This window comes from Pseudogymnoascus destructans (genome assembly GCF_001641265.1).
Source record: "Pseudogymnoascus destructans isolate 20631-21 unplaced genomic scaffold scaffold_3, whole genome shotgun sequence".
NCBI classification, from domain to species: Eukaryota; Fungi; Ascomycota; class Leotiomycetes; order Thelebolales; family Thelebolaceae; genus Pseudogymnoascus; species Pseudogymnoascus destructans.
The window spans coordinates 1484304-1608101 of NW_020167522.1; the positions used below are offsets into that span (position 1 = coordinate 1484304).

The following is a 123798-nucleotide window of genomic DNA, read 5'->3' on the forward strand; positions in this document are numbered from 1 at the left end:
CAATGATAAATGGTGGTACTGCCCAACCTTGAGAACTAACGCCTTGGATTACTGTAACCCATTCCCGATTACCAGGCTGTACCTTCTTTGCTTTTGCCCGCCCGTCTGAGCTTGTTACAACCATAGCAGTTGAGATAACGCCCATCATAAACCCAGTCTCATCAAAGTTGTAGATATCTGCTTCATCGATACCATATTTCGCAATTGTGTTACGCACAAGCTCAAACCAGCCATTAATAACTTCTGGATCTTCGCACTTAGCCCTCTGGTAGTCGTATTTGCGCTGAAAGCGTGTCTGGAGCTCTACACGCCGCTTAACAAAGTTTGAAGCCCAACGCGACCCAACGCGTGACGCGTCGCGTGTTGCAAGTAGTCGACTTGCCATATCTTCAACAACAGACAGCCGAGGAGGAAACCCTTTGGCAGCTAGGTCGAGTATATACTGAACAAGGACGGACTCCTCTAGGTTAGTTAATTTCTGTGAGTTGGCTTGGATATCGCGTCGTGAAGGTACACCTTCTAGACGATGACCTAGCTTGCGGTGGTCCACAGAATAGATCCTAGCAGCAACTCGAAGGCGTAACTTTGGGTCGCTTTGCATAGCCTGGATAGCTAGCACTAATTGGCTTTCATCGTTTTTATGGGGCATGTTTTGTTGTTGAGGAATTTAACATTTAGTTGGGGGGTTTGGTCACCGCATCATTTTGGCGCTTTCGCTTGTTTGGCGCTTTCGCTATAAATGTACGTTAGGTGTATGCTTAATTTAATTGATTTTCTAGTCTATAGTAGTTGTTGTTAGAAAGTTTGTTACGATCTGTCAATTGCGTGCAACACACATTTGTATGTGACACTCGCTTATAGAGGACATTATATTACTACAATGAATTCACAACTATCTAATGCGCTGTTATAGCATGATAGTGAGCAATTTGACACTGAACAATTTGAAACCCTAAGTTCATCTATACTTAAACATACACCATCCTTTCCCTCTGTCTCTGTAATAATAACTATAAGCAAACAATTTTTAAAGGTCTAGGACCATACTTTAAACACTGACTTCTAAACGATAGAAGACACAGAGGTTTCTTGCGTAAGGTTGACTTACCAGAGGAGGCAGGGGATTAGACACAAAGGCTTTCCAAGTAACACGTTACAGTCTTGTAAAGAATACTATATTGAGTTGAGCACGAAGCTCCTATCTAAGGAAATACTATCTACTTATCTAGTGGCATCGTGCCAAAGGGAACTGTAAGGAACTGTACAGGTTCTAACAGTTCCATCCTAAGGAACTGTAGAAACTGTAGGAACTGTATGAGTTTCAACAGTCTTCACAGTTCCATCCTAATGTAAGGATGCCTCCTTACCTAGATACTCGAAGAACCTGCCTCAGAGCTGTTACGGTCACTACAAGCATGAAATCTGACTCGGTGTGGTTTCGAACCAGTAGAGAAGCACATAGCGAGTTACACTATAGTGGGGGACGGTAAGGGTGTAGGGTTCAGGGTCGATGCAGACCTGTTGCGGTGGAAAGTTCAGGGCTAGGGTTGGGATAACCGAGTTGGGCCCGTTTCGGGTACTTAAGGAAACAGACTCAATGGGGTTCCCCCTTCATCTTTTTTGTATCCTTCGTAGTAGACCTATAGGATAGCATCCGTTTAGCCTCCGACTGGCACTCTCATATGCTATTACTGTGAGCTGGGTGCCCTGTGTCCTTACACCTAAGTTCCGACCTATTTGCCCTCATATTTTCCACTAGTCTAAACCACGCGCCAATTAGTTCAGGATCTTCGCACAAGGCCCTTTGGAAGTCGTAAACGCAATTAAAATGCGTCTTTATTTCTGGACGTCGTTGTACAAATCGGTGGGCCCAGAGCTTCCCGACGCACCTCCCTCCACGCGATTCGAGTATAAAATTTGCCATATCTTCTACACCAGCAAGCCGGGGTGCAAATCCTCTTGAATTCATATCAAGTATATTCCAAATAACCACCTCTTCTTCTAGTATAGTTAATTTCGTCATTGCAGGCCAGCATTCGTAGACAGTAGTCCAGCCATTCATTCTGTCGCAGAGTGTAGAATGAGGTACTTCATAGAGCTTAGCAGCCTTCCGACGACTTAGATTTTTTGATGTTTGGATAGCCTCGATAGCTAGAATTATTTTTGCTTCTTGGGTAATCACTGACATAGTAAAAGGTGGAAAAAATGTGTTAAGTTAGAGGGTAGGAAATTCGAGAAAAGTGTCTGAGGTACTGATATGTCTGACGTACTGATAAACCACGTTAGTACCACGAGCAACAAAGGAGCTATATACTCCAAGCCCTGAGAATCGTACGTTTATTACAGTAATAGAGACAGTATCTGCAGCTGGAAAAGTGATTCCACCTGTACTTATCATTCCGGGCAAAGTTCATATGGATTTGTGGTAACCTGAGAACCTCAAGAGTAGTGAGCTGATACTACTCTCCGAAACTGGCTATGTGAACAGTGAGCTTGCCTTACAGTGGCTACAGCATTTTGCTGAGCATACTGCTCAGTACGATGATGGGAGTGGGAATCCCAAGGTTCTACTCCTTGATTCTCATATAAGCCATACGAGCGATGATTTCATCATTGCAGCAGACGAATTGAACATTATCTTATTCGGCTTTCCTAGCCATCTTACACACGTCTTACAGCCATTAGACGTGGGATATTCCAGCCATATAAGCACTGGCACCAAGAGGCTGTACTTTATGCCATACGGAACATGGACGTTACGTACGACCTACCCTCGTTTATGAGAGATCTTACCAAAATTTGGGACCAGACTTTTAAGGAGTCTAATATTACTTCAGCTTTCCGGAAAGCTGGAATCTGGCCCAATTCCGTAAGGAAGGCCTCCCAATTCCTCCTAAGTTTGAGGAGCCAATTCGGGAGCCAGAAGCCCCTGAAAGCGAGTGTGAAAGCCATGCCTCGTTGTCGATGCCTTCGTCTACTTATTTTAGCTCGCCCACCAACCAAGACTATTACCATTTATAGTTGAATTTATAAAAAAGCGACCATTAAACTTTGTAAGATCAGTAGTGCAGTCTCTGCCACACATCTGAGGTTTAATCTCCATATTTATTTTATAGTGTTCAGCACGGATACTAATATACCCGCCATCGTATCCAGGTACAGTCACCAACCACTGCTATTTACCAAATCGCAAAACCACCCGCAAAGCCACTGAACGTAGATAATTGATTTGCTCATAACATATGCAGTATTAGAGTGATAGATGTAAAAAGTGATCCACTGTAATTAGAATTGAAAGCTCTACAAAATAAGCCCCTATAGTATATAGTATAATAATGAGTATTCTAGTATTTTGTATGCCACCCATCTGCTTGAATGCATGCCTCAATTCTACTCGGCATACTCTCATACAATTTATCAAACAATGACTTGTCTAATGTGTCCCATGCTGCTTGCAAACATGATTCTAGACGCTGTCTTGCATGTTCTGAGTTTGATTTAACCTTTGCAATTTCAGGGAACATCTCACACACCTAGGTTTTCAAGTGCTACCAAATGTGCTTAATTAGGTTGAGGTCGGGTGAGTAGGGCGGCCACATATAGAGTGTAGTAATCAGATGCTCCTCAAGAAAGTCTGTAACCTTACCTGCAGTATAGATAGGAGCATTATCTTGAATAAATGTGTAGCTAGAGTCAAGAGACTCAAAAATAGGGACGAGTTCTGCTTCTAGAACCTCAAGGTATGAGTTTGTAGTATATCCAAACTTCTTTGACTCAAAGTCATAGTCTATGAGGTATAAATTGCTCTAGCCTTCTGCGTAAAAGGCCCCCTAAACCATAATCTTCATGTTCTTCTTTGTACTGTAGGTTTGGATCATCTCAGCTACCACTTCTAAGCAGGTGTGCGGAAACACCACTAGCTCCTGTTACCCCGCCCCTGCTTAACAGAGCACTCATCACTCTACACAACTTAACCCTAATCTTCTACTTTCTAATTCCTCCGTGCTAAACACCATGCAAGCTGATTAGCTGCATGTATTAGCAGTAGGAAAGGGCGATGCTTTACATGCCAATTGCCTATGCCTGCTTCTTGTAGTATCCTCTTTATAGTTGATGTTAAGCAAGCAACATTACAAGAATCCTTCACTTCTTGGTATGTATCCTTTAGGTTTAGGCGTATGTGGCAGAGTATAAGGCATTGCTCTGCTTCTGTGTATAACTTTCCCCGTGGTGTACAGGGTACGTTCTTGCCTTTGGTGTGTATTAGGTCAACTACAATTGTACATTGTATGGTGCTTCGGTTAAGGTTTAGGTCATGTGCAATCTTAGTAGGTATTGCACCCTCTAACTGCCTCCTAATAATCTGCCTGCATTGGTATGGGCTTAATTGGTCACTAGGCTGTCGATTCCCACTAATTAGAGCCAAAGCCCTCCGAGTTGGTGGCATAATTATGGTTGTTGTACAAAGAGGGGTGGGTTACGCAACGCGATTTACGTGTCAAATTGGAATTCGGTTAATAGCAGTAGTCTAGTACTGTATACCCTCGAGTATATACCTACCCTAGTATCGGATATATACCAAGAGTAGCCAAGAGTAGCTAAGGTCCATTTTTGCAAACTTTATGAGACCTGTCTTGATGCTGCTGTCTTGATGCTGTAATAGTGATAACTATCCTCAGAATGAGTGAATTGTCGTCATTAGCTATGTTCCGGCCCAACCGTGAACTGAGCTGGTTTATGAACTGGCTGGCTAGTTCATGAACTAGCCGGCCAGTTCATAAACCAGCTCAGTTTACAGTTAGGCCGGAAAATATACCAACAGAGCTTATTAGACTTCCTATTCCTCGTGGTCATCTATCTACACAGGCATTACCATTATAGCGGCAGACTAGGCGTCTATAATAGCTATGATACTCATATTAAACCAAGCTTACCAACACTGCCTACCCCTATTCTACAGCATAATGATGCTACACCGCTCCAGCTGTAGCCTCTAGGACTGATGCTACCACCGACAATGTCAATACTTTTCACAAAGCTATTATATTCACATATGATACTTGATAGTAATCCACTTATGGTTAAGATAACCTACTTACAACCAAACTACAGATACTCACCTATACTGCAAAGACTTCAACTAGTAATATTTAGAAGCACTATACCTAAGCATCTAGCATAGTTCATAAGTGAGTTGCCTCCACAAGCTCACTGCTAATCAGGCATGTCAGTAGTCTAGTCTAAATAGTCTAGACTGATAGTGCACCTACTTTAAGAACTGTGTGAGCACCTCCATCCATATGCTGCTAAATCCATGATGTTCGCGAGCGCTGCTTGGCTAATACACTAGTTGATTCGGAACCAGCTTGTGTGAAAGCTTCAGAGCTGTTTCTCATCAATTAGGCATACTCAGACATTTTTCTAATGTTGTTTAGGTTGAAATAGGCTTGAAATAGACGCATCTAATGACGCCTTAAAAACTCTTTCATTTTTTTCCTAGTGCATGGACCACCTAGACTATCAGTTCAATGTAATGGTGGGTGCACCAGATATGAGAATCTAGCCACCCAAGGAAGGGATGAATTTACTAAGACAACACACTGTCTTAGAAAACAGAGCCAAAGGGTCGTAGCTTAGACTATTCCACAACGCAGCAATCAGGTGTATGATGTGGTGAAGTGGTTTAGACAAGTTGCAACAAATGTTGAGTCTGAGAACTCAGGGGTAAGTCAGAGGTTAGCACCTCACTGACTTTTCAAAAACAGAGAATAACAAGATCAATGCTTGGAAGCTTGGAAAAGACGTAGAAGTATGTGCTAGTCGATTTACTGTATTGTCTGCTTGCCCTTTCTTAAGGAAAGGGCAATCCTATTTATGCCAAAGGAGTGTAGTTCTCTCATTTTCCATGACTTTCCATGACTAACCAGGCTTGGTAAATGTATTAGAAATTAAGTGCGACCCACAACTAGCTTGCTAATCATGTAGTGAACGTAAGAGAATTCCATAGAACCATCTCTTGGGTTCCTAGCCTATAGGAAGTGAAAAGGAGGTCCAAGGTCAGAGTACCTATAGACAAATTATGTCATAACTTAACCAATCTTGTGGGTAACTAAGGAGCGATGACGTGTAATGAATCATAGAGGGTTGTAGAAGCTTCTAGAGCTATCGTTCATGTTCCTAACTCAACTTGTTAGAATTCATAGGCTCACATGATCAGCTATGCTCTACGGCCTACAATTCGTCCTGCTTTCCTGATGACCTTAAGCAGGATACCTTAGACATAGCAGACTAGGCTCACATTAAGGTAGTTTATAAGATTCTCAACATATTAGAGCAGACTACGCTTGATTTAGAAGTGTAACGCTAACTTCTAAATGATAGAAGACACAGAGTTTCTTGCGTAAGGTTGACTTGACAGAGGAGGCAGGGGATTAAAGACAAAGGCTTTCTAAGTAACGTAGTTCACAAGCGACCTGTCATATTTTTCTTAGCATCATACATTTGACTTTATATCTAAGTAACTTTTTTTTTAAGCATGACACATTCATACGAAGAAAGAAATATGATTCTTGCACTTCAAGTGCTTCAAACGAATCCACAATTACTTAGTCACGTTGCTGGAATCTACAGAGTTCCTGGAATTGTCGCAAAGTATAATACTTTACCAATGTCTTGAAAATTGACAATATTAGAAGAAAAAGTTGTTGTACGACATATTCTTGAGTTAGATTCGTGAGCAATTCCTCCTCAACGCAGTGCTATTGAAGATATGGCAAATTGATTGCTCGCTGAAGGCAACGGTGGATGCATCGGTAAGAACTGGACCTTGAACTTCATATGATGACAACCACAACTCTGTATGAGTTTTAATCGAAAGATCGACTATCAGCGAGTTTAATGCAAAGATCCTAATGCATATAACGCGTGGTTTCAACTCGTACGAAACATGATTAACAAATATGGGATTCACAAGGAGGACATATACAACTTTGACAAGAGGGGATTTTTGATGGGCCAAATATCATCTGAGAAGGTTGTAACTAATGCCGAACGAAAGAGCAGACCTTGTACGACACAGCAAGGTAATAGGGAATGGATTACAGTAATTCAAGGCATTGGATTGTACGGATATGCGCTGCCGCCATTTATTATTGTTGTAGGGAAAAACCACCTTTCGTCTTGGTACAAAAACGCTTCTTTGCCGCCGAAATTGGATTATTGCTGTTACGTCAAATGGCTGGACAACAAATGAGCGAGGGCTAGATTGGATTAAACATTTTGATCAACATACAAGGAGTCGTACAAAAGGCGCATATCGACTTTTGATTCTTGACAGGCACGAAAGCCATCATTCAGCTGATTTTATTATTTATTGCAAGGATCAAAACATTATTATCCTTTGTATGCCACCGCATTCATCTCATAACCTTCAGCCGCTTGATGTTGGTTGTTTTCGATCTTTAAAGCGTTCATACGGAACTGAGATCGAGAAGTTAATTCATGTGCATATTACACACATCTCGAAAGAAGATTTCTTCCCTGCCTTTCATACAGCGTTTTGTACAACAATGATTGAATCAAACATTCAAGCACGATTTCGTGCTACAGGGCTTGTATCCTAACTATGTGATTTCAAAGCTTGACGTTCGAATTCGTACACCAATGCCTACACCAACTCTACCTGTGATCTGGGAACCTAAAACTCCACACAATATACTTGAGACACAATCTCAATCAACATACCTTAAGGACCGGATTATATGACATAGAATAGTTTGCCAACTTTGCTTTTACAAAGCATTGATCAGGTTGCAAAAGGTGCAGCAAGTGCAATACACGAATTGACGTTATTGTGAGAAGAAAATGCTGCACTTCGCAAAGTAAATGATTTGCTTAGTCGACGTCATCGTATGAAGAAACGTAGATTACAAGAAGGAGGAGCAATTACTGGTGAAGCTGTCCAAGACAAAGAGGCTCAATGTTACGGCTATAGTAACATGATGTCATGGTTACAGGGCCAGGGCCTAGTAACGTGACGTGTGAGTCACATAGCGTGATGTGTGAGTCACAGTGGGAAGCGGGGTAGGCTGCCATGTGACGGGGCTAATGGATAGTTGCAGAAACTAGTGGATATTGGATAGTTGAGCTATCCACAAACTATCCTGAATATCTAGCTATCCGCCAACTATTCAGATTACCCATGAGGCACGATGCCACTATATAAGTAGATAGTATTTCCTTAGATAGGAGCTTCGTGCTCAACTCAATACAGTATTTGTTATATACTAGTAACGTGTTACTTGAAGCCTTTGTGTCTGATCCCCTGCCTCCTCTGATAAGTAAACCTTTACGCAAGAGAACCTCTGTGTCTTCTATCATTTAGAAGTCAGCGTTACACTCAAAGAGAGGCTAACATACAATTACAAGCTGATTTGTGAGAAAGTAGTGGTCGTACGAAGCAAACTAAGCTGCAAAAACGTTCTTGTAGATGTTGCAGACAAATTGGTCACAACGTACAAATTTGTCCAAATAATGTAGATACATCTGATGATTCAAATGCCGAAGAGGTAGAATAATTTAATTAATTAATTGTTGAGATATTTTATAATGCCAAGAAAAATATGACAGGTTGCTTGTGAACTACGTTCACACGTTACAGTATTGTAAAGAATACTATATTAAGTTGAGCACGAAGCTACTATCTAAGGGAATACTATCTGCTTATATAGTGGTGTCGTGCCTTATGGATAATCCAGATAGTTAATGGATAGCTAGATAATCTAGATAGTTGATGGATAGCTCAACTATCTAATATCCACTAGTTTCTACAACTATCTGTAACGCTGACTTCTAACCGATAGAAGACACAGAGGTTTCTTGCATAAGGTTGACTTGGCAGAGGAGGCAGGGGATTAAACACAAGGCTTTCCAAGTAACACGTTACAGTATTGTAAAGAATACTATATTGAGTTGAGCATGAAGCTCCTATCTAAGGAAATACTATCTACTTATATAGTGGCATCGTACCAAAGGAATATCAAGGATATTTTGGATAACAAATATCCATGATATCCTCTGCTATCCATCAGGTGGGGTTGTGGTTTTAAGCGCTAGCCTTGTGAGTCATAGGTGTAGGATATTGAGGATATTTTGGATAACAAATATCCATGATATCCTCTGCTATCCATCACGTGGGGTTGTGGCTGTAAGTGCTAGCCTTGTGACTCACAGGTCGTGTTACTAGAGCCTAGCTGTAATGGTGGGTGCACCAGATGTGAGAATCTAGCCACCCAAGGAAGGGGTTCATGGAAAGTCTTGGAAAATGAGAGAACTACACCCTTTAGCATAAATAGGATTGACCTTTCCTTAAGAAAGGGCAAGCAGACAATACAGTAAATCAACTATCACATACTTCCACGTCATTTCCAAGCTTCCAAGCATTGATCTTGTTACTCCTTGTTTCTGAAAAGTCAGTGAGGTGCTAACCTCTGACTTATCCCTGAGTTCTCAGACTCAACATTTGTTACAACTTGTCTAAACCACTCCACTACATCATACACCTGTTTGCTGCATTGTGGAATAGTCTAAGCTACAACCCTTTGGCTCTGTGTCCTAAGACAGTGTGTACTAACCAGGATTGGTAACTGTAGTCAACATAAGAGAATCCCATAGAACCATCTCTTAGGTTCCTAGCCTATAGGAAGTGAAAGGAGGTCCAAGGTCAGAGTACCCCTATAGACAAATTATGTCATAACTTAACCAATCTTGTGGTTAACTAAGGAGCGATGACGTGTAATGAATCATAGAGGGTTGTAGAAGCTTTTGGAGCTATCGTTCATGTTCCTAGGCCTCTAGTTGGTAGAGATATGTCATGTGGTAGTATTAGCCCAGTAACTAAGGAGTGATGATGTGTAATGAATCATAGAGGGTTGTAGAGATATGCTATGTAGTAATATCGGCCCAGTAACTAAGGAGCAATGACGTGCAATGAATCATAGAGGGTTGTAGCAATCGTTGAGTAGTATTGCTCTTGTTGTTGGTGTAATAACCAAAATATGTATAGTGACTTGTAGGTTTGAGGAGGAGATTTCTAAGTTTGCTCTTGAGTTTGATAGCAAACTGAGTGCAACGAATGTCAGTATGACACACAAGCGAGTCGCCTACACAAGCTCACTGCTAATTATTCCTTAGCATCGTACAAAATCATAAAATATCTCAACAATTAATTAATTAAACTATTCTAACTCTTCGGCATTTAAATCATCAGATGTATCTACAATATTTAGACAAGTTCGTACATATGACTAGTTTGTCCACAACATCTATAACAACATTTTTGCAGCTTAGTTTGCTTTGTACAACCCCTACTTTCTTTTAAATCGGCTTGTAATTGTATATTAGCCTCTCTTTAAGCCTCTGAGTCTTAGACAGCTTCGATAGTAAGTACTCCTCCTTCTTGTAATTGATGTTTCTTCAACTACTTGGTGGTTTGTCCACCTGCAAGCAAAGTGAGTAGGTGGCGGAAGCAAGTTGGGTATGCGAAAGCAAGTTTGAGTATGCCACTTCGCCTCATGAAAACCACTTCAATACTACCAATATGCCTCCAACCCATGGTTCTGAATATAAATCTCACATTGCAGAAGCTGTGCAGTTCTTTTTAAAGCCTCCACAAGCCCATACAATCTCCTAGGTCGCTACAAAATTTGACGTTAAGTACGAAACTCTATGATGACACATATCAAAGCTGACATCTACAATGCGCAAGCCATATGGAGGACAAAACTGAGTATTAAATCCACACAAGATACTGCAATTTGCCAATTTATACATGACCAACTCAAGCGTAGTATTCCTGCAAATCGGAGTACGCTACTACAAGCTGTCGCAGACTTGTGACTAGGCAAAGAGTGCTCTCTTGACGCTAGCTTTAACAGTTCCTTAAAGCCCACCCTGAATTCCACTCTATTTATATGAAGGTATTAAATACTTAGTGAAAGCAAGCACAGAATCGGTCAAATTTCAGGGACTTCTTTATGAAGTATAATGCGATTCTCACAAAATATAATATCAAGCCATGTAATCTCTAGAACTTTGATGAGACAGGTTACATGATCAGATGCTATTGGTCTACAGATGTAATTGTACTAGTTGGAGTAAAGCAGGTAAGTTAACTCTATTCTAAAGAGTTCAATACTAACGTACAAAGTGGATTGTAGATAATCCTGATAATTGACTCTCTGGTACTGTCATCGAAGCTATAAATGCTAAAGGATATGCACTTCCTAAGTGTATTATATTACTAGGAAAGCTTCATATATACTATATAATAGATTGTGTCGTACCAAAGGGAACTATAAGGAACTATAGAAACTATATGAGTTCTAACAGTTCCTATAGTTCCACCCTAAGGAAATGTAGGAATTGTATGAGTTCTAACAGTTCTCACAGTTCCATTCTAAGGATTACGTGACTCACTCGGCTCGTAGAACTAGGTCCCTCCTCTAAGGCCTAGTCCTAAGGCCTATGGCTGACTAAGAAAAATGCTAAGTACTTTTAAGTAGAGCAATGCCCACTCGTTCCATAGGCAGGTTAGGCTGCGACCATGTCTTCTTCTAAACATATGAAACTCAAAGAACGTCATCTCCTTGCTCTCTGTGTCGCTACTAATGGGGTCGAAATGTCCCTGTGTACTCAATGTGAACGTCATGACATGAAATGTGTCATCTCTAGCGACTCTAGACAATGCGCTAAATGTATTAAATCAAACATCAAGTGTGACGCTACTTGTCCTTCTCTTAGAGACTAGGAACATCTCTAGCATAAAGAGTTACGAGAAATGGAGCTCACCATTTCCTAAGCACAAGAGGCCATGGCAAGACAGCTCTGTGTTTCCAAACAACAATGCTTATTAAAAAGCTAAGGGGGAGAGATGCTCTGTTATGGTCTAAAACCCCTAGATAAGCTAGAGGAGGCTGAGGAACGTGAGCGGCACGAGGCTGAACCCCATTCCCTTCCTCTAACTTCTTCTACAACTAATTCTAGAGGCGTCGCCTCTAAACCCAACCCTTACCTAGGTATGTCTCCTAGGTTCTTCGAACGTTAGGGTGTTGACGGTGGAACTCTGCTAGCAACTCTGCTAGCAACTCTGCTAGCAACTCTAGGCAGCTAAGGTTTCCTACCATTTCCCATGAATTGTAATAACTCAACAGCTTGATAATACATATTAAAAATACTTTTCTAACCTTTTCTACTTAGTTAAATCCTTATCTAGTTATTTAGGAATAATCTATGTTGTAGTTCTTAAAATATTAAGTATAAGCACTAAGATTTAGACTAGGTCTTTATATCTTCACATCTACTGGTCTAATTGCTCTAAAGCTAGAATATCTACATGTATAGACCAAGCTATACACACAGTTTTAGAATATATTATCAAGTTATTGTTGAGTTATTATCTTGTAAATTTCCTGATTTTAGGTGTGAAATTAAGTGACCAGCTCGCTTAGGTGACCAGCTCGCATGTGAAATACGTTAGCAAAGACACGTTTTCGTACTAAGACGAAAGGTGGTCTTTCCCTATAACAATAATAATAGCAGTAGCATATATCTATATGATCTAATGCCTTAAATCACTATAACTATTTCCTATTGCCTTGCTATGTCGTACAAGGTCTACTCTTTCATTTGGCATTTGTTACAACCATCTTATAAATCTTGTCTTGTTAAAGTTGTATATGTCTTCTTTATAACTTACTAATATCCATCTTTTGATTAAAAAATGTATAGAATTGTAGTTGTCGTTATACAAAGTTTAAAGTCTAGTTCTTTCTAACGAAGCGAGAAAAGTTTGGTCACGACGATTACGTTATAGCAACTATAAATAAATAAACAATTGAGAAGAGTTATTTTATGAGGCTAGCTATTCAAAAATAAAGGAAAGAGAGTAAATTTTTCATTATCGTTAATTACAGCTATCAAATCGACGCTGTGTTGCGAGTAAAATGCAGTGCGATAAATCTATAAGCTGAGCTTGATGAAGAACCAGCTTTTCCCTTTCCAGCTGCAAATACCCTCTCCACGAGAATAACCCCCCTCATAGCTGCCCAACCCCGCCCAGATTTTCTTTCTTCATCCACTCCTCCACTACCCCACTATAATCTTGCACCCCGTACGACTCAAAGATCTCCTTCCACCCCCCCTTTCTCTTCGTCTCGATCCCCAAATCCCGACACAGCGTATCGATAAACGGTACAATCTCAAACACCATATCCGCTGACTTAGCGCCCAACCCATTTGATGCCCTATACCTAAAGAACCGACTCTCCAGCAGCGCCTGCCTCGCCGCCTCCTCCTCACTGGGCAACTCTACACTTAACTTGTCTGCGAAAAACGCCGTGATCCACAACGCCTGCATCTCTGAAATCCAGAAGCCTCTCAACCCGATGGCCGCGAGTCCGCAATACGCGAGGTTCCGCGACGACAGAAAAGCGGGGGGGATGGCGTTGCGGTAGGCGCGGTAGGAAGGCTCAGTGGCACGCTCGTGGTCTATGCTGGTGCCCCTGGGTGGCTGGTCCTTGAGTTCGGGGAAGCGGCGCATGATCTCAGCATCTGCGGCAGCGATGGTTGGGTCGGTGGGAGGGGCAGGTCCGACGGCGAGTTTGGGGGCTAGGGACGCCGGGAGGATTGGTATGGTGGGGGCATGGGACCAACCAGTGGCGTAGATTAGAGCATCAGCGGGAAGGGTGGTGTTGTTGGAGAGGTGGACGCTGGACTTGGAGAGGGAGGTTATGTCGGACATATGGACGTGGACGAGGTCTTTGTGGAAGAGGGAGAAAAAGTCGGTGGGGTGGTTGAAGATACCGACGGTGGTGCCTATCCAGACGACGCTGCCGTGGGGGATTAGCTTTTTGGTTTCGGGGTGGTCGTTGTATTTCGTCTCCTTAATGGAACCGTGGTCTATCCTTCCGAAGACGAAACGTAGTAGTGCTCTTCCAATCCTGGTGTCGTGAAGTAGTCGGCGGACCATGGGATAGGCGTCGGCATATATGCATGGACTAAGAAATGTCATGAACCGTGTTGTGGCTAGTTTCTCAAATTGTAGTTTTAACGGCGAGACGTAAGAATGAAGCAGCCAAGCTGGGCCGCGACCAGATTCTTTAATGGTTCAGATAGTGACTTGAATATTCAACGGTGGACGCTTACCTCTAATTACCCAGTCGACGTGTCTACCCTTTGAGGCATTGTGGTAGACTGCATCGACGGCAGACTTTGAGCCGCCCAAGACGACAACATTGTCTGCTTCACTCAAATCCTTCGCATGCTTACTTAGATCTTTAAAATGGAAAGCATGGCCCCCAAACTGATCATTTCCCTTTATATTTGGAATATTTGGCGTCGAGGTAGGGCCAGTTGCCAGAACCATCCTCTTTGCAATGAGCTCCCGTTGCTCTGTTCCCTCTCCGTCGACACTATGCTCAACATCGTACTTGATATGCCACTCGCCTCCTTGGAGAAGCTCAGCAGATGTCACCGTAGAACGGAGTTTGATTCTCTCATAAACACCAAAGTGCTGCGCATACGCTGTAAAGTACCTATGCATCACCAACCCTGGGACGTGGGCGTTGGGCGGCACACCAAATGTCTCAAAGTCCATAGGAAAATCCCCGAACTCAAGTGTGCCCACAAGGTTATTGGTGTAGAGGTCATCGTATATGCGCTCGGCGCACCATGTGCCGCCAAGGCTCTTGCCGCTGTCAAGAACAAGTAACCGCGTAGAAGGATTGACTTGTAGATAGGTCTTTGCCATTGCGAGGCCGAATAATCCTGATTGTGTTAACTGGTGTCTCGAGAGAGGAGCGGGGAGGTATTACCCGCCCCGATGACCACGAAGTCATATTCTTCCGCGTTGCTGGTACTGCCCATGTTGATTTTCTCAGCTTACTGGGCGCTGAGTAACTTGCTTGTTTGCACCGTGAATGTGTTGTTTGCTGCCTGCCTCGCTTTAGTTGTTGCTGCATTCCTTGCTGGTCGCAAATGGGATAGATCGAGCCGGAGATATTCGAGATGAGCGACTGCCCGCCAGCTTACGAAGGATTGTCCCGCTGGGGGTGCACAGTGTCTCAACATTCCATACGGAGGTAGCACAGTGTCTCAACATTCCATACGGAGGTAGCACAGTGTCTCAACATTCCATACGTTAGGCTGCGCACTACTCGCTCAATACTCGGCTCACTCGCTCAGTGGGTTACTCAGCTGGGTGAGTAGCTGAACCTTTTACTCGACTCGGTGAGTGAGGTCAATACTCAGTTACTCTGTAAAAACCCGGTGAGTACTCGGCTATCACGTGTAAGATTTATGCATCATGTGAACAGTCCCTCATACGATTAATACTGTTTTATGGTTAAGTTAAAGTATTACATCTATTAGCATCACTCTCGCCATCTCTAGTAAGCTGTGAGAACGAATCATGTATATTCCTCTATCTAAGTACCATAGGGTCTTGATGAGGATCCTCGACTGAGCGGAACGAGCTATGAGTCAAGATAACTGTGTATAGAACTTGTTCATAAAATGTCTCTTGTGTGAGAATATGATCTTATTATAGGTATTAACCTACATAATTCTGGTAATAATCTGGTAATCCTTACTTGTTGAGGTTGCATTTGATTGATTCGCATTTGATAGAGACTATCCTTCCCATCTGTGACTTCTTTTTGCAAATGTCTGATGCAAGATGTGTTGCCATAGACTTTGGGCCAGCAGACTTGATTGCAGGATGCGTAAGGGCCTTCGAACAATAAGTACAAATAACACATGGTTCTCCAGAAAGCCGGTCTGCTCCTTGGTGATAACTTCTCCAGTATTGAGAACTCCAGTTGGTTGAATCCCATGCAATCTTCATAAGGAGTTTTGTAGTATGATCTGAGTGTTGTTCATACCATCGTGATAGCTTCCACCACTCAATGAATATATCGTGTGTATCCTTAGTCCATTTGACGAATTGGTTTAACTTGCCAATATATTCAAGGCCTGCAGGGACTTTGTAAGGATGCCTGTCCCTCAGTGATGGAAAGGATCTGAGTCGGGCAGGTTACGGTCACATGATAAGAGTTAAGGCAGGTTAGCTGAGTCGGACCCGTTTCGGGTACTTAAGGAGATTGACCCAACGGGGGTTCCTCTCTTCATCTTTTTTGTATCCTTCGTAGTAGACCTATAGGATAGCATCCGTTTAGCCTCTGACTCGCACTCTCATATGCTATTACTGTGAGCTGGGTGCCCTGTGTCCTTACAGACTTGATTTAATGAGGATAGTCGTTGAGAAGACGGAAAAGAGTCTGAGAATACTGTCAGAATCAAACAACTCTGAGTATTGAGATGGCATTTGGCAAATTGCTCGATTATCAGAAGGTTACCAGAAGTCTGGCTACGATGAAGTACTTAAATACCTGGTTTTCCAACGCGAAAGGTACTCCAGCGCTATAACTTTAGCAACTCAAGTTCTCCTCTACTCTAGCTCCAGGAACAACATATCCTGTGCAGCTGATACCTTAGCCCACTTTTCCTTATCAAACTTCTTAGAGTAGACAAGTAAGAACGCCTCTTTGAAGCTAGAACTATGAGTGGATATTTGCAACCATCCATTGTCGACAAGATTGTAAGACTTTGGGTACCACTGCACAGGTCCTGGTAATTAGGCCCACTTTCCAAACTGCCTGCTCGTACAAACAGAAATATTTATGTGGTGGGATAACCTCGTGAAAAGTGCTATAATAAACAATTAGTATTGCCAGAAGATTGCTAGGATGATCAGAGACGTACCCTTCCTCTACATCAATCCACGGCATATACTCAAAGAGACGCTCAGGCTTCTTTCTCAGCTTTCCAGCCTTTCTCGTATATGAGTGGATACAGCTATCCCAGAAATGTTGCCACTTGCGGAAATTGGACTCTTCATGGGCCTATCAACTATTAGTATCACCAGAAGATTACCAGATTATGAGGTAGCATACATCAATGTGCGCTTGAGTTAAGAGAGCCTGGGTGCTAGTGATCTCTTCATCGGAAAGCTCATCTGGTAGAACAGCCTCGTCATTTAAAATATCTCGCGCTGTAACATAAGCTCCAACTCCAAATCGTCTTCAACCTCAGTATCCTCCCATTCGCTGTTATGATTGTCATCGATTGGAATACTTGAGATACCCTCAAATGCAGCAAGCTCAGACAGAAGTTGTTTGGGCGGAGTAGATGGTGGGGCTTGTGGAGAAGAAGAGGCGCTAATATTCTTGACTTTCTGATTCGCAATGCAAGATGCATGGGTACCCTTCTCAGTCCTGTTTATAGTTAGATTGAGGCTACCAGAGATTACCAGAAGGAACTTACCGAACACAAATACGCTCAACCTTCAATTCATTCTGTAGACGTGTCTTGTCTTCAGTAGAGGCAGCGATATACTTTGTGTAATGACACAGGGCACCCAGCTCACAGTAATAGCATATGAGAGTGCGAGTTGGAGGCTAAAAGGATGCTATCCTATAGGTCTACTACGAAGGATACAAAAAAGATGAAGGGGGAACCCCGTTAAGTTTGTTTCCTTAAGTACCCGAAACGGGCCCGACTCGGTTATCCCAACCCTAGCCCTGAACCTTCCACCGCAACAGGTCCGCATCGACCCTGAACCCTACACCCTTACTGTCCCCCACTATAGTGTAACTCGCTATGTCCTCCTCTACTGGTCCGAAACCACACCGAGTCGGATTTCATGCTTGTGGTGACCGTAACAGCTCTGAGGCGGGTTCTTCGAGTATCTAGGTAAGGAGGCATCCTTACACTTTGCAGACTTATATAACTTCTTTAAGTAGTAGCTCAGATCAGCATGGTCAGCCTTGAGTGCTAAGTGAACAGCCTTCTCATCTTCAGTAAGGTTGGAGACGCAGTTGCGAGCTTTGATAGTATTCGCATTAGTGGAGAGTTCTTCATGTGCCTTGAGTTTCGCCATACTAACTAAACACGTGATTAGCAGAGATCTCCAGAAGTTCTGGCTATAGAATCAAGGTAATAAACTTAGTTGAAGTCCTAGTGAAGAGGTAAAGGCTCAAAAGGGAAGAAGAATGTGTAGATCGGAGAGTAACCAAGGAAGGTGGTTCTAAGGTCGTGGTTATTTTAAAGTTGCAAACAAAAATATTTGTGAAGGAATATTCACCTACAAAGAATTACTGTTCCAAAAACAACACCACAATGCGCACCTTCATATAAAACACATACCTTTCAACCTCTACCTCTTTACTATACTCTTCTTCTGCAATATTCTTTCTACAAACTCACTGTAAGTACACATATCTTTTGATCTACTTCTTTATCTTGTGTTTACTTTACTAACTCACCTTGATATTAGCAAATGACTCGTACCAAGCAAACTGCTAGGAGATCAACTGGCGGCATAGCACCAAGGATGCCACTTGGATTACGGGCTGGCTCTGGGCTTGGCGGAAAGGGACAGGAAAAGGCTGTGGGCACAGCAAGAAAAGCTCCAGTTTGCTCATCTCAAGCTAGCAACAATCATGCTCAGAAGGCCACGCGCTGCACAAAGTCTAGTAAGAGGATTACCAGAGGATTACCAGAGGATTACCAGAACTCTCTAATAAACATATAGGCACCAAGGCTCTCCGCGATATCAGAAGACAGCAACTTGATACTAGCTCCCATTCCAGCGTCTTGTTAGGGAAATCACAGAAGACTTCAAGTCCAATCTTCGCTTCCAGCAATCTGCTATCCTAGCTCTTTAGGAAGCTGCTGAATGCTTCCTCATTCGAGAATTTGAGAGTATGATGTTTAAACATAGTGACAGGGACATACTAACAGTTATAGTGACAAACCTCCTCGCTATTCATGCGAAGAGAGTGACAATTCAGGCAAAGGGTATGATATTGGTTCGGCGTTTGCAGGATATGATGTTTAAGCTGTGGGCTTAATCGATGGAAATGTCTCTCACCCAGGAATGAAGGTCAGATGAGTTCTGGTAACCATCTGGTAACCTGGTACCTAAAGGCCAAAGGTTATAGTGTGGAATAGGACATCAACAATATGGGAATGGAGTTGGAGTTATGGCGTCTTGATCAATGAAGTCGCACCCCGTTTTTAACATAAGTAATGGCTAATCAAACACGTGATATAACTGAGTTGCCAAGTGAGTAATCCTCATTCAACAATACTCGGGACATGAGCGAGTAACTCAGCTGGGTGAGTAAAAATTCTACTACTCGACTCGTGAGTACCCAGTGCGCAGCCTACCATACGTATTATTACGATGGTCACGGAGGTCATGATTCCAGTCCGGGTAAAGTAAGCTAGATTGAATCTAAAGAGAGAAGAAGAAGAAGGAAAGTAGGAAGGTGAGGCTAATCCTCATAATATACAGCTTGCGCGCTTAGCGGTTCCTTGTAACCTTGGTGGCTACTATAGTTGCCTGTTGTCTAAGCAGCGGGAGCACGTGGTCACGTGCTTATGCGTGCCTGTAGCTGTGAGCTGCAATCGTAACACGTATTACCTCGGAGTCCCGAAGGATCGAGTATCCATTTCGGGTTAGACCAAGGGCACGATGGGGTGCAAGTGGCGGGAAGAACGTTAAGCGGGGCGTGCCGTTGATGCGCCCTCTTTAGGGCCTTGGTATTCCATATACATATACTCGAGTAGCATGGTAAGATGTGGGGATATCGAGATCAACTGGAGGGATTGGTTCCTTCGGATTGGGTTCTAAAGATGCGAGGGTTTGATCTTACCGTATCATATTGCCCAAGCAAGTTGATGGGATGCGAGGTTATCGTCATCGCTATGTCGTTCTCGATCTGGGTCTTGGCTCATGCTCCCCTTGCTTCAACTTCTGGATTTGTCCTCTAACGTCTGTCAGACCTATATTATCTGTAAGGTACAGTCTTTACGTTCGCTTGTGCAATTTCTGCTTACTCACGTATACATTAATTACTCTTGTGGCACTTGGTTGAGTGCATATCGTAGTGTATGTGTTTACTAGATTCTTGAGTTGTGGAAAAGTTCTTATAAATGAAAACAAACAAAAACTCCTCGTAGTCAGAGGTCGCCGGACATCGCGAGGCAAGGGGTAACTCACCCGGCATAACAGTTGCGACACTGATCATATATTTGTTTCACAGCATCGAATGATCTCTGCCTATCGGCCAGTTCATGCGTTAGCCACTTGACTCCCTGCTTGGCGGTGGAGTGGATTACTCCACAAGGCTTAAATTGTCACCAAAATAACACATGATCATTTTATACCGATAGATAATGCGACGCGCGCTTCTAGTTCAAATATGTGTGGCTGATTACAGCAGTTTGGAAAATCCCGCCCATTAAATCGATCCGATAACTCCGAAGCATGCCATGCTTGCCAACCCACCCCCCACCGATTCCCATAATTTGCGCCTGAAAAACACAAGATGATCTAGCTGCTCAACTTATCAAACAGTCTCACCAGACCCATCGCTGCTCCCGCTGCTGCGCTACCCACCAACACCATCTGTCCCGCTCCCCATAGGCCCTTCATCACATTACGCTTTCCACGCCACCCGCTCACAAAGCACGTTTTAGAATATCCAAACAAAAACAGCGCCACGATCATGACGCCAATTGACCAGAACAGGCCTTTCATGACCTCATCCTCGCCAACAAACATGTACGGTAGAAGAGGTAGGAAGCCGCCTGCGAAGTAGCACGCGGCGATGGTGATGGCGCAGGTGACTGCACGCGAGCTTGGCGGCTCGGGCTGTGTGTGTTCGAAGGCCATCAGGAAATCAACGACCTTGGGGGAGTGGGCGAGGTGAACGGCGAGACTGTCAATGAGGGGTGTGGGGACGTCGTAGGCGATGAAGATATCGGATACTGTCTCGGCGACGTTTTCTGGGTTCTTTGCTACGCGAGCTTGTGTCTGTTCGACAGTGGCTTGATATGATTCTCTACACTGGGGATTAATACCTCTGGGAAAATGGGAAGAGACAATATTGCTTACCCCTCACTCACTGCACCTAGATATCCACCGAGACCCATTGAGATGGCACCCGCGATCAATTCGGCCAGGCCTGCAAAGATCACCGTCCTCGTGCCCAGCGTCGATAAGCCAGCTGTGAGGGCAAACGGCACTGTGAGGCCATCGGACAAGCCAATAATGGCATCTGATATGATTCGGGGATCTACTTTGAATTTGGGCCCCATGAGAGGCTTACTTGCCGCAGCAGTTGGCCACAGCATCTCTAAATCATCACTCTCTTGTGATTCCTCAGCCTTGAACTCTGCTATTTCATCGTTTGGCACAGGCTTGAAAGCGGCACTGTCCGAATTGGTGAACCAGCGAGATTCCGAACGTTCTTTGGACGAGCTGCGCTTGAAGAAGGACATTATGGAGGTTGGTGACGAGGAAGCAAGCGTTTGCGAAGACGAGAGTTATAAATTGCCCTTACAAACACTGGAATCAAGGACGGTCATAACCAGACCCAGCCAGAAAAAAGAGCCCGGGCGAGGTAGGACAACATCAATTGGAACAGCACACGACTGATTAGCCTATCGTTGCTTGGAATTCCGAACACCCCGCGCCATCCAGCCAATCTGCGTCATGGCATTTCAAAGTTCCACAGGCTTCCTTGCACATATTGTAATAGCTTTGTTAAGTCCATCATTTTCTGTTGAGACACCAACACATCCCATGTGTATCAATGCAACACGTGGGATTGGTCAACGAGGAACCACATTGGAGCTATAGCTAGCAGCTAGGAAATAAGTCTGGAAAACATGAAATATGCACCTAGATGCGATGGCGTTGGGTGCACGTTACATTGCCCCAGCATTAGACGCAAAGAATACACCGAAAGCGGGTTGTTAGGGCTGGTTGGAAGCAACAATCTGTTGGAGGAAACGGACATCCCCGTGGATTACGGTGGGCTTTTGGGGATTGTCCAGCTTCCCGGTTAGCGGTTAGCTCAAGCTCAGCTCGTCAGGACTTTGGGGGTTTCCCCAGTGCTACAAATAGCATACGTAGGCCCGTAGATTAGGTAGTAATTCAATTGATTATATTATTCTATTTTACTATATATTACTGTGAAGCTTCTGCTCCGTTGCCCGAAGAGACTGATTACGGTGGTCGGAGATTACCACACGAATTTGTGTGTAGTTCCCCATATTCCGCAATTACTGTACTCGTACCTCCAACACAATTGTTCCATTGATGCTGGTCGCCTGACATTTGAGGTTGGTTCCGTGCTAGGTTCTGCCGCTCCTTCCGCCACCCGCTCTGCCAATACCTGCCAATAAGCTGGGTGCAAGGGGAACGTGCGTCACCAAGCCGCATTTTTAGTGCTTTTAGTGTGTTTTAGTGTGTTTTAGTGTATTTAGTGTATTTAGTGATCTTAGTGCAGGGACCACCAGGAACAAGCATCTCGTCTACAGCGACAGTGACAACGGGGGCGGCTGAGGGCGGCACTTAGGCTTATCGGTAATATTGCTAAGACGGCAATTGCAAACGGCGATCTCTTGGAAAAACAGAAAGTTGGCGTCGAAAACAGCACGGTCTAACCCCTAGGAGTTCCTGCAACCCGGTTGTTCCTGCCTGGATGGTGCACACGTGGGATTTCGTGCGGAGAAGCATACATCATTGAGGTTATCGCTGGTTTTCGTGCCAAGCTACCGCACCTTGACAGTTTTCTTACTTGCGCCGCGTTCGTTCCAATTCATGGAAGCTGCAGGTCGTATGTAAGATGCGATGGCCGGTTGATTTGGTGCCGGTCGAGGCAGGTCCGTTGTAAAACCCCACAACGGAACTCGGAGAGACAGAGCTGCTCTGGTGACGGCGGGTGCGTGGTTTGGCAAATGATTGTCCTCGATCCAACCTCGTGTCTCCATTGATCGACAACGTGTGGTTTCCTCGTGGTGGTGTGAAAGGCAGGGCACAGCGGGGTGGAAGCCGTGGAAGCCGGACTAGACTGCTTTGTAGAAGCTGCAATCAAACTTTGAAGGGGCCCAACAAGACGGGAAAGTTCCGAAATACAAGTAGGAAAATATAGCATAATATTTGCCAAGGACTAGGGAATATAAGAGGCTTTGCAACCACGCCCATCTCTAACTAGCAAGAGTAGGCCCATTTGTTGCCTCATCTTCCAATCCTACATAATTCTTCCAAGATGCGTTCATCTTCAGTCTTGAGCATTGCCCTCTTCGCGGCCTTGGGTCTTGCTGCTCCTTCCCATAATGGACCTGGATCTCCTGCATCCATCAAGAACTTGAAGGAGAAGGTCAAGAATGTTGTCCACATCGTCATGGAGAACCGCTCCTTTGACAACTTGGTAGGTGGCCAGACCTTCACCAAGCACATTGACACTCCTGCCAACAGCGGCCCCTTCTGCAACAAGGTCAACACCACGGACCCTCACTCCCAGACCTTCTGCACCCGGCCCAAGGATTTCGATTCGATCAAGGATGACCCGGATCACTCTGTTCACGGCAACAACTTCCAGTTATACGGCACATTCCACCCGAATAACGCGGACGTTGAGTCAGGAAAGCTGATTGCTAACAACAAGGGCTACTTGGAGCAGCATTTGCGTTCCCACCCCAAGCTCACTGATGTGGACTACGCTGCCAGAGAAGTGATGGGGTATTACACCCCGGATCAGGTGCCTGTCGTCACTGAGCTCTGCAAGGAGTTTGTGACCTTCGACAAATGGCACTCTTGCGTCCCAGGTGTATGTGATAATTAAATGAACAAGCTTGGACTTGCTAATGCGAAAGATAGCCTACCAACCCCAACCGCATGTGCATCCACACCGGTACCTCCGGCGGCCGCGGCATCAACGACAAGACCTTTGACCAGTCAACTATCACCGAGCGGAGTCTCTTCGAGCAGCTCTCTTCCCAGAACATTACATGGATGAACTACGATGGCACAAACGGAGCCTTCAACTCTGACGCCAAGTTCTACAAGTGGACCATCGCTAACGGCAAGGACAAGACCAACGTCAGGCCCCTCGAGAGCTTCTTCCAGGACGCCTACCTCGGAAAGCTCCCGCAATACACCTTCATCAACCCCTCCTGCTGCGGCCTCGACACCAACTCCATGCACCCTACCGGTCCCATCTCCACCGGCGAGGTTTTGCTCAAGCAGGTCTACGATGCTGTCCGCAACTCCCCACAATGGGACAACATGCTCCTCGTCATCACCTTCGACGAGGCCGGTGGTTTCTACGACCACAGCGCCCCACCTAAGGCAGTTCGCCCTGACAACCTGACTTACACTGAGGCCACCCCCGACGGAAGCACATACACCCTCAACTTCGACCGCTACGGTGGCCGCATCCCTACCTGGATCGTTTCCCCTTACCTGACGAAGGGACACGTTGAGCACAAGGGCGTCAACAGCGCTGGCCAGACTGAGGTCTACAGCGCTACCTCGGTGCTCCGAACCCTCGGTTATCTTTGGGACTTTGCGCCGTTCACTCCCCGTGTTGAGGCGTCGCCATCGTTTGACCATCTTTTCCAGAAGTGTAAGAACAAAGCCGCCCCCAAGTTGATGCCTAACCCGCGCGTGTTCTAGAGGGAGCGGACACGGAGGAAATAAATATTTATATTTAGACCAGTGATAATATATTCTTATAATTCGTTACTGCACCATCTTTCTTCCACCTAGCACCCCTGCACATCATACAGTCGCATTCCCCACTTCCTTAGCCTCCCGCGTCTCCGCCGCCGAAGACTCCACTCTCTCTTCGTCCTCCATCTCCTTATCCGCCATCTCCCTATCTACCAGCTCTTGCTCCAACTTTCCATTCCCCCTCCTCGCTCCCACCTCTGCCAAGCTCATCCCTCCCTGTTTAAGCCTCTCAAACTCCAAAGACGCTTCCGCCTCCGCTTCCCTCTCCGCCTGGCTCATCTCCGGGCCAATAAACAACATAAATACGTCATACGCCCACACCGCGCCCATGAAGATGCCAATCACCTTTGCGTAGTCGAAACGCGAGGCCTCGGTCGGGCTGGGCGGAAGGGGATAGCGCTGTCCGATAACGGCCTGGATGGTGGCGCTAGCTGAGGAGACGAGGTTGCCAAGCTGGTAGGTCAGTCCGACAAGGAGAGAGCGCAGTGCTGGGGGAGAGAGCTCCATTAGATGGATTGCTACCGGGCCTGTTGCGACGGTTAGTGTCCGAGTTGTGTGTGTTGTGTGCGGAGGAAGGAGACTTACCCCAAATGCCTAGTACGAAGAACTGTTCAAAAAATGCGGAAGCGGCAAGATGGTTCCTGGTGTGTGGAAGGACGTAGGCGGGGAGAATGGCACCGCCCATCACGGCTGTGGTGATCATGGTGAGGCGGCGACCGGCGAAGGTGCTAACATATCCGAGTACGGAGGCGCCGACTGCGGCGCCGAGCTGGCCTACTACGGTGACTATAGTGATGTCGTTGGGGCTCATGCCGAGCTGCGACTTTAGGAAGGTGGGGAAGAAGTCCTGACTGCCGTGAGTGGTGGCGTTGAGGCCCGACATGAGGACCACCATATAGATGATTAGGAACCACTAGGACATATTATTAGCACTCTACAAGAAATTAACCGCGGTAAGGAGAGCTACGTTATCCGCGAGCGCAATCTTGGCTTCCTTTCCATACGTCCGGAGAGCAGCGAACTTCGACTTGCCGCCATTGGAGCCAGTGCTGTGCTTAGCCTCGCGCTCTGCCTTCATGACCTGGAAGGCGTTGGTCTCGGGTGCATACCATCTCAATGCAATAATGGGGATGGGTGGGCCGGCACCGAACCAGAACAGGCTGCGCCAGCCGTGCGTTGTAGTCGGTACGAGCGCAACAGTGAAGACGGCCGCGAGGAGGTAGCCGATAGCGTAACCGGATAGGAATACACCTGATACGACTCCACGGGCGTCATAGGGGAGATCTTCCAGAGCCGTTGCAGCTGCGGGGCCGACAAGTCCTGGATATGTTAGTAATCTATACTAATCAAGCCGAGTTAAGGGGTCTTACCGCCCATGGCAATGCCGTACAGAGCGCGGACGCCTAGGAACTGCGGCAGAGTATTGCAGAAGCCGGTGGCGAGCTCGAGGACGATGAACAAGAATAGATTGATCAGCATGGGCCACTTGCGACCATAGCGGTCGGATATAACACCAAATATCAACGCGCCCACGGATCGCAGCATCAATGTAATGGTCTGAAGTCACTGTTAGAAGGCTCCATGCGTGGCAAGTGGGAAACATACAATTCCCCAAGACACATCCGCCCTAGTCACTCCAAAGGCTTCCGAGATATCGGTGATAGTCAGCGAGACGGTAAAGAAGTCAAACGCGTCCCAGGTCCACGATATGAATCCCACGATGAACATCAACCATTGGTGGGAATCGAGTTCGCGCAGGATGTAGATCGGGTTCCTGAGCTTGGTCATGGGCGGTTTTAGACTCGTCGGGCGCGTTATAATGTAGCGGCTTATTTGGCTCGGGGAGCTGTCGCGTCTGTCAGTACTGTAGATGCGACATAGTTGAGAGTAACGTACTAGAACCACCCCGCAGCCATGTGGTTCCTCATCCCGGTGGTTTTCGGTGTCGGTCACTCAGGGCAGATAGGGTAGAGGCTGGGTGCCGAAGCTGTTGCTTCGTAGGGGAAGAGATGTTCAGGACGAAGTACGAAGTTGTATCCAACGTCAACAATGCGGGGGACACAAAGTAAGGTTCAAGTACGGCTACAACGACACACCCGCCACAAGTCCGGGGCCCCGCGACTTCTAAATACCCCAAAGGATGCGGTAAGCGAATTTGAATCGCCTTTGCTCGTTCCGCATCTGTGCAGCTCTTTGTGGGGAGGGGAGGACTCTACAGTATGGTGTGGAGGAGTTCTTTGTGCTGTGCAGCGGCCGGGGTGATGATCTCAGTATCAATGCGGCATGGAATGCGGATGTTCAGAGCACGGGGTAGGGCACTGAGAGTGCGGTACAATCCCGTCCTTCATGAGAAAAGAATGAGTGTGCACATCGCATATCGCGCTTCGCACAGAAACCACCAGCATGCATCATTACACTGCCGCATGTTCTGCCAGGCTCTCTCATCAGTGGCAATATATTGCGTCCACTGACTACAGTGAGTGTTTCTCCCCTATGTGCTCGAAGTGCAGTTGGCGGCAGTCGCGAATAAGCAATTTTGGTCGTCTAGGCTAATTGGCCGACTAATAAGCGCTAATGACCTTCGTGCGGGGATTTATGACCTTTGTGCGGGGATTTATGACCTTTGTGCGGGGATTTATGACCTTCGTGCGGGGATTTATGACGGCCGTGGGGGTATGATCTTGTTTACCCCGCACTTCAAGTCAGGAGCCAGAAAATCTTGCTTACTGATTCGGAACTTATGGCTGGTGGCTTCCGATCTGGTTGCTAAAACCCTCTACTAGAGGGTTTTAGCAACCTGACCGTCAGCTTGACCAATGCCTGAAAAGGAAGGTGCCAAGCCGCCGGTGATTTAGCCCTGCCGCCCCCATACCAACCCCTGTTCTGAACGACGAAGAATCGTCCGATCTGATGCTCCTCCTGTATATAGTTAGTGTATAGATTAGTAATATAATTAATTCAACGTCAATCGAGTGTACCATGCTGGCGCCAGTGACCGAAGTAATTATTTATAACGATATACTCATACGATGCCTCCGAAACTAACGAATTACTGGTATTCCAGCCAGGTTCCAGTCTATCTGGCGACCAGATTCAACTCTAAATAGGGCAAAGAAGCCCCTATTCAGACATCTACTATAGCCAGTGGCTTTTCCTCTGGCGAAGATGATACCAACGACGACGATACCAATGACAACGATACCAACGACAACGATGATACCGAGCCGCCACCTCTACAAGCACCATTTACACCGTCGAATATACAAGGAAGACTGAAGAAGCGGAAAAGGAGTCAAGAAGAGGAGGATATACTACAAGGGAGGAAAGACTCGGGCTTTAAGCCCTAACGAGTATATTATACTGTTGAAAATCTGCCTCCGGATAGCAGACACATATCGAACAGCAGAGGCAGCAACGTTCTTTATTAATGTTACTGCCGATTGGCAACATGAGACTGGCAAAGAGCACAATACTCATTGCCGGGTTTTACGGAGGAATATTGCCGCTTGGCGGGAATATCTCCAAGATCTTGGAACTGGCGAGCAAGACGGCCGAACGGAACGGCAACTATATGAGGACAACTGGATAGCTGTCGATGCCGAAGCAACAGTTATCCGGGAGCGGAAGGAGCACTGGGGTACTATAGGGGCGAGGGGTGAGGCTTCTTTCCTCGCTCGGGCAGCAATGCTTCTCACAATGAAGGAGAAGCAGGTTATCAACCCGCCATTACCCTTGCATTCAGCCCGACCTACTACCTGGCTAAAACCCTCTAGTGTGAGTAACGGTTGGCACCCGTTACACCATCACTGCATCTGGCTTATCGGGGAACGTCTGTGCTTACTCTGATGAGATAGATCCCGACCTCGCTAACTTCGATCTCAAGACTGAAGGTAAAGACATGGATGGTCTCCTGGCCTTCCCAGTTTAAAGCCATAAACTCGGCCATCAAAGTCGTTGGGTCCGTGTGGAGCCCGCCAGGTTGGATGAAGCTGAACGGTGGTGACATGGATGGAACGACCACGGACAACAACATCAACAAGTATGCTAGTCAGTTTGCGCAGTATTTTGTTAAGTATACCCAGCCTTCAAGGCTGGCGGCGTGGATGTCGATGCGATTACGATTCAGAACGAGCCGCTGAATAGCCAGGCTGGGTACCCTACCATGTACGTCACGGTCGATGAATCGGCGCGCATATTCAGCATAACATTGGGCCGGCGTTAAAATCTGCGGGGCTTACGACGGAGATCTGGGCTTATGATCACAAAACTGGTAAATTCGACCCTACCTAACAGAGCCAGCCATATAACTAATTATCGAAGATGTGCCAGCGTACCCACAAGCCGTTCTCGACGGTGCGGGCTCCTTCGTCAACACGGTTGCCTGACATTGCTATGCCAAAAACAATGACTGGGCGGTTCTGACTCAGTTCCACGAGAAGAATCCCAACGTAGCCCAGTATCAGACCGAATGCTGGACATCGCCTACAAACAACTGGTACAGCACCATCGACTTCGTCATGGGGTAAGCCAACCGTCTCCTCCCCTTATTACATCTCTAACTCTAACATTCCAGACCGATGCAAAACTGGGCCTCCGCTCCATCGCATGGACCCTCGGCAGTGACACCAACAACGGCCCTCACCTCCCCGGCGGCTGCGGTACCTGCCGCGGACTTGTCGTCGTCGATACCGGCGCAGGCACGTATTCCAAGACGCTAGACTACTACCTCATGGGGCAGTTCTCGCGGTTCGTGCCCCGCGGCGCGACGGCGCTGTCGACGACGGGAAGTAAGGACTACGGCGGCGGACAGAAGTTTGAGGCGATGTCGTTTGTGGAAGCGGATGGATCGAGAACGGTGGTTGTGCAGAATACTTTTGGAAATGAGGTTTTCCTTACTGTGACGTTCAAGGGGGGTGAGACGTAGAGTAGAAAGGTGTATAAGGAGTCATTGACGACGTGGCAGTTGCCGCCTGCGAGTGGGTGCGCGGGGTGATGGGTAGGGGGCTGATAGCGGCGTGAGGGCGAATTTGAGAGTGGATTTTGGTCATAGCTATGGAAGCACTCTAGAGTATTTCACTTATCGATTACTATAAATTGACTGTCAAAGAATGGATATTATGATCATACGGAGCAGGTTTTGGCCCAAACATGTGGATGGTTAATATCTGGTTCTAGAATCGTCGTTGATAACCGAGCAGCGGGACAGCTTAGTTCGGGTGGATCACTGTGTCTTGTCCCTCACACTTCCCCCACACTTCCCCCACACTTCCCCCACACTTCCCCCACACTTCCCCCACCCTTCCCCGCACTTCCCCACACTTCCCCCACACTTCATCTCAACCATCCTCACAACCCCAGCTCCATACGTACCTATGTGTTGAAAACAGCCCTAGGGGCTTGGCACTAGGACCGCCGGCTTCACCGGCGATCACTAAAACCGTACCCCCGACATCGGTGCAAGGACATCAGAACCCTGTATCATATTAGTAAGATCTCTGTATTATATTAGTGTTAGTGGTTAGCATCAACGAAATGAGATCATAGGTATGATCTGCAGTTTCTGGTAAAACGTGAATCCCAGTAGCTTACGCCTATCTTCATCATCGCTAACGTCCCATCTGCACTCGAACCCTATCAACTCTACCTTACCAACTATCACCGCTACTGCTGTTATTACCATTTATTCACAAAGGGTACCTCTGTCCCAGGAGGCCTCAACTATGTCGGAGAGGGCGTCGCGGTCGTCACGTGGCAAGGCCGAAGGGGCCGGGTCCTCGCGACAGAACTTGTCAGCGGCCCATAAGAGGAGGATGGCAGACCGGGCATCACAGAGAGCAGGCCGTGAGAGAACGAATAACCATATACGCCACTTAGAGAAGCCAGTCGAGTCTTTGCAGAAGTCGGAGGATAATGACAGACTGAGCAATGTCAAGAGCTCCATGGACAAATGAGCAACTAATGTCGGTGATTTCCAATATCGGCAGGTTATGCAAAAGCATCGAGCACCCCGATGAGACACGGACACGGGCACGCTCGAGCAGTTCGCCAGGTGTCGCCTTCAAGACATCCATGGAACCGGGTCTCCACCAGCAACCACTTCACACCGGAACCGCCGCAGCAGATATGCGTCCTTCTTTTCCGGTACATGAGGGCCAACCTGAATCTTGGTGGCATCAGATTGGCTTGAGTGAAATGGAGGGAATACACCAGGTGCCTATCAATCCTGTGCTATTCTCCATGGATCCGTTGCTGCCAAACCCGAATTCGCCGATACAGGCACAAAGTCCTATTCAAACTCTCCACACGGTACCAAGGCCATTTCCAGCACTCTTTGGATGACGGCTGGGAGTCGATTAGCAAGGTAGACCAGCAAGCTTTCATCTCTTGTGGTCTTATCGAGAGGCTGGCTATTCTCCAAGTTATGAGACTAAAACTACGAGTATGTATTCCCCCTTTACTAAACTCAGGCTTGCTAACAATACGGGCTGAAGCATGTAGTTGATCCCACGAGCAAAAATCTTGAACGACTTCCAACGTTTATGCATGCGAGGTTTGCACAGACTGATCGTAAATCATGTTTTTGTTAGCTAACGTTCCCTTAGGCCAACTCAAAACCTAATCCAGCATCCGACCATGGTTGATTATTTTGTATGGTACGACCTCCTCCCTAGACTGTTATATAATCTAATTTATATATTAATAACATCTAGGCTAGACCTACGAGACATCTTTATACTGTCTCCGTACAAAAGCATGAAAAGTGCAGATGTTGTGAAGTTCGTTTCCATCTTCGATAAAAGCATACGGTTTCAATGGCCGTATGACCTGTGCGACAGAGTTGCTAGTAGTGCAAACAGTTCAGTTCAGTCCAAATTTGAGGCTGAACTGAACGCCCCGCAATATGGGAATTCGTGAACTGAACTGAACTGAACGAACGCCAGTTCATTTAAAACTACTTTGCTGTCATCTAGGAATCTTCAAGCCTAGTAGTGCAATGGCTTCCAGCCAGCTCTTTAGACATTCTAATGCCTTAATGGTCTCTGCGGCTAGCCTATTTCTTCTCTCCGTAACTGTAATTCCTACACCTGAAAACAGTCATGTCAATAGTCTAGTAGTCTGGCTGATATTTCAAACTAGACTATTAGTTTTAGACTGTTTAGACTATTGGTCTACAGCTTAGCAGGGAGGGGGTTGAGGCTTAGAATGAGGCTTAAAATGCAAGCAAGCATGGAGCTGTTTAAATACAATTACATAACGTCCTCGTCTAGCTGTCTGTGCTCTGTTATGCCTTCATTACCAATCTTTTGAAGCATCTAAGACTTGATACATTCAAGCGCTTGTACTGTCTCTGGTAATAACTGTGCCCTGCCCTCATATAGTATGTTACCAGCTCTTGAAAAGAGCCTCTTAGGCTCATCACTCATAGCTGGTATTGATAGTATATCAATTGCCTAGCATGAGAGGTCAGGTTGCGCTTCCTGATAAGACTCTTCCTTCAACCAATTGATTGGCCGTTGCTTACTTTTTTGAGGCAAGCGTGATGTGATACAATAGAGTTGATACTAGTCAGCCACTTCATCATCTTGTGGATTATTCTGCACTCAGAACTTTGAGACTTCTGATTGGCCATTGACATGACTTCCTCTTGAAGTTTCTTGATGATCAATGCTAGTATGTGAGCCTTCGTAAAATATATTCCAATGTTTCAACGTATCTGCTTGGGTTTCATCAATCTAATTAGGCCACTGCTGTATGAAGTATGCCCACTTCACATAGGGATCTAAGACAACTGCTACAACATATGCTACACTTATTCCTGTCAGATTGTAGTATTTTGTGAGCTTGTTCCATGCGCTGTTACACATGCCTTTGATAGGCTCTGAGTACTCCCTAATCTAAGACTGCTGAATGTTCTCAAAAAATCTTAACAGGAAGTCCATTGTTGTGATGAATTTGCCAAGTGTACCAAATGAGCCTTCTACGTCAAGTGTAGTCTACTCTAATATGTTCAGAATCTTATGAACTATGTTACTATGAGCCTAGTCCTCTATGTCTAAGGTATCCTGCTAAAGGTCATCATGAAAGTCCTAGCAAAAGATTCGAATTGCAGGACAAATTGTAGGCCGTAGAGCATAGCTGATCATGTGAGCCTATGAATTCTACCAAGTTGAGTTGTCCCTCTTAAGCCTTTTGCCTCCACCAAGCTTAATGAAAATGGCGATGCATTGTAGGGAGCGCTGTATGAAGACAATAATATTATGTAGCTTTCTAAGGGCGCCTTTTGAATGCCATTTATCCAATTCTAATACTGTCACATCAAGTGAGATATTGTATTTGTTGTCATCAAATAGGAAGGCTTGTACAGTAAGATTGATAATATGGCCCATGTAATGAAGTCTATGGTGTTTCCTATCTATTCAATTTGGTGGCTTCTTAGAAGATCTATAAAACAGATTAGACTAGAGAAGATTGATAAAAATAACCCTAAATCAACGTACCTTTTTGTAAATGGCTCATAAAAGAGTCATTATTTAAGGCATTATCAAGTATGAAGTAACTAAGCTTTGAAGTGATACCAAAATCAACAATAGCTTTCATCACATACCCTACTTAGTTCTCACTAGTATGAGGCCCTTTCATCTCATAGAAGATCAAAACAGGCGCCTTGGGTTTTCTGTGATGATCGAAATAGTGTGTAATAACACTGATGTATACAACACCACCACTGCTCCAAAGATCAATAGAAAGATGAATGTTCTAGGTGACTAGTCAGAGCTCAAGTAATAGAGTCTTATGCTAGGTATGATATTGCTGAATTGACAATGTTCTAAGTGTATTTCAAGTAGGTAGAACATTGCTAGCATTCTCATTTAGATATACCAAAAGAGCCTTAAACTACATCGATTCACAACTCTTGAAACTAATAGAATTGACAGCAATCCACTTAATTAAAAGCTCCTCAAAGACCCTTGGATCAAATGAGTCACCTCCATTAATAACTTTGCGTCTCTTGTGTGAATTTAAGAGTGATCGCGCAAGCCAGCTTAATGTGCTGCCTAACAGGCCTAACAGCCCCATTAGTAGTGCCTTTGGGTCTTTTTTCCCATGCTTGCGGTTGAGATGACTCACAATAATAACGTAGTTCACAAGCGAGTCGCCTACACAAGCTCACCACCGAATATTCCTTGGCATCGTACAAAATCATAAAATATCTCAACAATTAATTAATTAAACTATTCTAACTCTTCAGCATTTATATCCAGATCTTCAGGATAATGAGGCTTAAAATATAAAAATAGAATAGATAAAATAACTTATATAACTACTCTTCCCCCTTGTCATCAGCGTCTTTGGCTTCACTTTCTTCAACCTCTAGTATATGACCCCAATCTTGTAAACAGACCAAATATCGAAGCGTTTCAGGAGAGACCCTGTTCCTTTTCTTCGTAAGAATATCAGCTCCATTACTAAAGACCTGTTCTGATGGAGCTGATGTTGCAGGAATTGCCAAATGGCTCGAGCAATTGCAGCTATAATTGGATATTGATATTGCTTTGCCGCCCAATATTTGAGGATATCTGTTGCTGGACCTCGGGGCTCAACAAGCCAGCGCTTCCATTCTGGTTCTTGGTAAGTACTATGAGTCCTATAGGTGATCCTCAGCAGTTATGGTCACACCTCTTTGATGAAACGCAACACATTGAAAAGTTGTTTTCTCTGTACTTCATGGCCCAATCATCCTATCTGGGGGAGACCTAAGAACTTGACACCTGCATCTGTCTCAATATCCACAGGCTAGGGTTCACGAGGCAGTACTTGGACCAATGAATCACTGCTTGCTAAATCTCCAGACACACGTCGTATCTTGTCAAGAGCGATTTGCGTCTCATGCCGGCCACATAGTCCATGGCCCAAACCAACTGTGATTTTAGTATCTGAATCCGGTATGAGTCTTTAAATAACAACTCATACCGAGCAGCTTTGTTCGCTAGTCAGGCTGAAGTACAGGGCGTATTGTATATAAGAACGCAAAACCGCCTGTGATTTCTTCTCTCAGCATACTTTTATCTCCTTCAACATCAATATATTCATCAAGCGCTGTTATTACTTGTATTAAGACTTGCCAGCTTCGTTTCTGACCTTCTGCGTTCCGACCTTATGCTCTTACTTCTGTATGCCAACATGTAACGCTGACTTCTAAATGATAGAAGACACAGAGGTTCTCTTGCGTAAAGGTTTACTTATCAGAGGAGGCAGGGGATCAGACACAAAGGCTTCAAGTAACACGTTACTAGTATATAACAAATACTGTATTGAGTTGAGCACGAAGCTCCTATCTAAGGAAATACTATCTACTTATATAGTGGCGTCGTGCCTAGTGGACTCTTGGGAACTCACTCGAGTCCTCGGAGTCCTGGACTCTTAGGACTCTTCTCATCATCCTGCGAGTCCATCACGTGCCTAGTGGACTCCTGGGAACTCACTCGAGTCCTCGGAGTCCTGGACTCTTAGGACTCTTCTCATCATCCTGCGAGTCCGTCACGTGATACTTTCGGAACTACTATTCCCCGCTGCCCCTCCAGGTACCAGGGCCGGTCTCATGCGACCTCCCTCCTTCCTGTCCTGTAGTTGGCCAGCCTTCTTGTTCCGTCGTAACACTCGCTCCCTTCCCCTGGGCATTCGTCTCGAATCCTATAAGTACGTCCATGTCCCCGGGACTCTGCTGCTCCTCAGCGAGTCCTTCAACATGCAACATGCCTACTGACACTGCCCGCAAACTCCAGGAACGCAACGATCTTGTCCGTCGAATAAAGAACCACGGATACGAACTACCCGAAATGGATTCTTGCTCGAACTGCGTGAGGCGAAACGTTACTTGCGTGTCGTCTCCAAATGATTCACGGCGGTGCGCTGAGTGCGTTCGTCGCAACTTGAAAGAAAAATGTGACTGTATGGGTCCTGAGCATCCCGACTGGGTGAAGCTCGAACGGGAGGAGGATCGCCTGGATCGCGAAGAGGAAGAAACCCTTTCGAAGTTACTTCGTCTGCGGAAGCAGAAACGCCTCATCCGAACCCGTGGTAAAGATATGCTCCGACGAGGTTTGAAAACCCTCGACGAGCTTGATGCGGCAGAGGAGGCCGAACGTGTGGCTGCTGAGAAGCGTGACGCTGTTGAGGTCGAGGAACAGGCAGTTAGCGCTGCCTCCTCGTCTGTGACCGGGACCCTCGCTTCCTCCGATCCACTGGCCTACTCCCCTGCATCTTGGGATCAATGGCTGGCGGATGGCGGCGTCGATATTCCTCCAGCAGTTCTTTGCTGATGTTCCTTGTTGGTTCCCACGAATTATCCGTAGGTTCGTAATTTTCCCATTTTATCAAAAACTCTTCTCGACGTCCTACTAACCTTTTGTCTAGGATCGCTTCGACCTCATATTCGATTATCTCATTCTCGGGTTGGAGTTCAGTGTCGGTCGCAATTGGGGTATTTCCTCTTGCTGGTTCCAGTAGTGAGACATGAAATACCGGGTGTAGTCTAGAGTTCCTGGGTAGCTGCAGTCTGTAATTAACTGAGCTGACTTTGTTCAATATTTTGAATGGTCCCAATTTCTTGAAGTCCAACTTTGTGCTTGGTCGTTTCGTTTTGATATGTTTCCGGAGTAGGTATACTTTATCCCCCTCCTTGAAGGCAGGTTCCATACTGCGCTTCTTGTTTGCGTATGCGGCGGATCGTTCATTTAAGAATTGGATGTCCGTCGCAAGTTGTTCGTGGAACGATTTCAGTTGTTCCACCACGATCAGGGCTTGTTCAGCTCGTGATTCATCCGGTCTTGGTTGCCTATATGCTTCTGGCTGGTAGCCGTAATTGGCAAAGAACGGTGAGACTTTCGTTGCTTCTGTCATCGCGCTGTTATATGCAAACTGTGCGATGGGTAAGATCTGAACCCAGTTATCCTGTTGATGATTGACATAGCTTCGCAGGTACTGTTCAAGGGTCTGATTTAATCTTTCTGTTTGGCCGTCTGTCTGGGGATGAAAAGCTGTTGATAGCTTATGATTTGTTCCCAGTAGCGCCATCAATGATTTCCAGAATTTCGAAGTAAAGAGCTTGTCTCTATCTGAGATGATTTCTTCTGGCATCCCATGATCGGCTAATATGACTCGAATGAAGGTATATGCGAGCGCCTCGGCGTCGCTAGCTTCTAGATATGGTATAAACTTCCCATATTTCGTGAGTCTTTCCGTGATGACGAGGATAGAGTCGTATTCTATTCCTGTTAACGGGTCCTTGGAGGGTGGAAGCTTGACGATGAAGTCCAAAGCTATTGATTTCCACGCTCCTTTTGGTACTGGTGTCGACTTGAGTTGTCCGTATGGCAGATGCCTATTGGATTTTGACTTGCTGCAAATGTCGCACTCTCTTACCACTGTCTCTACCTGCTTCCTCATACCTGGGAAGTAGTAGTGTCGAGTGATTCGTTCGAAGGTTCGTGTTACTCCCTGATGACCGTGTGCTGGTAACGAGTGTTGTTCTTGCACCAGCGGGCGTCTCATTTGACTTGGGACATACACTAACCCTTTGTATCGAATCAATCCTTGTTCGTCGATGGCGAAGTCGCCTTCGACTTTGGACAAGACTCGCTTGGCGCATTCGTCTGTTGCGTAAGCTTTCTTGAGTCTTTCCTCGAGTTCTGTATCTTCGATGACTGAGATCGTCGCTAGTAACTCGTTGTACTGTATTCCTGCATCTGTTTTCTTCAGAATTGCTCTAGGTCTTTCTTCCTTTGGGCCGGCGTAGTCGGTCCGTCTGCTGAGAGCATCTGCTCTTGCATTCTCGGAGCCCTTGCGATAGGTTATCGTGAAGTTGTAGGCTGCGAGGGTTTCTGCCCAGCGGACTTGTCTGCGGTTTAAAACCTTGGTCGTGGTGAAGTATATGAGGTTCTTGTGATCCGTCCATACCTGCACAGGGTAGGTGGATCCCTCAAGATATACTCGCCACTGCTCAAAGGCAACGACAATAGCCAGTAGCTCCTTGTCGTGGATGTCGTAATTGAGTTCCGCGGGTGACAGTTTCCTAGAGTAGTACGCGATTGGTTTGAACTTACCGTTCTCGTCTGGTTGATTCAGACATGCTCCAATTGCGAAGTCAGAAGAGTCCGTTTCGAGGATGATCTTCTTTGCAGGGTCAAATGTAGCAAGGATAGGTGCTTCCGTGAACTTCGTCTTAAGTTCCTGGAAAGCAGCCTCTGCCTTGTCCGTCCATTTGAATTCGAGATCCTTTCTGGTAAGCTCCGTGAGTGGTTGAGCTACCTTGGAATATCCCGAGATGAATCTTCGGTAGAAGTTGGCGAAGCCTAGGAAGGCTTGCACTTCCTTGACCGTGGTCGGTGTTGGCCATTCCAACACTGCCGTTACTTTTGCTTGGTCCATCTTGATGCCATGCGTTCCAATAATGTAACCCAAGAATTCGACTTGGTTTTTATGGAACTCGCACTTCTCTGGTTTGAGGAGTAAGCTGTACTCCTTTAGTTTCTTCAGGACAAGTTTGACATGCTTGACATGCTCTTCCTTGGTTGCTGAATACACCAGGACATCGTCTAAGTAGACAATGGTAAAGATGTCTAAGTATTCGTGCAAAGCATCATTCATCAGTCGTTGCATAGATGCGGGTGCGTTTGTTAGCCCAAAGGGCATGACTTGATACTCGAATAGGCCATAGCGGGTGCGGAATGCTGTTTTCCACTCTTCCCCAGCCTTGATTCGGATCAGGTTGTATGCTCCTCGCAGATCTAGCTTACTGAAGATCTTTGCTCCTTGAAATCTATCGTGTAGTTCGTTGATTAACGGCAGGGCATACCTGTCCTTGATTGTGATGTTGTTCAACGCTCGATAGTCCACACATAACCGTAGGGAGCCGTCTTTCTTTGGTACGAAAAGCACCGGACTTCCTGCTGGTGATGTGGATGGTCTGATGAATCCTTTCGCTAGGTTATCATCGATGTACTCCTTAAGTACCTTCAGCTCCTTTTCCGATAGCTGATATATTGGTCCGAACGGTGGACTCTTGTCTTTCTCCAAAGGTATCTCGTGATCCCATGGTTGGTGCTTAGGAAGCGCCTCGTTCTTAGGGCCTTCCTGGAATAATTGCTCGTATTCCTTGTACTCCACCGGTATACTCGTCGGTGAGGATGCCTGGGCTAGGTCATCGAGCTCGGAGGTTGCACATAACTCCTTCCGGCCCTGGGAGGGTTTCTCCCGTTGTCGCGTGTCCGTCCGTTGTTCACACGCGCACTGGCTCATCACAACTTTCTCGTTCCACCAGTCGATCTGGGGGTTGTGTTTCTTGAGCCATGGCATACCAAGGATGCACGCATGGTTGTCCATGTGCACGATGTCAAACTGAATCGTTTCCTTGTGCCCGTGTAGCATGACCATTTCCAATGGGACCGTTTCGTGGGTCACCATTCCTTCATTAGTCGAGATGGGCTCTCCATCTACGACCATTAACGGGTATGGTTCGGTTTTCAATTGCGTCTTGAAACCTTGCGTGTCTGCTACTTTCTTTGTCATAAAGTTGCCCGTCGCTCCTGAGTCAATCATTGCTCGGAGGTGTTGCTGTTGTATCTTAGCGACCACATATAGTTGCATGCTGCCCGTCGTGGCGCATAGCTGGTCTGTACTAGGCCTCTTCGTGTCGCTCGCCGGTGGCCTACCGTCGAGGACTCCTAGTTTTTTGACTCGTCCGAGGAAGGATAGTATTCATCCGTTTCCAATGGTGGTCCTTGGGGAGATCGTTTCCCTCGCTCTTCTGCTTCGTCTAGCAGATGTGGGTATTTCTTGTATACCTGTTCGCTTTTGATAGGCAAGTCCCCTTCAGACTGGCTTCGCCTGAGGGCGTGAACTTGCTCTGCGTCTCTGAAGTGTATCCTGGGCGAGGATCGGGGAAACAACTGATTCTGGTGTTTCTTTTTCCAGTAGAGCTTGCAATCATCTTCGCTGCAATACTCCCAGTAGACATACGCGTGCCAGGGATGATCAGTCTCTGTTGCGTCTGTCATTGATAGTTCCCGCTGTCCTCTCACCCATGCACTATCTTCCCTCGGAGGCGTGGAGAACGTGTCTAGTTGCTCCATGGCTCTCCTTTCGATGCGTGGAGTGGGTCTCGCATTTTCCCGTCGGAGCATATCTCTGGCTTTCTCGTCGTACTTCTTCAGGGCTCTCCTGCGGTCCTGGTAGTAAATTTCGACGCTTTTCATATACTTCAGTTTAGCCATATGCTCGACATCCTTCTCCAGTTCTTCCGCTTCTTGGGCTTCCAACTTAGCTACGTCTTGGGACGTGCCAAGCAGCCTGCGGGTATTCGTTAGTTGGTCGTAGTATCTCCAGAGGTCATCCTTGCAGTCGTCCACCTTGCATTTTAACGGAAGTCCCTGTAACAGGTTCCCGTAGAGGTCTTTAAGCATGGGGATTTTCCTCTGGCCATTGGGCTTGTCTCGTTCGGCCCTAATCTTCGCGTGGGCGTGTTTTGCCATGCGTCTTACTACGTTCTTGCACCGTGGACTCATTGGTTCCGTAGGTGCGAGTTCATCGAAGGTCTCCTGTTCCGAGACGGTGAACGATTCCGCCTCCGACCCTTCATCTGAGCTCTCGTCTTCTGGGGTGCTTTCGCCGTTTATTCCCCAGTCCTGTTTGCTCACAAACGTTGCATTCAACTGTCCTGTCCAGGTGGCATTGAGTTGTTTGCCGACTTTGCGTCCGCCGTTCCCTTTCTTTGGCTGTCTGCAGTCTCGGGCCATGTGGCCTGGCTTGTCGCAGTTAAAACAGAGTCGTTCCTTGAATTGTCTGTCTTTCTTAGGGTCACGGGGTCGTCCAGGTTTGAACGTGGCATCGAGTTCCATTGGGTCCGACCAACGGTTGTCTCGCGGGTGTTGATCCCGTCGTCTGCCCTCGTTTCCCCGGTAGGGGTAACTTTTCTTGGGCTTGTCATAGGTCCGACGTTCCTTCTGGAATTCGTATAGTCGATTGTCGATTCGGACCGTATGTTCGATTAGCGCTACCATGTCCGTTGGTTGTTGTTCCAAACGGGCAAGTTCCATACGTATATGGCTCTTCAGCCCACGTCGGTAGTGGCTGATGAGTGCGCTGGCGTCCCATCCTGTCTGATTGCCGTATCTCTGGAATTCTGTGGAGTATGTGAGGGCGCTGCCAGTCTGCTTAAGTGCAAACAGATGGTCTTCTGCGGTCTTAATCTCATCGATGTCTCCGAACATGCGTCGGATTTCCTTACAGAATCCATTCCAGCTGCCAAACATAGTCTGCGTAGTTGTCATGCTTCCATTGGTACTTTCATATTTGAAATAGTCCTTGAGGAATGGTTCGATCCATCGCAGGGCTTCCCCCCTAAGGTAGGATGCAGTCCACAGGGCATAGCTCTCCTGGGTGGGAAACTTCTCGTCGTTGAAGTGCTGGTACAGTTCGACCTGTAGCAAAAACACCTCAAGTTCCTTTCGGTTGCCGGAGTAAGTGTCGGGCAACTTGACGCGTAGAGTTTCCTTGAGTTCATTGACGGTGGGTGCATCGGGCATCTCTTCGTTCTCAGGCTTAGACCTCTGAGACGAAGTTGGCGTGGTGGGGGTTTTCCCCTTCGAACTGACGACAGACATGTTGCTTTGTGTGTAAGCCGGTACCTCGTAGAAGTGGTGCTCAAAGTGTAACGCTGACTTCTAAACGATAGAAGACACAGAGGTTCTCTTGCGTAAAGGTTTACTTATCAGAGGAGGCAGGGGATCAGACACAAAGGCTTCAAGTAACACGTTACTAGTATATAACAAATACTGTATTGAGTTGAGCACGAAGCTCCTATCTAAGGAAATACTATCTACTTATATAGTGGCGTCGTGCCTAGTGGACTCTTGGGAACTCACTCGAGTCCTCGGAGTCCTGGACTCTTAGGACTCTTCTCATCATCCTGCGAGTCCATCACGTGCCTAGTGGACTCCTGGGAACTCACTCGAGTCCTCGGAGTCCTGGACTCTTAGGACTCTTCTCATCATCCTGCGAGTCCGTCACGTGATACTTTCGGAACTACTATTCCCCGCTGCCCCTCCAGGTACCAGGGCCGGTCTCATGCGACCTCCCTCCTTCCTGTCCTGTAGTTGGCCAGCCTTCTTGTTCCGTCGTAACACAACATTCTGATTAGCCACATCATCGTTGTCATCATCATGCGTCCATTCAGCACTTCAGCAAGGGCTCTCTTCAAAAAACTCAGCTTTCCGGTCGAAAGCATCCCTGCACCCCACAGATCTGCCTATGAAAAGTTTTTTGCTCCTGGTGGGGGCGCCAAACAGGTATGAGTTTCTATCTCTATATCAATAAATGGTCTTCTGACACGACCTTCCAGAAATTCGGGAGGATCAAATCTGCACTAGTGCGGTCTCGTGGTGGAAACCCAGTCCATCAGTCTTCATAAAATAAGGTGGACAAAGCTTGGATTATCAGCGTTTTCGTTGAAGGGGAGAAAGACAAGGCGGCCTGTCACATTTACGAGGACGGAACGGGAACTAGTAGGAAGGGCGATCATCGGGAATAATTAGCTGCCTTCTGTGCGTTTTGCCAGTATTAGATTACAGTTTTCACCGTAGCATATATCTCCCAATACGCAGAGAATTGGGCATCCCGTCCGCTCTGCCATACATGACCTTGCGATCGGTGGATTAGTAGTCATTTTTTATTTATTTTGTCCTTTCGTGCCTACACCTCATTTCACTGTACGAATAAAAACTGTAAGAGATATATAAATCGTCGTCGGAGTCAGGTTCTATAGGTAATTGTGGTAAATCAGCCTCAGCTTCCCTTTTCTCTTCTTCAAGATAGTATTGGCGGTCTCTATATTCAATAAAGACATTGTGGAACTGCTGCTTAACCCTATTCTGTTTGACTTCTCCAGTACTGCTTGGCCAAAGACTGTTAAATACGTTAAGATTCATACGTGGATCGCAAATTGTAGCTACCCCTGAATGACTCCATTGTTGATTCGTAGCAAGCGTATAGTACTCATTAAGCTTCTTATGAGCAGCGATACAAGCTAAAATCATTGATGATATACCAACTTCCTTCTGTAAAGCCTCAAGATTCTTTATCATCTTTAGATACTGAGAAATTGCGAAGTTGAGTGTTGGATATAAGCTTGCTTGTTGCTTTTGCGAAGGCTTAACAAATATAAAGAAGAAATTCTGAAGAGCGTGGAGCGTTATCCAATCCTCTGGTGTAAGAGCGATATCTCTCATACTTAGATCCATTTTCTGAGTAGCACAGATCGCTGTAATTGGCGTCTGTAGCTTAATGACCATTGAAACCGTTGAGTTCCACAGGGCTGGCATATCAAGTGATAGTTGTACCTTCTTAAGACCAGCTGCAATAGTCTGCTTTTGAAGAGCATCTTTTCATTGCCTTCGATTTCTGAATACATAGATATGTCTTTGTAGCTTACCAAGAGTATTCTTAACTTCAATATTAGTTTCAGAGCTTACTGGAATCCACGCAACTCCTTGCTCACACCATCACTTTCAGCTTGCTCAGCAGGGTCTGCCTTTAAAGTCTTGAGAGCATCTTGAACAGCGATATTAATAATATGGGCTGTACATCGTACGTCTCCTTCCTTGACTCTAAATGTCCACGGCTGTTGTGTTGTAATTTCCTGGTCTCTGGCTATTTGCTCATATTCCGCAAGCATAACAGTATTAGATGAGGCATTATCCCTTGTACAGGTAAAGACAGCTCCTGTAATACCCATATCTCCTGTTACAATTGCTAATTGTTGAGCTAGATATTTGCCACTATAGATAGGCTCTTGAAGATGTACAACGTCAAGTACTTTAGATTTCTGTTGCCATTTATCGTTGATCCAGTGTGCAGTAATGGCAGCGTAGTCTGTATAATTCCATGCAGACAATGCATCTGTCGTTATTGATATCTGGCCTCCTCTCTTAATATGAGAATGGAGCTCAAGTTGTAGCTGGCCTCAGTGATATGAGAACTGACGCTGTAGTTCTCCGTGTAGCGTATGAGCTGATATTGCCATAGTTGTTGGGCTTAAGAATTAAACTAATTCACATAATGAATAGCTTTCAACAAGGCGTATTGATAGGTTATTTGACACAATGAACTGTAGTAATAACTCCTTATACTTTGAAGGATTACCAGGTTGCTTTAGTAGAGCTGATGGGCGTGGGTTGAAGAACGATGATGTACTGCTTGATGCACTTGTCTCTTCTCATTTTTAAGGGCGTATGGTACTGTTGGATGCTTTAAGGAATAATGCCTCCATAGATTACCTGTCGACAATTGCTTTAGTCCTTGTGGCGGTAGTTATCCACAGCCTGGTTGTAGGCATATCATTTTTATGGTCGTCGGAGGCCGAGTATCAAGTAATTCCTGATGATATAAGCCCTTTGTGAAGAGCTTCGACGATGTTGGTGGTAGTACTACCCTTGGATGTTGAGGTAGATTAATCGATACGTCAACTGCTTCAACTGAAGGCTGAATAGGGGTAGGTTGAGGTGGAAGATGTGGTAACTATAGCTCTTCTATTTGAGAATAGCTCTCATGATCTGACGGCAAATCTGATAATTCTGAGTCGCTCATTTTTACTGTAATTGTCACATTACGATAGTATTTGAACCAGTATTACAGAATCAATTCTATGTCTATTATGTGGCCTTGGCTACTCTTGGCTATTCTTGGCATTATCCGTAAGATCCAGTGTTGCCCGAGTAGTACTTGCCATGAGTAGTACTTGGTGAGTCCCCGAGTACTACTGTACTCGGGTGATATTTTTGAGTACTCGGGGACTTGCCAAGTACTACTCTGAATACTCTGAATACTGCCAAGCCCTTGGCAATGAGGGGTAACTGGGCGTAGAATAGAATAGGTAATTGAAGCTTTCTTCCACTTGAACGTTCCATATTACTTCCTGACTGTGAAAATGAGTGGCTCTTCTCTGTCGCCAGTGCCAGCTGAGTATCAGTCTGATGCTTTAGAGCTGCCGCCCCTTATTCCGATGCTGCATATGCCTCTAAGAGTTCAATTACCTGATTCTACATCAATCCTCTTTTCGAAAGGGCCATTCTACTGTACTTTATTAGATACAATACCTGCTAGAATCCAATACCAATGCCAGCTACTAAAGAGCCAGACGACGAGTAATCTTTGGAAGCATCTTAAGAAGATGCACCCATCTGTGCATGCAGAATACAAGAAGCTATTCTCCTCAATTAGAAGCTCGTTAACACCGTCTGCTTCTGCTTCTGCTTCTGCTTTTTTCCAGCCCCGCCAAGCACCCAGTAATGCACCAAGCTCGTCGAAATATAGAGAGCTTGTACTCTCTTTTGTGGTATCAAATAACCTACCGCTATGCCTTGTGGAAAGCCACTCATTCCTGCAATTAGTTCATCATCTAAACCCTATGGTTTTGACAGTTAGTAGAACTACGATCGGACGGGATCTATATCGTCTATTCTGCTATCATAAAGCATGGCTTTAAGTAGAATTACAACAACATATTATAAGCGGTGGACGACTTGCAATAACAACAGATACTTGGTCCACTCGAAACTATTCTGAGTATGCAGCAGTTACAGTACACTGGATAAATAATAATTGGCAAATGAGAAATACTATACTTGACGTTATACACCTTCAGGAGCCAATCCACTCTGGTGAAAACCTTGCCAAACAGATGATACATGTAACAGACGATTATAGTATTACACCTGCGATCTTGACAGTTACAAGAGATAATGCATCTACGAATACAACTATGCTATTAGAATATGAGAAACTGGCATCGGCGCAACCTATTACCCTGAAACAACCATGGGATTTTACACCGAAAGCAGGAGACGTACGCTGTATTGGGCATATTATCAACATTGCTGTTCAAGCTACTTTAGCTTCCTTAAAGGCAACGCCTGACGAAAGGGTAGAGGCATACCGGCTTGAGGTTGGGGCTGCGTGAATACCAACTACTATTGAAAATGAAATCGTGACTGTTCTTGCCAAGCTCTGGCATCATATATATGTATTTTGGAACTGCCGTGGATGGAAAGATGCCTTGAAGAATTAGTGTAAAGCTGCAGGTATTAAAGTCTGTCAGTTGACACTTGATATGCCAGTCCGCTGGAGCTCCTCATAGTCTGGTGTTTGATTCCGGGTCTCTTGTATTTTATCAATTACTAGTGGAGGATTATATGGATATAGTCCTGCATTTCTCCAACCTGATTGAATTGTCCGGACAGTTAAGGATTGCCGTCGGATTTGTGGGAGGTCGGAAAGGAACGTACGTAGCTTATACTCATAGTCATAGCTACGTACTGCTTGGTCAAGTGCCTTTTGATGGAAGTGTTTGCACTGCTTAAAAACTGCTACATCAAGAGGTTGTAGTAGATGCGTAGTATGAGCAGGAAGGCAGCAAATAACAATGTTATGCTCTTCTGCTAATGTGAGAAAGCACTCCGTTTATGAGAGTCATGGCCGTCGAGTAATAGGAGGCGGGTGTCGTCTGGTGCCATATGCTCTGCAGATAGTTGAATAAAATGCATGAGGTATTGAATTGCAATGTCGTCGTTTGAATACCCACTCTCATTAACGATAACAAGAGCATTTGGCTCAAGGTTATCATTATACCATGAGTCCATATGAAGTTTCCCCGGAATGATAATGGCTTCTGCAATTGCTGTACCACTTGCATTTACTCCCTCAATCACAGTAACAGAGAGCCGATTCTCAGGATTATCAACAGTCCATTGCTTTACGCCAATCGGCACAATAACAGCTGTAGATTTATAACATCCAATCATGTAGCCAGTCTCGTCAACATTCCATAAGTTATATGGCTTAATGTTGTGTTTTGTAATAAGTGCGTTATATGTAAGGAAAAATTCCTCAAACACCTCTTTCTTTTGTGCCTGCTTTCTATGCGTATTTAAAGTCTTCGTATGAATCGAGTGGAATTCAGGGTGTGCCTTAAGGAAGCGTTGTAACCACCGTTGCGATGGGATCGTACGATCGGGTCGCAAGTCTGCAACAGCCCGTAAAACCATTGATCGGTTTGCAGGGACCCCACGCTTAAGTTGGTCATATATAAATTGACAAACTGCAGTATCTTGTTCTTGAGATAAAACTCGGTTTTGACCCCCGCGGGGAAAGAGAGGGGTAGTAATGTGTCGTCGGAGTGTCTCACGGTTGACATTAAACTTGCGGGCAACCCAAGTAATTGTATAAGTATCTGGTTGTTTCAAGTAGAATTGCCGGGCCTCAATAAGACGGTCAGCTCGACTTGGATCGCTATTCAAAGGCATCGTAGAGGGTTGTTGTTTCGACAAATATTATTATTTCATCTATGTGTCAAAGTGGCGGTGTACATGCACATATCGCTGTCGCGTGCACAGATCGCTGTCGCCACCTACGAGCGAAGCGAGTGGGTGGAACACCGAGTAGTAGCGGTAGAAATGGGTGGAAACGCGCGAAATACCTACAACATTAGAAAATCAACGTATACAAACGCCAACGCTGAAAAAACTTACAGTCGGAACAACGAATCAATCTGGCCCGGACTAACCTCCACTCCCTCAATAACCCGAGCCGTACCCTCTGGGCGTTCCACAGTTCTCAGTCCCCAGTCCCTTAACTCTCCCAACCCCTCACTCCCACACCACCACCCTCCTCCCCACAGTCCTTGGCGTCACCGGCACCCCCTCCTCAACCCCAACACTCCCCCGCGTCGGGGCAGTAGACCCCCTAGGCGACCGTAATTCAGCATCTCCGCCATGCTCTGCAGCTTCTAGTAACCGCTCTACCTGTCCCTCGAGTGCTTCAACCTTGCACACCCCATCCCATAGTAAACAATCCTCCCAAGTGTTAAGACTATTCACCTCCGTTTATTCGACCTCCGAAAACTCTTATCAGTCCGATACACCACCCCCAACCCCTCGCAGCGCGCACATCGATCTGCCGGGCCAACACAGCGGACTTTGGATTCGCGACATAGTGTACACGCTATACGCTTCCGCTTCGTCGCTGTGCCCAGGGAGTCAACGGCGGGTCAGGCTGCGGTAGGGGTTGGTGTGGAAGCTTGGCGGGTGGTAGAATTTGTATCTGCATCCCTCGCTAGGGGGGTACGGAGAGGAATTTAGGATGAGGTCGGTGGTGGTTATGGATGGTGTTGGGGAATGTGAGAGCGGACCGATGGGCGCCGACAAATGCCGTGTTCGCTCCGATGTGGTGGGTGATGACTAAACGAGTTGGGCTTTGCGCTGGGGAACGGATATACGGCAACTACAGATGGCTGGGATGAAGGTGGTCAAACGTGGAGGTGGGAGCGATGAGACAGGTTCCAATGGCTTAAATTGAATTACCAGGACCTATTTTTTGGACTTGGGGCAAAGGTACGAGCAGAGAGATTATCAGATTACATCACACTCACGACACAGCTTATTCACAGCCAAAAGAACAAAATAAACAGTTATATCTCTTAGTAAGAGTCGCACATAGATTTGCTTTCCAACTATCTGTTAGTTATATATTATCATACAGCCCAAGTCCCAACCCTCACCCAGTGAGCCTGTAGGACGGGCGAAAAGCTAAATCCAAAAAAAGAAAAATCCCATCTTTACATCATCCACCAATCTACTGCTTCGGGGTCATACCGAACTCCTCGTTAGCGGCAATAGCCGGGGGCTGGTTGACGCTCTTGTTCTGAGAGTTCTCCTTGACGACGTTGGCGGTGCCCTCGAGGGTGAGGTGGTAATCGCCGTTCTGGGAGAGGGTGTACTCCTCGCCGTTCATGTGCTTGAAGGTGAACCAGAAGACGACGGTGAGGACGCAGCCGACGATGGCTGGTCCGCCGAAGTCCCAGGTCAGGTAGGGGTCGCGGATGACGGAGGAGCAGGCGAGGCCGATGGCGTAGGCGACGGCGGTGTTGAAGAGGTTCAGCGCCGACACGAGACCCCTCATGTTCTTGGGGGCGCGCGAGTAGGCGATGCCGTAGGCGGGGACGTTGACGAACAGCTCCGAGATACCTCCGATGGCGAAGGGGATGGCCATGTACCAGATGCTGATGTTGGCGACCAGGGAGACTCCGTCGGCGTCAACGCAGTTGTCGGAACCGAACTCTCCGCACGGGCCGATCTTGTAGGCGTAGTAGTTAAGCACGGTGTAGCCGATACCAGCCATGGAGGACATGGCAAGACCGGTGGTGATGCGGGCAATGGGGCCGAAGTGGATGTTGCGCTTGCGCAGGAAGGGGTAGAGACCGTAGTTCAGGATAGGAGCGCAGACGATAATGGACAGAGAGTTGAAGTTGTTGATGACGTCGTTGGGGACACCATTGGTAACCAACATGGTGGACAAGAAACTAGCCGAGGAACCGATACCATTGTCGTTAAGGTACTGGATTGGGAAGAAGCAGAAGATACCGGTGGCCTGGAAAGCGCGGCGAACATCCTCGACGAACTGGTCGTTCCAGCGCACTGGAATTATCTTGCCAGAGGCGGCAATGACCGAAGGCTTGGCTGGCTCCCAGAAGCCGTGGCGGCCGATTCTCTTCCATCCACCCTGCGAGAAGCAGATACCCAGAACGCGGAAGACGTTGGGCAAATCAGATCCTGCCGGTGGGTGGAGAACGAGGCGCTTGCTGAGGTACCAGAGGAGGAGGGGAAGAGGAAGGTAGAGGATGAGCGGGAGAAGGAAGCCCAGCCAGAATCCAATGTACTTCTCAGCGTAGGTAGTAGCGACCTGCACGAATCCACCGACGTTGATGAGGAGGTAAAACCAGAGCATGACTCTCTCAGTCGTGGACTCAGGGTCAACAATGACTCTCTCGCCCGACTTCAGGGTCTTAACCTTGGGAACGGTGTCTGGCATTTGATCGAGGAGTAGGGGAGACACATTCGGCTTGAACATGGCTAGAAAAAAACTGTCAGCAAAAGCAATCTAGAAATCCCCAGGAATCGAATTTACTCACCACCACCGATAGCAAGAATGTAGACCGAGATAAAGTAAGGCGCCTTGGCGTTTCCGCTCTCCAAGAGCGGCTTCGCAGAAGCACCAACCATGAGCACGTGAGAGATACCGAAGACAACAACACCCCAGCAAATAAGCTTGAAGCGACCAGTACGGGCATCAGCGAGGTAACCGAAGATAAGAGGAAGAGCGTAGATCAACATGTTGAACGACTGGTTGACGGCATTGGCCTTGACGGTACCCATGCCGAGAGCGCCAGCGGTCTGCTGGGTGCCCTTGGGGGGAGCGCCCCAACCGTTACCACCCTTGGGCAGCGGGCGGTTGACGAAGTTGTTGATGAGACCCACGACACCGTAGTACGAGGCACGCTCGCAGAACTCGACGGCGCAGATCATGTAGGCGACGACGGGGAGGGAGCCGGGCACACGGCGCAGAGTAGCCTTCTCCTCATCGGTAGGCTTGTTCTCATAGTCGTCGTCGATGGCGATCTTCTCTTCGGAGACGTTGGTAATGGCATGACGGTCGATCGAGTCGGTTCTGATTCCCTTCTCGTCGGCGACGTCAATGGACTGGTCGATTTCCCTGCTTGCTGCAATCCGGTAGAGTTAGCATGCGATCTCCTTCCTCTTGCCTTTCTTGCAATGGTGAATGCATACCCATCTTGAATACCTGGAGTGTGAAGCGCACACGCGACTAGGAATAGGCCAAAGGGGTTGGAGATAGGAAGACAAGAAGAAGCGGGAGACGCGACGAGGGTTTTATTGTTGCTCCATGGAGGAAGGGAGCTCGGGGAGGGAGGGGGAGGGGGAGGGGGAGGGTCGGGATGAATTGGACTAGGTGGGGCCTTTTTGGGGTGGGTGTTGGACGAGGGAAGCAGGGGAGGAAGGAGCAAGGATAGCAGGGATTAGGAAGGGTGTGGAGGGATTTGGAAGGATGGACAAGGGTGGACCAGGGTGGACCAGGGTGGACAAGGGACAGGGGATCACATGGGGAAGGAAAGTAAAAGCTGATGGCGCGTGCGTGTCTGTGTGTGTGTTTGTATAGTACGGGGAGTACGAGGGAGCTAATAATCACGAGTAGTCGGGGAATGGGGAGTGTGGGAGTACATGATGGTACTTGGTAGGGTCTAGATAGATAGAGTAGATAGATAGAGTCTAGTTAGATAGAGTCTAGATAGATAGGGTCTAGATAGATAGGGTGGTCTAGATAATAGAGGCTAGATAGATAGGGTCTAGATAGATAGAGTCTAGATAGACCACCTTCCCTTCTTCCCCGTCCTACCCACTCTCCCTCCCACTCCCCCATTTTCCCCATCCATTCCCCCCATTTCCCCCATTCCCCATCACCTCAAACACACACTTACAAAAGAATACAACGGTACAAACCCGACCAGGGACCACGAGGGTCTTTCGCACCCAAGACACCAGGAACGACTGACGCAATATCTACAACAGTACATCCCGTCATCCCCCCCCCCAAAACGCCAACAGGCACACCAACCCCCCCATCCCCAATCCGGCAGGAGCAATGGGAACGTCCGAGCTTGCGACGTTGCGATCTGCCGGGCAACCCCTGCCCACACCCCTGCCCACACCCCTGCCCCCTCATCGCACCAACGCCACCCAACCCCGCCAATGTACCGCCCAGATAGGAAGGTGCTTATCTCCTCCCCCATCGGTACCTAGCGCCGCATTAGCGAGCTGCCAGCAAAGCTTAAGCGATGGGCGCCGGGGGGCGTCGCAGCGGGCGTCCCAAAAGGCTGCGAGTCGTGGGTCGCGCCATCGCTCTAATTCGGACTAGTGGGACTGAGTACAGTAGACTCGAATGGGTCCCCGGACTAGGCTAGTAGGTCCGCGAGAGTTTGACCGAGATGTGCCATGATATTGCGCCGTGGGGACAATCAGCGCAGGGAGTTTGCAAACTGGAAGGTGAATAGGCAAGTTTTTAGTGGAGGGGGGATGCAGATGAATTGTCCCCGGTATACGGAGTACGTACTAAAAAGTTACGGTATCGTACTCCGTACGTATGTATTGTAAGTGCCGTATAGGGATTAGTGCCATTCCGCTTCGAGCTTCAATTGTTCGGTGTTGCGGCGCTGTTTGGTCGACGTGATGTGATGCTGTACAGTCCGTAGTTAGTGCGTACGGAGTACGGGGTATGTCATGGCCATGGCCATGGCCATGACAGTATTGCGAGACACGATGATGTACTATCCTGTTCATCATCATGTCCACCACTCGAACAGTGCGTGCGTACCCCCAGATGCAACCCTCCTCCCAATCACCATCACTTTCCGGTTCTCCCATGTCTCTAGGATGATCAGGATGATTTGATGCACTTGTAGAGTAATCCCCCATCGCCGAAGTGATGATGATCGCTGCACATCTCCCCGGGGCAAACCCGCGTGGCAATCAAGCAAGTGGCAGGCATTCGTCGAGACATCACAACCTCGGCCACCCACCACCACCCCACGCCCACGAGGCAACGACACTGACACAATATCCCCAGCTTCACCCACGCGCGCATAGAGGAGGCTTGGAGCGGGCGCGCGGTCGTGACGCCGTCACGCCTCATCTCACTCTTTCCCATTTCCACTTTCTCAATGCGGACATCTCTAAACATCTGCTTATCGAGCGAGAGTCTGTCATGTCAACCTTCACCTTCCTCCTGCTGTGCTGGCCCAATTTTGATAAACACGCAACTAACTATACACGCGCACGAATCCGTCTCATTAAAGCCTAGCCACTTCCAACACTTGGGAAAAAGGGAGGTTGGACCCCCTCTCCCATTTCTCCCCACACCCCCATGCAGCCGCTGGTATCGCTATTGCCCCTCCCATCCCTGCGCCCACGCTACTACCCCCAGCCGCTGTTCCCGAGCTTCCAGAACGAGCAGGCGATGCAGCAGGACTGGCGGTTGGGAAGGGTGTGAGTGGGGCGGGGGTGACAAACCCATCAGTTAGGCCAATTCAATTGCACGAGATAGTGGGCCGAAGTCGTGATTTAGCTGCGGCTTTCGGTCTCGCCTAGTCCGTCCGCGCTGAAACAACGCCCCTTGTCTCCATTAATTCGCTCGTTCGTTCGCCACCGCCGCGCTGTGGTGTGGCGACGGCGAGATATACGGAGGTGTTGTTCATAAGTTTTGTGAGTGGGTCGGGCTAGGGCCCCCTGCGTAGGCTGGTTTGGCAATTCTGGCCAAAGTACCGATTCTCACGCGTCACGAACACTTGAGTGTGAGAGCAATCAATTCTGTAGAATAATGAGTAGAGTAGATACCTAAACCCCTATATAAAACTATACTATAAGCCTAGTACTCTGTGTGCATACCATTTGCAGCAATTACTGCTGCCATACGTGTAGGCATACTATTAAGGAGAGCATTAAGCTCAGCTTCTCCAACTTGCTCCCATGCTTCCTTAACAGCTACACGGAGCTGGTCGTAGGACATATGTTCTGGATGATTATCTTGTAGATAATTCTTCATAATATGCCACACCCGTTCAATTGGGTTGAGATCTGGTGAATACGGGGGCCATTCTATAGGGCAAATACCACGGGATCTCAACTCTTCATATGTTGCACCTGCTCTATGACCTGGAGCTCCATCTTGCATCAATGTAAGGCCTGGGTATAGGCGTAGCCAGCCGTGGATTAGAGGGACAGTATGAGCCATATAGGACTCAGCTCCTATTTTCCCATATTCCTTCTCCCAAAATAGTATAGGACCCTTTCCAAGACCACCTGAGAAGCAGCCCCAGAACATCCAACCTCTAGGGATTGTTAGTAAATCCTATAGTAAATAGGAGTCTCTTACCTTCTCCGTTGTACTCTATCTACAACACATGTATCATCCCACATTTCCCCTGCTTTTCGAGTAACCCATGTACGAGTATGGCGGCCTCCCGTTACCCACGTCTCGTCAGTCCAAAGTATCCTATTCCAATCATTCCGTACCCAATCCTTATGTTCAATAGCCCATGAAAGTCGCTTTTGTCGATTTGTCTCTGAGATAATAGGCTTCCGCATAGCAATCCCTTAATAATTATTAGTCTATATAGTAGTAAAGTAGAGAGGGATACTTACGTCGATTATAGCCTCTCACAGACAGAGCGCGGGTTAGGACAAGCCGTGAGCATGGAATATTAAGAATGCGTATTATATTTGTATATGGCATACGCCTATTCGTGCGAGATGAGGCTATAAACTCAATAACCTCTTGAACTTGCTCATCGGATAGGATAAGTGGCCTACCTGAACGCTTCTTCGGAGTTGGAGGGCCCTGGCAAGCATACCAAGCCTGCCGTTCCGTGCAGCCAATATAGGCTGCAATTTTTTGGAACTCCCAATCTAGGGAGCGTAGTAGTGCGCAACGAAGCCGCTCATCGCGAGTAAGATGAGGCATTGTAGTTATTGAAAGAGTATGAATTTCCTACATATAAAATACAATAGTAGGAATTTTGACGCGTTAAAAAGGTACAAACAAGCCTACGCGTACCCATGCTCCAACCCATGCCCAACCCCCGGTCATCTCATGACCCACTCACAAAACTTATGAACAACACCTCCGTATTCAATAACTGTAACTACTGGATATTTGTAGCGCCGAGGGGCGCGCGCCGGAACTCCTAGAGCGTAAGCTGGGAGATAACGTGCTTGCTGACGTCTCCCCGTCTCCCGCGATACGAGGAAATCAGGAAATTGGTAGTGTGTTCCCCAGCCAAGGGTTTTCAAGTGTAATGTAGATGGATCAACCGCGGGCCAAGTCCCTTGGTGCTTCTTCTGGGTAAACCATTGCCGTTCTACGGCTTTTCTTGGGACTTGGTGCTTGGGGTGCTTGGTAGGTTTTGGTGGTTTTTTGGTGGCTGCATGTGGTTGCTTTGGGGGCGTGGTACAGAGTTGTGGCTGTGGCGTTCATGTGCCGTGTCGCTGCGGCTTGGTGAATAGTGTGGCTGATATGTTCCTTTCACGACGACGTTGTAATCACTGTGGCAGAAACCACGAGATCTGTAAAGGACTACAGTTGAACCTGGATATAAGGATGCCCTCGGGACCGGGCGTGGCATCCTTATAGCGAGGATATCCTTATGTGGAGGTTCACGGAAATCTGAGGAATATATGTAAAAAAAAAAAATTGTATGCTACTTTGACACCCAGCCATCTAGTAAACGTTGGGTACTCTTCGCGACTTTCTCTTGCGAGATATCCTTGCCAATCTGTTCTAATGCCTTTATTACTGAAATCCGACCTCCATCTTCAGCGAGGGAAGCAAATAATTGAAGGGTATTCAGCGCCTGGCTTGCTTCCGCAAGTGATGGTCAGATCTCTTCCTCTTCCCCTTCCTCGTCCCTGTCTGCAATCCCATCCTCCTCTGTAATAGTGTATCTCTGTACTACAGCCTCGAAAATATCTTCATCTCTGTCAACTATCTCTTCGCCTATAGGGTTGAGAAAATCTGCAATTGGCATGACATCTCCTGGTAGCCTCACAATTTCCATTCCCAGTTCCTCGACCTCAGCAGTATTATCTTGACACATATCTATATTTTCTGGTTTTTTTTATGAGAGTCGATCGCCACCAACACTTCTGGATTTTTGGTGCTTCAAGTGCTTCCCACGTAAGTCGACTCCACTGTATCGCCTTTAGAATATTAACTGTTTTATTAGGGTTCTTATTGGCCTCGAGCTGGCGCAACATGTAATTAATCCATTGTTTTCGATACCCAAGTTTGAAGCTTGCAATTATTCCCTGATCGAGAGGTTGCCAATGAGATGTCGTATTTGGTGGAAGCCAAGCAATTCAAAAATTCGACAAACCTTGTAATCCACCAACAAGTTCAACTCCGACTTCATGTCCAGAGAAGTTATCAAGTAATAACAGTATCTTGCGATGCTTCATTTTCTCATTTAACCAGTCCAGGTATTCTTTCATAATTAGCCCTGTCATCCATTTTGTCTCGTTGTATCGATATTGTAAGGACAGAGGCACCCAGCTCACAGTAATAGCATATGAGAGTGTGAGTCGGAGGCTAAACGGATGCTATCCTATAGGTCTACTATGAAGGATACAAAAAAGATGAAGAGAGGAACCCCCGTTGGGTCAATCTCCTTAAGTACCCGAAATGGGTCCGACTCGGCTAACCTGCCTTAACTCTTAAGATGAAGGGGGGAACCCCGTGAGTCATTTCCCTCAAGTACCCAAAACCTCTCCGACTCGGTTAGCCCGCCCAAATGATCACACGTGACCTGCAGCTACTCAGAGTCTGCTCCTTGTCTGCTCCTTAGAGTGAGAGACGAGAGGACATCCTTACAGATATTGAATCCGCATGCGCTTAACATCAATATTTTTAAAACATCGAGGATTCTTTGACTTTCCCACAACCCATATATCTAGCTTCTCAGTTCCAGTCGAATTTGTCATAAATGCAAGAGTAATCCGATCTTTGGATTCTTTCCCCCACTTGAAGCTTCAGTGGCTAGCGTTCGAGTTGGCGTCATCTTCTAAAAGAGCCCAGTTTCATCCATGTTGAAAATATCTTTATCTGCATATGTTGCACATAGTTGTCAGAGATCTTCCATTTGCGCGATATTTGTAGGATTGTGAATGTCCGCTGCAGCTACTTCTCCATGTCGAACATATTCCTTAATCTTAAATCTCTTCTTGAATCCATCTAACCAGCCATTCGACCATTTCGGTTCATTCCTATGAATAGTATATTGTGGCAGACGGTCCCAAAGTTCGTGCGCCTTTGTTTTTAGAATGTCACTAGTGTAAGGATGCCTCCTTACCTAGATACTCGAAGAACCCGCCTCAGAGCTGTTACGGTCACCACAAGCATGAAATCTGACTCAGTGTGGTTTTGAACCAGTAGAGGAGCACATAGCGAGTTACACTATAGTGGGGGACGGTAAGGGTATAGGGTTCAGGGTCGATGCGGACCTGTTGCGGTGGAAGGTTCAGGGCTAGGGTTGGGATAACCGAGTCGGGCCCGGTTCGGGTACTTAAGGAAACAGACTTAACGGGGTTCCCCCTTCATCTTTTTTGTATCCTTCGTAGTAGACCTATAAGATAGCATCCGTTTAGCCTCCGACTCGCACTTTCATATGCTATTACTGTGAGCTGGGTGCCCTGTGTCCTTACAACTAGTAATGATCGCATTTTTCTTTTGCATGCATTGTTGCCAGTCGAAGAGAGCCATCTCGAGTTCAGGATACTCGCCATTACTTTTTCTCTTTGTGCCAAGTTCAGTCTTCTTCCGTGTATCTGAGTCGAGATATTGGTACTTCGTGGAAAGAATTGAGGACATTTGGCCTTGGCTAAGTTGGCGACCTTGAGCTTGAGCGGCATACCAGGCTATAAGTGCAGGCTGAGTGCACGGGTGGCTGGCATATCTGCATCAAATATATTGTCGCTGAACATTGGTGAGTGCGTGCCTTTTTTTTGGTTGCGAGGCCTCCATGGTGGAGTTGGTGAACACGAGTTATAAGGATTGTTTGGTATAAAAATAATTTTGGGACCACGGGTTTAAGGATCATCCTTATACAGAAATAATCCTTATTTTACAGCTAAAAAACTACGGGACCAGACTACCCATCCTTATACTGAGGATATCCTTATATTGAGGGATCCTTATATCCAGGTTCAACTGTATTGTATCCTGGTGTAGCTTGGAAATGTAGGAAATATGTGTTTACTCATCCCGGCTTTGCGGTGGTAAGTATTGAGAAACGATGCTTTTATATGCGTACGGAGAGCTAACCTAGAGCCTTGAGGAATGGAAGCAAGAGTGAGAAACACCGCTTTCAATCATGATAAGAAGTGTCAATTGAGTTATAACTATACCGCTGGCTCTATCTGTTGCTGATAAATGATACCAGCATGTCATTTAATACAATTTAATATTTTAACTATAATTTTGAGAAGCCACCGGATATAATTATACAATAACGTGGTTGTACACCGAGTTGTGAATGTCACCGAGTAGTGAATGTCACCGAGTCGTGAATGTCACCGAGTCGTGAAACTTTTTTATACCCACCACTGTAAGGTATAATTAAACAACCACAACATGTATTAAAACTAAAACTATTCAGAATCTGATGAGCTAAGTACTTCTATGACCTCCTGACAAGTTCGTGCATTATGGCCAGCCCCCCCGCAAGTGCCACAATGTCGTACACCTGGTTGCCCCTCATTCCTACCAACCCCTCCAGAGCGCTTCTCGCGATTTATTTGCTCCGTAACTGCCCTTTGGGACAAATCATCATGTGCATCCCCTACAGAAAGTGCACACCCTTGACGGACACGAGACTTTTTAGCCCTCCGGCGTTTGCTAAGAGCTTCGTTTGCTGCTCGAAGGGTGCGGACTTCAGCTGACAATAAAGTCATTTCATGTGCCAAAATCTCTGTCCCTTTAGCTAATGCAGTAACAGTAGCAAAAATGGGGGTTGGCGAGCTTCCTTGGTGCCATGCAATGCGATTTTTAACTAGAGTAGTCTGTGAGAGAGCATCTATTGGGTTGCGAGGCGTTTGAGAAACCCAAGGATCAGCGTCTATAGAGGGGGGTCCTGTAGGTGTAGGAGTCTGCAACTTGACGTCTAGCTTTGAAATGATTACTTGCGGATCAAAGGGCACTAAACCAGCTCCGCGAAATCCAGCTTTGGCGTTTTGAGTTGTTATTGACTGGTTATAAGCTGCGTGGAAAGCTATAAAAAACTCAACCTTTGTAATATGGTTTATATGAGCCTTAATAAAGGTCTCAATTTGACGCCCATACATGCGTTTAAGAACACTAAAGCACCCAACATCAAGTGGCTGAGTTAGGTGAGACGAGTGAGGAGGTAGACAGAGAGTTATGATGTTGTTTGCTTTGCAATATTCCTGAAACGCAGCTGATTCGTGACTTTCATGCCCGTCTAAAACCAACATCCGATATGGTCCTTTTGCACGACTGCAAGTATGTTTATCGAAGTGATGAAGCCATTCTAGACCTGTCTCGTTGTTGGTCCATCCATTGCTTGTTGGTTTAATTACCCAATTGTGAGGAAGGCCGCCTTCAGTATACCAACTTGAAAGGTGACATTTCCCTTGAACTACTAAAAACGGAGGGATACTCCCGCCTTCAGCATTCACACAAACAATTGCTGTACCCATTCCCGATTGCCAGGCTGAACTGCCTTGCCTCTGCCATCGGCGCGCGTAATAACTAAAGCTGAGCTAATAACGCCCATCATGAAGCCCGTCTCGTCAAAGTTGTAGAAATCGCAGTCTTGGATGCCGTACTTTGCTCTCATGTTCTGCACAAGTTGAAACCATGCTCCAATAAGCTCAGGATCTTCGCACAAGGCTCTTTGAAAGAAATAAACGCGATTAAAACACGTCTTTAACTCGGGGTGGCGTTGTATAAATCGATATGCCCACCGCGTCCCAACGTGCTTTCCCCCATGCGATTCAAGGATATAATTTGCCATATCCTCCACACTAGCAGGCCGAGGCGCAAATCCTCTTGCATCCATATCCAATATATTTCGAATAATCACTTCCTCTTCTAGCTCAGTCAATTTAAGACTATTGGCTTTGGTTTCGCGTCGAGAAGGTCGGCCGGCCATTCTATCAGTAAGCGTAGAATAAGGCACTTTATATAGTATTGATGCAGACCTGCGATTAAGCGATTTACATGTTTGAAGAGCCTCAATAGCTAGAATGATTCGCGCTTCTTGGGTTTGGATTTCCATTGGTAGTTGTGGAGGAAACGCGTGTTGAAGTTCGTAGGTAGCTAAGTAGGGAAAAGTTCACGACTCGGTGACATTCACGACTCGGTGTACAACCACGTTATATCTCGCAAGTTAACTTAATTGTAAGAATTTATTTTATTTATAGTTTCTGCGAATAATATTCTATCAACACGCATATGCCTACGCCTCCAACCCGGGAGGATTACTCTGTAGGCTATTTTCCGTCTTTATATCCTCATACATTTATTTGGCTATTCAAGGATTTACTCGGTGAAGCAAGGGATTAGGACAGATTCAGAACGTCACAACCGCCACGCCCTTCACGCCCCGCGTCTAAGTGAGGTATTAGTAAAGAAATTAGAGATTAAGTATGACTCCGATGCTTCATCTTTAGTCTCTCGTCTTATCCGGGAAGAAATCGTATCTAACATGAGTTCGTGGGCGCTCGTATTCTCATTTCCATCAGGTTTGGCTGCGATATCGGTTGTGCGGTTGTCGACGGTGTTTGAATATGAGTCATCTGGCTTTTACTATATTAACCAACTATTCTGTCGGACCCAGATGCACTTGCAATACCCAATGAGCCAACATCTCACGTCAATTTAGGGGGCTCCCCTGCGTGGACATTATACCACTTGAAAAGAGTCAGCTGGATTGGAACGGCCTTCAAAAGTTTGAAAACTGCCCTGAGAGTGACAAGAACTCGGTGGTAATGAGAATGGGGAATCGAGAAAGGAGCGGTGATAAGACATGGGCAGATTTCGATGCGCAGAATGCGGTAGCAACGCAGGTTGTGCACGATTGAGGGATACACTCAAGAGATACTGTGAGTTTATATGATCTGGAGTCTGATTTTTCAAGGACCCGGAACATTACGTTTAGTGGCGGTGTCTTAGTGTTTAGAGAGCCGCATATCAAGACAGCTACTGCTAATGTTCGGCCTCTAATTGAAACGTATGCAGCAAAAAACGGAAGGAGCCATTTGCCCCTTAAGATGTCTGCATGGGGCAGGGACAAGTGCGGGGGATGCGTCGGCACCGGTTATAGGAGTGCAAAGGAAACCCGGAGCTAAAAAAGGGACTGCAATTGAGGCCCTTATAGTAGCCCCACCGATTTGCACGATCGGAGAAGCAACTCTCTATAACATCTAGACTGATCTACATGCGAGGAAGTCCCAGCCTGATACCTCGTTCCCATAGCTCATAAACGTCGCGCCTACTATGCACGCTTAAATCGCATATGGGACAACAATGCAGCCTCGCAAACAACCTGGGGTTGATGAGGATAAAGAATCCCAGACCATGAGTCATCCACCTGCTCTAGTTGTAGAGGATGAGGTGGATGAGTTGGTGCATCCTGTCGCAAAAGCACGGCGGCGGATTCAGGATGGCATCCTCCACGAGAACCCGGCATTGACAGCAGAACTACCCCTAGCGAGAAAGAACTGGTGAGAACGAAGCGGTGATGAGAACCCCAGAGTGACAGCAGAACCCCCGCCACCGATCGGTGTGCTCAACATAGGAAGCCATAAACATTACCAGCGCAAAAACAATGAAGATCGCCAAAGCGTCATTCTGAACAACTTTCTGCTATTTCGTAAATTTCCCCGCGCTAGTTGCAGCGCCCTGTCTCGTTTATCTCTGCTTGGGAGAGAATGAGGCGGCGACTAGATAATTAACATGCGCATCCCCAAAATTTCGCACAACACGAGTAATCTTACAACAACAAGAGTATCATCTTGAACCAGCCAAGATGAACCAAACGCCACCTCACAACACACCCTCGTCGTGATTCTCCACGAACCATGGATGCTCTAGGGCCTGCGCCGCCGTGATCCCCCTCGCCGGATCCAAAACCGTCATCCTACAGACCAGATCACGGAACTCCGCGTCAACAAAAAGCCACGTCGCAAACGGCTCCCTGGGTTTCGTTGCGTTAAAGCTGCCCGCGAGAGTGATAAGATGCTCGAAGGAAGGGTTATCCTCGCCGATCCATTGTAACAGGCCTTGAAAGCCTTCTTCCTCGCCGAAGAAGGATATATGGCGTCTGAGGATATAGCGCCAAGTGTCACTGGCGGCTAGCTCGGAGTCGCTGATGCGAAAAACCATGTTGTTTAGCATCACGAAGATACACTGGATGATGCGTGAGCTCTTTTCAGGAAAGTCTGATGGGAGGTATGGATATACGCACCACGACCCCGAAGGAGAAGACGCAGATGGAGTGCCTTGGGCGGCGCGGGCAGGACTCGGGACTACCCCACAACTGGTTGCGCAGAGCCCTTCCCTTAGGTATTTCCCAGGGGGGAGAATGACCGCATCCTCGAGATGCGAGATCTGCACCCTAGTAACAGTGAAAGTCTCATTTGTCTTTTCATAATCCAAGAGGATATTGTTCGGCTTTATATCTAACGGCTCTGGTTAGCTTATGAATATAGTTGATCACGTTCCATAGTGGAATGCTGCTACAGCGCCTCGAGACTGGACATGGAGATATGCGGCTATGCGGCACCCACCTGTGTGAATGATGTTCCTCTCATGAAGCAGACCAGCAAGAGCACTTTTCAGCATGCCCTTCCTCGTCGCCACAGATAAGACCTTCTGGCTGAACTGGAGAAAGTTGGTTTCTAAAAAAGGGTAGAACAACTACTCAGGGCCGGGAAGGCCATCTACCACGGTTCGCAAGTTGGGACATGAGGCAAGAGGCTTCTGAATACCCTGTTGATACTCGTATTCTCCTGGTATCATATTTTTGACAATGAAGTTCTGTCCTTCAGCACTTGTTATTGTTAACACTGTGCCACTGCCCCTGATCACGGGATTTGGGTCATACCTGGCACGGTAGACGCATAGCAATGGATCCCGCCGTTCAGCAAGCACCTCTTGTATAATGTAGGTACGCCCTGACTGGCCACATAGCGTTGCGCCTTGTGTGAAAGGCTCCTTGGCCTTGGGATATCAGATGATACGACTCGACGTGAAGACGGGACATGATGCTGCGAATGCCAATTCCCGAGTATCAGAATGGCCCATGGGGAAGCGCGTGCAATTATTCGACGCGTACAAAAAGTAGTTACGGGTGCAAGAGTACGAACGCCGTAATATGTGACAAACAGACTAGGGTAATGAGAGTAAATTAAAAAGAAATACTGTCCAGGGCTCTATATAATATTTAGAGTTACTCAAGCATTATTATCCAAGAAGAATGGCTGTCGTGACATATTCCAGTGCTAACAGGCTTATGGGATAAGTTCGTCGTCACTGCTCGAGTTTAGGTTTCCCCACCCAAAAGATATTCCGGGCCGCTCTTGGTGGGGTAGTAGAGACCGCAAATTCTTTTGCCCTGAACTCGTCACGATTGGCGACCCGACGACGACGTGCGCAAAAACATTCGGATAGCGATACACGCAACCTACCGAGCTTCAAGTCGAGAAGCAACACTGTATGTAACGTTCTGTGTGCCCAGTTACTGTTCACTGTTGTCGCGCCCACAGTTACCCTCATATGGATTAACTGACATATTTGACGCTTCAGATTTTTGCCTTTTTTCCGACCTTGGCAGTGCGCAACGACCTTGGACACCGTACCAGCCATATGCGCTGAATATATATCTATACCCGAAATCAAATCACCTAGAGCTCAAAGTGAGCTTTACCTCAACATCAGAGCCAACCCAGCCACGTCTTGCCTGGCGGTTGACTGAGCTTGTATTACGACTTTACCCCGCCATCAAGTGCGCCCGTTCTATGAGCACCAGGGTCCTCCTGCGATTCCTTTCCAAGCCCGCAATGTATGTTATAGCTTCATTTCCCAATATACAGTACTGCTCCATGCTGGTCATACTGGATGCGGCGCTGCGACTGCTGCCGTTAGCGCCCGAGCAGTCGAGACATCAGAATCAGACGCTGTCTATTATCGCGTGCCTCACGGCATCTGCGTACAAGACCCTTTAGATATGGAGAGATTGCTAACATATTATACACAGGCCTAGATAACGCAAGCCAGACCCCAATTTGAACAGCACAACTTCATTTTAGAAGCTGTTCTGATAGACCCGATACTCCAACCCAGTATCGGACTACAGAACTAGCGGCGCAACCAGCGACCATTCCATCCTCAATACTCTGCCACATTGCTGAGTGCACACGCCCTCCTTAACGTCTATTCAGGAGACGTTTTTACCAATACCCACTGCTGCTGGCTCCGCCAGCACTCACTCGATACCCACGGTTCTGTGGGCCTATACTACTCAAGCGGACACCGCAGGGTTCGTTTGAGCGGTAGATAGTGCTCCACAGTGCTTGTTCAGCACATAATATCCTATCACCCAGTTCGATCTTGCTAAGAGCCTGTCGGTTCCAACACACAGCGGCGATGGTAGATATTACTAGCCCACCCACCAACACAATTGCAGTATCGGAAGGTACACCGCAACTCACCATCAATCATGAAGCTGTTGTCGATCTAGACTCTAGCAATGCCTTTGAAGGTCCAGAAAAGTTGTTAGAAGTCTGGTTTGCTCCTTCAGCGGACACGCTTCCGCCAGGAGCACACAGGGATGGGTTGAAAGCTGTGTCAGCGGAAGTATGGAAGGAGATGCTCGATGTTGTGAACTGCAAGGTTCTCTCAATCGTCGAATCCGACCATGTCGATGCATACCTCCTTTCCGAGTCGAGCATGTTCGTGTTCAGCCACAAGCTCATCCTGAAGACATGCGGCACCACAACCCTCCTCTGGGGGCTCCCACACATCTTGGATATTGCCGCTGCCAAAGCCGGATTGGCCCACCACCGCGGCAGCAACGTCAAGGGAACAGAGACGGCGGCAACGCCCTACCGTGTGTTCTACAGCCGGAAGAACTTCCTATTCCCAGATCGCCAGCGCGGACCCCACCGCAGCTGGAACGACGAGGTCACGTACCTCGACAAGATGTTCTGGGGTGGAAGCGCATACATGGTCGGCAAGATGAACGGGGACCACTGGTACCTCTACCTCACGAGCCCCAACACCGACATCACCCCACCCCAGACTCCCGAATCTGAAAAGCCAACGGAGACGAAAGTCCTCACCCTTCCCGGTAAAGAAACCCCCCACCCCAACAACGCCACCGGCAACGACGAGACCCTCGAAGTCCTAATGACGGACCTCGACGTCGAGAAAGCCAAACAATTCTACCTCAACAACGCCAGCGCCCTCGCCGAGAGCAACTTCTACCAACAGCAAAAACTCACCAACCAAGAGAGCACCCCCGACGCCCTCCCCATCCCCTCGGAACTCACAACCGAAGGCCACGCCCTCGGCACCGTCGTCTCCGAGTCCTGCGGTCTCTCAGCTCTCTACCCCCCCTCCCGCTACCCCGACGCCCGCGTCGACGCTTACCTCTTCACCCCCTGCGGCTTCTCCGCCAACGGTGTCATTCCCGCGCCCGACGCGTCCGGTGTGGGACCTGCGACGCATTACTTCACTGTACACGTGACGCCGGAGCCACAGTGCTCGTATGCGAGCTTCGAGACGAATGTGCCGGGGCAGCAGACGGGCGGGGAGACGGCAGAGGTGATTGAGCATGTTGTTGGGATTTTTGCGCCGGGGAGGTTTAGTGTTACGCTGTTTGAGGGGAAGGTGTGTGTGGAGGATTTGAAGGCTTTGGATGAGAGGGTTGAGGGGGGTGTTGCTGCGGCGGGGAGTGGGAATGGGGCTGTGAATGGCGAGGTGAAGGGGAAGAGGAGGGGGAGGATGGATGCGATTAGAGGGTATAGAAGGGTGGAGAGGATTGTGCATGAGTTTGATGGGTATGATCTCGTCTTCCACTACTACGAGAGGGATGATTGGAAAGGGGGCGCCCCGGTGGTGGGGGAGGTGATGTAGGTGGAATAGGCGGGCAGGAGCGTCTACGTAGGAGAGCTGGACACGTCGTCCAGGCTGGAGATGGGCGGATTCGGCGTTTACGCTGATCCTCAAGAGGTGCTGGGAGCATTTTTTTTTAGTTTTTTAGAAAAGAAAACAACAAAACAAAACAAAAAAAAAAAAAAAAAAAAAAAGGTGGAGGAAGATGGAGGGGGGGTTACCAACTCGTGGTTCGTAGCATTCGTAGTGGTCAGTGTTCAGTGTTCCCCAAAATAGTATTAGTATTTGTGGTTTTCGAATAGTATTCGGCGATGAGCAGTATTCGGGCTAAAATTGGGGTATTCGGCGAGTACAGTACTAGACCACTGCTATTAACCGAATTCCAATTTGACGCGTAAATCGCGTCGCGTAACCCACCCCTCCTTGTACAACAACCATAATTATGCCACCAACTCGGAGGGCTTTGGCTCCAATTGATGGGAATCGACAGCCTGGTGGCCAATTAAGCCCATACCAACGCGGGCAGATTATTGGGAGGCAGTCAGAGGGTGCAACACCTACTAAGATTGCACACGACCTAAACCTTGACTGAAGCACCGTACGATATACAATTGCAGTTGACTCAATACGCACCGAAGGCAAGAGCCTACCCCGTACACCACGGGGAAAGTCATATACAGAAGCAGAGCAACGCCTTATACTCCGCCATGTATGCCTAAACCCAAAGGATACATACCAAGAAGTAAAGGATGCTTGTAATGTTGCTTGCTCAACATCAACTATAAAGAGGATACTACAAGAAGCAGGCATAGGCAATTGGCGTGCAAAGTGTCGCCCTTTCCTACTGCCAATACATGCAGCTAAACGGCTTGCATGGTGTTTAGCACGGAGGAATTGGACAGCAGAGGATTGGGGTCAAGTTGTGTGGAGTGATGAGTGCTCTGTTGAGCGGGGGCGGGGTAACAGGAGCGAGTGGTGTTTCTGCACACCTGCTCAGAAGTGGCAGCGGGAGATGATCCAAACCTACAGTACAAAGAAGAACATGAAGAAAATGGTTTGGGGGGCAGAAGGCCAGAGCAATTTATACCTTATGAACTGTAACTTTGAGTCAAAGAAGTTTGGATATACTGCAAACTCATACCTTGAGATTCTAGAAGCAGAACTCCTCCCTATTTTTGAGAGTCTTGACTCTAGCTACTCATTTATGCAAGATAATGCTCCTATCCATACTGCGGGTATGGTTACAGACTTTCTTGAGGAGCATATGATTACTACACTCTATGGGTGGCCGCCCTACTCACCCGACCTCAACCCAATTGATCACATTTGGTGGCACTTGAAAACCCGGGTGTGTGAGATGTTCCCTGAAATTGCAAAGGATAAATCAAACTCAGAACATGCAAGACAGCGTCTAGAATCATGTTTGCAAGCAGCATGGGACACATTAGTCAAGTCATTGTTTGATAAATTGTATAAGAGTATGCCGAGTAGAATTGAGGCGTGCATTCAAGCAGACGGGTGGCATACAAAATCTAGAATACTCATTTTTTATACTATATACTATAGGGGCTTATTTTGTATAGCTGTCAATTCTAATTACAATGGATCAATTTTTACATCTATCGCTCTAAAATTGCATATGTTACGAGCAAATTAATTATCTACGTTCGGTGGCTTCGTGGGTGGTTTTGCGATTCGGTTAATAGCAGTGGTCGGTGACTGTATTTGCCAAAGACTCGAATACTATTCGAGTCCTTGGCAAGCACGGCCCAGGATGCCAAGCTATGAAGATTTTACCCCGCCCTCATAGATAGATCCGTAGAAATAGATCCATAGATAATATACCAATTGATATTTCTACCAGAATGAGCGGCTCTGAGCTATCTGCAATTCCAAGTGATGAAGATGAGGGAATTCAGCTGCTACCACCCCCTTTTCCATTCGAGTCTTCGCCGTCGATAGCTCTACCATTACTACAAATACGGCCACAACTACCAAATACTCAGTCACCATTGTTCTTAAAGAATGTATTCAGTAGAACATTGTTAAGCACCAGCCCTGCAACGATGAAGATTGTCTGTATGCAAGATGGCTGTAATTATAAGCCACAACCGAAGCTTTTATCATGGAATATCACGAGTAATTTGTGGAGGCATGTGTTACGATATCAAGTGCGCCTTGCAGCTCGAGTGGGGGTTCAGGGGTGTGGGGAGCTTTCCGGGGTTGGAGCGAAGTTTTCAGTTGTGGAGTGAATTCTCAGAACTGGTCTCGCTAAAGAGAATTCACTCCACAACAACATAGCTGTATATAGATCGAGCCACTGCTCGAGTGCTCCTCTTCTCTTTCCTTTCTTCTCTAGATTGAGTTTAATTCATAATACCCAACTGGCGCCCTATGCCTTGGTGAACCGTGACAGCATGTTGAAAGCATGCATCCTGCATTATACAAAGCTATAAAACCAGGAACTCCATTGCTACAGCATGCTCAGAGTTTGCAGGATTCGCAGGGCGCTCCGAATATGAGAACAGCCCGAAACGCCCAACAATTCTTTACTCCTCGAGTAGGACGATCCGTTCTTGCCTCTCGATATAGAGAGTTATTACTTGCATTTATTGTATCTAATAACTTACCAATGAGTCTGGTTGATCGGCCTTCATTTCGTCAGCTTATTCACCAGCTTAGCCCTTCAACATTAGCTATATCAACGAGCTCCTTAATGCGCGATTTACACAAGATATTCTGCAACCACCGTATGAAGCTACAGATAGAACTCCAGGCTCATATAATAAAGGGTGGACGGTTATCACTTACGACTGATTCATGGTCTGCAATGAATGGTGCAGAGCACGCTGCGATAACTGTTCATTGGATAAATAATGAATGGGTTTACCGGCACTGTGTTCTTGATATCATACATCTAAAGGAGCCCATTCATTCTGGTGAATATCTTGCAGAGCAGCTTCAAGCTGTTACAGACGACTTTGGTATTACGAACAGAGTCTTTACAATTACTAGAGACAATGCATCGAACAATACAGCAATGCTCGCAGAGTTTGAAATAGGGGCATGCACGAGCGTCGTTTCTATACAGCAACCATGGAGCTTTACAGTAAAGAAAGGCGATGTCCGATGCATGGCACACATTATAAACCTTGCGGTTCAAGCAGCTTTAACTATGTTAAAAGCTGTACCATCAGAACAAACGGAACTGTATAGGCTTAAGCAAGGCTTAGCTCATACTCAAGGCTTCGTTCTTAATAAAGAAGAAGTGGCAACGGTTCTTATAAGACTACGCTGGCATATCTATGTCTTCCGGAACCGTCGAGCATGGAAAGATGCATTGAAAGTACAAGCATCTGCTATGGGTATTCAGGTGGTTTCAATGTCCCTCGATATGCCTGTACGATGGAACTCAACATATTATATGCTTCAGAACACTTTGAAGCTTGAGCAGCCGATCAATGCTTTATGTGCTTCGCAAACGATGGATTTAAGTATGCGTGATATTATCATTACATCAATAGAATGGCAAGTGTTACATGGACTAAAGGCGTTCTTTAAGATATTCGTCAAACCAGCAGAGCAAGTTCAAGCAGATAATTATCCAACGTTGAACATCTGTATTCCACACTATCTACGGCTTTTAAATAAGCTTAAGGCAATGGAAAACGCTCCATCGACAACAGCAGCAATCAGCGCAGCTTGTAAAGCGTCGTATAATAAGCTTGATACTTATTATAACCTTGTGACAAATCAAGGCTCAAGCCACTCGTCAATTGCTACTATCTGCGACCCAAGATTCAACTTAAGTATATATGAATTTTATATGCCAAATAGTGTAGACGCTGTAAAACGAGATAGGGCAAGAGCACAGTTCGCAGCTTACTATAACTGGTATAAAGACCATGAGAACGATATACAGGTTGCTGCTATTGAAGCTACTATTGCTGCTGAAACTGAGCAGCTGACGACTCTAAGAGAACTTGATTCCGACGAGAAGATGTATCAGCATCATGGGCCTTCTATTGAGGAAGTTGAGTGGCGACGATGGTTCAAAGAGAATGGTGTCGACCGTAATACTAATATCCTCAAATATTGGCAGGCAAAGCAGTATCAGTATCCAGTTATATCATGGATCGCACGGGACTATTTGGCAATTCCAGCCTCATCGGCAGCGTCAGAGGGTATATTTAGTGTTGGCGGTGATATAGTCACAAAGAAAAGGAACAGGTTATTACCTTCAACTCTTCGATATCTACTCTGCCTATGGGATTGGGGGGTTATAGGCGATGAGGAGAAGGATAATAGCGATTAGACAGTTATCATATTTCATTACTATATAACGTAACGTATGGGGTAGTCGGACATATGGGGTAGTCGGACAAAAATGCCCGACTACCAACTCAGAACCTTCATACCTTCCACCATGAACATCCCACAACCATACAGTCGTGCTCAGGTTGAAGACAACATCCAAAAGGCTGTCATTGCGCTCCAATTGAAGGAATTCAAACCAATTAGACTTGCTGCAGACCACTTCGAAGTTCCTAAGGCAACTCTTGCTGATAGGATGTCTGGGAAGAAAACACGTGCTGTAGCTCACGAAATTGAACAAGCTCTCTCGAATGCAGAAGAAAATACACTAGCACGATGGATTACACGTCTCACTGCCACGGGTTTTCCTGCAACTCCTATGTTGATCAAGGAAATGGCTGAAGAAATTCGCGTACGACGCGTCCAAATCGCGTCTTCTCAAACCACTCTTCAGACCAATCCTACCCCCTAGGCCATGAATGGATCTATAGATTCTTAAAACGACATCCAAACTTTAAAGGAGTCTACTCAAGACAACTAGAGTCTGCATGACATAAAGAAGCCACTCCTATAAAGATTTCAGCTTGGTTTGACGCGTTTAAAGCACGAATTGAAGAGCGAAAGTACAAGCCATGCAACATCTATAATATGGATGAGACAGGTTTTGTAGTTGGAGAGACTCAATCCACGTGAATAATTGTTGATTCTACCTTGAAATCCAATTGGCAAGGTCACAGCTGGGAAGTAGGAGTGGATAACTGTACTTGAATGCATTGATGCAGACGGTGGTGCTTTACCACCTATGATTATATTCAAGGCTAAGAATACCAATTCAAGTTGGATTCCAAAGGATACCCCTGCAAACTGGCACTTCTCAACAAGTAATAGTGGCTGGACTTCAAACAGTCATGGATTTGAGTGGTTGCGGAAGGTATTTGAGCCTGAGTCACGCAAAAAGTCTGGAAATCACCCGCGAATGTTGATTATGGATGGCCATTCTAGTCACATTACTGGCGATATGATTGCACTGTGCATTGAGAATGACATCAACCTTCTTATTCTACCGCCTCATTGCTCTCATCTACTCCAACCACTTGATGTTGGGGTGTATGGACCTCTTAAGCGATTTCATGCTCAGGAAGTAGATTGGTATACTCGCGCAGGAATAAAGCGAATCCAGCGCTCCCACTGGGTTGAAATATTCTGGTGTATTCGAGAGAAGGGTCTTATACCTCAAAACATTAGAAGTGGGTGGAGGGCAGCAGGTTTAATACCCTTTCTCCCAGAAAGAGTTCTGGCTAACCTTCCACTTCCACCAACTGAAGCACCTCGCACTCCTCAAAACTCAACCAATATCACTACTCTGGATCTCTCAATACTCCGAAGTTCTCCTCCAGATGGAACTGAACTAAGGCATGCAAATTTAGTATTTAATTCAAGTATGGCAACTTGTGACTCTCCTGCTTCACCAACTTGACGCTATGCCAAGAGAATGACTAGGCTGGTTGAAAGTCAGAATGCTGAACTCAGCATCCTTCGTAAGGAGGTAAAAGAGTACAAAGAGATACTTGAGACACGAAAGAAAAGAACTACGGGCAAGAGAATTAAGTTGCAAGGCGAATTTGTATTCAGTACCGAGGAAGTGTTGAAAGTTGTCCGGGAGGCAGAGTTGAAGTAAACTGAGAAAAGACCACGTGGAAGGCCATGCAAATGGCCAATTGAAGAAGTAGACGAGGAAATTGAAGAGGAAGAGGTAGAGAACGATTCAAGCGACCCAGAATTGGAATTGGAGGAGTGTGTGGCACATAGGACTCGGTCAACTAGAGTAGAATAAACTTTTTGTCTGACTACCCCATATGTCTGACCCATATGTCCGACTACCCCATACGTTACGTTACTACAGTTGAGCCTCAAAATACTCAAATACTATTCGGTGAGGATTTGTATGAGTATTCGCCGAATACTCACAGATGGCAAGTATTTGGGAAAACCCTGAATACTATTCGAATACTATTTGGAGAACACTGTCAGTGTTGCCCGAATACCGTTCTGAGTACTACTCGAGCATCCTCAAGTAGAGTACTCAAAATTGAAGCTCGAGTACCATGAGTAGTACTCGCATATAAAATAGAATTTGACTGTATTTACTATTCTAACTCTCATTATCTGCATCGTCGCCGCTGTCCTCGTCGTCGCCTTGTGATATAATACCCCAATTCCGTAAGCAAAGTAGATATCTAAGTGTAGACGGTGATAATCTGTTCCGTTTCTTTGTGATAATATCACCGCCAACACTAAATACTCGTTCCGAGTCCGCTGAGGTAGCTGGAATAGCTAGGTGGTCCTTTGCTATAGAAGCAATCAACGGATATTGGAATTGCTTACTCTGCCAATATTTGAGAATATCTGTGTTCCTACCAACCGTCGGCTCCTTCATCCATCACTTCCATTCTGGCTCAGTATCGTGATGGCTTTGCGATACGTACAGCTCGTCTTCTGAGTCTATATCGATACTCATAGCTTGCTGCTCTGGATCTAGATCCTCATCTTCGATACTATTAATAACGTTTGCTGCTCGAATATCAGACTCGTGGCCTGAATATCGGTAGAAGCAGTCCTGCCACTGTGCCTTTGCCCTGTTCTTTTTGATCGATTGTGTACTGTCTTTCCATATGATATTGAAAATGTTGAAATTATACCAAGGATCACAAATTGTAGCAATCGTGATTCGTAGCTATAGTATAGTAATAATTAAGTTTCTTTAATACAATCGAAGTAGCATTAGCAATCGGGCTGAAGTATCAGCTATTAAAGAATGGTTTTATAAATTTAAAGATGTGTGTAATCAACTAGATATTACTGCAGGTGATATCTACAACTTTGATGAAGTTGGATTCCGTGTAGGAATGAGCACCGGTGAACATGTGTTGGTACCATCTGCAGTAAAGGAGATAAGTTGTTTCTACTTATCTTACTTTATATTATTCTAATATTTATAACGTGGTTGTACACCGAGTCGTGAATGTCACCGAGTCGTGAACTTTTCCCTACTTAGCTACCTACGAACTTCAACACGCGTTTCCTCCACAACTACCAATGGAAATCCAAACCCAAGAAGCGCGAATCATTCTAGCTATTGAGGCTCTTCAAACATGTAAATCGCTTAATCGCAGGTCTGCATCAATACTATATAAAGTGCCTTATTCTACGCTTACTGATAGAATGGCCGGCCGACCTTCTCGACGCGAAACCAAAGCCAATAGTCATAAATTGACTGAGCTAGAAGAGGAAGTGATTATTCGAAATATATTGGATATGGATGCAAGAGGATTTGCACCTCGGCCTGCTAGTGTGGAGGATATGGCAAATTATATCCTTGAATCGCGTGGGGGAAAGCACGTTGGGACGCGGTGGGCATATCGATTTATACAACGCCGCCCCGAGTTAAAGACACGTTTTAATCGCGTTTATGACTTTCAAAGAGCCTTGTGCGAAGATCCTGAGCTTATTGGAGCGTGGTTTCAACTTGTGCAGAACATGAGAGCAAAGTACGGCATCCAAGACTGCGATTTCTACAACTTTGACGAGACGGGCTTCATGATGGGCGTTATTAGCTCAGCTTTAGTTGTTACGCGCGCCGATCGATGTGGCAGAGGCAAGGCAGTTCAGCCTGGCAATCGGGAATGGGTACAGCAATTGTTTGTGTGAATGCTGAAGGGGAGTATCCCTCCGTTTTTAGTAGTTCAAGGGAAATGTCACCTTTCAAGTTGGTATACTGAAGGCGGCCTTCCTCACAATTGGGTAATTAAACCAACAAGCAATGGATGGACCAACAACGAGACAGGTCTAGAATGGCTTCATCACTTCGATAAACATACTTGCAGTCGTGCAAAAGGACCATATCGGATGTTGGTTTTAGACGGGCATGAAAGTCACGAATCAGCTGCGTTTCAGGAATATTGCAAAGCAAACAACATCATAACTCTCTGTCTACCTCCTCACTCGTCTCACCTAACTCAGCCACTTGATGTTGGGTGCTTTAGTGTTCTTAAACGCATGTATGGGCGTCAAATTGAGACCTTTATTAAGGCTCATATAAACCATATTACAAAGGTTGAGTTTTTTATAGCTTTCCACGCAGCTTATAACCAGTCAATAACAACTCAAAACGCCAAAGCTGGATTTCGCGGAGCTGGTTTAGTGCCCTTTGATCCGCAAGTAATCATTTCAAAGCTAGACGTCAAGTTGCAGACTCCTACACCTACAGGACCCCCCTCTATAGACGCTGATCCTTGGGTTTCTCAAACGCCTCGCAACCCAATAGATGCTCTCTCACAGACTACTCTAGTTAAAAATCGCATTGCACGGCACCAAGGAAGCTCGCCAACCCCCATTTTTGCTACTGTTACTGCATTAACTAAAGGGACAGAGATTTTGGCACATGAAATGACTTTATTGTCAGCTGAAGTCCGCACCCTTCGAGCAGCAAACGAAGCTCTTAGCAAACGCCGGAGGGCTAAAAAGTCTCGTGTCCGTCAAGGGTGTGCACTTTCTGTAGGGGATGCACATGATGATTTGTCCCAAAGGGCAGTTACGGAGCAAATAAATCGCGAGAAGCGCTCTGGAGGGGTTGGTAGGAATGAGGGGCAACCAGGTGTACGACATTGTGGCACTTGCGGGGGGGCTGGCCATAATGCACGAACTTGTCAGGAGGTCATAGAAGTACTTAGCTCATCAGATTCTGAATAGTTTTAGTTTTAATACATGTTGTGGTTGTTTAATTATACCTTACAGTGGTGGGTATAAAAAAGCTTCACGACTCGGTGACATTCACGACTCGGTGTACAACCACGTTAGCTTTATATGTCATACTGACATTCGTTGCACTCAGTTTGCTATCAAACTCAAGAGCAAACTTAGAAATCTCCTCCTCAAACCTACAAGTCACTATACATATTTTGGCTTATCACACCAACAACAAGAGCAATACTACTCAATGATTGCTACAACCATCTATGATTCATTACACATCATCGCTCCTTAGTTACTGGGCCGATATTACCACATAGCATATCTCTACAACCCTCTATGATTCATTACATGACATCACTCATACTACCACATGACATATCTCTACCAACTAGAGGCCTAGGAGCATGAACGATAGCTCTAAAAGCTCCTACAAACCTCTATGATTCATTACATGTCATCGCTCTTTAGTTACCCACAAGATTGGTTAAGTTATGACATAATTTGTCTATGACATAATTTGTCTATGACATAATTTGTCTATGACATAATTTGTCTATGACATAATTTGTCTATAGGGGTACTCTGACCTTGGACCTCCTTTTACTTCCTATAGGCTACGAACCTAAGAGATGGTTCTATGGGATTCTCTTACGTCGACTACAGTTACCAAGCCTGGTAAGTCATGGAAAGTCTTGGAAAATGAGAGAACTACATTCCTTTAGCATAAATAGGATTGCCCTTTCCTTAAGAAAGGGCAAGCAGACAATACAGTAAATCGACTATCACATACTTCCACGTCTTTTCCAAGCTTCCAAGCATTCATCTTGTTACTCCTTGTTTCTGAAAAGTCAGTGAGGTGTTAACCTCTGACTTACCCCTGAGTTCCCAGACTCAACATTTGTTGCAACTTGTCTGAACCACTTCACTACATCACACACCTGATTGCTGCGTTGTGGAATAGTCTAAGCTACGACCCTTTGGCTCTTTTTCCTAAGACAGTGTGTTGTCTTAGTAAATTCATCCCTTCCTTGGGTGGCTAGATTCTCACATCTGGTGCACCCACCATTACAGTTGCGCAGTTTGAATTTTGTCTAGAATACTTGCTTCCTGTAGGTGGACTGGCGCGAGTTGGATGTCTTGATTCACCTTAGCATCTTCGAATTTCCTTATCTCTTGGAGGTCTGGATGGAGTCTCTTGAGTGGTAGCAGGGTTTGAAGTTGTTGTTTTTGGCGGTCATCTTCTTCGTTCCCTTCTGGTCTATCTCCTGGTCTTCGAGTTAATGCATCTGCTTTTCCGTTCTGTTTCCCAGGTCGATATATAATTTGAAAGTTAAACCTTGACAGAAACTCAGCCCATCGAGCTTGCCTTCAAGTAAGCTTCTTTGTTGTCATGAAGTATTCAAGACTCTTGTGATCTGACAAAACTTGGACTGGCATTGATGTGCCCTCGACTTCTGGTCTCCATGCTTTGAAGCATCTGATGATGGCAAGTAACTCCTTGTCATAGATTTTGTAATTGCATTCTTCAGGTGCCATCTTTTTCGAGAAGAATGCAACTGGATGTAGGATTCCATTGTCATCTTTCTGTGACAGTACCCCTGAGGAAATAAAATCTGAGGCATCAGCTTCAACATAGGCTGTCTTCTCTCTATCGAAATGTCGTAAGACTGGGGCTTCTGTGACAGTCTTTTTCACAAGTGTGAATGCTTCCTGATATGCTTCTGTCCATTCGAAGACATGGTCTTTTTTCGTTAAGTTGACGAGTGGTTTCATGATGTTTGAATAGTTCTTGATAAACCTTCGATAGAACACACAGAATCCGATAAAAGCTTGCGTGTCCTGTAATGATTTTGGTGCTTTCCAATCGAGTATAGTGTTCACCTTTCCAGGATCCATGCGAATTCCATTAACTCCAATGATGAGTCCTAAGAATTTTGTCTCTTGAACGAAGAATTCGCATTTTGCTATATCTGCTTGTAGTCCTGCTTCTCGAAGCTTTTGTAGAACCATTTTGACATGCTTAACATGTTCCTCCTTACTTGTGCTATAGACAAGAAGATTGTCCATGAATTTGTTTATGTATTCCATTAATGTTTCATTCATATAACGTTGGAATGTTGCTGGGCCATTCGTAAGTCCAAATGGGAGAACTTTGTATTTGTATGATCCAAATCGAGTTTTGAATGTTGTCAGATCTTCGTCCTCCTCTGTCTGCATGCGAATTCGATTAAAAGCATGTCTAATATCAATCTTTGTAAGATATTTGGCACCCGTGATTTGAGCCAATGTTTCATCAATGAGGGGAAGTGGGTATGAGTCTTTCCTTGTGATCGTATTTAGTTTGCGATAGTCTACGCAAAATCAAAGTCCACCTCCTGGTTTGCGTACAAATAACACAGGTGAGGCAAATGGTGCTTTGCTAGCTTCGATGAATCCTTTGGTAAGATTGTCCTCCACGTATTTCTTCACAAGATCAAGCTCTTCTCGAGACATGTTATAGAGTGGTGCATGCCCTAGTTTCGAGTTGCTTCTAACACAATGTGATGGTCTGCATATCTGTGAGGCGGGAGCTTGTCTGCAGCCTGTTTTGAGAACACATCGAGATATTTATGGAACTCTTTTGGGAGGATCAGTTTTGGGTCAATTTCTTTCGTTTCCTCCTTTGCTTGTTCAGCGAGTATATCTTTAAATGATACTGCAAAAACCTTAGCTCCTTTCTGCTTCCGAAGCATATTGAATGGTGCAGCTCCAATCATTGTAACAGTGCATTTGTTCTTGTTCTTATAATGAGGTTGGAGGGCTGGCTTCAGAGCTTCTTTATCTTGTATTTCCTTCTCAGCTTGGGGACTTGTAGTTTTCACTTTTAAAGTGTCTGTTGGTGTAGTGTGCTGGCAGTGACCCTTTGTAAAGATGACTTGGTCGTTTACCATATTGAGTGTGACTCCATGCTGCTTCATCCAAGCTTTCCCAAGAATTATAGAATGTTTCCCAAGAGTAGTAATGAATAGAGGGCATAGAATTTCAACGTGATCTCCAATTTGTAGTCGAGGGTATATAGCATGCGTAACTGTAGGTGCTGCAACTCCATTAAATCCTTCGATGTTCTTTGGTTTTATAAGTTGGATAGGAGAGATGTTCTCAATTTCACAAATTCGTTTTGCGTCAACAGCATTCACAAAGCTTCCACCTGTTGCACCGCTATCCATTAAGGCTTGCATGACAATTTGATTCCTTCCTATTCTGCAGGTAGCTAAGAATGGAGTGTCATAATCGAAATGGGATAATGATGAGGCAGAGGAGGCAATTCTTGCTGTAGAACCTCTAGCGACGTCTTTTCTAGAGGCTATTCTATTCCCGACTCATACTGGGTAGGATCCTCAGTATCAGAGATCTCATTGAGTCTGCCTTTCTGTTTCTGAGGGCAGTCATGAGCACGATGGCCGCTTTCGTGGCAATGGAAGCATTTGCCAAGCTTCATGAGCGATTCTTTCTCAGGATCTTGGTGGGGAGAGCGGTAGAGCTTCTTCTGTTGTGCCACTATTTCAACAGCAGTACTAGCAGTAGGGCTCTGGCCACTATGCTTCTGGTAGGCGAACGGCTGTGGCTTCATTCTCTTCTTCTTTTCTTGAATTCTCTGTAGGTTTTGGTCCACAAGCATGCATTTCTTCGTGAATTCATGTAGGGTGGTAGCTCCCACTTCTGCAACAAGGGCTTTCTGCATTTCTTGGTTGATTTTAAATCAGAGATCATCAAGCAAGGTCTCTTCTGAGTAGTCCAGCTCTGCAGTGAGTCTCTGGAATTCAGCCCAGAATGTTGTGAAGGTATTCTTGCCTTGGTATAACTTGCGATACTCAGTTTGTGCAGTGTGTCTCCTATCAGGGTCGCTAAACACTTTCTCGAGGAGTTGGAGGATTTCTTCTGCTGACTGAAGCATGTTTGGTGAGGTAATGCGAAGCCTTGGGTTCACATGGCGAACTGCGAGTCCTCCTAGTCTGCTTTGGAGATAACTCATCTGCATCTTGTCATTTGGGAAGTGGTTGATGTTTGCTTCCAGCTTGAGTCGGATCTTCACAACCCAGTCTTCAAAAGCTGGTTCAATCCCATCCGTAAGAATAGGAGGATACGGAATGCGAGCAGACTGGCGAGGTGCTGCATTGCGAATAGGAGCTGTATTCTCAAGATATTTTTGAATGCCTTGCAGTTCAGTAATCTTTTCATCCTTGTCTTGAATTTCTTCTTGGAGCTGTAGAATAGCATCATTTCGCTCTGCAATAGTAGCATCAGAAGCTTGACCGACAATGAGGTAGTCCTTCATAATGGCTTTCAACATTGACCAGGCATACTCTTGGCTGCTAGGTGACAGCTTTTGGAATTCAGTGTAGGTGTTGACATTACAATTCCTCATCTGGTGGCCGTTTGATAGTATAGACTGGTGTCTTTCTTGAGCTGTTTGCCCATCCTCTTGAAATCTTCTTGGGCTTCGAGGAAGTCATCTTGAAGTTCGTCTCTCTTCTCAGACTCATCTGCCAAGGTTGTTTTCTCATTTATAGACTCATAGTCTTCTGAGTTTCGGTCAGCCATCTTGGCTTTTTCTTTGGCTGTGTGTGTAGCAGCTTTGCTATTCTTTCAGTTTTCGTATTCAGTAGATCAGACTCGTATCGCCAAAGGCCCTATTGCGCAGTTTGTCGACTGTAGGAGCCACTCGAGAGGAGCGCACTTCCCTCACAGCTATATTCCTTGTTGAGGGAGCATTGTGAAAGGTCTGATCTATGAAGTCTGTGGTGTTCTGGTGTTTCTGGTGTGTTCTGTGGTGTTCTGGAATCGACTTTAGGATATGGTTGTAGGGTTTCCAAAGAAGGGAATTCAAATTTCAGTATCAAGGTTCAGGCTCAGAGAGCAAAAGAAAGGTGAGATTCAATCTTATGTTACGATGGTCACAGAGGTCAAGAAGCCAGTCCGGAGAATAATAAGCTAGATTGAATCTAAAGAGAGAAGAAGAAGAAGAAGGAAGGAAGGTGAGGCTATTCCTCGTAATATACAGTTGTCCGCTTAGCGGTTGTAGCCTTGGTGGCTAAGGCTGCACCCATAACAACCGTAACAACCGTAACTGTTACGATTACAGCTCACAGCTCACAGCTTGTCACAGCTTGTTACGGTTGTTACGGTTATTATGGTTATTACGGTTGTTATGGGGATTACGGGTGTAGCCTTAGCCACCAAGGTTACAACCGCTAAGCAGACAACTGTATGTTATGAGGAATAGCCTTACCTTCCTTCCTTCTTCTTCAATCTAGATTACTTTTCCTGGACTGGCATCTGACCTCTATGACCATCGTAACATAAGATTGAATCTCATTTCTTCATTAGCTCATCCTGAGCAAGAAACCAGAAACCAGCACAAACCTTCGAGCAACAGAACCCTCAAACCAGACACCAACACAAACCTTCGAGCAACAAAACCTCCAGAATCAGAAATAGAAACTCAGACCAAGACACTGCTCTTTAGCAAAGAACTAGATCTAGATACAGAACCAGAAAACCCAGACACAAATACAGCCAGAATCGATTCCAGAACTACACATTGAACCAGAACCAGAACCAGAACACTAGAACATCAAATCCAGAAACCACAAGTCAACTCAATACCATACTCAAGCATCAGAACCCAGAACATTATATCAGCGGAATTAGACCTTTCCGTGACGCTCCCTCAACAAGGATATAACCGTGACAGAAGTGTGCTCCTCTTGAGTGGCTCGTACGGCTGACAACTGCATAATAGGGCCTTCACCACATACGTGTCTAGTTCCTGATACCAACAAAGTCAGAAGAAGATCCTGACCTCGACAATTCCAAGGACAAGAAGTGAAGCCTGCTATAATGGCACGGGTATGCAACATTCCCAATTCGCTCAAGGATTTGAAATGGACCAACTTGCTTATGGTCAAGTTTTTTTGAGGGTCGTTGGGTTTTGATATTCCGAGTAGAAAGCCAGACTCGGTCTCCTATCTTATATCTTGGTGCTGGCTTCCTGTTTTGATTTGCAAAGTGCTCCATTTGGGTTTGTGAGAGTAGGAGGGTCTGGGATCTTAGTGGATTTCTGGTGTGATTCTCTATTGCGAGTAGTGCTGCTTTTTGACTTCTCATTTTCAAGATATTTCACAACAGCAGCTTGTCCTGCCATTGTCTGCTCATGAGCTTGGATAACCTCTTGTAGCTGGCTGATATTGTCATCATATGTAGCCTTCTCCTCTCGACTCTTCTGGAGGGTAGTATTGTAGAGCTGGGTGACATGATCATAATCCTCCATCATCTGCTTTTGGATTTGAAGCGCAGCCTCTCTCTGGGCTTGGCTCCAGGTGCTCATAACTGAGTGGTCTTTAAGCTCCCAAATGCGAAGGGTAGCTTGGTGTTCTGGATCCTCGAGTAGTGTTTCCCTTCTATTGTAGGTGTGGCTTTCTAAGCAGTCCTCATTGTTTGTAGTAGATTGGGTTTCTTGTCCTTGATCTTGACTCCTGTCACGGATTACATGTCCTTGTGCATTGCAACTCCAGCTACCACCAAGCATGAAGATACACCCTGTGTTTCATAGCAACCTCTTACGACTTGGCTCAGATGATACTTTACAAGGCCAGCACCATGAACCACCCCTGCCAATCATTATAGAAGATGAACTTGAATGGGAAGTTGAAGAAATCCTAGATTCTAAACCCCTACGGAAGAAGCTGTTCTATATGGAAGAACCACCCATAGACAACACTTGGTATCCTGCTACAAACTTCAACAATGCACCTGAACTCACACAAGCTTTCCACTGAAAATACCTGCAGAAGCCACGATAATCTTACTCTTGATCAGGAGATCAATCTTACTAGGGGGGGGTAGTGTTACGATTACAGCTCACAGCTCACAGCTTGTCACAGCTTGTTACGGTTGTTACGGTTGTTACGGTTGTTACAGTTATTATGGTTATTACGGTTGTTATGGGGATTACGGGTGTAGCCTTAGCCACCAAGGTTACAACTGCTAAGCAGACAACTGTATGTTATGAGGAATAGCCTTACCTTCCTTCCTTCTTCTTCTTCTTCTCTCTTTAGATTCAATCTAGATTACTTTTCCTGGACTGGCATCTGACCTCTATGACCATCATAACAGTAACAACCGTAACAACCGTAACAACCGTAACAACTGTAACAACCGTAACAACCGTAACAACCATAACAACCATAACAACCATAACAACCGTAACAACCGTAACAACCGTAACAACCGTAACAACTGTAACAACTGTAAGCTATAATCGTAACACCCCTATAGACAAATTATGTCATAACTTAACCACTCTTGTTCTTGTGGGTAACTAAGGAGCGATGACGTGTAATGAATCATAGAGGGTTGTAGAAGCTTTTGAAGCTATCATTCATGTTCCTAGGCCTCTAGTTGATAGAGATATGTCATGTGTAGTATTAGCCCAGTAACTAAGAAGTGATGTCATGTAATGAATCATAGAGGGTTGTAGAGATATGCTATGTGGTAATATCGGCCCAGTAACTAAGGAGCAATTACGTGTAATGAATCATAGAGGGTTGTAGCAATCGTTGAGTAGTATTGCTCTTGTTGTTGGTGTGATAAGCCAACGTGACCCCTGAACCTTGCTAATCTAGCGGCAGGGTGGCATCCACCATGTGAACAGCGGGACGGGCTTGCGAATCGCGATGGGCTGGCTCGGCATGGCACGGGGTAACACATTACATGGTAGGCTATCTGGTTATCTGGTGGCGGTTTGCACATGGATACAGCATTGGTCCTCAAGGTCCCCTTGGTCCTGTCTTGCCTGTAGCTCACAGCTAGTTCATATGTTACATGTGTTAAGTTAGGAGGCCAAAGAATGGGATTTAGCTACTAATTAGTACCCTTTACGTACTAGCATGCTGTAGATAGCACACCGTGCGTAGATGGATACAAGGGGTCGGAGATCATCCACCTCGTGTTAAACCGTGCCAAGTCTTCAGCGCCTCGATCAAGACATGGGTTAGGGCATGGCCTTAATCGTATGATGTAATCGTATTGATCAATACGGTACTAATATGTATAGTGACTTGTAGGTTTGAGGAGGAGATTTCTAAGTTTGCTCTTGAGTTTGATAGCAAACTGAGTGCAACGAATGTCAGTATGGCAGTTACTTGGAAAGCCTTTGTGTCTAATCCCCTGCCTCCTCTGTCAAGTCAATCTTACACAAGAAACCTATGTGTCTTCTATTGTTTAGAAGTTAGCGTTACACTCCTCTTCTAGTTTGTCTAATTTTACAGAGTTAGGTGGGCTCTTATGTTATAGAGAAACACCTGCCTATCGTGTCACTAGTGTTAATCAAGGGATGCCATAGATCTAAGCATCACTCTAAACGCTTAAAGCAGGGTTGTTTTTCATAGCTTAGAGGGCAAGGTTCAATTGTCCATCTTTACGAGGCGTCTCTATGTTGCGTTATAGAGAAATATGTAATTAAAAGTAAGAGTTTAGGTAGGTCAAGAAAAGTGGCTAGCTTAGGGGTGTGGCCAGCTTAGTAGTGAAGGACGTTACTAATAAAGCTCTTTAAATTGAAAGTCGCATGACTTTCATGTGACCTAATGCTCATCAGTATTTGTGCTAACCCTAATAACTATTATAAAAGGGATTAAGTGTAACGTGGTTGTACACCGAGTCGTGAAACTTTTTTATACCCACCACTGTAAGGTATAATTAAACAACCACAACATGTATTAAAACTAAAACTATTCAGAATCTGATGAGCTAAGTACTTCTATGACCTCCTGACAAGTTCGTGCATTATGGCCAGCCCCCCCGCAAGTGCCACAATGTCGTACACCTGGTTGCCCCTCATTCCTACCAACCCCTCCAGAGCGCTTCTCGCGATTTATTTGCTCCGTAACTGCCCTTTGGGACTAATCATCATGTGCATCCCCTACAGAAAGTGCACACCCTTGACGGACACGAGACTTTTTAGCCCTCCGGCGTTTGCTAAGAGCTTCGTTTGCTGCTCGAAGGGTGCGGACTTCAGCTGACAATAAAGTCATTTCATGTGCCAAAATCTCTGTCCCTTTAGTTAATGCAGTAACAGTAGCAAAAATGGGGGTTGGCGAGCTTCCTTGGTGCCGTGCAATGCGATTTTTAACTAGAGTAGTCTGTGAGAGAGCATCTATTGGGTTGCGAGGCGTTTGAGAAACCCAAGGATCAGCGTCTATAGAGGGGGGTCCTGTAGGTGTAGGAGTCTGCAACTTGACGTCTAGCTTTGAAATGATTACTTGCGGATCAAAGGGCACTAAACCAGCTCCGCGAAATCCAGCTTTGGCGTTTTGAGTTGTTATTGACTGGTTATAAGCTGCGTGGAAAGCTATAAAAAACTCAACCTTTGTAATATGGTTTATATGAGCCTTAATAAAGGTCTCAATTTGACGCCCATACATGCGTTTAAGAACACTAAAGCACCCAACATCAAGTGGCTGAGTTAGGTGAGACGAGTGAGGAGGTAGACAGAGAGTTATGATGTTGTTTGCTTTGCAATATTCCTGAAACGCAGCTGATTCGTGACTTTCATGCCCGTCTAAAACCAACATCCGATATGGTCCTTTTGCACGACTGCAAGTATGTTTATCGAAGTGATGAAGCCATTCTAGACCTGTCTCGTTGTTGGTCCATCCATTGCTTGTTGGTTTAATTACCCAATTGTGAGGAAGGCCGCCTTCAGTATACCAACTTGAAAGGTGACATTTCCCTTGAACTACTAAAAACGGAGGGATACTCCCCTTCAGCATTCACACAAACAATTGCTGTACCCATTCCCGATTGCCAGGCTGAACTGCCTTGCCTCTGCCACATCGATCGGCGCGCGTAACAACTAAAGCTGAGCTAATAACGCCCATCATGAAGCCCGTCTCGTCAAAGTTGTAGAAATCGCAGTCTTGGATGCCGTACTTTGCTCTCATGTTCTGCACAAGTTGAAACCACGCTCCAATAAGCTCAGGATCTTCGCACAAGGCTCTTTGAAAGTCATAAACGCGATTAAAACGTGTCTTTAACTCGGGGCGGCGTTGTATAAATCGATATGCCCACCGCGTCCCAACGTGCTTTCCCCCACGCGATTCAAGGATATAATTTGCCATATCCTCCACACTAGCAGGCCGAGGTGCAAATCCTCTTGCATCCATATCCAATATATTTCGAATAATCACTTCCTCTTCTAGCTCAGTCAATTTATGACTATTGGCTTTGGTTTCGCGTCGAGAAGGTCGGCCGGCCATTCTATCAGTAAGCGTAGAATAAGGCACTTTATATAGTATTGATGCAGACCTGCGATTAAGCGATTTACATGTTTGAAGAGCCTCAATAGCTAGAATGATTCGCGCTTCTTGGGTTTGGATTTCCATTGGTAGTTGTGGAGGAAACGCGTGTTGAAGTTCGTAGGTAGCTAAGTAGGGAAAAGTTCACGACTCGGTGACATTCACGACTCGGTGTACAACCACGTTAGTAGAGTTGGCCACTCATTATGCAAGTACATGAGGTCTAAAGTAGGGGCTAAAATTGAAATAAGACACTTTAAATGCCCATAAAAGGCTAAATATACATTTTTATAGTCGTTGAGATATTTAGTTACAAAATTCATGATTTTGGGTTGTAAAATGGGGTAGGCAACTGGCTTAGTTAGGTAGGAACTCGCATGTGAAATACATTATGTTATTATAGGTTTCTTAATTTTTGGTGAGAAACGGGGAGGGCGACTCGCATGTGAAATACGTTATGATTCTCTGTACATTAACCTCAGATAACGTAAGTTGTGGCGTAACGCGGGGGATGGCGTAACGCGGTGGAATTTTGATGAGAACACAACAAATCTGTAAATTTAACTACAATCAACGATAATACATGATCCACCGTCACTCTTAGATTGTTCCCCTGCTTCTTCCTCAATATACTCATCAATTTCAATGTCTGAGGAGACGTTCTTATCCTTTGTTTTGCGCTTTTTCTTACTTGGGTTATGTGTCGCCTTTTCCGCCTCCATCACCGCATCACACAACTCTTGCATAGAAACATGAAAGTGACCCTTCAGAATAACCCTTTTCCCCTTCGTACGTACCGTACGTTGCTTTATAACTGATCGCAGGTTGTTGGCATCGAGTTGGTGGACAATGCTGCGTGCTCAAAGTTGCTCTGATGCAACTGTGAGTTTTTGGATGTACGTCCGCACTGGTGTTGACAGCACCCCACCACTATTAATCGTAGTTGTAAGGAGCGCATTTGCAGAGCGTAAGGTCATCCCATCTGGGGGGGAGCTGTTGATAAAGACTCGGTCAAAAATATCATACTGATGTGGTGTTTTTGGTCGGTCAGCCTCGACTGATGGTTCAGCATTGAGCAGCGTACGCAATGCTTGCTGGGGATTAAAAGGAAACAAGCCAGCGCCACGGTATGCTGACTCAGATGCATACATCAAGCCGTGCCTGGATGTATGCCTCCATCCATTCATACTTCTGTATGTGCGCAAGTTGCGCTTGGTTGAGTGGGGAGAGCGCTGCTGTCAGACGCTTTTTTAGCGGGCCGAATATCGCAACATCCAGTGGTTGTAGTAAGTGCGATGTATGAGGGGGAAGTATCAGTAATACAATATGGTTCTGCATGCAATGCGCAATGAAACTCCCGCTAATGTGTGAGTCGTGGCCATCACATATAAGAAGCCGGTGCTGACCATCTGCTTTTGTACGTGTTGTTGGCTCGAAGATGCGTTTTAACCACTCCAACCCATGGAGGTTGCTTGTCCAGCCTTTCGTATTTGCAGAGAAGAACCACTGGTCGATGACTGCGGGCGGAATCCATGATTGAAGAACGTTCTTGCCCTTAAAGATCCCGAGTGGTGGGAGGATGGTTCCGTCTGCGCAGATGCACTCAACCATCGAAACCCATTCCTGACGGCCAGGATGCGCTTGATGCTTCGTAGGAAGTGTTGAATCAAGTATAATTCGAGTAGATTCCATTGTCCCAATCGAAAATCCGGATTCATCCATGTTATATGTGTTCTCTTGCGTGATTCCAAACTCTTGAACCACCTTGGTGTACGCGTTAAACCATGCCGTAAGCACTGGTTTTGTTGCACCGTCCATGCGTACAGTTTCGATCCGTCGCCCAATAGCGACCTGTAGATGGGGATGTCGTTGTATGAATCGTGGTACCCAGTCGCGACCGAGGGAAAATCGTGGTTGGGGTAGAAGTAAGTTTGGCGTCGCGTCGTCAAAATTGAGTGACCGGTGCGACCGGAGTTCTTCAGCTATTTCCTTCAACAACCGATGCCCTGGAGAATAGCCGCTGATTGTTAGGTTTTTAATCCACTTTAGAAGTATCTGTTCTTGCGCGCCTGATAAATTCTGCTGTTTCTGGCGGGCTTGGGAGCGTGTCAAACCTCCATTGACGCGTCGCGTCACTGAACTCTTCGGCAGCCCCAGCACTTTCTCAGCGTGATATGCACTCTTATACTTCTTAGATTGGACGTCTAATACTGCCTGGGCTATTAAAGTTTCACGCTCAGCAACACCCAGGCTTTTACAGCGAACCATTGTTGAGTTATTCACAGTTATCAGAAGTCGGCGGGGTGAATTCCCCGCGTTACGCCATCCCCCGCGTTACGCCACGACTTACGTTATCGCAAATTCTGGAAACACGGATTGTCTTTGCCTCGTCCTTCGGATAAACGTTTCACACAATTCCACTATTCGGAATAATGTAGCGCCTATTCCGTTCCGTTCCTCAGGTACGTCTTTCCATTGGCTACACTAAATTTGCACCAAACCTAATCGGGACTTAGCTCCCCAGTATTGCACGTGATCTAAGCGTCTTTTGGTGACAACGACCCCCAGATTTTGATTTTCCAACAATCGCGAGCCAAAGCTACCGCGTAGGAGACGGAGCCTCGACATTCAAACAACCCCTCCACCACCACCTTTGCGCAGCGCAACATTGGAGGAAACACCTATTTCGAGTTGACAATCCGAGCCGACTACAAAACAATCAGATATATTTCTAGACAGCGATAAACAGCGCATGAGGTCGCATACTTGAGACGGCTGCGCCTGTCCAGATGCCGTAGCTATGTCGACCAATCTTATTGACATCGTGGTGCAGAGGCTCAGCAATCCAGATCTCGGTATGCCATCCTCTGGTAGCTGTATTTACTTGCAGCTGGCTTCCATGCCACTGAATTGAATTGTTCTAATTGATATCTCTAGATGTTAAACTCCGGGTGGACGCAGCGACGCAGCTGCGCGACAGCCTCGAACATTATACCACACCACAAGCTTATCCCACATTCCTGAAGAAGCTGGTCCCCATATTCATTCAGTTGCTGAAGGGCCAGCCTGTCTTCATAAGTACAAATCCAGAGCAGGTATGACAATGGTCAAACTACATATATCGCACGCATATCAGTCAGGTCTAACGGAAATAGAAACTGCGTAATTGTGTCCTGGAAACTCTACACCGGCTGCCCACGAGTCCGCCTGAACCGTTCGAACCATATACTGTGGATGTGGTGAATGTCCTCATAGGACTGGTCAGGGTTGAAAATGAAGACAATGCCATTCTTTGCGTTAAGACGATCATGGACATTATGCGCCATCAGACAAAAGTCCTCCAACAACCGGGGAACAACCAGGTCCAAGACTTCCTCAGCCTGATACAGGAGATGTTCGATGACATGCCCGCCGTAGTACACGAGCAATTGGACAACCCGAGCCCATCGGCGACGAATGCTGTTGTACCGTCAACTCCAGGAAGCTCCCAGAATTTCCAATCTCCAAGGCCAGGCTCTCCGGTGGCATCCGTCTCAGACCTTGGTGCCGACCCCCAACAGCAAACACGCCCTTTGTCAAAAGGCATTCAATCGTTCAAAGTTCTGGCTGAATGCCCGATTATAGTCGTCTCAATATTCCAGGTCTACCGCCAAACAGTTCCTGCGAATGTGAAGAAATTTGTGCCACTGATAAAGGTTGTGCTCATGCTGCAAGCCAAACCTCAAGAAGAAGCACATGCGGAGGCCAAAGGCAAAGGCCAAATTTTCACCGGAGTCAGCCCTAATATTCGGAACAGGGCCGCCTTTGGAGAGTTTATCACAGCCCAAGTCAAGACTATGAGCTTTCTCGCATACCTTCTGCGAGTCTATTCCCAACAATTACAAGAATTCCTCCAGACACTGCCTGGCATAGTGGTCAGATTATTACAAGATTGTCCACGAGAGAAGTCTGCAGCAAGGAAGGAGTTGCTGGTTGCTATCAGACACATCATCAACTTTAACTTCAGGAAGATCTTTTTGACGAAAATCGATGAGCTCCTAGATGAGAGGACTCTCATTGGAGACGGTCTTACTGTCTATGATACCATGCGGCCTCTCGCATACAGCATGCTTGCGGATTTAATACATCACGTTCGCGACCAGCTAGACTCGAATCAAATCCGCAAGACAGTGGAGGTGTACACGAAGAATTTGATGGATAGCTTTCCGGGGACCAGCTTTCAGACTATGAGTGCTAAGCTGCTGTTGAACATGGCCGAATGCATTGCCCGAATGGAGAACAAGGCGGATGCACGGCACTACCTAATCATGATTCTGAACGCCATTGGCGACAAATTTGAAGCGATGAATCGTCAATATCCGAATGCCATCAAGCTGTCAAAAACTTATGCACAGCAGAAAGATGAAGCTGCGCCAGACAACTACCTTGCCGACTTGGAGCATCCGCCGGATTGGGACGAAATCGACATATTCACTGCTACACCTATCAAGACGTCAAATCCGCGCGACCGTGGAGCAGACCCTGTTGTAGACAACAAATTTCTGTTCAAGAATCTTATGAATGGCCTCAAGAACATGTTTTACCAGCTCAAAGCCTGCAATATTGGGTCCCCCGTTGACCCAGCTAACGCAACGCCACATTGGCAAGAAGTCTCGTATGGCTTTTCAGCGGAAGAGGTTCAAGTCATCATCAAGCTCTTCCGAGAGGGCGCGTATGTGTTCAGATATTACGAGATCGAGAAGCCGGCAGCGGAATCACAATACTCATCACCAGTTGAGTTTATGGCCAACCATTATATGACGTCTAGCAGCAAGGAAGAGAAGGATCTTCTCGAGACGTTTGCCACAGTCTTCCATTGCATTGACCCTGCTACATTCCATGAAGTCTTCCACCAGGAGATACCTAACCTCTATAACATGATTTTCGAGCATACTGCTCTCTTACATGTCCCTCAATACTTTCTCGCGAGCGAGGCCACCTCACCAAGCTTTGCAGGAATGCTACTTCGATTCCTAATGGATAGAATCGACCAAGTCGGAACTGCGGACATCAAGAAATCTTCAATCTTACTCCGACTCTTCAAGCTTGCCTTCATGGCTGTGACGTTGTTCTCAAGCCAAAACGAGCAGGTCCTGCTACCTCACGTGCTCGATATCGTCACCAAATCTATCGAACTCTCCACTACCGCAGAGGAGCCGATGAATTACTTCCTTCTTCTAAGGTCTCTGTTCCGCAGTATTGGAGGAGGGAAGTTTGAGCATCTATATAAGCAGATTCTGCCACTTCTTGAGATGCTTCTTGAAGTACTCAATAATTTGCTTATGGCAGCTCGGAAGCCAGCAGACCGAGATTTGTATGTTGAATTATGCTTGACAGTACCCGCGCGATTAAGCAACCTGTTGCCGCACCTGAGTTACTTGATGCGGCCTCTCGTGGTTGCATTGCGGGCGGGCTCAGACCTTGTCGGACAGGGCCTACGGACACTCGAGCTTTGCGTTGACAATTTGACGGCGGACTACCTAGATCCTATTATGGCACCCGTGATCGAGGAAGTTATGACCGCACTTTTCGACCATCTGCGTCCTAATCCATACAGCCACTTTCATGCGCATACAACCATGCGCATTCTCGGAAAACTCGGCGGCCGAAATCGGAAATTCATGACTGGTGCACCAGCTCTTACCTTTCAGCAATACTCTGACGATAGAGCTAGTTTTGACCTAAAGCTTAACGGGTCTAAGAAGGATAGGGCTTTCCCTGTGGATATTGGCATAGACTTGGCCATTCGAAAGCTCATGGAAATTCCAAAAGGAGCAGCCGCCAAGAAATCCGATGTATATTACAAAAAGCAAGCACTCCACTTCGTCAAGGCACAGACTAAGCTTAGAATCGGATACGACAACCTCCCAGAAGATTTCGGGCGCCTTGTGCGTCTGCAAGCCCAGGACCTTCTTGCGAGAGACAGCAATGCCGATTTTTCTGCTCTGGAGGTCAACGACCGCCAGAGGTCTGTTATGAAGAAAGACTTGGAGCAAGAGGTGCTAAAGAGGCTTATCAAGACTCTCATGTTTTCCGTATCAATCCAGGATCTGAAGGACGAGGCATTAACAACACTACTTGGTGTTTGTAGACATCTAACCATTTTGGAAGTCGGAAATGCATTGGCAGAGTTTAAGCTCAAACGCCAGCCATTCAACATCAAAGCTGGTGAGGGGCCTGTTGTTATAGACAGCAGAGTACTTGCCGATGCCATTACCGAATCGCTATCATCAGACAATATCCTTGTGCGTGAGGCAGCTGAGCGAGCACTGAGAGAGGTTTTCGACTCCACTGCGATCATCTTTGGTTCTTCCGCCCAAGTTGGTCGATTGCCATTCTTTACACACCTCAGCAACGTGTTTTGTCATAGTTGCTACGAAGAGGAATGGTTTACCAAGGCTGGGGGTAGCCTCGGCATTAACCTCTTGGTAACAAAGTTGAATATTGGCGATAGCTGGATTAGCGACAGACAATTTGACTATGTCAAGTCTTTGTTGTATGTCATCAAAGATATGCCGCAAGACCTGCCCGCGAAGACGCGAATCGGGGCACAGGAGACCCTCGAAATACTGTTGAAGAGAGTGACCAAGAACTCTACAAAAAAGGATATTTTGCCACCAGCCCCTCTTCCACCAGGAGTGCCTCGTCCCCAGTTTACATCTCGACTACCACATCTGTGCCAGCTCTTCGGCTCCGGACTGTCGCATCTCAACCGACATGTTCGCGAAACGTCACAGAAAGCTTTGACAACTATATCAGAAACGATTGGTGCGGAAGTCTGGGAGCTATTGGAACCTCAAAGGGACCATATCTTGAACCCCATCTACAGCAAGCCATTGCGAGCGTTGCCCTTCGCCATACAGATTGGATACATTGATGCAGTGACATACTGTATGGGCCTGAAACCTGACTTTGTTCAGTTCGATGATGTTCTGAATCGTCTTTTGATGGAGTCGTTGGCACTTGCTGATGCTGCCGACGAGTCACTCGCGGGAAAGCCAGCGGAGCAGCGAACCCATGAACATATTATCAGTCTTAGGGTCGCCTGTATCAAGATGCTCACCACTGCGATGGGCTTCGAAGAGTTTCAAAAGGGGCCGAACAACGCCACAAGAACGAAGATTGTGTCGGTGTTCTTCAAATGTCTGTATTCCGAATCAAGCCAGACTATCGAGGCTGCGAACGATGCCCTGAAAGTTGTCCTTTCTCAGACCACCAAACTGCCGAAAGATCTTCTCCAGAATGGCCTGCGACCTGTCCTGGCAAACCTTCAAGATCCTAGAAGGCTAAGCACCCATGGGTTAGATGGCCTGGCAAGGCTGCTCCAACTCCTCACAACGTACTTCAAAGTTGAGATTGGGTCAAGGCTTCTAGACCACATCAAAGTTCTTGCAGAGCCTAATGCACTTCAACGAATCTCTTTTACTTTGGTTGAGCAGAACGACCAGATGAAGATTATCGCTGCTGTCTTCAATATCTTCCATCTCCTCCCACCTGCCGCCGAACATTTCAAGGAACGTTTAGTGGAAACCGTCCTAGATCTTGAAGATAAGCTCCGACGAACAAGATACAGCCCATTTAGGGCACCGCTATATAAGTATCTCAACCGCTATCCAAATGAAGTATGGATGATGTTGCTTGGCAAAATTGAAGAGCAAAAGTATGGCAGATTCCTGGCGCAGCTCTTGGAGGATCCCGACAGTGCACCACTCCGAAGTGTTGTGGTAAATAGCGTGGACATGCTGATCAAGAATTGCGGCGATATGGGCGCGGAGAATAAAGAGACACGATATGCTGCTGTCATCAACGCTATCAATGTTATGCATTCGGTATGCAAATATCCAGGCACAGAAGCATGGATGGAGAAGAAGGAAAATCTCATGTGGTTCCGCTTGGTCGGCAAAAATCTCGAACAGCGCCTTCGCAACTATTCGCTTCCCTCAAATCTTCGTCTGGCTGCCGAGCAAGCTGGAGAGCAATTGATGATTATATTCACAAAGTTCCTTGAGATTCACCCGAAAGACCTGGACGCGCTTTTTGGGCTCGTAGATTCAGTGACTTGCGGGGATTTTAAGCCCAGCCAACAGTTCTTCTCGTATATTTACAAGAACATCATTTGCAACGAATCCATCGACTACTGGAAATCGATTGTACTGCGCTCTCTGGACGTTTACGCAAGCAAGACAGCATCCCAGAAAACCAAAGCCTTCCTGCTTCACAACATTGTCAACCCGATTGTTGCCAAGGATGTAATGCGAACATGGCCGCGGACTGGCTCGATGAAATCCCCCCGCCTTATTGATAGAGCCGTCATTGAGTCCATCCACACCAAGATATGGCGTGCCAGTCTTGGGGATCCAAACGAAGACCTTACTCAACCTGGCATTGACCACACGCGAATGGAGGTACTTCAACTCTCTGCCATGCTTGTAAAGCACTATCATGGTATCCTGCAGGATGCGCGAAAGGATATCATCAAATTCGGCTGGACGTATATCAGACTCGAAGATGTGATTAATAAACACGCAGCTTACGTGGTCATCGGGTATTTCATTGCTCACTATGAAACACCTGCGAAAATAGTTGTCCAAGTCTACCTCTCATTGTTACGAACAAATCAAAACGAGGGTAGGACCTTGGTAACGCAGACCCTCGAGTTACTGGCTCCTGTTCTTCGGAAGAGATGCAACTCTGTACCGGGAGACCGAAATCCTATCTGGGCCTCGGGTGCACGCAGAATCCTGGCCGAGGAAGGTCAGAATGTGCAGCAGATGACGAGCATCCTCCATTTCCTTGTGAAGCACGATGAGCTCTTCTATGAATCCCGCGACAAGTTTGTTATTTCCATTATCTCCTCATTTAGGAAGATTGCTCAGCCAACAACCGCTTCGAATGAGAGCCGACGTCTAGTCCTCCAGCTCATGAATTTGATTTGGGAATGGGAGAAGACCCGAGTAGAGGACAAGGCAACCAGTCCTGCACGCGTGATGTCAGAGTCTCCTAACGCCAAGAAGAGGAAGATAGAGAGTACGCCACTTGCCGAATCTTCATCCCCGTCGTCGCAGAAGGCCTCGCCGCAAAAGGCTCGTTCTTCTCCACCAGACAGAGCCGAATACCAAATCCCATTGGTGTACCGCCAGAAGATGATCAAATACCTTGTGGAGTTCATCGCTGCGCTGCCAGAGAGATACCCACTCCAGTCTGCAAAGCAACGAGAGCCAGCATTGTACCAAATTCCGGCCCCTCCATCCTCATCAATTGAGATGATCACGAAATCTATTTCACTGCTGAAGAACCTGTTACAACCGCAGTATTGGAGCGATCTAGATGTTGATCTTTTCCCCAACGTCACTGATATAATGCTTGCTAGTGACCGCACAACAGCAGCTCTTGCCAGCGGGGGAACTGACAAGGAGAAACCGGACGACAAATTCATTACAAACATGATCAACACGCTGCAAGTTGTAAGAGTCATAGTTAACACCAAAACTGATGAGTGGATTCAGAAGAACATGTCGAATCTGCAGCGCATCTTAGAAAAATCCATCAAGTCCGACAATGCGGAGATTCAAGACTGCCTTCATTCGAGCTGCCAGAATGGAGACGATGGGCGCCCGCTAAAGCCTCTGCTGAAAGCCATTCTCGATGCCGTCCCAGACGATGTGCAGATGGAAGATGCCGATGCAGACGGCGAGGCTGAGGCTTCAACGTCTGAAATCATAACATTTTTATCTACCACTGCAACGGAGGATCTGTCATCTGGCAACTACAACTCCGGAATCAACATCCTCTGGACTCTCGCGCAGAGAAAGCCCTCTGAGATGGATCAAGGGATTATAAGTGCGATAATGAGAGCTCTCCAGACGAAGCTTGCAAAGGAGCATGTCGCTCATTACGCGGCAGCTGTCACGCAGTCTGTAGCAGCTGCAGCGCAACAGGAACATGAGCCCACTGGCCTCATGAATAAGTACGATCTCAAGATACAGACTGGCCTAATGCTCAAAGCTATTGACATTATGTCTATGCGAATGGAAGTGCTTGGCGATTACCGCAGGCCGTTCCTTAGCGTCCTCGCAACCCTTGTTGAAAAGTCTCAAAGCACCGAATTGTGCCTGAAGATCCTCGACATGGTTGATGGCTGGGTGTTCAAATCTGAAGGATCATGGCCAACGCTCAAAGAAAAGACTGCCGTGCTACATAAGATGTTGACATTCGAGAACAGACAAGACCAAACCCTGCTCATCAAGTTCTTAGAACTAGTAATACGCATCTACGAGGATCCCAAGATTACTCGCACCGAATTAACGGTGCGCATGGAACACGCATTTTTGATCGGTACAAGAGCTCAAGACGTCGACATGCGAAATAGATTCATGGCTATATTTGACAAGAGCCAATCGCCAACAGCTAGTGCAAGACTCACATATATCATCACATCGCAGAACTGGGATACTTTGGCAGATTCTTACTGGCTTGCCCAGGCGTCGCAATTACTTGTTGGGGCGGTTGAGATGAACAAGCCAATTCAACTGCACCATGAGGATTTCAAGACCATTCCAGCGTCGGTACTATTTGGCAACTATGCCAAGGATGCACGACAGCCCAATTTGATGGATGACGACAAATATGATGAGTTCATAGCAGGTCATCGCCGGTTCGTACGAGAGCTGGGCGACGTCATAGTCTGCGACATCATGGAACCTTTGACTCAGCTCCAGCACTTAGATCCAGATACGGCGCATGAAATTTGGGTTTCTCTGTTCCCAATTTACTGGTCAGCAATGGCCAAGGATGAACGCGGGGAGTTGGAGCGTGGAATCGTGTCTCTCCTGACGAAGGATTACCACTCCCGCCAAATTGATAAAAGACCAAACGTTGTCCAGTCTCTTCTTGAGGGAGCAGCTAGGTCGTGGCCGGATTGCAAGATACCACCCCATGTCATGAAGTTTGAGGCGAAAACTTACGATGCATGGTATACTGCGCTTGTTCAACTGGAGAATGCCGCCATCAAGCCCACGACAGATAGTGCACTTGTTAGGGAAAGCAACCTCGACGCATTGGTAGAATTGTATGCTGGTTTGCAAGAGGATGATCTCTTTTATGGAACGTGGCGTCGCCGCTGCCAGTTTGTCGAGACAAATGCTGCGCTTTCCTACGAACAAAACGGGATGTGGGACAGCGCGCAAAAGATGTACGAGGCCGCTCAAATTAAAGCAAGAACTGGTGCGATTCCTTTCTCATCCGGTGAATACATGCTCTGGGAAGACCACTGGGTGCTATGCGCTCAGAAACTGCAGCAATGGGATATCTTACAAGACTTCGCCAAGCATGAGAACTTTCAGGATCTCCTCCTTGAATGTGCCTGGAGAAACCCGGAAACATGGCAGACCCCAGAACCTCGAGATCAGCTCGATGCGATTATCAAGGGAGTCATGGATGCGCCAACTCCTCGCCGAACTTTCTTCCAGGCCTTCATGTCCCTTCTGAAGTTCCACAACAAAACAGAAACCACGGCAGATTTCAGCAAGGTATGTGATGAGGCTATACAACTGTCAATCCGCAAATGGCACCAGCTTCCTAAGCGGATTACCAATGCACATATCCCTCTACTTCAGAACTTCCAGCAGCTTGTTGAGCTTCACGATGCTAGCGTAATATGCCAAAGCCTAGCTCAAACGACCCAAGCAAATCTGGATGTCAAATCTGGAGAGTTGAAGCTACTACTTGGTACCTGGCGAGATCGCCTGCCGAATGTATGGGATGATATTATGGCATGGCAAGATCTTGTTACTTGGCGCCAGCACATATTTGGACTCATCAACTCAACCTACTTGGCCCTTCTGCCCCAACAAGGGCAAAACGCCAATGGCGCCTCGTTTGCCTACCGTGGATACCACGAGACCGCTTGGATTATAAATCGTTTCGCCCATGTCGCAAGGAAGCATCAACTGCCAGAAGTTTGTATCAGCCAACTTAGCAGGATCTATACACTGCCAAACATCGAGATTCAAGAAGCTTTCTTGAAGCTGAGGGAGCAAGCAAAGTGTCATTACCAAGATTCGAACGAATTGAATCAGGGTTTAGATGTCATCAATAACACCAATCTGAATTATTTCGGTCCACAGCAGAAAGCAGAGTTCTACACTCTGAAGGGAATGTTCCTCGAGAAACTTAGCCAGAAGAGCGAGGCCGAAGAGGCTTTTGGCATGGCGTTATTCTTTGATATCAAGCTATCGAAGGCATGGGCCGAATGGGGCTACTACAATGACCGTCAATTTAAGGAAACCCCAACAAATTATGAGTTTGCGAAGAACGCCCTTAGTTGTTACCTTGAGGCTGCCGGTTTGTTCAAGAATGCAAAGTCTCGGAAGTTGCTTACTCGCATACTCTGGCTACTGAGTCTCGACGATGCGAATGGAACGCTAGCAGAAACATTCGACGCATATAAGGGCGAAACACCAGTTTGGTATTGGATAACGTTTATTCCTCAATTACTGACTGGACTTGGACACAAGGAAGCTGCGAAAGCACACAGCCTTCTCGCAAAGATCGCCAAATCCTACCCACAGGCGCTTTACTTCCAACTGCGTACCAACCGTGAGGATATGCTTGCAATCAAGAAGAGCCAGGAGACCAAAGATCTACGCGAGAGAAACGCAAGAGCTTCCAAGCAAAATGCTAGACAAACTCCAGTGGGAGATGCCGCAAAGCAAAGCGGCTCGCCGACCCAGGCACGTTCGGTGACGCCTTCAGTGAGGCCAGACAGTTCGGCTGGATCAAGACCTGGGACTGCTAATGGCGTTGTTAATGCTGCCCTTAATGGAGAGGGTAGTGCAGTTAAGCCTGAGCCAGCTGAAGCTAGCAACAATCCGAATGCCGCCACAAGCGTCCCAAATGCGCAAGGGCAGCCATCGACGACACCAGCCCCAGCCGCTGCTCCACCCACCAAGAAGCCACCGTGGGAACACACAGAAGAGATACTTTTGGTGCTCAAAACAGCATTCCCACTGTTGGCACTTTCTATGGAAACAATGGTCGATCAAATCCAGAAGCATTTCAAGTGCCCGCCCGATGAGGATGCATACAGGCTCATCGTGGCACTTCTCAACGACGGCCTTTCATATGTCACTCGCATGCCTAATTCTTATGCTCTCGATGTGAAGCTCCCATCCGCCACCGAAACTAACATCACTCGGTTCGCGGAGACTATTCTGCCAGCTCATATTCGAAAGTCGTTTGAAGCTGATTTCGTTGATAAAAAGCCAACAATGCACGAGTACATCCAAAAGCTCCGCCGTTGGCGCGACAAGTTCGAGTCTAAGCTGGATCGCCGCCCATTGCATCAAAATCTCGAGACTTACAGCACACATTTGAGCGAGTTCCGATTCGGTAAATTCGATGAGGTGGAAGTTCCTGGCCAATATTTACAGCATAAGGATAAGAACCAAGATTTTATCCGAATTGATCGGTTCCTCCCCGACGTCGACTTGGTGCGCGCCATTGGTGTCTGCCATCGTCGCCTCAAAATTCGTGGCCACGATGGATCTGTTCATCCCTTCGCCGTGCAGCATCCTGCTGCCAGACATTGCAGACGTGAAGAGCGGATATTGCAACTCTTCAGACATTTCAATGCCACACTGAGCAAGCGTAAAGAGTCGCGTCGGAGAAATCTCAACTTCCATCTACCGCTCATGATTCCGCTTGCGCCCCATATTCGTATGGTTCAAGATGATACGTCGTATATATCTCTTCAAGGAATCTTTGAGGACCATTGCCGTAAGAGTGGACTGCTAAAGGACGATCCAATTTTGTTCACAATGGACAAATTAAGGATCCTGGCCGAGGCGAAGACTGCCGTAAGTTCCAAATTTCCAGCCTCGATGGTTTCCAATGCTAACATAATGATTAGAAACACCCTGATCACGCTCTCAACGCCCGTATGGAGATATTTTCAGCTATTCAAGACAAATGGGTTCCACATACGATTGCTCTCGACTTCTTCAAAGCTTCGTATCCAGCATATGCGGACTTCTGGTTGTTCCGCAGGCACTTTTCATACCAATATGCTGCGTTAACATTCATGACTTACATTCTGTTCATGAACGGCCGTTACCCACACAAGCTCAATATCGCACGTGCCACAGGAAATGTCTGGGGTTCGGAACTGATTGCCTCGATGGCAGCTGGCAAGCCTACCTTCCATAACCCGGAGCCAGTGCCCTTCCGCCTTACACCCAACATACAAACTCTCATGGGTCCCATAGCCACCGAGGGCATCTTCACTTGCGCCATTATGGCCATTGCACGATGCCTTACGGAACCCGAGTTTGACCTGGAGCAACAGTTGAGCTTGTTCGTGCGAGACGAAATGATCTTCTGGTTCACCAGTAGCCACCGCGCGGGATCAATGGGAGAAGGTCAGCTGAGGGAGACGGTCCAAGTTAACAGCGAGATTATCGTCAAGAGGACTTTGAGTTTAGCCCAGGCGCCGATGGGGATGCTACCTGCGAACCAGACAATCATTGACTTGGTAGCTAAGGCGGTCAATCCTATGAACCTAGCTCAGGCCGATGCGCTGTGGATGCCCTACCTATAAGGAGGGCTTTTTTTTTCTTTGTATGATACAGGATAGCCACTGAAAGTGAGCTGGATTTGGGGTGGGGGGAAGAAATTGGGTTATATGTGATTGGAGTTTCGCGAGCGAGGCGTTAGGGTTATGCGGAGGATATCATGGGGTGTAAAGATGATGTAATTTGGTATGGACTGGGCGGGACTGTGCAAGGGATGCTACTATACATTAATGAATAAGCTATTCAGCTACATGCTTTTCTTCCATTGCACGACTATATATGTGTGCAGCAAGTACACGCCTTGTAGGGTAATCCATTGCCCATGTCGCATAAGCATGTATTGGCATATACGAATTATCCTCTGTTGTGATTGGGAGTTGGTCAGACACTAAGGGCGTCGAAGAGATCAGAGGAGCTCTATCATCTGCAGTTGCGGTTGCAGTTGCGGTTGCAGTTGCCAATTCTCAACGACTCGAGATTCCGAGCCTTAGGAACACACGAATTTTATCCCCCCTCCTCCACATGGCGCCTATTTGATGATGTAGCTAAGATAACAGTTCCAAAAAATCAACAAACCGTTGACAAAAAGCACTCGGTAACCGAGCGGAACAACTGAGAAATTGACAACCTGTACAAATGGCCAGACCATCCAGTTGCTCTGTAAAGCTCCTTATATGTCTTAGACAACTTCTCCTGGGGGCTTACACCCTCTAGGACGGACATGGTGCTCAGAAACACGAACAGGTTCGTTGGAGCGAGTAAGCTGATCGACTCCAACACGCGCACAGATCTCTAATTTCTTGTTTGGTAACACGATTTTGGTCTGTAGAAACTTGAACCATTTTGTTGCTGCAGGCTCAAAAATCACTATGTGTAGTTCAGCATAATTCCCAGCAGATATGCCCATTGCCACTAAATCTTGCCTCCACCATATAATGCCATACGAGCTGTACGAACGAATTCATGCTTCTCGATTCCTCTATGCTCTACCGCCTGCTGCGCCATAATATCTCCAGTCGCGAATAATATTGCCGTGGTCACCCTCTGCGTCAACATTGGGCGCGCCGCCAACCTCATACGGTACCAGCAAAGCATAACTGCAATTTTGTTTTCTTACGAAAACGGTTTATGGCTGGGAGATTGAAGTACTCGGTGCCTATATTCAGTGCCTCAACTCCTATTTCTCAACCAAGTTACCGTTATGTTTGTTGTGCTTGTTGCGGATCTTTTCTGCCACAAATAACCTCGCCGTCTTCACCACAATCGCTTTTCTGCCACAGATAGCTTCACCGCCTTGACCAGTCGCCCTCGAACCCAAATATTTCAACCCCGCAGCTTTTTGTATACCACTCTCAACAGATACAATGGCGAAATCCAAAGCCGCAAAGCGCAAGCACAATGGTGCACAAAATGTACCTAATAAATTCCCAAAGACTTCTCTGCCGACAACAGCAGGCGCCGTCACCCCACCATCAACAGACACCGACGCTACTCGTATCGAACCGAAGAACATCGCCAGTATAGTATCCGAAGATGAGCTGGAAACCACAATCGAGACGCTGCAAGTTCTTAGCAAGTATCCGAATCTGATCAAAAGTAAAGCATGCAAAGATCTCCGTGTTGCCATCTACGATTTTAAAGAGGCTTCTACAACTGGCCTCCTCACGGCGGCGGATGCGAACTTGACAAGCCGGATTAGCGCGGCTCTCGTAGACGGGAAGTTGACAGAGGCGAGGGTATTATTGGCAGAGATGAGGGTGAAGGGGCAACAGCCCAAGCTGGGTGCTCTGTGTCGATGGGTTCGGGATTTAGACGTTCTGTCTGGGTTGAGCCGGGGCGTGGATGGGATGAGCGCAGTCGGCGAGAGGAGTGACAGCGAGATTGAGCTGTTGAAAGTTATGGATGCAATATTGAGGGTTACGGGACCGACAGATCTCAACTTAAAAATTGAGAGTGGCGAAACCCCGATCAGTGTCCAGGAGGTGTGGAATATGAGGAAAGGTGATGTTCCAGAAGCAGTTTATGCAAAGGTTCTGGACAGGAGCTTGATACCACAGCCAGAGGCTATTGTGGTTAAGTTCAAGATCCTCGGGACGATTCCTGGCCCGGAGAGGAAGCCGCCAAATCACCATCCTGCGATCCTATACACCTCAGAGGACAACGCTGTCCATCTCACATCTCCTGGACCGTCACGAAGTCGGCATTCTCATCCCATTGTCCCAAATTTAGGACTCATAAAAGACGTCTTATCGCCAACAGAATGCAAGGTCATCATTGCAGCCGGAGAGGCAGTTGAATTTATTCCTGATGCACCAGTGAGAGACGATGGCGGAGAAGTAAGCGTTTTGGCGCATAACTTTTACTGGGTCATTGATCAAGCATTCCACGATCGGCTGTGGGAGAGAGTGAGAGAGTATGTACCGGAAAATGTTGGTGGAAAGAAAGTAAGGGGCTTGAATAGGAGGTTTAGGGTGTACAGATATGTTCCCGGCGCGGAATATAGATGCCATATCGGTAAGCATTCTTACTTCTTCTTTGTTATGGTGTGGCAAGAAACTGACTCAATAAGATGGGGCGTGGCCACCCTCGGGGATTTCGCCAGCTGGGGTGTATCAGTATGATTCATCTCCTCCCACTAAGAGGCGATCATCACTCTTCACCTTCTTAATATATTTGAATGACGACTTCGAAGGCGGAGAAACTACGTTCTTCCTCCCAAGTGTCAAGGAGGGGACAATGAATGCGTATCCAATGAAGCCAGTCATGGGTAGTGTAGCCGTTTTCCCGCATGGAGAGACGAATGGAGCATTGCTACATGAAGGAACTGGGGTTAGGAAGGGCGCAAAGTATGTGATACGGACAGATGTGGAATATGATGTTGATGCTTAATGCGGTGGCGAAATATATTTGGGAAAGCATTTTAAGCGGTATTTTATAATTTGTTGGGGAGTTGTCAAGGAAGTGTTGGGCTTGGCAGGAAGAGACGATTTATGATCTATGAGAAGCGGCAGAGGCTGCATTTAGGTGAAGGGGCCTTTTTCGAGTTGAAAATAGAATTTGATGTGTACAGTAGAATATTTAAAGTCCTCAACAACATAATACCTAAGAAGAATTGACTTTCGAGCCCAAAATTTTAGATAAGTCTAAACAGTATCTCAAAATAAAGATATCTGAGGTATCTACATCTGTTCGTATTGATTTATAGTTCTAAGGGTCATTCCTTAAATTTGTTGTAAATTTACTAGGCTCACGTGAAGTAGTGTGATGAGTAATCGATGACCCACCCCGACTTCCCATAAACCATCGATTTGATAGACTTCAAACGTGGGACTGTCAGGCTGAAGCTACCAATGGGAAGAGGACTTTTAGATTCAAGAGCATCGTAATAACCAGTGCCTTATGCACCACGGTGCTAATGCTATCATGAATCGTTACGCGGTATGTCGAGATGGGATGGGATGGGTTGGACGCTTCTATGATTCCTTTCAACCATTTCATCAACCCCGCCAAGTAATAATCGCTGACTTTTGTATAGTGCGAAGAATGCCGCCATCGTAAATTTAGGGTAATTTCTGTGCAACTTCAATGATGTGCTAAAGTTTAACATTTACCAGTGCTCTAAAGAAAGGCCAGCATGTGCCTATTGTCGGAGAGAGCGTAGGCCCTGTGTCTATTCGGCGAAGATCCAGCGAAGCCCGCTGACTCGCGAGTAGGTGTTTTTCCTATTCCAACGAACGTCTTTTGTAACAGGTGCCGCAGATATGTTACTTCGCTTGAAAACCGGTTGCAGAAGCTAGAAGCGAAATGTGCAGAGTTAATACCTGGCGTTGATCTTGAGAAATTGGCTCCACAGACGCCAGGAATTCCCGGGTCTAGCACCTGGGAACTTCCCACTAATCCATGGGCTGCTACTACTTCGGATGCCCCATCACATCCAAGTTATACAGATTCGTTTCCTCGAATATCAACTGGGTTCGAATGGAGTGAACAGGGGGATGCCCTAAACCAGCTAGCGGATGGTATGGCATTTTTGTCGGTGAATCCAGAAGGAGCCGGTTATCTTGGAACATCTGCGAACGTGGCTTTGCTACGATCCCTTCATCATAATGGGTGGACCATTGATTCATCAGTATCGAGGGTTATTGACTCGTCCAGGACCCTTAAACCCTCACTGCGAGAAGCTTGGGCCTGGAGCGAGATGACCCATGACGCAGACCTGGACCAGCTTATTAGCACACTGATTGATTCCTATTTTCGGAATTTTCACACGAGATACCCTATCGTTCACGAGGCTACTTTTAGAGCTCAGACCGAGGATATCGCTCCAAAACCGGACTCAGAGTCGTGGTTGCTGTTGCGGCATGTAATCCTAGCTATTGGCGGGTGGTGTATGGGATATGACACCAAGGGGTTCGATGAGCTACTGGGTGCAAAAACCCAGGGATGGAGCAGAAACACATCCATTCTGTCTTCTGGGAGTCTAACTTTGGTCCAAGCTGTTGCACTAAAGGGCCATTTCACGCAACGACAGAACAATCCAAACACAGGCTGGAACTTCTCTGGACTGGCCGTTCGAATAGCCATAAGCCTTGGGCTGCATCGAGAATTCCCGGCATGGAATATAAGCGTTTTTGATCGCGAGATGCGACGACGAGTTGGATGGTGCGTTTTCGTAATGGATGCTGGGACTGCCATCACGTTTGGACGCCCAATATTATGGCCAACCGATGGTATGATGGATATAAAGGAGCCAATGAATGTTGACGACAAAAAGTTGACCTCAAGAACACTTGTCGCTCCAGAAGAGTCCACTGGATCAACTATTTATTCCCATCTAATCTGGCAGATTCAATTTCACCAACTCACCAATTCAATGTACACCCGCCGTATGGCTAGCTTTGATTTGCCTGCCGAAGAAATCCTCGAAATGGATTCAAAGATCACCGTCTGGGAAAAAACCCTTCCGGCATACTTTACATATAGCCATACCGATCCCACCGAGCCAGAATACATAACAACTGCCCGTTGCCGCCTGCTTTGGAGATTGGCGTGCTTCAGGATCATGTTACATACCCCCCTGCTACTTAGATGGGCGACTGAAAAATCCGTTGGCGTCTTGTCGCCGCAGGCGGACACGGAAGCTGCAAGACGATGCCGTGAGCTCTGTCTCGAATATGCACACCTCACCGTGAAGTACACCGAAGAATACTTTTCCCTCCATATCTTCAGTCCAATGCATGACTGGTATGCGATGTAAGTTTGCCAGTTCTTTAATTATATATCGGACACTAACCCGCATCAGATATTACCTCTTCCAGTCAAGCTTGATCCCGGTTTTCTGTATCACAACCGAGCCAACCTCACCAGATGCGGCGGCATGGGGAGCCGATATTGAGGCAGCGAAACGAATCCTGGAGACTGTAAATACGCATTCCGACAAAGCCAGGAGGTTTTTGGACGTGTTGAACCGCCTATACTCCAGTTTGGATGAGATGGAAGGCTTTATGGAAACAATGCAGCAAGAGGGTGGTGATATAATGGGGATGGTATATGGGCAGATGCAAGGAGCGCCAGAGAGTGCTCAACAAACCGGACACAGCATCCATCAAACTGGATTTTAGAACTCCAGGGGCACATATTGGACATAGTAATGTTTTTAATTTTTTGGTACTTTGTTTCATGCATAATAGACGATATTCACAATTCAAACAATTAGCAAGCGCGCCCCAAAAATAATTCGTTAGAGCCTTCGCCTGTTATAACAACAAAGCCACGGATTCGAACCCAAAATATATAACCACAGAGCCCACCTCTCCAAAAGAAGAAAAAAAAAATATAGAGCAAAAAAAGACAAAAGAACCAGGTCATCTACTCTCTACAGGAGCTAACTGTAGGAGTACATGACCAGTAACCAAACCCCACACATCATTGTGATAGGGGCCGGGGGTTAGCCGGGCGTCTATCACAACGATCCGTGGCAGTTTCATATTATCAAGCCCACAACTGAGAGTCGCTACCACTCAGCCATGGAGCCGGACGTGATTCTTCTTCGCCTGATCCAATATATATACCTGCCTTTGTGTGGTGGTAGCAGGAGCTCCTATTGGCCGCGCTTAGGTTAAGCGGTGCACGCGCAAAATAGGCGCGGTCCTGCTGTTTTTATGTGTGGCGTTGTGAACATAAGGTCAGAGGGAAGATTTCATAGAGAAGATGAGCAGTTCTATATTTGTGGTGCTCTTTTGAAAAGGATATATTCACAAACATTTGAGGCTGGTTTGAAATAATTGGTGAATTACATCATAAGGGGGGTTGTTTGGCAGTCGTAGCGTGCATCACAGGTAGGCTGCGCACTAGGTACTCAACAGTCGAGTAGTAGAATTTTTACTCACCTAGCTAAGTTACTCACTTATGTCCCAAGTATTGTTGAATGAGGATTACTCACTTGCTAAGTACCTAGTATGGGTCTTAGCAACTCAGTTATATCACGTGTTTGATTAGTCATTACTGTTGAACTAAGTGGATTATCTCAGTACAGTGGTAGAAGTAAAAGTAATAATGGTGAACAGCAGAGCACTGGTGTATGTGATTGTTTTGTTGTTGTTAGAGTGAAGCAATCTACAGAAGCTATATACTCTGAGTGAGGTGCGCTACCTCATATAATGGTGGGTGTATGTAACGATGTACGGTTACGCTCGTGCTACATCCCACTGAGCCAAAAAGAGTACAGTATTCCGGCTCGCCCGGAATACGCGCAACACGCTTTATATACCACATGTACTGTAATGGCGGCACCCGTTACAGTGCATCAGATGTGAGAATCTAGCCACCCAAGGAATGGATGATTTTACTAAGACAATACACTGTCTTAGGAAACAGAGCTACAACGCAAACGTGACCCCGTCCACGAGATCAACCTCAGCGACGAAGAGATGAAGAACATGTTCCCCCAATAAGCCAAGTCACGAATTGTTCACATCTAGCCTAGGGGCTCGCAGCGGGTTGTAGCTTAGACTATTCCACAATGAGCAATCAGGTGTATGATGTAGTGAAGTGGTTTAGACAAGTTCTAACAAATGTTGAGTCTGAGAACTCAGGTGTAACGCTGACTTCTAAACGATAGAAGACACAGAGGTTTCTTGCATAAGGTTGACTTGACAGAGGAGGCAGGGGATTAGACACAAAGGCTTTCCAAGTAACACGTTACAGTATTGTAAAGAATACTATATTGAGTTGAGCACGAAGCTCCTATCTAAGGAAATACTATCTACTTATATAGTGGCGTCGTGCCAAAGGGATATCCGTGGATAACATGGATAACATAATATCCATGATATCCAATGTTATCCATGATATCCAATGTTATCCATCACGTGAGGTTGCAGCCGTAAGCGCTAGCCATAGCACTAGCACTTAGCCGTAACATCAGGGGGAAGTCAGAGGTAGCACCTCACTGACTTTTCAGAAACAAAGAATAACAAGATCACTGCTTGGAAGCTTGGAAAAGACATAGAAGTATGTGCTAGTCAATTTACTGTATTGCCTGCTTGCCCTTTCTTAAGGAAAGGGCAATCCTATTTATGCTACAGGAGTGTAAGGACACAGGGCACCCAGCTCACAGTAATAGCATATGAGAGTGCGAGTCGGAGGCTAAACAGATGCTATCCTATAGGTCTACTATGAAGGATACAAAAAAGATGAAGAGAGGAACCCCCGTTGTGTCAATCTCCTTAAGTACCCAAAACGGGTCCAACTCGGCTAACCTGCCTTCACTCTCACCACGTGACCATAACTTATCCGACTCAGATACCTTCTGTCACTGAGGGAGAGTGACCCTGTTGGGTCAACCCCCTTAAGTACCCGAAACGGGTTCGACTCGGCTAACCTGCCTTAACTCTTATCATGTGACCGTAACCTGCCTGACTCAGATGCTTTCCGTCACTGAGGGACAGGCATCCTTACACTACCCCCCTCCTGAGAGAGTGCTTTGTCCGCAAAGCACGTGGCTAGTATCATGTCCGCAACGTCTCCGAATGGTATCCGTGAGTGGAGCGTTCTTTGTTATCAGAATGTTGGCTGGTAATTACGTCCGGAACAACTCTGTTTGTCGTGCGCGTCAGGAAGATGCTTTGTTTGCCACAGCAGTCATCCCGAGGTGGTATCGCGTTAGGGTCCGTTTGGCATGCGAAACTGGAGCTCGCTTTATTCAATCTCAGGTTCGTTCTTGAGGTCCGAATCAGTACCGGAAGGTGTCCACTACACGTTTGAGTAGAATTTTCATAAACGTGAAAGAAGAAGTGGCTGCGCTAGCCCGATTCAGAGTTTATTGTTGTAAATCAACATTTGAGTATTCCGCTTCACCCAATTCCTCTTGTTTTTTTTCTTACAACAACAACGCCAGCGACCCTCCCGCCCGAGACCAGTAAGTGGCCCCTCCCTGTCCATTTCTTGATGTGATACTGATAGATTGGATAGTATACATCCAATCCACATGAACGAGTAGGTGATGAGAGCGCATTGGCGTGGTGTTGATAACTTGTGCTGGGCTAACGGAATAGCAGATTCCAAATTTGAAGATGCCGGTTCCTGCACCCTCCAGGGCCCTTACGGTTGCCTTCTGCATACTCTGTCTGTGCTGCCTTCGGGCTTTGGCCCGAAGGGATCCAGTCCCACGACTGCGTCTGGTCCCCGACCAGTTCCAAGTGTGGGTACTGCACAGCGCAGTACTCGCCTTGCGTCTCGGTAGGTTTTCTTGTGGGGTTCGGTGTTTGGTTTGGTTGGCCATTGCTGACTTTGGTGGAAGCTGCCCTGGTTCCTTGGGGAAGAGTTTGCGGCCCTCCGCGCTGCCAAAGAGGCCACCGAGGCAAATTGGGTGTTCCGTGTGAAACTATCTGAGTTTATGGGGAGAGTTCATGAAGTTCGATGCTGGGTACCACTCCGGGTCCGGATCGTATCCGACCCCACTATCACAGCGAGGATCTCCTCTATGCTGTCTATCACTTCGCTGCTAGGCTCAGGCGGATCCTGACCAGGTAGGAGGTTGTTCGGATCCTTCATGAGGACGTCTGGTGAGAACACATCGTGTATTTGAGAACCGGTAGGTAGTTCTAATCGAAATGCGTGACCAATCTGTTCCAACACCGTATATGGTGCGACCCATTGTTGGCCCAACTTGCGGCTAGGGCGAGAGTTCTTCAAATTTTTGGTTGATAGGTACACTATATCTCCTACGTCCCAGTTGATGGCCCTTCGGCGTCGATTCGCGTGCTTAGACATTTCCTCTTGTCCCTTTGCCATGTTTTCCTTTGCGTGGACCCATGCGGTATGCATTCAGTCTGCAACCGCCTTGGCTTCCTCTAGGTTTAGAGTCTCCCGGGGGTTGGTGCTTTTTGGAGTGTTCCAATCCCAACTCGTACGCGGATCGGTTCCGTACTTGAGTCAGTAGGGGGTCATGCCAATGGATGCGTGGGGAGTGTCATTTGCACGCGGTCCATTATGGGGATGAGCTCACTTCAGTTATCCTGGTAATGGGATATGAAAGGCCTTAGTCTCGGATCGATGTATCAGTTCATGATTTCCGTCTGTCTGTCGGTCTGCTTATGATAGGCAGTCGACAGCTTAACCTTAACAACGATAATTCGACAGAACTCCTGCCAAAAGGATGAAACGAATTGGGGTCCACGGTCGCTTACAATTGACTCCGGAGTGTGTCTGAATCAGTATATCCATTCGATAAACAATTGTGCCATTTGCCGGGCAGTTTTGGTTTTGTAGCAAGGTATGGTCACTGAACTCTTTCCGAGTCGGTCCATAAACACTAAGATGCTGTCTTATCCATGCTTGTCCCTTGGGAACTCCTTGAAGTCCATGGTGAGGTGTTGCATAGGATATTCAGGTACGGGCAGTGGGTGTAGGAATCCTTGTTGCTTGGTGACATTGGTATGAGAAAGCCAACATGTCACACAATTCATCACGTAGCGCAAACAATCCGCTTCCATCCCGACCCAGTGGTACTTCAGGGCAATCAATTGATAGGTTTTCCGGCCGCTAGGATGTGGCACCGACAGCTGGTCGTGCGCTTCTCGGATTAGTTTCGTACATAGCTCAGTGTGGTGATTTACACATAGCCGGCCTTTGTATAGAAGAAGCCGGCCGTTCAACGTGAACCTGTCAGATAGGGGGTGTTTCGCACGTGATTCTGTAAACGACTCTCTGTTGTCCTCACATAAAGCCTCTATTAAATCGAAAGGCATCTGGGGCTTGGGGGTGTCCATCAAATTAATGGATGCTATGTAGCTCTCGGCGAGTTCGGTGCTGATTCAGGGGTGCAGGCAGCTTGGACCTAACAATACCCTCGCCCTACTATCAAGCTTGACTTTCTGCTGCGTTACCAGGTCTTGGTCTCTTCAGCTCAGAATATCTGCCTTCTGGTTATTCTTGCGCGGTGTACATAATGCAGAAATTGAAGTCGGAGAGTAGCTCCATCCACCGAACCTGCTTCGCGGTAAGAACCTTGGTAGACATGAAATATTTCAGCGAACGGTGGTAAGTGTAAACGTCGACTCGGTGGCGCACCGAAGCCAACTCGGGCCTCCATTTTCCAAAGGCTTTCACGATTGCGAATAGTTCCTTGTCGTGGATCTCCCAGTTGATCTCATGTCCGGATAGGACGTGACTGTAGAAGCTTACGGGGTACTATCGCTTGTCAGGGTGTTCCTGGGACAGGACACCAGCTACGACTCCATCGGAGGAATCTGTCTTCAGCTTCGTAGGCAATTTGGGGTTGAAGTGGTGAAGTGCCTGTACTGCTAGGAGTTGCCAGCGCAATTCCTCAAAAGCAGCCTCACATTCGTCTGTCCATCGGAACGGCTCCGAGGGACTAGTGATGGTGGTGAGGGGCTTTGCTATTTTGCCAAAATTGCGAATGAATTGTCTATAGAAGCCACAGAATCCCAAGTAAGTAGGACTTCACACCCGTAACAGTGGTCGGTCGGATCCAGTTATGAAGGGGTTCGATTTTGTCGGGGTCCGCTTCGACACCAGAGGTAGTGAGAACGTAACCCAAGTATTTTGTCCTGGTGACGTTAAACTCGCATTTATTCAAATCGGCTTTGATCTACGTGTTCCGTAGGGTCCTCTGAATAGATTAGGATGTCATCTAAGTATGCAGAAGTCATCTAAGTATTGCATCAGGTCGTCATTCATATACCGCTGATAGGTTGCGGGACCGTTCGTTAGTCCAAACGGCAGCACTTTGCACTTATAGGATCCATAGCGAGTCCGAAAGGCCATGTACTCTTCTGAGTCAGGGTGCATCCGTATGCGATGGAAGGCTTGTCTGATATCTAGCTTCGTGAAGATTTTTGCTTTCGACACCCGTCCTAGTAGTTCGTCAATACGCGGGATGGGGTAGGGATCGTTCCACTTCCGGTAATCGATGCAAAATCTTAATTTACCATCCGCTTTCTTTACGAATAAGATAGGGGATGCAAAGGGGCTGTTGCTGTTGACGATGAAGCCTTTCTCTAGGTTCTCTAACAGGTATTGCTTGGTAGCCTTAAGCTCTTTGGTGCCCGGTCGATATAACGGGGAGAAAGCGTTTGGTAAAGGGGCTTCCAGCTGTATCTTGTGGTCGTATATGCGGTGTGGGGGGATTCGATCCGATTCCAACTTCGAAAAGACATTGGTGTACTTCCGGTGCATATGCGGAAGCTTCTGCTGGATGAGGCGGAGTGTTTCTTCATCCTCTACCAACTCTTTTTTATGAATGATCTGATCGATTTCGTAGATGCTAGTCTGAAAAAACTCGGAGTCGTTTCGCATCATCTCGTGGTGGAAAGCATTTGCACTGATTTTGCATATATGCATGGGCATAAACCTATGTACTAGGGTTTTCTGCAGTGGGGGAGAAACCTCCTGGTTTCGTAGTGGGTTCGATGGCGTATCGGTGATCTCTTCGTAGTCGGAAGTTATCACTTTCATTTCCATCGAACGTCCGCCTGCGCGGCGTCTGTCTTCGCGGTGGATTGCGAAATCCCGGCGATTCGCATCCGACTGGTATGCAGGATGTTTAATGGACGTTTCGCGTGAGTGGTAGGGCAAGGTGATCTCCTTGCTCCAGCTAGGAGTCGGCGGGTACTCCTTTGGCCATACTAACCGGCTCTTTGCAGAGTCGAGTAGTATTCGGAAGCGGCTGAAAAGCTTCTTCCCAATTATCACATCTTGTGCTCCAAGGTCCAGGAGTACAAAGGGGCAGTTATATATTCAGCGTCCTTTGACTGTTAAGTGTAACCGAATATACTCCAATACGTGGCCTTGGATTTTGCGCTGAAATCCACGTATGGATACAGTGTAGGGTAGTGTCCGTATGCGGCTCTGAAGCGGTTTCGACAGTCGTATTGCGAAAGGCTTGTTAATGACGAGGTAGCCATTTTCTCCTGTGTCTGCTAGGGACTTCTGCACCCCGAGTCCATTCATACTCAGGGTCGTGTCGACTAAGAACTGGGTACCTCCCAGGAGTTCTCGTAAGTCTAGTCCTCACAGGTCACATTTGCGTAGACCTAGGAAGGAGCCTTCTCCTAGGCCTCGTCATTTTCCTCGAGGGACACATCCGATTGAAGTTCCACGGCTTCTTCCCATTGTTCTTCTGCCTCGGGGTCGTTACGGTCCATTTCCTTGATAGTAGCGTTAAGGGGGCATTTATCCTGGAAATGGCCGGTCTTGCCACACTTGAAACAGTTCCCTGAGGACGCAGGGACTGTGGTTCTCACACGTTCCGGTATGGCTGGCTTGGGGAGGAACGCGGTTCGGGTGAACAGAGCGGATGTGGCTCGAGTCGGCTTCGACGCTGATGCCTTTGCCGTATCTGTGGTACGTGTGGACGTCCTTGTGAGAGCGGGTAGCAGATTCAATTCGTTGTTCTGGCGCCGTTCCTTATCGAAGGCGGTAAGTTCTCGTACCATGGTCTGGTAGTCTCCATTCCATTGGTTTTTGATGATCGCGATGCGGCTGCGGAATTGGGGAGTCAACTTGTTCCACATGTACTGGAACCATTCCGACTCAGAGACTTGTCCTGTGATAGCTGCACTTTGGAAACGAGCCTCTAGGAAGGTTTCGCTAGCATGCCCTTTCTCTCCCATTTGCAGGTCGTCAAATAGGTTCCTGGCCTGTTCCATCTCGTTGCCTGTGAGGTAGTATGAACCTAGTAGATCCATCATCTCCTCAGCACTGTGGAACCCATGCGTAGCGGACAGGTATTGGGGTTCCAAGTAGGTTTTTGCCAGGCCGGTCGTAGTTCCCCATATCAATGCTCTTCTCAAGACGTCGGTAAGGTAGTGGTCCTCATTGACTACGAGTCGGTCCCGAATCGAAGCGCTCCATTGTAGGAAGGTATGTTCTATCCCATCGCTGAGAGGAAGGATTTTCTCAGAGATGGTTGATTTCTTATAGCGATTCGGAGGGTCCTCGGTGAGCATTCGTGATGACCTTGGAATTGATGGAGAACGAGTGTTCCGAAGAGGTGGCAATTGAACTGTCTCAGGGGTGTTTCGTGTGCGAGGCGTTCGTTGCTCCGTAGCTTCGACTGTGGGTATGGGGGCATCCACCGATGGTGTGGATGGGATTCTGGTCTGGGCTGCCATCAGGGTAACTAGTAGATCCTTGACCTCCTGTATCTGTGCCTCGAGGTGGGCCATTCGATTCGGGATGTCTTTGGATGGCACAGCGGTCATAGCTGCAGCAGTGGTTTGTCTGGTAGTCATTCTGGGGGTATGTTTGATATCGGCTTTTTTGACATATTGCCTCGGGTGTGTATCAGTACCGATACGAAAGAGCTTGACTTCTGGTAGCTTGTAGCTATCAACGCTCTTGTCCACAATTTCCTCTGTGCTAGGAGGGGGTTCTTAAGGATCTCGTATGCTATTTGGCGCCAACGCGTCGGCGACTTTACCAGCTTGTTCTGAAGAATCAAACCCTGATCCGCTGGCTGTCCGTGAGATCTCTGGAATCACGGCTATTTGAAGCCGTCAGGTCTGTCCTCCGAAACGTCACCGAGTTGCAGTCGATGGTGTAACGGTAGTTCTCCTGAGGGGATATTATTTAAGTACGGCCGTCCCCAGTAGGCGTGATCTTTTTTGTATAATGTAAGCACACAGGGCACCCAGCTCACAGTAATAGCATATGAGAGTGCGAGTCGGAGGCTAAACGGATGCTATCCTATAGGTCTACTACGAAGGATACAAAAAAGATGAAGGGGGGACCCTGTGAGTTGATTGTCTCAAGTACCCGAAACCTATCCGACTCGGTTCCGACTCAGTTAGCCCACCCAAATCATTACACGTGACCTCACAGCTACCCAGAGTCTACTCCCTAGAATGGGAACGCATCCTTACACCACCCACAAATAGTTCTGTAGATAGCTTCACTCAAAACAACAATACAACACATATTCTAGTGAACTGTTGTTCAACTCAACTTGATGACTTATACTACCGCTGCAAGTGATATCATACACTTCAACAGGTTATGAGCCCAGCTATCGTAAAGCCAAAAGTTATCATATTCAGAGAAGTGCTCATTACAGCACATACAATCTGAATTCATGGACAAGTGCTAACATACAGCACATACACTCCACGAAAACCTCAAGACGAACTTGCAGCCTCTGGCAGGTGATCGATTCAACTCAGCAAGATGAGGAAGAAGAAGATCAATTCTACAATCTAGGAATCCCCAGATCGAATCCATCATCCATCATCCAACTCTCACAAACTCGAAATTCCTTATACAAACACACAAGACCTTTCACAATGGGTGAAGGCAATGGAGGTCAGAATAACCTCCCAGAGAACATGAAACTCCAAGGGGAGGAGAATTACATACAATGGAAAACTGCGATGGAGGACCTTGCGGATGCCAACGACCTTGTCCGTTTCATACACCCAAAAGGCAAAGCTCCTCCACAAGCAGATGAGTTCGATGAGAAGGTGGACATTGAGAAACTCGCCACATGGAAAGCATGGAAAGCAGGAGACGCATCGATGAAACTCATCATCCAAACTAATGTGAAGAAAACACCATCACAGCTGCTTGCAGGTTGCAAATCCGCACGCGAGATGTGGGTAATCTTAACAATCTCAATATGAAGGCACTGGTGCTGTGCTCAACTTTAATGCAATTGAGACATACACCAAGATCAAGTACGAAGATTACGCAAACCTCGAACAGTTCATTATTGGCTTCAAAAAGACAATTGAGAAACTTGCTAACCTCGAGATCCCTCCACCAGATGTCTGGCACCCAATCCTCTTCATCATGGCACTCTCAGATGCATGGCCAATATGGGCAGAACGCCAGCGCTCGAATATACGCAGTGAAGCAACAAAGGTTACACTTTCTGCACTTATTGAGGACATTACAGATGAAGCCCGAAAGAAGGACAAGAAAGAGGATGGAAGCGCACATTATGGAAAGCCAAATCAGAAAGGGAAGCCAAATTCAAAATTCAAGGACATAAAGGGCAAAGGAGGAAAGATGTGCAAGAACTGCAAAAATCTGAATGCAAGATACAAACCTGAAAACTGCTTTGTCACAAACAAGAAGCTTCGACAGAAATAGGAGCAGAGAATAGGAAAGAAGTTCACACCATTCAATGCATTAAGCAACAAATCAAACAAGCTAAAGAAGGCAAAGAATGACAACTCATCAGATGAAGATCGTCAATTTGGCAAGAATGCCACCACATACATTTGTGTTCAACTCAACCACTCAAGGTCGCCAATTCAAAATGGCACATTATTTGACACTGGAGCAGAGACACATATCGCCAGCTCAATCGAGTAATTTAACAGTGGCACATATGAAACCTCATTGACTCTTCCATCCATTGACACAGCAAGTGGCATCACCAAGGCACTTGGTCAAGGCGAATGAACATTGCAATGCGCAACAGATGATGGAGGCATTCACACCCTACACCTTACCAAAGTTCAATATCTGCCAAATTGTGGAATGAACATTTTGGGAGCTCGAAAGCTCTTAGGAAGGGGTGATTTACGGATCATGGATAAGAATCTTGTACTCAACAAGGAGGGTATTTCAATGTTCCGCTTTGATGAGAACATGATGATAATTGAAGCATCGCGTACATATGCATTTCCAGCAACTACTCACAAAGATGAGAAGAATCCTCCACACTCAATTCGACTCTGGCATCATAGACTTGGACATCTTGGACTTGTGAATGTACAGAAGACCTCAAAAATGGTGAGAGGCATGGCAATCTCTAATGAGGAAGACCTTACGCCACAAAAACAAGAAGATGAAGCTCTCCAATTGTGCGATCCATGCGAGAGAGGAAAGGCAACGAAACACATCCGCAAGCAAGCTATAACTCGGAACTTGCAACCATTCAATGAAGTGCACATTGACATGGTAATGATCACGCCAGAAGGAATTGGAAGGAAGAAGTATGCAACCATTTTTACAGAAAAGGCAACCACAGTCCGTTGGCCTTACTTCCACAACTCGAAAAGCGGCGCATACAATGCACTCCTCAAATTCCAGAAAATGGTTAATACACAGTTCAACAGAGTCATTAAGAAGTGGCGAATGGATGGAGGCAAGGAATACAGGAACAATTTCCCTCTGTCAAGATGCATACGTCACAAAGATTCTGCACCGCTATGGCATGGAGAATTGCAAGGCAGTGGACACACCTGTGGCTACAGGAGCTGTAGAAGTCATGGTCCCATTTGAAGGCAAGGCTTCACATGCAGAAATTGAACTCTATGGATCGAAGATTGGATCGCTCATGTCCAGACTCAACCAGATATCTCATATGGAGTCTCTGTTCTGTCCAGATTCCTCACCAATCCTTCGCCAGCTCACATAAAAGCAGCAGATCGAATCCTTCACTACTTACAAGGCACAAAGATGCTTGGAATCGAATATGGCATGCAAGGCGATATGCAGCTCCATGGATACTGTGACTCAGACTATGCAAGCGATAAAGCAAACCATAAATCCGTCCTTGGAAATGCCTTCTTCTTTGCCGGAGGTGTGATTTCACACACTTCAAAGCGACAACAGACTGTGGCACAATCAACCACAGAAGCAGAGTACTACGCACTCGCAAAGGCAGTGTCAGAAGCACTATGGCTACAACAGATCATGAAGTAGATGATGTACACAGGAAATGACATTCAAGCTATGAAGATCTATGGAGACAACCAAGGCTCATTGAGCTTGGCCGAAAACCCCAAATTCCACCAGAGAACCAAGCATACCGATGTCAAGCACCACTTCATTCGGGAGCACATTGAAAATGGGTCAATTGACCTCTGGTATGTGGAAACAGCCGACATGGTAGCAGATGGATTGACTAAGCCGCTACCCGCCACACAACATGAGAAGTTCATACAGCAGCTTCAGATGAAGGTGATCACAGCCTAGGAAATGGGAATGGCCTCAATTCAGTCATGCAAAGGGGTGTGTTGAAGGAGGAGGTTGCTCAGACTGATTGGTTGGGCGTGTGGCTCGCCAACCGAATCGGGTTGCGGACCACCCACAAATAGTCCTGTAGATAGCTTCACTCAAAACAACAATACAACACATATTCTAGTGAACTGTTGTTCAACTCAACTTGATGACTTATACTACTGCTGCAAGTGATATCATACACTTCAACAAGTTTAATTCATAATACCCAACTGGCGCCCTATGCCTTGGTGAACTGTGACAATAGCAAACTGAGTGCAACGAATGTCAGTATGATACCTCAGTAGGTAGCCACCGCATGCCTCAGGATTCAGGTCAGAGCAACCACCCCTTATTTTGACACCCCTTTGTGTGCCTGAATCGGCCCTTTCCTAGACCGTGACCACCTTCATCTGGAGTTGTTGTATGAACTTCTTATGTTGTGTGGCGGGTAGTTTGCATTATCTTGCATAAATAAGTCCTTCCTCGTAGTAAACCTGTAAACGTGCAATAACTCCTTCCTCGTAGTAAACTTGTAAACGTGCATTAAGAACTTCAAGATATGAGTTTGCAGAGTATCCATGCTTTATAGACTCAAAGTCTCGGTCTATAATATATAGAGGACACCGCTTTTTATCACCCCAAAATGCAGCCTATACCATTATTTTAATATCTTTACTAGATCTGTAAGTTTTAACAAGTTCTGGCTTCCACTTGTCTTGTGGTAAGCCAAAACACCATACTTACTTTTTCCCTCTCCCTTGCTTAATAGAGCACTCATCACTCCACATGTATTTCCGCCATCTTTCTACATCCTAATGTGCTTGACATTTACACCATAGAAGCCGATTTGCCGCATGTACCTTCGTGAGTTCTAGTCACTTTTTTGCTCGCTAATGTGCAAGTCCATTCTCTTTTGCAATTGACTTTATCTTTCCATTGCTTATTTTTAGACCTGTGTCTTCACGGCATTGCTAGAATGTGAGTTTTAGGTGTAGTCGCAAATTGCAAAGCATAGTTCGACAGCCCCGTATGCTATAGAGCAATGGCCGGCCAGATCGAGGGAGTGATTTGCCGTTCTGTCTTGATTTTTCAAGTGCAATAGCACCGCGCGAGTGTTGCGTTAGGAGCTCAATCTCCCGTGTCGATTTCCTAGCCATTACAAGGCCCTTAATTTGACCTCTCTGATTTGGCGATAGTTCAATACCACGACCCCTTTGATTTGCATTAACAGGGCCTAACGGCATATGTGGTGTACTCATATTGAACAAAAGGGACATCCGATATGTCCCTTTTCCATAGCAGTATGCTTGTTAAAGTGTTGAATCTAGTCGAGACTAGTCTTGTTAACTGTCCATTTATTATTAGTAGGTTTGATCATCTAGCTGTCTAGAAGGTTGCTTTCTATGTACTAACTTGCAAGGTGGCATTTCCCTTCAACAACCAAAAACGGAGGGAGATTCCAACCCTTACTATTAATGCACACAATAGCTGTAGCCCATTCTCGATTTCCTAGTTAGACAGCTTTGCCTCTACTACGTCAGTCCACACATGTAACAATCATTAGTAACTTAGATGCCATATTTCGCCTTCATATTCTCTACTAGTCGAAACCATGCACCAATTAGATTAGGATCTTCGCATAATGCCCTTTAGAAATCATAAACGCGATTAAAATGTGTCTTAAGTTCTGGTTGTCGTTTGACAAATTGATGAGCCTAGAGCTGTCTGACATGTCTTCCTCCCTATGATGTTAGAATGAGATTTGCCATATCTTCCACACTAGCTATCCGAAGCGCAAACCCCCTCACATCTAAATCAAGTATATATCGAACAATGACTTCCTCTTCTGTTTTAGTCAAATTGTGATTTGCTAGCCGGTGCTCGTGGATAGTAGAATGACCATTCATTCTGTCACTAAGCGTAGAACATGGCAGATTGTGAAGTTTTGCAGCAGTGTGAAGAGTAATTTTTTTAGATGATTTAAGAGCTTCCATACCTAAAATGATTCTGCTTCTTAGGTTTGTACTGACATATTTAAATGTGAAGATAACGCATGTTAGAGTTGACAGATAGAAGGGTTACAAAAAGTATCCGGGGTCATGATATGTCCAGGGTCATGATAAACCACGTTAACGTTATTACAAGGAGAAAACGCTATACTTCATAAAGCAAATGACTTGCTTAGTTGACATTGTCGTACAAAGAAACATTAATTATAAGAAGGAGGAGTACTAACTGTTGAATCCTCGGTCCGGAAGCAGGGATCAGGGCGCTGATACCGAAGCTGTGTCAGCCAGCTTCCTGATCCTCCGGCAGTGTTTCCCAAATAGTATTCGAATAGTATTCAGGGTTTTCCCGAATACTCGCCATCTGTGAGTATTCGGCGAATACTCATACAAATCCTCGCCGAATAGTATTTGAGTATTTTGAGGCTCAACTGTAGTATATAGTAATGAAATATGATAACTGTCTACTCGCTATTATCCTCCTCCTCCTCGCCTATAACCCCTCAATCCCGTAGGCAGAGTAGATATCAAAGAGTTAAAGGTAATAACCTGTTCCTTTTCTTTGTGACTATATCACCGCCAACACTAAATATATGCTCTGACGCTGCCGATGACGCTGGAATTGCCAAATAGTCCCGTGCGATCTGTGATATAACTGGATACTGATACTGCTTTGCCTGCCAATATTTGAGGATATTAGTATTACGGTCGACACCATTCTCTTTGAACCATCGTCGCCACTCAACTTCCTCAATAGAAGGCCCACGATGCTGATACATCTCGTCGTCGGAATCAAGTTCTCTTAGAGTCGTCAGCTGCTCAGTTTCAGCAGCAATAGTAGCTTCAATAGCAGCAACCTGTATATCGTTCTCATGGTCTTTATACCAGTTATAGTAAGCTGCGAACTGTGCTCTTGCCCTATCTCGTTTTACAGCGTCTACACTATTTGGCATATAAAATTCATATATACTTAAGTTGAATCTTGGGTCGCAGATAGTAGCAATTGACGAGTGGCTTGAGCCTTGATTTGTCACAAGGTTATAATAAGTATCAAGCTTATTATACGACGCTTTACAAGCTGCGCTGATTGCTGCTGTTGTCGATGGAGCGTTTTCCATTGCCTTAAGCCTATTTAAAAGCTGTAGATAGTGTGGAATACAGATGTTCAACGTTGGATAATTATCTGCTTGAACTTGCTCTGCTGGTTTGCCGAATATCTTAAAGAACGCCTTTAGTCGATGTAACACTTGCCATTCTATTGATGTAATAATAATATCACGCATACTTAAATCCATCGTTTGCGAAGCACATAAAGCATTGATCGGCTGCTCAAGCTTCAAAGTGTTCTGAAGCATATAATATGTTGAGTTCCATCGTACAGGCATATCGAGGGACATTGAAACCACCTGAATACCCATAGCAGATGCTTGTACTTTCAATGCATCTTTCCATGCTCGACGGTTCCGGAAGACATAGATATGCCAGCGTAGTCTTATAAGAACCGTTGCCACTTCTTCTTTATTAAGAACGAAGCCTTGAGTATGAGCTAAGCCTTGCTTAAGCCTATACAGTTCCATTTGTTCTGATGGTACAGCTTTTAACATAGTTAAAGCTGCTTGAACCGCAAGGTTTATAATGTGTGCCATGCATCGGACGTCGCCTTCCTTTACTGTAAAGCTCCATGGTTGCTGTATAGAAATGACGCTCGTGCATGCCCCTATTTCAAACTCTGCGAGCATTGCTGTATTGTTCGATGCGTTGTCTCTAGTAATTGTAAAGACTCCGTTCGTAATACCAAAGTCCGTAACAGCTTGAAGCTGCTCTGCAAGATATTCACCGGAATGAATGGGCTCCTTTAGATGTATGATATCAAGAACACAGTGCCGGTGAACCCATTCATTATTTATCCAATGAACAGTTATCGCAGCGTGCTCTGCACCATTCATTGCAGACCATGAATCAGTCGTAAGTGATAACCGTCCGCCCTTTATTATATGAGCCTGGAGTTCTATCTGTAGCTTCATACGGTGGTTGCAGAATGTCTTGTGTAAATCGCGCATTAAGGAGCTCGTTCATATAGCTAATGTTGAAGGGCTAAGCTGGTGAATAAGCTGACGAAACGAAGGCCGATCAACCAGACTCATTGGTAAGGTATTAGATACAATAAATGCAAGTAATAACTCTCTATATCGAGAGGCAAGAACGGATCGTCCTACTCGAGGAGTAAAGAATTGTTGGGCGTTTCGGGCTGTTCTCATATTTGGAGCGCCCTGCGAATCCTGCGAACTCTGACTCTGCGAACTCTGAGCACGCTGTAGTAATGGAGTTCCTGGTTTTATAGCTTCGTATAATGCAGGATGCATGCTTTCAACATGCCTACATAAATTACTCGTGATATTCCATGATAAAAGCTTTAGTTTTGGCTTATAATTACAGCCATCTTGCATACAGACAATCTTCATTGTTGCAGGGCTGGTGCTTAACAATGTTCTACTAAATATATTCTTTAAGAATAACAGTGACTGAGTATTTGGGAGTTGTTGCCGTATTTGTAGTAATGGTAGAGCTATCGACGGCGAAGACTCAAATGGAAAAGGGGGTGGTAGACGCTGAATTTCCTCATCTTCGTCACTTGGAATTGCGGATAGCTCAGAGTCGCTCATTCTGGTAGAAATATCAATTGGTATATTATCTATGGATCTATTTCTACGGATCTATCTATGAGGGTGGGGTAAATTCTTTGTAGCTTGGCATCCTGGGCCGTGCTTGCCAAGGACTCGAATAGTATTCGAATCTTTGGCAAATACTCGCCGAATACCCCAATTTTAGCCCGAATATTGCTCATCACCAAATACTATTCGAAAACTACAAATACTAATACTATTTTGGGCCTCCGGATACTGGATCTTCCGGTTCTAAATCTTCGATTCTGAAGCTCTAGGGAACGGACTGAAACCAGGAGGGTTTCAGGATCTGAGCCGCGAATAGGCACAGGAATAGAGCCCGTGACAGTATATATATAGTAGTTAGAATAGCTTCAATTATAAGAATATGCATTACAAAATTATCACTTCAGGCCCCACTGCTTCGTGACTATATTTTTCAGTTTATATTCTCTACCTACTGCCACGGTTCCTACGGATATTGTCCAACACTAACTGTTAAGGCTGTCTAAGACTTAGAGGCTTAAAGAGAGGCTTATTAATATACAAGAAAGTAGGGGTTGTACGAAGCAAACCGAGCTGCAAAAACGTTGTTGTAGATGTTACGGACAAACTAGTCATAACATACGAACTTGTCCAAATATTATAGACACATCTGATGATTCAAATGCCGAAGAGTTAGAATAGTTTAATTAATTAATTGTTGAGATATTTTATAATTTCATACGATGCCAAGAAAAAATCAGCGGTGAGCTTGTGTAGGCGACTCACTTGTGAACTACGTTATACCAGTGTTGCCCGAGTACTACTCATTGCAAGTACTACTCAACGAATTACTCGAGTAGTACTTGACTCGAAGAAATCTGAACTACTCGAGTAGTACTCAAGTAATTGCCAATACAGCCAAGATAGCGGGGTAAGGACGTAGACAGAATTATAGCATAGGCAAAGTGAAGCTTTCAATGACTTGAATATTACTGTGATACTTACCATCGTCAAGATGAGCGAGTCTTCGCTATCACCGCCGCCCCTAGATGACCCGAGCGAATATGAGAATGCCTCTCAAGATCCACTCTTGCCCCTACCACTTGTACGCATGCCTGTACGGCCTCAAGACCAACTGTTATCAGATTCTGACTCAATCCTCTTTGCAAAGGGTCTATACTCTCGTACTATTCTTGATAATGCGCCTTTAAGAATATCATTTAAGTGCTTGCAGCCACATTGCACATATACACCATCACAACCTACAAAGATGCAGACAACAAGTAATCTTTGGAAGCATTTAAAGACACAACATCCAGCAATACATGCACAATATAAGAAAAAGCATGTTCAAGATGGAGATACACAGCCTTCTTCTTCAACTACAGCTACATTCTTCCAGCCTCGCAAAGTACCTAGCCATGCACCAAATTCGTCAAAATTTAGAGAGCTTCTACTCTCATTTATTGTGTCTAATAACCTACCATTGCGTACATCTGAGAGTCTATCCTTCCGGCAGCTTGTTAGCCATTTAAATCCAACAACACTTGTAATTGGACGGACGACAATTGCAAGAGACTTGCAACGGATATTTTGCATTCATAAAGCAAGGTTACAACTTGAATTACAACAGCATACTGCACAAGGTGGACGGATATCTTTAACAACTGATACTTGGTCTGCACGCAACTATTCTGAATACGCTGCAGTAACAGCACATTGGATCTCTGATAAGTGGCAGTTACGATGTACAGTCTTTGTAAGGATGTCCTCTCGTCTCTCACTCTAAGGAGCAGACAAGGAGCAGACTCTGAGTAGCTGCGGGTCACGTGTGATCATTTGGGCGGGCTAACCGAGTCAGAGGGGTTTCGGGGACTTGAGGGAAATGACTCACGGGGTTCCCCCCTTCATCTTAAGAGTTAAGGCAGGTTAGCCGAGTCGGACCCGTTTCGGGTACTTAAGGAGATTGACCCAACGGGGGTTCCTCTCTTCATCTTTTTTGTATCCTTCGTAGTAGACTTATAGGATAGCATCTGTTTAGCCTCCGACTCGCACTCTCATATGCTATTACTGTGAGCTGGGTGCCCTGTGTCCTTACAGTCTTAGATGTTATTGAGCTACAAGAGCCAATCCATTCTGGTGAATATCTTGCAGGGCAGTTAATAGCTGTTACAGATGACTATGGTATTACTCCTGCAGTTTTTACTATCACTCGTGATAACGCTTCTGCAAACACTACCATGCTCTCAGAATATGAGAACTTAGCATGCAAGAACGAAACTACATTACAGCAACCATGGGCATATACAACAAAAGAAGGCGATGTCAGATGTATTGGGCACATTATAAACCTTGCTGTTCAAGCTGCTTTAACATCGTTAAAGGCAGTACCAGCAGATGAGCCAAACGCATACCGCCTTGAGTATG

The 123798-nt window shown here is 46.3% G+C and overlaps 14 protein-coding genes across 14 annotated transcripts; 7 read left to right on the plus strand and 7 right to left on the minus strand.

Annotated features, from left to right (window-relative positions):
- Positions 1-12989: 12989 nt before the first annotated feature.
- Positions 12990-15133, minus strand: FMO1 (monooxygenase). The gene is made up of 3 exons (XM_024465391.1): positions 14871-15133; positions 14203-14823; positions 12990-14154 (listed from the first exon to the last, which is right to left on the minus strand). Exons 1-3 carry the CDS (start codon positions 14920-14922, stop codon positions 13094-13096), a joined length of 1734 nt encoding a protein of 577 aa, XP_024326996.1. The 5' UTR covers positions 14923-15133; the 3' UTR covers positions 12990-13093.
- Positions 15134-16504: 1371 nt separating this feature from the next.
- VC83_01718 (uncharacterized protein) lies at positions 16505-17995 on the minus strand (the record flags this gene model as incomplete). The annotated part of the gene is made up of 6 exons (XM_024465392.1): positions 16505-16607; positions 16819-16958; positions 17010-17107; positions 17200-17330; positions 17380-17428; positions 17827-17995. The coding sequence occupies 6 exons, from the start codon at positions 17993-17995 to the stop codon at positions 16505-16507; spliced, it is 690 nt and encodes a 229-aa protein (XP_024327003.1).
- A 2220-nt stretch (positions 17996-20215) lies between these two features.
- Positions 20216-21650, minus strand: VC83_01719 (uncharacterized protein). Its single transcript, XM_024465393.1, has 2 exons — positions 21020-21650; positions 20216-20966 (listed from the first exon to the last, which is right to left on the minus strand). Exons 1-2 carry the CDS (start codon positions 21403-21405, stop codon positions 20456-20458), a joined length of 897 nt encoding a protein of 298 aa, XP_024327004.1. The 5' UTR covers positions 21406-21650; the 3' UTR covers positions 20216-20455.
- Positions 21651-23089: 1439 nt separating this feature from the next.
- On the plus strand, positions 23090-24642 carry VC83_01720 (uncharacterized protein). The gene is made up of 2 exons (XM_024465394.1): positions 23090-23741; positions 23792-24642. Exons 1-2 carry the CDS (start codon positions 23181-23183, stop codon positions 24587-24589), a joined length of 1359 nt encoding a protein of 452 aa, XP_024327254.1. The 5' UTR covers positions 23090-23180; the 3' UTR covers positions 24590-24642.
- VC83_01721 (uncharacterized protein) lies at positions 24643-26830 on the minus strand. The gene is made up of 6 exons (XM_024465395.1): positions 26543-26830; positions 26252-26492; positions 26017-26203; positions 25614-25966; positions 25232-25559; positions 24643-25173 (listed from the first exon to the last, which is right to left on the minus strand). The coding sequence occupies exons 1-6, from the start codon at positions 26572-26574 to the stop codon at positions 24695-24697; spliced, it is 1620 nt and encodes a 539-aa protein (XP_024327253.1). The 5' UTR covers positions 26575-26830; the 3' UTR covers positions 24643-24694.
- A 2284-nt stretch (positions 26831-29114) lies between these two features.
- Positions 29115-29665, plus strand: VC83_01722 (uncharacterized protein; the record flags this gene model as incomplete). Its single annotated transcript, XM_024465396.1, has 3 exons — positions 29115-29168; positions 29220-29559; positions 29610-29665. 3 exons carry the CDS (start codon positions 29115-29117, stop codon positions 29663-29665), a joined length of 450 nt encoding a protein of 149 aa, XP_024327252.1.
- A 701-nt stretch (positions 29666-30366) lies between these two features.
- On the plus strand, positions 30367-30985 carry VC83_01723 (uncharacterized protein; the record flags this gene model as incomplete). Its single annotated transcript, XM_024465397.1, has 2 exons — positions 30367-30545; positions 30631-30985. The coding sequence occupies 2 exons, from the start codon at positions 30367-30369 to the stop codon at positions 30983-30985; spliced, it is 534 nt and encodes a 177-aa protein (XP_024327251.1).
- Positions 30986-46017: 15032 nt separating this feature from the next.
- Positions 46018-47405, minus strand: VC83_09597 (uncharacterized protein). Its single transcript, XM_024473010.1, has 2 exons — positions 47227-47405; positions 46018-47174 (listed from the first exon to the last, which is right to left on the minus strand). The coding sequence occupies exon 2, from the start codon at positions 46999-47001 to the stop codon at positions 46138-46140; it is 864 nt and encodes a 287-aa protein (XP_024328778.1). The 5' UTR covers positions 47002-47174; positions 47227-47405; the 3' UTR covers positions 46018-46137.
- A 766-nt stretch (positions 47406-48171) lies between these two features.
- Positions 48172-50440, minus strand: VC83_01724 (uncharacterized protein). Its single transcript, XM_024465398.1, has 3 exons — positions 50320-50440; positions 49665-50252; positions 48172-49605 (listed from the first exon to the last, which is right to left on the minus strand). The coding sequence occupies exons 1-3, from the start codon at positions 50321-50323 to the stop codon at positions 48329-48331; spliced, it is 1869 nt and encodes a 622-aa protein (XP_024327250.1). The 5' UTR covers positions 50324-50440; the 3' UTR covers positions 48172-48328.
- Positions 50441-60484: 10044 nt separating this feature from the next.
- Positions 60485-61728, minus strand: VC83_01725 (uncharacterized protein). The gene is made up of 2 exons (XM_024465399.1): positions 61584-61728; positions 60485-61525 (listed from the first exon to the last, which is right to left on the minus strand). The coding sequence occupies exon 2, from the start codon at positions 61511-61513 to the stop codon at positions 61163-61165; it is 351 nt and encodes a 116-aa protein (XP_024327249.1). The 5' UTR covers positions 61514-61525; positions 61584-61728; the 3' UTR covers positions 60485-61162.
- A 1016-nt stretch (positions 61729-62744) lies between these two features.
- SPE2 (spermidine resistance protein) lies at positions 62745-65404 on the plus strand. Its single transcript, XM_024465400.1, has 3 exons — positions 62745-62831; positions 62924-63179; positions 63375-65404. The coding sequence occupies exon 3, from the start codon at positions 63764-63766 to the stop codon at positions 65252-65254; it is 1491 nt and encodes a 496-aa protein (XP_024327248.1). The 5' UTR covers positions 62745-62831; positions 62924-63179; positions 63375-63763; the 3' UTR covers positions 65255-65404.
- Positions 65405-87225: 21821 nt separating this feature from the next.
- On the plus strand, positions 87226-100594 carry VC83_01727 (uncharacterized protein). The gene is made up of 4 exons (XM_024465401.1): positions 87226-87488; positions 87571-87728; positions 87789-98528; positions 98582-100594. Exons 1-4 carry the CDS (start codon positions 87434-87436, stop codon positions 99266-99268), a joined length of 11640 nt encoding a protein of 3879 aa, XP_024327247.1. The 5' UTR covers positions 87226-87433; the 3' UTR covers positions 99269-100594.
- On the plus strand, positions 100595-102422 carry VC83_01728 (uncharacterized protein). The gene is made up of 2 exons (XM_024465402.1): positions 100595-101756; positions 101812-102422. The coding sequence occupies exons 1-2, from the start codon at positions 100607-100609 to the stop codon at positions 102129-102131; spliced, it is 1470 nt and encodes a 489-aa protein (XP_024327246.1). The 5' UTR covers positions 100595-100606; the 3' UTR covers positions 102132-102422.
- Positions 102423-102569: 147 nt separating this feature from the next.
- Positions 102570-104952, plus strand: LAC9 (lactose regulatory protein lac9 and GAL4-like protein). Its single transcript, XM_024465403.1, has 5 exons — positions 102570-102680; positions 102778-102807; positions 102857-102951; positions 103002-104495; positions 104545-104952. Exons 1-5 carry the CDS (start codon positions 102642-102644, stop codon positions 104861-104863), a joined length of 1977 nt encoding a protein of 658 aa, XP_024327245.1. The 5' UTR covers positions 102570-102641; the 3' UTR covers positions 104864-104952.
- The last annotated feature ends 18846 nt before the right edge of the window (positions 104953-123798 follow it).

Coding starts and splice junctions, on each gene's coding strand:
- FMO1 (XM_024465391.1), bottom strand. CDS start 14,922: ATGGGCAGTACCAGCAACGCGGAAGAATATGACTTCGTGGTCATCGGG. Junction 14,824..14,870: donor CTTCGTGGTCATCGGGGCGG/GTAATACCTCCC, acceptor TAACACAATCAG/GATTATTCGGCCTCGCAATG. Junction 14,155..14,202: donor CGTCGACTGGGTAATTAGAG/GTAAGCGTCCAC, acceptor GAACCATTAAAG/AATCTGGTCGCGGCCCAGCT.
- VC83_01719 (XM_024465393.1), bottom strand. CDS start 21,405: ATGTCCTTCTTCAAGCGCAGCTCGTCCAAAGAACGTTCGGAATCTCGC. Junction 20,967..21,019: donor CTAGGTGCAGTGAGTGAGGG/GTAAGCAATATT, acceptor TCCCCAGTGTAG/AGAATCATATCAAGCCACTG.
- VC83_01720 (XM_024465394.1), top strand. CDS start 23,181: ATGCGTTCATCTTCAGTCTTGAGCATTGCCCTCTTCGCGGCCTTGGGT. Junction 23,742..23,791: donor GGCACTCTTGCGTCCCAGGT/GTATGTGATAAT, acceptor TGCGAAAGATAG/CCTACCAACCCCAACCGCAT.
- VC83_01721 (XM_024465395.1), bottom strand. CDS start 26,574: ATGAGGAACCACATGGCTGCGGGGTGGTTCTA. Junction 26,493..26,542: donor ATGGCTGCGGGGTGGTTCTA/GTACGTTACTCT, acceptor CAGACGCGACAG/CTCCCCGAGCCAAATAAGCC. Junction 25,560..25,613: donor AGATTGCGCTCGCGGATAAC/GTAGCTCTCCTT, acceptor AATATGTCCTAG/TGGTTCCTAATCATCTATAT.
- VC83_09597 (XM_024473010.1), bottom strand. CDS start 47,001: ATGCCTTTGAATAGCGATCCAAGTCGAGCTGACCGTCTTATTGAGGCC.
- VC83_01724 (XM_024465398.1), bottom strand. Junction 49,606..49,664: donor CATTCTTGCTATCGGTGGTG/GTGAGTAAATTC, acceptor GTTTTTTTCTAG/CCATGTTCAAGCCGAATGTG.
- VC83_01725 (XM_024465399.1), bottom strand. CDS start 61,513: ATGCTAAACAACATGGTTTTTCGCATCAGCGACTCCGAGCTAGCCGCC.
- SPE2 (XM_024465400.1), top strand. CDS start 63,764: ATGGTAGATATTACTAGCCCACCCACCAACACAATTGCAGTATCGGAA.
- VC83_01727 (XM_024465401.1), top strand. CDS start 87,434: ATGTCGACCAATCTTATTGACATCGTGGTGCAGAGGCTCAGCAATCCA. Junction 87,729..87,788: donor TAAGTACAAATCCAGAGCAG/GTATGACAATGG, acceptor TAACGGAAATAG/AAACTGCGTAATTGTGTCCT. Junction 98,529..98,581: donor TGGCCGAGGCGAAGACTGCC/GTAAGTTCCAAA, acceptor CATAATGATTAG/AAACACCCTGATCACGCTCT.
- VC83_01728 (XM_024465402.1), top strand. CDS start 100,607: ATGGCGAAATCCAAAGCCGCAAAGCGCAAGCACAATGGTGCACAAAAT. Junction 101,757..101,811: donor GGAATATAGATGCCATATCG/GTAAGCATTCTT, acceptor TGACTCAATAAG/ATGGGGCGTGGCCACCCTCG.
- LAC9 (XM_024465403.1), top strand. CDS start 102,642: ATGCACCACGGTGCTAATGCTATCATGAATCGTTACGCG. Junction 102,808..102,856: donor GCCGCCATCGTAAATTTAGG/GTAATTTCTGTG, acceptor AACATTTACCAG/TGCTCTAAAGAAAGGCCAGC. Junction 102,952..103,001: donor CGAAGCCCGCTGACTCGCGA/GTAGGTGTTTTT, acceptor CAGGTGCCGCAG/ATATGTTACTTCGCTTGAAA.